Source organism: Coloeus monedula (genome assembly GCF_965178545.1).
Source record: "Coloeus monedula genome assembly, chromosome: 3".
NCBI classification, from domain to species: Eukaryota; Metazoa; Chordata; class Aves; order Passeriformes; family Corvidae; genus Coloeus; species Coloeus monedula.
Genome location: NC_138783.1, coordinates 17,708,458 through 17,852,267, shown reverse-complemented (window position 1 = coordinate 17,852,267; position 143,810 = coordinate 17,708,458). Strand labels below are relative to the sequence as shown.

Sequence of the window (143,810 nt, the reverse complement as noted above, 5' to 3'; positions counted from 1 at the left end):
GACTCCTGTTATTGTATTTGCTGATGTTTGTAAAACTCCATTTGCTATCCTGTTAGTTGTTCTGTTTCAACATACCTTTAGCTGACCTGTGCTCCAGAGAATTGTTAAACATTGCAGGCATGCTTGAGGAAGGAAAATAATCTTCCTTTTAACTTGGAGTGCAGCACTTAAACTCACTGGTGTGGCAGAAGGAGCAGTAGATGTGCTGTGGGTGGTGCTAAACCGGTTTGGAGAGAGCTGAGAATGGCATGAAGCATGGAACTAAAAACTTTACGCTGTGATGGGATGGATAAGCTAGCATCTATGTGCTGGCAGACTTTGTTGTGTGGGGGGTATTAGAGCTTTAAAAGCATTGTGGGATATAGAAGGAGCATTTTGGAAAGTTTTTGAGCCCTGGCATTGCCTTTGCCTTGGAGAAGGCAAAGGAGAAGGTCACCAGAGATGGTTAATAAAGCTTTAGCTGCTGAGCTCACTAAACATTCTTCCAGTTCAATGGCCTATGCAGAATGATGTGTTTAGTCAATGTTTAATTCCTAAGCAACAAATGGTGATTGTCATCCTAGAAGGCACTTGTGGTGTTGACTGAAGCAATGGAGGCCAAGGATTAAAAAGGTCGTGCAGGGAGATTACTTCGGCAGCCTCTCAGCTCTCACCTCCAGGTCAGGTCCCTTCTCAGCAGGAGAAAACAAGGAGAAGTTCATGCTGCCTTAAGACCAATAAAGGCTTTCCAATAGGAAAACAAACCAGCCGTTTAAAAAAAAATTATTGGCTGTAGGAAAAAAAACAAAGGGAGATGTGAACTGTGGATAGTTGAGGGAAGGCAGGGGAAAGCAGGAAATTAAGAGACATTTACTCTTGCCCTGGTGATGGGAGAGCAGGTGTGGAGCATGTAGCTGGTGAGCAGAGGCAAGCTGTGACTGACAGCAGGAGGGGAAAGGGGCAGCAGCTGTTGAGGATGCTGAGGGCTGCTTGTATGGTTTAGATCTGGAGAAGAGATGAGAGAGGACTGCAAACAGTGCCTTCATGGAGCAGAAGACCTGGATGGGATGCCAGGCAGAAAACTCAAGAAACTTTCTTGTTGGATGAGTCAGAAATGAGAAGAGCCCCTGCAGATGAAAGCCTCTAACCCTGTCTCACCTTCATCCTTCTCCAAGATCTGATTGCCAAGGCCTGGCCCCTGGACTCTGAGCAGCCACCAGGGCTGTTTATCTCCAAGCCTGGCCTGGTTTTGTCTGAAGCTGCTTTATCCAAGGACTCTGTTAACTCAAGCTTGGGGGGAGGAGGAAGGGGGTGTAGGCATGTGACATTCCTGCCTCCTATGAAACCAACTCAAAGCATGTGAAGTTTACAAGTCTGTTTATAAAGTCTGGCCCAGGCCAATGGGACTGGCATGGCTGTTTTGTACATATAGCAGTTCACTTCTCTACCAGTGCTAGGAGGATTGGGGTGATTTGTTCTTTATTGTTCTTTCCTTTCCATGTTTTATACATCAACGTGCAAAATAGCAATTATTGTGTGCTTTTCCAACTCTGCTGGGTAAAGTACATGGGGATTTTGTGATAGAGACAGACAAAGAGAAAGTGCTGTTCAAACCATTGCACTTTCCAGGTTGTGACTCAGTCTTTGGGATTGCTTTGTCTTAAAGACAGAGCTATAACCAATTTTTTTTTGTTAGGCTGTTACTGAGCCTGGACATGTGTAATGCAAACCAGAGTTCTGCTTCAGTTTTAGAAGATTAAAGCAAGATTGAGTCAATTTTCTTTGATCTACCAAGACCTCCATTGCTGAGCTACTAAAAGAGGGCAAGACTGCAAGCTAATGTAAGGGCTTACTTGTGGCCAGGACACTCTACTTCTTCCATACTGAATATTGACTCCAGCACTGATTTACTGGGCACCAGGAATAAGTTTTCACCTATGAAATTTCCAGCTGCAAGATGGGTTTAGTTCTAAATTACTGATCTGTGATGATCTCAGTCATGGCAATGATTAATTTTGCTGACGAGTTTATGGTTTTGTAAACATGTAGGGCAGCTCTGCAAAAGTCATTGTTTATGATGTATTTGCTGCTTTTCCTTTTTAAATTTCATGCTGTTTACCTTGAGAATGAATGCTGTATAAAAGTGGCATGTCCTATGAGCCAGTATTACTTTGCTCTGAGTGTTAGCAGGGCCAAGCTGTTGCAGCAGTAAGGGTGCACATTCCAAAGCAATTAGAACAGTTTCATAAGTAAATACTGCTCAGCAGCTGATAAAATGCCTTTCAGATGTCTTCGTAAAACAGATTCAGGTGACCAGTAAAGAACTTCTTTCTTTAATCTTTGCAGTCAAATGTGAAAATACTTATTTTGATTCCTAACAGCTTTTTCATTTAAAAATTGCTGTGAATTGAAAGTAGTTCACTTGTCTTGTTGAAATAGCCTGCAACTGAGTCACAGGGAAAAGAAATTATGACAATCATGGATTCCCCACCCTCTGTGCTTCACCAGGGTCTCTGACCTCTCTGTGCATAACCACACATTGAAATCATTTGATGCTTGGCTTACTGCGAGTGTAAAAATTTCTAGGGAGGAGGAAGAACAAGTGGGAGGGTAGAAACCGAAAAAAGGAGGATTTCCTCTGCCTATAAACTGGTGCACAAAATTGCAATTCATCTGGGAAGCTCTGCAAACTAAAGCAAGCCTGTTTTTTGCTCAGAACAAGCATGGCTTCAAGCTGCAGCACTGATTCCCAAACTTCTTGGACCAGCTTTTACCCATATTGTCCCTTGTCACAGAGCTTTGAATTCCCAACCTCAGAACAGGGCTGTGGTCTCCAGGCCCCTTTGGAGGCCCACCAGCTATCTGTATTTCCAGCTGTGAGAACCCCTGCTCTAGGGCACCGTTTGGGTAAAAGCATAGGATGTTGGCCTTTATGTACTCCAAGACCAAAGCTAAAGATCTTTTTTCCAGAAGCATTCTTTCAGAAGCTAAACAAAACAGTCTTTTAGATGTGGGTTTGCTTTTCTCTTTTGTTTCCTCCGTTTTCCTGATTTTCTTTCTTTATTATCTTTTATACCTCTTGACTAGTGTTACTTTCTGGGGATTGTTTCCTTTTGTTGAATCATAAAATAGTGTGAGTTGCAAGGGACCTTTAAAAGCCATCTAGTCAAAAACCCCTGGAATAAGCAGGGACATCCTCAACCACACCAGGTTGCTCAGAGACCTATCTAGCCTGACCTTAAATGTTTCCAAGAATGAGGCATCCACCACCTTTCTGGGCAACCTGCTCCAGTGTTTTATCACACTCACTATAAAAAACTTCCTCTTTATAGCTAATCTAAACCAACCTTCTTCTCGTTTAAAACTGTCACCCCTTGTCCTATCACAACAGGCCCTGCTAAAAAGTTTGTCCTTACCTTTCTCATAATCAGAGAATCATCAGGGCTGGAAGAGACCTCCAAGATGATCAAGTCCAGCTATTAACCCAGCACTGCCAAGACCCCTTTAAGTACTGAAAGGCTGCTCTAAGGCTTTCCCAGAGCCTTCTTTTCCCAGCAAGAACAACCACGACTCTTTTTGCTTGTCCTCACAGGAGAGGTGCTCCAGCCCTCAGATCATATTCATGGTTCCTCTGGATGTACTCCAACAGGCCCATGTTGTTTCCATGCTGAAGTCCCCATGGCTGCTGTGTGAAGGATGGATAGAACTCTATGAAGGGACAGATTTTTTCAAACACTTTTGTGTCTGAAGAGTGTTGCTGTGACGAGTTGCACGAGAAGGCCGGTAGCAGGACTCTCACTGGAAACTCCAATTGCAAGGATGAAGGAGGCCAAACATGTGAAGGGTGAGCAGGGCTGAGTGCTGAGCCTGAAGAGCTGTAGAGAGTGGAGGTGGGCCTCGAGCAAAACCAGCTGAAGTTCAGCCTGGACAGTGCATGAGCCAAACCCTAAATCTGTTTGCTTTGACTGGGTAACTTAAGACCTGCACTTGGACACTGTGGTCCAGGCCCTGGCCAAGCACATTAGCCTGTGTGAGTATGAGGAAGAAATAATCAGCTTTGACAGTCCAAGTCCCAAACCTGTCATATAAGCACACCCTGAACTTTAAACATATGTGTACCCCTATTTCCAGTACAGCATTTGAAAATGTGTCCTCACTCCAATCCTTCACCCTGATTAAGAAAACAGAATTTATAAAGAAGATTTTAAGCATGAAATTGCCTTTTGTTCTGTACTGTACTGGAGCACACAGATAGTAATAGTACACAAAGATCTATTTCATTTCATTTACTCCAGTTAGCAGAAGTAGAACTAGCATTGGTTTGGGGGTTTTTTGGTTGGGAGTTTTTTGTGTGTGTTTGTGTGTCGGTCTTGTTCTGTTTTGATGTGGTTTTCCTGGGGATGATTGTATGTGATGTGGTAGCATGAGAATTGTCAGTCAAAGAACTGGGCTTGGCAGTTTTCTGTGGATATCCAAGAAGCTGCTGATAGCATGTATCTGGCAAGGTTCCAGATGTGATCAACTGTCAGAAGCTATTCCGCCTGACTCTTGCCCAGAAGCTTTCTTCCCCTTGCTACCCCTTCAAGCTTTCTTCCAGAACAGCACCTCATACTTATACTTGGTGAAGCCCATTTCTGCTGGAAACCTTGATGTGATATCCATGTGAGTCAAATCCACTTTTTCTCTTCCTGCCTCCCAAGTCTAAATATAAAATCTGTGTTTCCATATGGTCTTTCTTTTAAAATCCTGAGTTAAACTAAATAGGGAATTCTGTTGATTGTGCTATGAAATCTTATTTATGGAATGATCGTCTTCCTCAGCTGGACTCAGCTTTTTTAAAATGAAAGACAACAAACGAAATATTTCCAGAATGAGGTGACTAAAGTTTTCCAACACCTCTGGGGCCTTCAGTTCACAAGAAGTGTCCTGATTCTGGTTTGCTGTGAGTCAAAACCTAAACAAAATCCTTAGGTCAACCTTACTTCCACTGCTGAGCTCCACTACATTAGAGGCAAAGGTACAAATTTTACCTGGATTATTTGAAGAGCTTTACAGGACTTTCCTCAGTTTGGAAACCTTCTGGAAAAAGTAAGAGGAAGCTTCTATAATTTTATGCTTAGTTTCAAGCTGGAGTCAGAGACTTCATAGTATTTTCTGGCTTTGGTTTGGAAAGGGAGCTGCTTTGGCATTTGGCCAGCTGGCACAGGGGTAGCTTTCAGCCCTCCCTGTGGAGCCCTGCTCTCTGCAGGTCAGCAGCTGAGCCACAGAGTCTGGCCACAAGCAGGAGAGTTGGGTCCTGGCCAACTTGGCATGCTACAGCCCTGCTGGGTAAGGATGCAGCAGGCCAAGAACTGAACCTCTGGGAACCAGGGAGAGGGCTGTAAGGAGCCTACCTCTGCCTCCCTTGGGAGGGTGCTGCTGCTTCATACCAGCATCAGTGTGGAAGGAAGAAGCTGTCTCCATCATTCAGGACTGGATGGGAGGATTTCTATGTCTCTGTTTCCTAATCCCACGCTGAGTGGAATGGGGTTGCAATCTGCAGCAAAATTAGCTGTGAGTCGTACAACTCTGAGTGATATTCAGACTGTTAGAAAGTCCTGTTGTGGTTCTTAAAATCCATGTGTTCTTACCTACTTCAAAGCTCTTGCGTTGGCATGACCAACAGAAGCCCTACATGTGGTCCCATGTGATGAGCAATGTGATTCACCTGCAGAGGAGGAACCTCCAAAGTCCTCTTATGCTATAGAAACATAGAATCATAGAATGGTTCAGGTTGGAAGGGACCTTAAAAATAATTTCATCTCAACACCTGTGCTATGGGCAGGGATGCCACCCACTAGACCTTGTTACTCAGGACCCCATCCAACCTGGCCTTGAACACTTCCCCAGGCAGCCTGTTCCAGCGCCTTGCCACCCTCACAGGAAACAATTTTTTCTTATGTCTAATCTAAACCTGCCCTCTTTCAATTTCAGCCATTGTCCCTTGTCCTGTCACTATCTGCTGTCTCGGTTTTGGAGACAAAACTTCAGGAGGAAACACTCTGGAGTGTCTCCTCCAAAGGGAGAAGGGCCTTCCCTTTTCCTCGACCAATAAGACAAGTAGGTCACAGCAAGTGAAAGTGGAAAAAAACAAACTGTTTATTAACACCAAACAAAACAGAGTAGAACAGAAAAAAACCCTCTAAATACAACAAATTCCAGAGAGGGAACAGACACATGGGCTTGGACTAGCTGAGGCCACCCCACAGGCCCGCCAGGGCCACCCACAGGCTCCCCGGACCAGCAAGGAGGGAAGGGAGGCAGTGAGGCAAGGGAAGGGAAGAAGAGCAAGAAAAACCAAGAGAACCTTTTTCCCGCTAGCTGGAACACAAAGGAAACCCCAAGAAGCAGCACAGCGCTGCCGGTGCAGTCCCTCCCGAGCCCCGCCGAGCCCCAGAGCCCCCGAGCCTTTGGGCTGAGCCGTTCAAGCGCCCCGCACTCGGTCCCGTGGCTCCGGCCCCGCCCCCGGGTCCATCTTAAACAAACAGCGTCCTTGGGCACTGAGCGGATGGTTAAGGAATAAAGCAGCTTCATAACATCACCTCAGGACATCTGCCCATATAAAAACTCCCTCTCCCTCCTTTAATAAGCCTCCATAAGGTACTGGAAGGCTGCAGTGACGTGTCCCTTGAGGTGTTCTCTTCTCCAAGCTAAACAGCCCCAACTCTCTCAGCCTGTCTTTGTAGGAGAGGTTCTCCATCCCCCTGATCATCTTCATGGCCCTCCTCTGGATTTGCTCCAAGAGGCCCATGCCTCTCCTGTGCTGGGGACTCCAGAGCTGGATGCAGTTCTCCAGATGGGGTCTCACAAGGGGAGAACCTCTCCCTTGACCTGCTGGCCAGGCTGCTTTGTATGCAGCCCAGGATGTGTTTGGCCTTCTGGGCTGTGAGAGCACATCGCTGGGTCATGTCCAGTTTTTTAGCCATGAGAACCCCAAGTCCTTCTCCACAGGGATGCTCTCAATGATTTCTTCTTCCAGTCTGTGCTTTTGTCTGGGGTTGCCCAATACTCCATCACTTGAAACCTGGATGGTCCTGCTAGATGAACGTTGCTGTTTTGTTCTTTGCTGTGGGCCATAGTCTTGACCTCAGGTACAAAAGTGTGTGTGGTGAGATCTGCAGCTTTGGAAGTCTGAATGTGGTGACCCGGGCTGAACCTGGTCTGTGTTCCTTGTGCCTTGTATGCAAAAGGCAAATCTTTCTCACTTTTAAACTTGTTGGTTTTCCACTTTGGTACGTTTCTCTTTGAATTGTTTCCTGGGAAAGAGAATGTTAAAAGCTGCTCTTTCACCTTTAATTCAGTAAAGTAGGCTGAGTGCTGCTAATATGACAATGCTTAAAGGGATTAGTTAGCACATTAACAGTTTCAGTTGCTAATCTTCTGTAGAACACAGAGGTTTGGAAGGGAATAACTGCTTCTCCCTAGTGACTTTCAATTGCTTGTTCTGCATGGATATAGGTATTTCCTCAGTCTCTGCAGAAGGCTAGCAAGCAGTGTGCTGAGGTAACAAGTGGTGTCATGCTTCCACAAAAATTGGTAGTTGGCTGAGCCAGCATTAAAATCATCCTATGGAAGACCATATTGGTCATGATCAAAAATATAAAATGCTTCATGGCAATGTCTCCACTTCTCAGGGCAGCCAAGAGCAGCTTCTCAGTCACACAAGGCCCATGATGCATAATCACTTCTCATGAAGCCTCACTAAGTTAGAACAAACAGCAAAAATCAGTTTCTTCTGAGTTTCTGCTTTCATTTCCAGCTTGTTGAAAAACCCATGCTTCCTTCACCCCCTTGAATTTGCTCCATGCATGCATGATCTACATGGTGTTACTTTGCACTTGCTCTATGTAAAGCTACGTAACTTCTGCATGCACATTTTTCAGCTGGAGTGATAGGAAACTGCTCACTTTTCCCCTTGTCCCAGATGCTTGTAGTTTCAATGCACATTGATAATGGGGATCTTGAATCTCTGGGTTCCTGTGAAACAGCTGCCTGCTTCTCAGATATAGCAGGTCATGAAGCAGAGTGCTAGAGGGCAAGATGTATTTGTGATAGAAGATGGACAGAGGAAAATGAAGTCAGAGTTCCCTCCTTAAGGAAGTCTTTGCAAAGGTGTTTACATGTAGACACAAATAATTCATCCTATCTTTTCTCCCTTAAATGTGTAATATTTTTTTCTGTTAGAGAAATAGACATCTCTGGCTACTCCTTCAGAAGGAAGGTAGTGAAGTTCAGTGGGAGGCCAGAATTAAAATCCTCTTGAGATGTGCCGTGTGTTATGTAACCTCTCATGTGCATTTCAGGAGAGTGTTTGCCTGTGATCCGGAGAATGTCCAATCAGTATCCGTTGGTGAATTGCACCATTTTTATTTTGGGTGAAGCTTTAACACTGTTTTCTTCAGTATTGTTTCCTGATGCTGCTCTCAGCCATGGTCTCCTACTGCTTCATCTCCTGAAAGCTCATTTGTGTTCCAAAATACCTCATTGGAAATTAAGTATTCAGGAAAAAATGATAAAATAAAGGCCTTGCAGCACCTTCTGATGTTTAACAAAAGGTTAACAAATGCAAAAATGGCTCCTGAAAGCTGGGGGAAATTTCAGGCCAGGTTTGCATTTTTCAAATTCTTGCTTTACCTTATTTGGCCATGCAGAATGGGATTCAGCGGTCCCCAGGGATCTGGCTATGCAGAGATTGGGCTTTGTTAAGAAGAAAGTATGTGTTTTTTCCTTGAGAGACACATGGCTAAATATGGGCTGTGTTAATAACAAATGAGTCTGTTTCCTGGCAGAGTTACAGATTCCCAATGTCCCTCACGTTAAAAAGGCAGGCACACAACAGCCCTTACCACCAAGCTTTGACTTCGACTGCGACTGTATTGAACGGTGGGGGAGTGGAGGGATGTGCCAACATCAACACTCATGGAACTTGTCTTGATTTTAGTGGGAAGTAGTTTGGGTACAAGACAGCTACAGTTGTCTAAAACAACTTGAAATGAAACCAGACTGGTCAGAGAATCTGAATTGAGTGATTTTTGTGAGCTGAGACTATATGTAATCTTTTTTCTTTTTTGCAAAATTTTTCTTTTTTTAATAGTATTTCCTTGAACAGCAATTCTTCTGAAAAATACAAGTGGATAAAACAAGCTGGCCAAATAATATGCATAGTTTTAGGGAATAAATATTGACTTACGACCTGATATTGGTCAAGTGATATGTTTGAGGTGTGCCCTATAAAATATAGCTCTTGGGACAGGTATCAGATCAAAAATCTCTGCTGACTGCAGGTTTTATTTACCTATTCACAAGGGTTCTGACTAAAATATTACACCTCAGTGCTTTGTTAGGCATGAAACCTCTTGATGCTTGGGTTGAGGTGAAGAGTGTAAGGTGGACAGCAATGGAGAAGTACTGATGTATTAAAGCATGTGTTGCATAAAGCAGTAACTGTATAACCACTTTTTTAAAATCTAACAAAAGGTTGAAGAACTCTTGCAGGAACGGGGGAGGGTACAGCCAGAGGCCGTCAGGGAGCTATCAGGACCAAGGCAGATGTTAGGAAAAAGTGTAGGTAGTTGAACAGCTCCCACTGCTTACTTGGGCACTGCTGATGGGACAATATGAGCTAGATCCTCTTGCTAGTTGAGCAGTTTTAGCTCTTCAGAAATTATTACAGGCCAAAGTCCTTGTAGATGGTTCTCTGCTCACAAAAACAAATCCCAGACTAACCCAACTTAGAAAACAAAAACCAAACCAGTGAAAGTTTAACTTTTCTGTTAAGTGCAGCTTGAGGTGAATCATGGAGGAAAGGCAGAGAGGGTAGGTCCCAGTGAGACTTTGATTGGGAGCATGCTACATTTCAATCTCAGTCGCTTCACAAGCTGACTATGCAAGGGAAGAAAACATGAATTATCTAAAATGCTCTTTGAAGATGTTGGGAACAGGACAGCCCCAAAAGCTTGCAGGCATTCTAATGACATGGTGCAGGTCAATGTGGCTGCATAGTGAAGAGAAGCTGGGGGTGGGCAGTTGGAGCCCTCTCTTGATATCTGTTCTTGGGAAAGTAATTCTAAACTTGCTATGGTCTCCTCATGTGTTTATATTATCACCTGGATTGTACAAATGTTTTCACTAGAGCTGGTTGAAATTTTCTTGTAGGAAGAGTCTGCAGAAAAGGATTTTACTGAAAAATAAAAATTTCATGTGGAAAAGGAAAGCTCTTCCTGGGACATTGCTTTGGACTGTTTTTGCTATCTCTGTTCAAAATGTTTTCTGTGAAAAGAGAAGGATTTTAAAGCTAAGGAGTCTTGCTTTCAGACTTCCTGTGAATGTTTGTACTTTGTGGTAGGATGGAGGGGAATATTGGTTCCCATAAGTGTTGTGTGGATTGTAGACTTGGCAGACCTTTGAACATGTGAAGCATTACAAAACTTCTGTTATTTTTGATGTGAATTACATTCTCAGTTGTCTTGTAAATGGTTTTTAAACCCGAAGAGCAAAGAGCTCCAGAAAACCCAAGTGTATTTGCATGTCAAAAAGTAACATAACTACTGACCACTATTTTTTTTTTTATTTTTGCTTTTTAGTGTACCTGAATATCTGTAAGAGTGAATGACTGTAGTTGGAGTTGAAGGTGGTTCAGGATTATCCCAAGTTATGCTTGAGGCATCCCAGGGTCCACACAAGGATTAGGGATATTTTCCTGGAAGTTTTGCTGCAATTTTTCTTCATAGCTGGTGCTGGTTTTTTACACCATTGTTGCATGATGGTGAGCTGATATTTGGAGGAGGTGACTGTGTCTGCTGAGGACTGATTTCACTTGGTCGCATGACTGTTATAATTTGGAAATGTGTGACCAGTTTGGGAGTCTGCTCTGGACTGAGGTCCTGAGGTAGCTGGAGAATGGATGAATGAAGGACTGAGAGCTGAAGACATTCAAAGTCCCCTTAAAATGGTGGCTTGTTTTACTCCCTGTACCCAAGGCTAACAAACCTGACTATTTCTTCTGCATCCTTTCTATGGACAAGGTATAGGATTTTCATAAGCTCTATCTTCTTATGCCCTTGGAGACTGTCAAGAAACTAAGTATCTGTGCAAAAGTGAGGATGCAGCAGGCTTGTGTCTTTTCACAAAAGCCAATCTATTCTTCTAGCTCAGGCAAGATATTCTGCAGGAATGAAACCACTCCTGCAGCCCCTGTGGGCTTTTTAGTAAGGCTCAGTCAGGCAGTTATCAGATTTCGGTAATGCTGATGTTATCGCTGTTCGAACTGCCTCTGTTTTGATTCCGAGCACCGCCCACGTTCTCAGAGATGGTTTGTGAGGCTTTCACCGCCGGCTGCCTGTGCCCACATTCTGGGGTGCGTTGGGACAAGGCTGGGATTCGTGCCTGAAATGCCTGGCGCATACCAACAAACCCACTCCCACTGCCTGTCTGTTTGGAGGAGGCACTGGCAGACCAAAGGGCTCTCGTGGCCTCCGATAAGTTAATTACTGGTGGCTTAAATGTTTATGGGGTGGAATGTGCCTCCCATTCAGCATCTGACCTGTGCTGAGAAGCTGCCTTTGACAGGTTGTTTCATGCGTGAATGGTTTAAAGTGTCTGTGCAAAGTTGAAAGTTGTTTGAACGATGTATTATCAGTGCTCCTTTATAACACTGAAGCTTCTTTGCTGTCTGATTTAAAATATGAATAAGCCCAGTACACTGGAGCTGGGGATGTAAGCTCATCTGGTACAAGGGTTTCTCTGAAGCAGCCGTGTAGCCCCTTCAAACCCAGTATTTTGTGTGTGTAATTGTGTTGTTGCTAATTACAAGGTAGTCATTGTTTATATCCTCGTCTACCCTTCCGGCTTCCTCTTGGAAGAACGGGCACAGCTCCAATCTCCCTGAGGCAACTGGAGGCTGTGGCTGATGGTGGTTGGCAGCACCAGTCAAGGCGTGACACTTGCGAGGGGAATGTCTGAACTGGGACCCAGCAGTTGCCCTCCAGATCATCCTAACCCAGAGCAGGACACAGAGGAACAGCCCCTCTTGTGGAAGAGGAGGCTTCCAGGATCAACAGTAGCCTTAGGGAATGAGATCTCGTGCAATGTACAAAAACCCCCTTATTCTTCAGTGAAGTAGAATATGAGTGCCACCAGAATAGTTAATTTGAGACAACTCTGTGGCTAATTGAGTGTTTAATTCTTAAATCAGGGAATGGTTTTGATTTTAGTTTTCCTTAAAAAAAAATCGTTTTTAGGGAAATGAGAAGAAAGAAAGGAAGCATACTTTTCCTTTGGAAACAATAATGAGAGATTTGGATTATCAAATAGCAGCTGTGCTGATGCAAACACAATAGCTGTCTGTCAAGAGCATGCAGACAGCTTACGGATGAAATTGCTGTGCTCCCAGCCCCCAGCAAACACTGGTATCCACTGTGGGGGAAACTGATGATGGCCATGGATGAGGCACTTCCTTAGTAGGTTTCTCCAGCATTATAGCTTAACATGCTGGGGAAAATTTTGATGAAAAGGTTTTCTGTGGAATAGAGAATGCCGTTTTATCAAAACTGAAACACCTTCTATGAAACTGCGGATCCTGGAAAAAAAATTTGGAAATGTGGGAGCTTTTGGTGGGTCGGACGGTTGGGACGGTGACGAGAGATCTCTGTAGTCAGGTCTTGGAACATGCGGTTTATTGCAAAGGGCGTGGGTACAGGGGCACTGCTTAGAGCTGCAGCTGGCAGCTCTGAGCAGGCCCAAGAGAGCAAGAGAGTAAGCGGGTAAGTAAAGAGAGAGAGAGAGCGAGAGGAATGAGGGTGAAGAAGTAGTGAGAGAGAATGTGTGTAGAGTATAGTAAGAGTGAATAGTAAGAGTGAATAGTAAGAGTGTGTATAGTAAGAGTGTCTGAAGTCCTGGTTACAATACAATAAATCATCTTCTGTACTGAATATTCTAATTGTCACTAACCAATCTAATACAAGATACAAATCCTATAGCATTTACATACAGCCTATAAGAGTTCTTATATTACCATAGAGTGTTACATCTTAACTTCTAAAAACTACTCTTTGGACCCCTTCTGCTGAGCTAGTAGGGTCTGCTCTGACCCTTGGACCTGCCTGCAAGCAGAGGGTATTGTTCAATCAAGAGGGGATTACCTTCAGTCAGCCATACCATTGTTTTCCAGTTGTTCAGTAACTAAGACTTGGTATTTCAAAAGTGGCTTTCATTTCGATGCCACCTGTAGTTTTCATATTCTCAAAATCTTTTGTCAGGCAATCATATTTATAAGGCTTTCCTGTTTCATCTTCCCTAACAGGAAAAAAAGAGAGTGATTAGTTTCCTCTGTTTGGTGAGGGTGAAATGTCTATACCTAACCAATTGTGTTTTGGGAAAGTAGTGTGTTTCATTTGGTTTGTTGAAGAGTATACTCAACCCGAACTGCATTGGGTATCTTAAGGCGGATTTGAAAGTGAAGAAAGAATGTTTGCCACAAGGTTTCCCTGACTGAAATTAGAAATGTGAATCTAAAGATTTTTACTGGTCTTAGAATTGGGATTTTTTCGGCCTTTTTTGCTTGTTAAGACTGAATTACTCTTAAACATCACAATGATTTTCAAGAACAAACCCTGATTCTTGACTGGCTTATCCACAATAAAGCATTCACTCAAGTAGCTACCTAACTGCTACACAGCCTTCAGGACACTAGTGTTTGAATTATTTCATTTAGGCTGCTAACCTCTTCACTTGAAATAACATTCCCCTCTCCAGTCACAGTGTTTTGCCAGGAGCTTTTTGTACCACGTGGAACAGGCAGAGGAGACACAACCAGCCCAACATCACATCTGAGCTTGACTTGCTTTAAATTCTTGGAAGAAAAAGCCCAAATGGTACAGCCCTGGCAAGCTGTACAAGAGCAAAGCACCTGCGTTAGTGTGAATAGAACTCCCTTTTTGTAGCATCCCTCAACACAAGGGAACTTAAAAATCATCACATTTGTGGGCACATCTTTGTATACTTGATATGCTCATTGTCCTCAGAAACACGGGAAAGACAACAAGGATGCAGGTCTTCTGTTGTGCTGTAGTGGTCCTGGAGGATACCATGGTCGGGTGGAAAAACCATGAGAAGAAAAGATTCCAAGTATGTTTGTGATGGGGAAATGAACTGTGAGAGACAAAGCAGGAGGGGAAAGAAGTCCCTGATCAGCATACATTGCTTTAGAAGGAGTCAGTAGAGGCTCCCTGGCAGCAGAACCACTTGCTTCCAGCAGTTTGGAAAATGATTATGGACTGTGCAAAACACAGGGGCCTGGGAAAGGGCATATTCTTCAGTAGGGTTTGGGATAGTTATGTCCCTCTGTCTATTCCTGTCTCACATAAATACTTTAAACTGGCACCAGCCTGTAGCCAGTTGCAGCCGATGTTGCATATTTTTCATGTACCACATTTTGAAAATGTGACTCAGAACTGCCTTGATCTGAAATGTAAGTTTAATTTTAAAACTGGGAGGAATGGCTTATAAGCCTTTGTGTAAAAGGAAATGTTTTAGTACACTGTTATTTTTAAACATGTTATGGAATTGCAAAGTTGTGTGAATCAAGTGCTGATTCTCACGTTGTAGCTAGAAATAGGAAAGTCTGTATTGAAGAGTCAAACAACACTGAAATTTAGAAGGTTAAACTAGCAGTAAAAAGGGGGTTAATGCAAGTAAAATATTAACATGATTTCTAAGGATGCAGAGCTGTTTAATCAGACCTGGTACTACATCTGCATGTCTTTTTCTGTCTGAAAACTCTTTTTATCTATTGTCCAACTTTAGGTGTGATAGTGGGAGGAAGGTATTCAAAGTGATTAATTTTTGCCAATGAAATGCAGTGAAAGGGTGGAGAAGATACTGCTGTTCCCCAGAGAAAACTTAGAGGTGATGGCAATCTTGCATAGACACCAGAGAATTCTTGCAGAGGAGCCCTTGTGGCAGGGAGAGCCACCTTGGGAGATTGCAGCCCACCTTTGTACTGGGCTAGGCTCTGCTCTTTTAGCATTTTTATGGAAATAGTTTTAGTGGGAGTCACACAGTGATGTGCCCAGAAAAGCTCTGTTTGTTGGAGAATGGAGATGGTAGAGTGTAGCAATGGTGATGGGCACTGATATTTCCATGCAAGCCCAAAGGTATTACAAACCCAAAGTTCTATAAACACAGAGCTAAGATTGATCAGTTGTCTGAGCAATCAGCAGCATGGCATGGGGGGAAGAACTGTGCCTCTAGCAACAAATGTGAAGTCAAGATGTGCAAATTCCCACCCTGGGAATTGTTGGTTTAGGGTATGGAGTGGCTATTGAATTGCAGAGATTAAAGGCTACCTCTGTGTTTAGAAGTTGTGTAAATATGTAAAAAATTAAAAAGATGGTGCTAAAGAATTTGAGGTTTTTATAAGGCTACATTTCACAGATGCAAAGTGTAACACATTTTTGCAGGTTTTTCCTAGTACTGCTTTCCCACTACTAGATGGTGGAGATGTTCACTGGACCTGCTAAGGAGAGGTGCAGTTAAAATGTGCTGCATAACTTGGTTCTCAAGCATCACAGTGCAGGGCTCAGTTTCAGAGCACTGAATTCTTCTTGCCATGGGGATTGGCCTTGGCTGCTTTCAGGTGACGTGTGACAGCAGTGTGGAATGTCGGGTGATGAGCGTGGTGTTATAGTGGGTCTTCCTTACAGGTGGTCTAAGTCTCATCTTTGTGCTTACAGGGAAGAAAGCTGCTCCAAAGTGTCCTATAGACTGTGTGAGGGCAGGATATGACAGTGCTGGGACAATGCTCAACCAGACTGAACTTCAGGTATTCCACACTGTGGTAGCCAAGTACTGAAATGGCATAAAGCCTGCTCTTTAGCAAACAGAGCTCGCCAATTCCTGATGATGGCCATAATAGGAATATTTTGCAATGGCAGGAAATCCTGATGAAGCAATGGTACAGCATAAAAGGCAGTTTTTCTGCTGACACTTCCCACTGTGGAAAAGCTGTGCTCTCTTTCAAGATTCTCAAAAAGACCAACTTACTACTTTATTGCCTGTTTCCTAAACTGCGGAAGTGACGTGCTCACCATATTATTTTATAGAGTAATATGTAATGGTGTTAAACATTTAGCTTTAGCAGAACAGTAAGATTTATGAAACTGAAGTTTACAAGTTAAGGAAAAAATCAGAGGCAATTGCAGTAGAAAGGTTTTAAATCTCTTTGAAACTCTAAGGTTCTAAAAGTTTTTGTTATGACAAGGTGCCTCTTGATTTCCAGCTTTAAATGCCTTTTGCAGGCAAAGATAATTGTTTTCTCATGCAAGTCAAGTGACCATGCTTACTTTGGTCTTCAAAGTGAAAGATCCACTGACTAGTGTTTATGAGAAATGATGCTGTTAGAGTCAACAATAAATAGTTTCTGTAATGCCATGCTTGACTGTAGAAGAGAGTAGTACAACTGCGAGCAGTAAAACAGAAAATTGCTGCAAAAGAGTTTAACTTAGCAGTTCTGGAAATCCAGATTTCAAGTTTCTGTGAGACTCAGGTGATGGAATGTTTTGTGTGCATCAAATAATACTTTTAGAACCAGACCTCTTGGAACTCTGGTTTTATTGTGCTATTATATTTCCCTTGGAAGTAGATGGGAAATAAAACCGCATTGATCATGGGCACTATCAGCTGATGTTTTTCAACTTGAGCTGCGCTGTATTTTTGGTACTGTGCCTTTCTGTTCTTTTTATGTTCTTTTTGGGTCCTGGCTTTGTTGAAACTGGTCAGACCCTAAGCCTTTACACTTGTGAATGCAATTCTTACACTCTGCCTTTTGCAGGGTGCAGCAAGCAAAAATGTTTTTGTTCCACCCAGCACAAACACCAGACACAGCCTGGCTGTGCATGGGGGAAGGGGAGCAGGATCTGGTGTGCCAAGGAGCAGTGACTGCCTGCGAGGTGGGCTTGGTGCTTGTGAGCACTGCAGCCCTGTCCTTGGTCTGCACTTACTGTGGGCTGGGCTGTCAGCCAAAATTCCTTGAACTGGAGGAAAAAATGAGTTTTGTGTGATGTACTACAGGCAGCAAATCCATCCTCTGTGGTCCTCTTGAAGAATGACAATTATGATGAGGGTGGTGAGGCATGAGCATAGGTTACCCCAAGATGCTGTGGACGCCTCATCGTTGAAAGTGTTCAAGGCCAGGTTGGATGGGGGTTTGAGCAACCTGGTCTAGTGAAAGGTATCCCTGCCCATGGCTGAGGAGATGATATCTTCAAAGATTCCTTTCAATTCAAATCATTCTAAAATCCTATAAAGAGCATCTTGGGACCTATCTTTCAAGGGAATGGTGGAAATAGATGAGCGGTGGCTAACCCCATTTGCTGAAGAGAGGCCTTGGGAAGAGATACTAGAAGATCAGCTTTTGGAAGAAAGGGCAAAAGGTGGCTGCGTCTTCTGAGAGGCAACATGGGATACTTGTCACTTCTGCTTGGTAAATTCATGCTTGCTCTAGTTATTTTAATCTGCAAGTTTTCTGTCAGAACTCTGCAGGAGGAAGAACCTTGATTATCCTTTTTCAACACCACAGTAGTTTACATCAGTCTTTAAAAGATGATACAGCCAACTGTAGATGTATCCATTGTTAATCAAATATTCTAAGTAATGTAGGTATTGTCTTGCTTAATAAGTCTAGGGAACTATGATCTAATCAAACAGCAGATCAGAGAAATGGTCTTCAAATACTAGCTGGGATCATCATCCAAATGAAGAAATTCATCAGTGTTTTCCCTAATGATTTGGATGATGGAACAGTGATTCATGATTAAATATATTTGATAAAGTAATATTTGGGCTGGAAGTGAGGTTCAGGATTTCTAGGCAATGAGTTTCTGGTTCAAAATAACTGAAAGAAACTGAAAAAACTATTTGAAAACAGATTATATATGCCAGGGAAGACAAATGTGAATTTCTTCACTGTAACAAGCAATAATTGGTCAGTTGGTCACAAGGTGGGAAACTGATTAGTAGATTGCAGTTCAGCAGAAAAAGATCTTAAAATGTCAGTGACTGATATATTATCAATAATATATTTATATTTATCAGTAATATATATTGTCAGTTATTCCACAAGGTTAAACTGACAGAGGTGATAATACATGCAAAGGGATCCTACTCCCTCTAAAACCAACTGGAGAGGCTTGAAAGGAATACGAAGAAGGACTGGGGCCATGCACAGTGAAGAGAAAGACGGTTGTGGAATTCAAGGCAAGTAAGGCTGAAAGAAAACAAATAAGTTGTTTGCAAAGACAAAAGCAATGCTCTGTTCTCTGGCCCATGGTGGCCAAAATGGGCATTAAGATGGCTTTGCTGAAAGTAACAGTAGCTGGAATAGGCAAGCTGCAGAATCTCTGTTCAAACCATTTAGGTGAAGTCTGTCAGGGCTCATGTGCTCAGCTGATTCTGCCTGGGAACATGACTGTGTGGTTTGAATTCATGAGGTCCTGCTTGGTCTTCTGCTGCTGATCACACTGGGAGGTGGGGAGGGGAGGGAGGAACCCTTAACTTGTGATGATCTTACTTTTTGGCCAGTGCTTGCTTCTGCCTTTCTTCAACCTCATGCTTCTAATTCCTGAGCTCGGACTCTGCTCTGCCTGTTTGTTGACATAAACTATGCAGCCAGTCCTTTCAGGCAGGGGCTATGTTTACCTGCCTATTTATCTGCCATCAGTGGGGCTCCAGTGTTGATTGGCGCTCCAAGAATAAACAATAACCATTGTCAGAGTAGATTTTTCAGAACAGAGCAATCTGAAGTAATTTGGTTATGAAAAGCTCCCCGGAGCATGAGTGCTTGCTGTGACCCAGAAATTTTGGCATGAAAATCAATTACATGGTAGGATTTATGTGGCAAACTTGTGGCTCTTCCTTGTGCAGACAGCACACGGTGTCATGGAGATGGTGCCTATTGTGTGAAATATATGTGCAGCCTTCCTAAGGGAACAAACTCCAGCCATGGGAAAGATGGCTGAAGGAGCCCTTTTGTTGGGAAAGGGGGCGATGAAAAGACAGTCTTTGGAGTTTCCAAAGTGAGATGATACGAACAATAATTGCTGGGGAGGGAGTGAGATCTAGGGGCCAAAGATGCAGGGTGTGAAGCCAAGTGACTCCCGTCAGACATTGTCTCCGAAGGGACAGCAGGTCTGTTGTTTGAGAGCTGGTTAGACAAAGCACTGAAGAATCCAGAGCTGTTTGAAATGGGCCAAAATCCCTTTTCTTTTTCCATTTCTCTGCCCTGCTGCTTTTTGCCTCTCATGAACGTTCCTGCCAGATTCTGCTTGCTTTTTGGTTCGTGGGGAAAAACTGGGAAAAATTACTCCTATCACCTGCCCTGTTTCAGAGAGCTTTTCTGCTGAAGGTACAATAATCTCTTGAATGGGGACTCAGGCCCTGGGAACTGTTGCTATATTCCCCACCAAAATTGTGGAAACTGCTAAGAAGGTGTTGTATCCTGTGGGCTTCTCAGAGCTGTAAAGGACGCTCACCTGGGCAGGCAGACTGTGGGTGCAATAGACAAAAAAAAAAAAAAACTTTATAAAATTTGAATTTCTCTAAAACAGCTTTAAAATGAAAAATTTGGGCCTTTTTTTTCCCCAATAATAATAAAAAAAAAATAGTCAACCAAAACCCCTCAAAATGGCTAAAGGTCTTTATGGAGACTATGTTAAATCTTAATCTGAAATTATAAGTCTGCCCCAAGGACTGAATCCATCTGAAGATGATCAAAGCCATTTTTCCAGTTCATTCTAACTAGCAGAGCAAGGGAATTTCCTAGCAAGTCACTATTGGTATGTGAAAGTGCAATGTGTTAAATATCTAAAAGGTATGCTCAGCTCAGAGCAATGAAACTTGTCTTGATTTCTGCTCTGGACAAGTTTCAGAAACGCAGAGACACAGAGATAGAAAGGTAAAGCAGCAAGAAAATATGCATGTCCAGCATCCACACCTCCCTCTGGGGCAAATACCCAATTCTTGAGACGACAGCAAAGAAGCCACGTACAGCGCTATGAGCTTGTGTGATAGGTTCATATGCAGTGAGACACAGTTTCTTTCCTAATCCATATGGTGATCAGTTTAAACCATGAAGTGTGAAATGTGATTACCCTTGTCCAGTGTTTGAATTAGGGGGCTGCAGGGAAAGGCCCGTTGCTCTGGATTGCATGAAGGAGGAGAGAACAGGCACAGAGACTGAGCTGCTTCCTCATGTCTGTGAGGCAGGGCAGAAATATTCCTCTTCCATTTATTCCTTGAGATTAAAGTATGATGAAATAGATAACATTCCCTCAGGAGAGCTTTAATACAGATCTGCCATGCAGATGGAATGCACTGACTTGGAGCCCTTTCTCCTACCCTGTCCTGAAAGGTTTTCTAATAGAAAAGCTAATGTGCTTTGCTGTTGATCTAACACTGGTACTTTTTTCACACTATAAGGCTGAGAAATTCACTTTAGGGTTGCATAAGCTTTCTTTTGAATCTGTGCTGCCACTTGAGCTGTCAGCTTTGTAGAGAAACCTCACAAAACTGCATGTAAGTCTAGAATGTGTAAATGAGAACAGCTGAAAACCAGTGGTGTTTGCATTGAAACACCAAGTGTCATTTTCTGTTGCTTCTTCACTTGCTTTGCTTTTGTAGACTGAATTTCCATATTTTTTTAACCAGTTATAGTAGCCTTCTAGAATCAGAAGAGTCACTGCTCTCCTCTAGAAACAGCTGTGTGAAATGTTTTGGTTTTAAGTGTGGTTTCACCTGAGTGCACTGGCACCCCGTGATTGCCTCTAGAGAGACAATCCCATCATAGCTCTGAGCTGTAATCGCCTGCTTGCAAGTACGTGACCCTGCAGTTACTTGGACTTGGACATGTTATAATATTCATGAGATATTGATGGTCTGTATCAAAGGAAAAGAATTCATTCTGCTAGCCAAGTCTGGAAGCTAGACTTAAGGAAATCCACACGGTACAAAAATCTCAGCTTTGGTTTGGTGGGCTGCTAATATGTGATTGGTTTATCTGAGAACAGAATGGTGTTCTTCACCTGCCTATAAAATGCTACACAGCAAATGCATCAGAACAGTAAAGATTGGTAGTCTTTACGCTTATTCTCTCTTAGAGGCTTTCTACTGGCCTTTGAAAACAAATTCATTTTCAATATTTCAGTATTCACTCCATGCAAGCTATTGTGTAGACTACTGGCAAGCTACCTACAAAGAAATTCCAGTCTGGTTGCCTGTTGCCTTTTTCTGTCACATTATTGACGTATTAATATCTTTCCAAGCATAAATCTGTGCACTGAGATTTTTTTTATTCAGGGCATTTTTTCCCCAGTTTTCTGGGGGAATTTCCTTGAGGAAATTCTGGAGGAATGCTGGAGAGCTGTTGTCATGCTGGGTGAGTCTCACTGCTGAGTGCAGGGAATTTCAGTCACGAGATGGAGCCTCAGACCTGCCTCCTTGACACAGTTCCATGACTTTGCTGCTCAATAAGAAAAGATATTGGAAGAAACAGAGTGGCTTTGGGCTGGGAGCCAGGAAAGGTGGGGAGATCCCTTGTGTTTGGCCTGCTGGGGATTTGGCTGGGGTTTTGGGGTGCTTTTTAGTGAGCCTCCCTATTCAGCAACAACAGTGTTTTCTTCATTCATGGCCTGTCCTAGGCTTAAACAACCAGCCATGTGGCCCAGGCTGTGGATACCATGCTAGTTAGAATATAAAAGGTCCATTATTTATTATAAAATAAGCAAGTACAGATAGGAATGATATAGCCTGAGCTATGAATCACATCTGATTCATGTAAAGGTTACAAGTCCAAGTCTACATTCATCTGTATCAAGTGCTGTTCTACTATTGGTGCTAATACATGAAAACACAGGCGTTAGTACAAGAAGGCATTTCATGTGAGGTATTCATCTTATCTTGCTTCAGACTAGGTATTTCGACTGTGTCATCACTTGTATTTAACAGTTGTCAAAACAGCTGAATATGGCAGAGGGGTTGTTTCTCATCAGCAGACTTTGCAGCCTGCCTGACTTCAGATAATAAATCCCTTCATAACATAAAATATTTTCCTATGGAGAAACCAATTATTAACTTCTGCCTTCCTCAAGGTTTTAATAATATACTGTATATAGGAGATATCTGTGGTTTGGATAGGAGAGAGATGAGAAGAAATATAGCAATTTATTTTTACATATTAGGCAATATGTCTGGATAATGGGGGATGTGATAGAATTAATTATGTAGAGCTGCAGTGACAGCTAAAAAATGGAGCATACAAATATGTATGTATCTTTTGACTGTTGCTAGTTCTAGCCACCACAAATAATAGAGACTATAAAGCTGGCCCTGCTTGGTTAGTTCATTATTTCCAATTAACTCTAATTTCCTCCAGATGTATGTGGCATTAGTCATTTTTGTATGGCGTGTATATATAGTGTGCTTCATTTTTTTCAGATTATTTGTTATTTGTTCTCTGGGCTTGGTTTAGTAATCCCAATTATGCTATTTCTATTTCCCCACTACATGACCAAAATGCATTGGCAGAAGAGCATTAAAGAAAGAAAGGAAATGCATTCAGACATCCTAACTTTCATAACCTTGTTAATATCAATCAGTGTTCTAGGAGCCATAAACAGTTTTACAAATACTTGATAATCTCCAAATATTTTCAAACCTTTAATATTCTGGTCTGGTAATTGAACACAAATTAAGCTACAGGTTTAATTTCTTTTTAAAGCCATGCTTTATTTTAAGCTTTCTTTTCTGTTCCCATGCTACCATATTTAATGAAATTGCTTCTAGCCACAGGGGTTTGTGTTTGTCACAGGCTATCATTTCCCACAGGAAGCCAGGGGCCTTTGGGTTCCTGAGGCTGGGAGCTCTCTTGCTGCATTGCTGTATTTGTTCCCAGGGTCTCTGCCGTGAGCACGGCCGCGCTCACCACTGCTGCCCTGGCTGCTTTTCTCTTTTGTTGCTGTGGCAGGAACTCGACTGTATTAGGTGTGCATGGCAAGGGTTTGGTAGCAGGGCGGCTACAGGGGTGGCTTCTCTGGGAAGCTGCCGGAAGCTTCCCCCATGTCCGATGGAGCCAGTGCCAGGTGGCCCCAGACTGGACCTGCCATTGATCAAGGCTGAGCTCATCAGTGACAATAGTAACACCCCTGTTAAAACATGTGTAAGAAGGGAGAAAAATCACTGTGCAGAAGCAAATTGCAGCCAGAGAAGAGCAGAGTGAGACCATGTGAGAGAAACATCTCTGCAGAAACCAAGGTCAGTGAAGAAGGAGGAGCAGGAGCGGCACCAGGCACCAGAGCAGAGATTTCCCTGCAGACCGTGGTGAGGCAGGTCGTGCCCCTGCAGCCCATGGAGGTTCATGGTGGAGCAGATACTCACCTGCAGTCCATGGAGAAGGCCGTGCCAGGCTGGGTGGACACCCAAAGCAGGCTGTGACCCTGTGGCAAGCCTGTACCTTTTGTTGTATTTTCTCTCCCCGGGCCAGCTGAGGAGGGGAGTGATAGAGCAGCTTTAACAGGCAGCTGGCATCCATCAAGGATTCAACCCACCACATCAGCTTAGTTCAAGAAATACATTTTTTGGCACTGGCAGTCACTCTTATGGTCCTTGTGCCTACTGGCTGGTGCACAAAGCACAGAAAGCTCCTGACCTGTGCCTCCAGGCAGCTCTCATGACTGGTATCAGCAAGTACCACCTACCCACATAAATCCTTATCTCCTTCTGCCCTCCACCATCTCCTAATTGTTCACTGATGCGTCTTCCTTTAGAACCATGGTTCCTAAAATTAGTTTATACCACTATTGAGGCTGGTAACAGCAGCAGCTCTGGACTCTGTGCTTTGGTCATGAGCAGTAAAAGATGGTTGTTGGTTCAGGCAGAGTTTCTGTAATATGTGAAGTATCTGGCATGCAGCTTGCCTAGGAAACCCTAATGAAGACCATTGTTCATCACGGCTGGATGTAGAGCTGGGCAGATGTCATGGACCTACCTGGAGTCTCAGCTGTGAGCCTCTCATTTTTGGTACCAGACTTCCATTTTCTGCTTTTCTTGAATCCATGAAAGAAAGCTAAGAAACAAGTGACATCTGTCTTGCACATCTTTTCTTCACATGTGAGTAGTGGGTCTAATGATTACCAAAGGAGACCTTGAGTGGAACAGGCAATAGAGAGGTACAGACTCAAAACTTTGTAAGGATTTTAACTGTCTAGCTCCTTGGGATGTTAGTTTTATTTGTGTGGCTCTTAAATTTTAGGGTTAATTATTTTAAATACAAGCTAAGCAGGATACATAATATGTAAGTCCCTTGGTATCCTTTGGAAATAAAAATCATTTTGCTGCTAGATCTCACTAACTTCAGGAGGAAAATACAGCTTTATAGTATCAGGCAATAAAATTAAACTTTACCCTAGAAGAGACCTCTTTGGATATTTCTACAACTTTGCATGATGTCTTGGAAATGTCTGATGTATGCAAGAATAATAAACCTCCTGCAGTGTCTCAGCTGTAGGCAAATGGCTCTGTCTCTGAATGGTCCATGCAAGTGGTTTCCTATACTTGAGGGGCAAATTGTATGATTAGGCAATTAATAGTAAAAACTTTGCTCTTCTCCAGTGGAGCGCAGCAATATTCAGCAGAACCTATTGCTCATTTGTTCCTTGTAGTTCATTTTTGCTTCTTAAACAGTCAGCACTGGTTGAGTAATTATTTTTTCGTATAATTAAAACAGCTCTGATTGCCGAGTCACCACTTTCTGTAGTCCCATAGTGAATACATCTCACAATCATTTCTCCTTTTGAACCTACATGTAGAGGAGTCATCAATACAAGATACTTGCAATTACCTCTGCTTGTTCAGAGAAGGCAATTAACCATGTGATTCTTCATCTTGTAAACTGATGCTTTGTCTTAATGGGCCATTTTGCAAACAAATTCTGATGATCCATTGAGCACACAGGTTCACGTGCGGGAGCCTCGTGCTAATACTGCTGCAGCCATAGGTGGTAAATAAGGCAAAGGGCAGTAGCAGTCTTTCCATAAGGGCCTATGATGTTGCTGAGGGAGGGAATACTAGCCCTGAGGAAAAAAGTAGTCTTCCATCCCTCACTGAGTCACTGATATCCAGAAGTAAATAATTCACTGTCTCAGTCTTTCCAGTGTCATCACTTTTGATAATATGGGCCTGTCTGTAAGAAGCAGTAGAACTTGCCTGAAACGGAGTATGTTTTTGGCAAGCCATTTCTTTTCCTTACAAAGGATTATGTGTATTTGCTGACTTATTTGGCATAGGTATGCAATTATTTTACTTTGTTAGACAGTATTTACAGATGTTTTTTTGAGAATATTTGGTTTGTGAGTTTAAACATTCCTGTCACTGGTGAAGGGAATAAATAATCTGGAGGAGGATGTTTAATCTGTCATCATTCTTCATTAATAAAGCAAAATCTAAAGAAAAGAGTGAGGATGGACCCTAGTATGACTGCATTTGATCTGGTCCTGTGAGGTATTGCCTGCTTAGGCTTAGCTTGGGTTTCTCTTGCAAGCAGAACCCCTGCCCAATGCCTCCCAGCCTCTAGGGATAGCGGTTTCTGATCAATTATAAAATATGTTTTAATCATGATTAAAGAGTCAGTCAGAAAACCAGTCTTTTCAATTTTGTAAGAACTGAAGATACACCTGCATAAAGCCTGCAGGCAACTTAGGGTTTGAATCTATAGGAACATTCCTCAGGCTATTTCTGTTGACAGATGATTTTTGTATAGGAACTTCTTAACTTATAGAAGATTGGTTTTCAGGTTTGAATATTTTTTTTTTAGCCAGCTTTAAACACTGACACTTCTAACATATTTATCTTCTTAATATGAGTCTTCTCACTCCACCTCCTTTTCTCTGCACCTCTAGAAGATATTCCAACATGTCTGACTATATTATTTGGACTCATGAATGATGTCAGTGCACATGGGCAGCTCTGCTATACTGGGGAAATAGAAAGGGAGGTGGCTGAACACCGCTTTCACAGGGGTTTACAGGAGAGGGATGGCCTGAAGCTGGGAGAAAGCAGCACGTGTATGCGCACACCCATCGCTCTGCCTGGCTTCTCTGTAGTCCCTCTGTCACATTTAGGGAGGTGAGCATGCAAGAGTTGGATGTGAGGACAGAAAGGCAGAACAAACATGAGGGGTGGTGGGAGAGGCACGTGGTAAACCCCTGTGCACTTTGGATGCTGTCAAGGTCAGTGACTACACTCCTGAAGGTGAACGTCAGCTGCCAAAAAATCCAGGGCTCGGGCTGAATGTCTGCAGATGTTTTGTATCTCCCAGTAAGTGCCAAGGGCACTTGGACCACCTAAACAGTGGGGCAAGGCTGAGAAAGCCTTTCCTCAGGCAGGCAGCTTGGAGCAGGAGCATTGCTTCAGAGAAGTACTTGGCCATTCCTCACATCCGAGATGTCACGGGCTGTCAGTGGCTGCTGTACAGCAAAGCAGGGCTTAGTTTGCCCATGGCAGCCAAGAGCCCCGTGGGCTCACACGTAGGGTTCAGGCCATTGCTGCCCCAAGCATCCTGTGCCATGAACGATCTGCAGAAGCAGCTACTTCATGCCACTTGCCCCATGGAATTATAATTCCCCTCAGACCAAAGTTATTCCAGGGCACGGGATGGGTATCTGGCAGTTCAGAAAGGAAACAAAAAGGGATTCTCATGACACAGCTCCTGGATACTGTATTGTCCCTTCTTCAAAGATGTAGTGGTGTCACTGGTTGCTAATATATCCTGGATAGAAAGATCAAAGATTAAATGGGGTGCATGGGATGAAAGAGGAGACTGGTCCTGTAATGTAACCTAGAGAGTAAAACTACCTTATCCTTCCCTTGGCCATGAAAATACAATTTACTTTGAGTATTGTACATGTGGATTGTGTGTAATCCACAACGAAGCCACTGCTGAAGGCACAGGCTAAAATTGCATGGCCTAATTCTCTGACAATTGGTGGTGTCTGCTTAAAAGACATCGTGTTTTTGTGCAGATCACTTTGGGTTTTCAGAGGGAAAGTCTTCAATGTTGTCTGAAAAACAAAGCAATCTGAGCAGTTCTGCATGTTGCATATGCCAAATCAGAGATCTAAACTCACAGTTACTTTAGAAAACATGGACTAAAATATTTAAAAATTAAGTCTTCATCATTTTATTTCCAGGACTAATTCTCTTGAGATCACCACTGACATAGACATTGTCAGTCTTTCAATTTCATTCCTGTTGCTGTGGGCATCTATGAAATGGGAGCATTGTAATACTTCCAATTCTTGCAGTGCAGAGAAAATCCCAGCGTTTTTTAAAAGACTTTAAAAGACTGAATTCAGAGAAAAATTGTAGCCTTTGGTTTAGAAGTTTGGTTAAATGGTGACTTTTGGCAGTCTTTTTCACAGAATCAGTCAGAGAACCAGCTAGCTTGGAAAAGATCTCTGAGAACACATCCAACCTTTGACCAAGCACCACCATGTGAACTAGAACATGGCACTAGATTTTTCTAGATTTTTTCCCCCCAAATATAGATTTTTTTTGTATACCATAAATCAAAAACTAAGTGACGTGTAGCAAGACTTGAAAAATATTAGTTTTACCAGATGTGACACTTGAGCACAAGATGTTCAAAGAAAAAGTCTTTGGCTTTCTACCAAAATGTCAATGACATTTGTGATGAATTAAAATAAATTTTGTCAATTGCCAAAAACTAAATGGGAAAAAGAAAGCATTTTCAGCTATAGAAAATTATTCTGACTCCTTCCCATTACACTGGATAATGAGGTCTAAATTCCCTACTCAGACTGATGCAGATCCATAATAATTCTTCCAAAATCAATACCTAGCTCATATTTACATATTTACAGGCAAGTGAACAAATATTGCTCAGGTAATTTCTGCAACTTTGATAAAGATTCCCGTTTTCTCAGATTAATCACCTTAGATTAAACTTTTTAAATGTTTACATAGGTCTTAAAATGTATATTTATATTTTCACAATTTCAAATTGAAAGTATAGAGCATTCTGTTTGTGGAAAATAAAGCCACGATTTAATTGATACTGGTTACATCCTGTTAAAATATTTTCTGAAATTTACTAATAAGTGGAACTCTATACATAAGACAATGAAAAGTTGCTTATTCAGAGGTACACAGATGTATAATATACTGTGCATTAAATTTTAACAGCCTGATTGCAGGCATCGAGCATTAGAAGTAGTAGCCAATAAGTAGGCAGAACTTAAAATGGTAACAGTGAAATTTCATTCTGGATTAATCTCTAAAAGGAGAACTTTCTAGTTAAAAACAGAGTACTGGATGTCTGTCCCATTAGAATCCTTACAATGGTTCCTAGAAAATGGGAGTTATTTGCTTCAAACACCCATATTAATACTTCATCAAACTTCCCAGGCCCAGCAGGATACATCTTGCGCTCACCTGCTGAGATAAAGGCTGACATTTGAAATTCCCCTAAGCCATGTCACTCGGCCAAACTGAAGGTCCTGTGGCCATGTCAGTGTCTCCCTGGGGCCCGTGCTTCCCAGCAGAATCCCTGCTTGGTGCCTTGCCCCTTTGCGAGCAGCAGTGGCACAGCTGCCTGGTGCCGTGTGCCGATGCTCTTGTCCAAATGGTTCCTGCTTAGAGATAACAAAAATCACAGAGGTTTGCTGCTGGAGATACTGATGCAGAACTGCATCCTTCTGAAATGTGACTGTAACAGGCTCTGAATGAGCTAGGCAGTAAAAATGTCATTAGTTTGCCTTCTAAAAAATGCCAATGGTTTGATTTTTTTCCCAGCAGAATGCATTTGGAGTCCATCAAGATGAGCACACAAAGTGAACTCGTTGGTCCTTGTGCTCCTTTCTATTTGGCCTAGAATTTGATCTTAATTTGTATTTTTGGTTTGAATAAATTTCTCACTGTATTGTGCTAATACTTACTTCTCTTGCTAATACTGAATAAGAAAAGAATTTTATTTATGCATCAAGTTTTATTAAGCAGGAGTGCATAGCATGCTCTGGGATTAAATTATTAATTATAATGTATAAGATAAGTGACAGAACTAGCAGAGTATATATATATTTATATAGCATACAGTATTATTTAGTATTTACTGTATGCTAAACAAGAAAAAAACATTTCAGTCATTATTAATACAGAAAATAAAATCAGAAACCAGAAGAAAGAGGGACACAAAACTAGATTTTTAAATATTAGTTTAAGTTAATGATTAAACACCCAAGTATCTGTGGAATAGGTTATGGTGGGAGAAGAAACCAAGTGATGACAAATCAGTGGCTGGTGTAGTCTTAAGACTTACAACCTATGGCTCCTGGCTCCCCAAAATCATCTTTGGAAGGAATGAGTAGGGCCCTTCAGTGAAGCTGTACTGGTTTCACAGGGTACTCCTGGCTTGAGGCCTTCTGGAAATGTTTCCTGTCTTGGTGCCATTTGGGTGCCTGTTACTCTTAATTAGGTTTCCATTCCACTTTGGTGTTTTGCAGAAATTTGAGAATAAAACAATAAATACCTCATCTTTTGGGGCTTTTTCACTTGATTTTTTTTTTTTTAATAGAAACCAGAAGAGCCTGCCTTTCAGTTTTAGCTATGGAAGAAGCTGGACGTCTCTGAGGGACAAAATAGGATAGCATGAGAAATGGCATGCTTTAGTATTTGTGTGTTTCACACTAGATGAAGATGACAGAGATCACCTGTTTTCATTTAGAAGCTTCTTTTAGTTAAAGCTGCCCTTCTTTCAGCCTGGGCTTTACCCTTATACAGCAACTTACTGAGTAAAATTAAATAATTTAAAAATAAATGGTTTGTATTAAGGCCACAGAGGACAGTTTTTAATCTCAATCTTCAAAGAGTCTTTGACCTGAGCAATCTATCTCTTTCTTCTCCTTTGTATTCAATCCAGTGTTCATTCCGTTTACCTCACTGCCTCATGCAGATACTAAAACACACACTATTGTTTACCTTTGGCTGTAATTTCTGTACCTCTGTGGGGGTTTTTTGCCACCCAGCCAGGAAACACAAGAGAGGGTGTGCTTTTAAAGACAGGAAAGTAGCTTTAAATATCCTGATGGAAGAGCTGTGGGATTTTTTTTTTTAAAGGCATCATTTTCTTGAAGACTTTCCAAATTTGTGCCTTTGTGAAACATTTATTTTAGAGTCCATTTCTGAGTCTAGAAGTGAAGCTTCTTCTAACAACATAAGCAGGACTTCCTTTTCTCCTCTCATCCCCCTGCCTTCCTGGGGCCTTAAAAAGAGCATTTTTCCTGTAGAATAAATAACTTCACCAAAATAGGTATACAAACCCACTGCAGAACTCAGTCTGTTTATAGCTGAAACCCAACTGTTAGTTTGCAGCTGGTCTCTGTAGTTTATGTTGAAGCTCACAGAAAGTTGTCAGCTTCTCTGAGATTTTTGTTTCACATGTTAGTTCCCTTAAATGAGAAATCAACCTTCTTCCTGACCCTTCTTAATGCTAAGTTCTACAAGCAATGGGTACAGGAAGGGTCAATACTTTATGAATACTTAAAAACTGTTCACCATGTACACTTTCCTAGTTGCAAGTTGCACCAGAGGCAAGAGCTGGTGTCAGGGCTGGATGCAGCTCTCACAGGCATTGAGGCAAGTAGAGGAAGGTGATGAAGCAGAGGAAGGTGATGACCAATGTGACTGTGTGCTAAAATAATATAGACAAAGAAAAAGCTCCACAGAATTATAAATATTCCTGCTCTACTAAGCTATGTTGCTTTGCTTTTTTGCATTTTTGGGGTGGGGGAAGAGAGACAGAGACAAGATTTACAAATTAATCTATACAGGACCTTTTGTGGGTGAGTTCAGGACAGAGCTAGCATCTTCATTTTGTAATAGACTGTAGTTTCTAAGCTAGAGGTCATGGTCATAAAAGGTTCATGATCCTGGAGGTGATGTTATATGCCTACAAGCATGAATTAGAAATGTATTTACAAAGCAAAAAATTTTGGAAGCAGCCCTCTCTTTTTGCCAGAGCTACTTTTAGATTCTGACCACAAGAAACAAAGTGTGGAGACAACTGGAAAATTATGTTGCTGTTCCAGTTCAGGTGGTGTTGTCAGAATATGCAAGACCTAACAAGATTAGAGTAGTTTTGCCCTTTAATTTGAACAGATACAAGTTGAAGTTACTAGTAGATTTACATCATCACTCTGGTTCAACACTGAGTCATGGGATTATTTCATTCTGCTACACTCATTTTTGATGAACCACTTTGCTCCTTTTTTTTGTTTTGTGAGGGTGGGTTAAACGAATGCTAATTCCTCAGTGAAATATTTCTCCCCTGTTGAAACTTGAATGGGATATTACAGAGTGCAAGATCAGAAACCACCCTTCATGCAATAGCTGTGCCAGGAATGGCTTACCAGGAAAGCAGATTGCCGAGGGGTGGGTAACGTGAATGAGAGGGACAAGGGGGACTTTGCAAAGGGTACTTATATTTTGATGTTTCTTGTCTTGTGACATTAATCTAATTTTTTTTTGCACTGAATCAAGTTGGATGTCGCATATTTCTTTAATCCAAGTTGTTAAATTCCCAGCTCTTGCTCAAGCACACTGTCATTTCTGCTTTTCATTAAGGTTGTTTGACTATTTCATGCCACGGAAAAAGAGGTTATTCACATCACAGCTTTCCTGGTTGTGAGGAGCAGATGGGACTGTATCTACGGGACTTCTACAGCAAGTCCAGGACCAGGTCATGACTCTGGATTTTTACAGGAACCCACATGTTCAGATGCCTACAAGGCCAAATGGGTAGGAGTGCGGAAGCACAGCACCCACCTCACCCCTCTGAGGAGGAGGCCCAGAGCACTTGCAAAGTGTGAGTCATCTGTGCTGCTCCAGAGTGCAGCTGCTACAGCATCGTAGGAAAGCACTAAACTGAAGCTTAAAAATGAGGGGAAGGGACAAACTCCATGTAAAAAGAAACTGTAAGTTAGTTGAAGGGTGCTGAGAGGATTTTAATAGAGTCCTCTGAGATTTTCCTGTAACTTCTCCCCTTTAATGAAGAGAAGCATTTTTTTCAGGATAGAGGACAAGATGCTTGACTAGGCTTGACCATTGTTGCTAATGCAAATGGAGAATGGGGTTTCTTTTTCCAAACTGGTGTTTAAAGTATGAAGAAAAAATACCATTCTTGCCCAGCACTGACCTTCCCTTTGCATTTTACCTGGGTTTAAATCTATTTTGCTTTCTCTCCTAGAAAATAAATTCTCCCCAAAGCAGACTAGGTAGTTATAAGAGTAAGACTGCACTACTCTTGGAAAAATCTGCATACCTTTGTGCTTACATTCCCCTACTTTTGTGTCTGAGCTGAGCCCTTGACAACTGAAAATATTTAAAGAAGAAAAACTAAACCCTAATGAATGTGAAAGGCATCTGCACAAAAACACAAGACTTCTTACTTCTGTCTCAGTTGAAATACATTAAAAGGCTTGTACAGAGTGTAAATGTAAACACGGCTACTCCTTCCTTCTATGCTGTTGTGCACCGGTTTTGAAGGTCTTTGTTACTGGCTTTGTGTCCTTATTCTTTACCTGACAAAGATCCCTAAGTAAAATTTCTTTCTGTGTCTAAGCTCAGCAGCTACGTGGTCACATCTCTCTGTATCATTTTTCCTGTGAACTTTCCATTCCTTCTCCTTTACTTGGAACAAAATCAAGCATTCCGTTAATGGCCAGAAGCCTGCAGCGGGAGGGCCATACCACAGCTCATCTGGGCCTGTGGACGCAATAGGTGAAATGCTATCAGTCTTCTGGAACAGTGATGAGTATCTTTAAAGTCACTTTCCTATAATAGAAACTAAGAGCAGGAAAAAGCATTGGTCTCCTTCATGACTTCTCAAGACCTGTTTTTGCCACATAAAGTCAATTGGCTATAAGCCGTGGACCCAGCTTGGCTTCAAAGTGTGCCTGGCTCTTCATTCACAAACTAAATGCTCTAGAGAGCTGCCAAACCGGGGGGATTATTTTGTCTCATTTTCTGGCAAGCTGCGACTGCGTGTACCACTTCATTTATATGCTAATTGAGGCCAAGCCTCCAAATAGGCTCCATACAATATCAGTGTGACTTGGCTCTGACTGTACGGCTGTTCTGCCTTCAGCAGCCTCAGTGTGTGTGCTCTGAGCTCGACAGGGTTTAATATGTCTTCATCAATGAAGTCCTGGGTCCTGACCCCAGCTTTTGGAGAGTGACGACTGAATTTGAGGAGTCATTCACACTGAGGATTACCACGTCTCTGTGAAGGTGAGCTCATGCCATTTCTTAACCAGGACTCTACACTTTTCAGGTCTGAGGAGATGTTGATGTTTCTTAGGTGAGCTGGCATAATAAAGGGTTGCAGAGGCCACAGCTAATTATGGGGTCAACGTGTTGACAAGCCAGCTAAGTTGAACGGCCAGTTTTGTTACCTCCTCTTGTGCGTGGCAAAAGTTCACTCTCTCCTAAACTGCCCATTTTAGAAGCATAGCAAGCATCCATGCTCTGTCAGCCATTCCTTGAGGAGCTCAGTATTGTTAGAGAAAGAGCAGATACAAATATGTGCATTCAAAGCTACTTTAAAAATATATACATGAAGGGTTCTATTTGACTGTTTCGGATGTTATGAATTCCAGAAGTCAAGCATGGACTATTCAGTAAGTGGACATGCTGAATGTTATAGGACGTTTCACTGAAGGTCTCTAAACTGAGGTTGGGAAATGTGTACACCTTTTCAGAGAGCAGTATTAGTACCTCATGCTTTGAGGCAGAGATGTGACACATACTTTACCATTAACCCCAGAGTTCAGGGGTTCACACTAAGTTCTGAAATTTCTATGTGATATAATTTCCACTTTTTAAACTTTTTTTTAGAAACATATCAAGGCATGTTTCTAGAATCTCATTAAAAGAGAACTGAGTGCTTGAAAATTAGAAAATTCCCAGCTGTCAGTCACCTATGTGATTCCTCTGTGTGTCTACTCTGCAGCACATGCTGTTTTGGACAACAGCAGAATGAGGACATGGAGTTGCAACATGCCTAATTTTTAAAAACTGAGGGCTTGTGCTGCATTTCCAAGTCCTGGTCCAAGTGTCCAAAATAGAGCTACTAGCCATAGCCTACTGGAGAGAGCAAACAGCCAAGCAAACGCTGTTGACAAGAACAAAAATGTGCCAAAAAATCTTGTGCTCTCCCAAGCTGATTGCATGCTCACAACTCTGAAATAAGGGATTATTTGAAACCAGGATTCATGGCTTGGGCTCAGGCACCTGCACTGTTACTTTATATATTGGGGGTTTGGCTGTTTGGCTGTTATCTTTGGAGTTGTGTCAGTGCCCCTCTCTCATCCAGGAAGCAGGAATAATAGTTCAGCATGAGCTTCCTCCCCTTCCTGAGGCAGCTCAAACTTATACCTCTTGTGCAGGACAATTGGTTATCCAGTTAAAGAATTGACACAGAGATGCTCTTCACCTCACCTATGGATGTGAAGTCATGATTTTGCCAGAAAAGGAAGACTCATAGAGCCACAGAGCAAAAAGCAAGAGGCAGCATGACTGCTCTCCTAGTGATGAGGCAATTTCCTGGGATGGAGCAGTTATGGGACAAGGTACTTCCCAGAAGTGTCTCATCATTTTGCAATCTGCTTGTCATTCATCAGGTAAAACTTCCATGGGATTTCCAAAGCCTGCCCATGCATTCACTTTTATTTGTTCCTATGAACAGCTTATGCCTGTTCACAACAGTGTGTTGCCTCCGGGTTATGAACTGTTGGTTGACAAAAATAGGTGCCAGGTGAGGCTCCTGCCATGGCACGACTGCCAGGCTGAAGAATTCTAAGGAGGTGGCTCATTTATCTCCATGACACTGTGCTCCTTTGTGTGCTCAGTGGAGCAGGTCTTGGCAAGTGGCACTGAAGGTGTTTAAAGTGGAAAAGCTCCAAAGCTGATAAATTTCCTCTGTCAAATGGGTCAGAGAAAGGACATCCCTGCACTAGGCCAGGCTGGTGTCATTAGGGAAATGAGGGCTGTTCCTCAGCCTTGGAAGTGACCCAGCCTAGAGCTGAGCATTCGGAAGCTGTGCTAACGGGGGTCATTGCAAAGGGCAGGATCAGGGTGGAGGAGCAGGGAGGAGAGCTTGCTGCTGCACTCAGAGCACCATCCTGTGCTCTGTGAAGCTCTGCAAGGGGCAGCAGTCTTTGTTCCATCAGGTGTCAGCTTTTGCCAGGAAGCAAAGGCAGTAAAAAACCTGAAGAAGCTGGGGAGAGCCAAGTTGGCACAAGCTGGCTTCTAGGAGACTTGTATCTGAAGAACCATCCAAAAGTCTGAAAATACCCTATGAACAGTGAAATCTTAAAGGTTTCTGCCCAAACCCCTTTGCTACCAGCGCTGCAGTTCTGTTACTGCTGGAGTATGGTGCTTGCTCCTCAGCAGCACTGGAAGTCTGATATTTGTTTATTCCATGCTGGAATGAAAAGAGAACAGTTTGAAACGTTCTTCTTTTTTACAAATACATTTTTCTTGTTAACTCAGTTGTGCTAATGTTTGCTTTTGGATGCTAATGGGATGTTTTAATTCATGAATGTTTGTTTTGTGGTGTCAGGCACTGACCTGACACAGGATCCCACTTAAAAGTTCTGCCTGAGTTTTTACTCCAGACCCACTCAGACGAACACAGCAGGAACTTGAATGTGGGTGTCCCAATGTCAAGAGCTTTCCAGAGAATGAAGCCACCTTCTACTCATTGCCAAAAATGCCAGTTTTGACTGAAAGGTAAAAATTTCTTTATTCTGGCTATGCTGTATCTTACCACATTAAGGCTAGCTGAAAATACAGGTTAATTTTGAAATGTGTAGAGTTGCATTTCACAAAGTTATGAACCTACAGTTAAGGCAAAATCCAGATCTTTCAGCAAAGGGAACGGCCTGTTGGCATATTTAACTGGAAAATAGATTTAGCTGGGGAGGAAAGAATGATTTATAGAGATAGAGGAAGAGTGGATGGGCCATTTTCCTGTAGTACAAAAGACTACTTTTGTCAAAGGAAAGGGAGCCACTGCATTTAAATACAAGGTTTAATTCCTGTAGGCATGTAGAGGAAGGTGGTCTGCAGCTTTAGAAGTTCCCTGGGAAGAGATCTGTGTGTCTGAGAAAACTTGAGGTCCATGGTTAGTGTCCTGCTGACTAGTTCTGAGGGACGTAAATACAATGGCTTGCCTGGGTACTAAAAATGCACATCTTGTGATGCTGGCAGTTGCTGGAGGTAGTGAGTGTAACAACCACCCTTCATTTAAATCAACTGCAAAGTGCAATTAGGCTTTAGGGAATAGAGAGCTGAAACAATAGGAGCCACCACCCCAAAAATGAGGGTATGTGCAAAGCTGTTTAAGAATGTGTTGTGTAGGTGGAGGGTTTGACAACATTGAATTGAATTAACATGCAGGTGGCTGTTCATGTGGAAGAGAAACCAGAAAGTCATCAGGGCAGCATGCAGATAAGGCAAGAAGAAAGTCACAGCCAAATAAATTCCTCTCTGAGTGAAAGCTGAGATTTCAGAAGTCAGGCACCTGGAGCTTCAAGCAAGCAAGGTGCTATCTGCTCTGCAGTGCTTACTGATATGTGAGAACTTGTGTTTTAGGAGTTGCTCTGAAATCAGAAGGCTTTGTATCAGAAAAATGCAGTACCAGGTTCCAACACCTGTCCAACTGCAAGAGATAAATGATGCAGACGTATCGACCAGTTAGAATGTGGCAGTGCTCTGATGGATCTCCTCATTATTGCAGTGTCAGAGAAGCAGGTATCTCAGCTTTTAACTCTAGCTAAGCAAGTGAACCCTTTATATGGAATGCAACTTCAGATTCCAGTGTGGAAAATATAAATTAACATCAATTAGAAGGAAAAGGCCAGGTCAGAATAAAACACAAACCAGACCCACCTGGCCTAAGTCAATTCTAATGGAGCTTTCCACGTAGGAATATTTACTTGCTACAGAGTTGAATTTGGCTGAGTTGCACTTGGCTATGGAGGTTTGCTTTATTTCTTTGTTGTACAGTCAGCATGATCACAGTTCAGTTTTACTCTTTGATTACTACAGCATCCAGCACAGTTTTTCCCTTGAATGAGCTTTCCTTGGTTATTCACCTACCTCATTGCCTAGAAAACATCAGTTTTTCAGCATCTTTGTTTTGTTGACTAGGTTTAGCATGTGAGTGAGTTGTTTGCTGTGACAGAAAGGTTGTCCCTTGTGTCTTTATTTGAAAAAAAAAAAAGGCTTTTGACAGTCTGTTTCTATGCCTGACCTTAAGAGATATTCAACATTATGAGTTTGTGAGACAAAGTTCAAGATTCTCCCAACTGTGCCTTTCACAGATAGTTCCTTGGTTTGAAAGTGTCTGCAGGCTCCACACAATTTCCCGTGCAACTGAGTCTGACTTCTGACTTTTATTAAAGCACTGTCTGCATCTGCCTTTCATTAGTCCCATGAATGATCACTAAGTGTAGATTTAGATTCTTCTTACACTTACGCTGCAGAAAATGAAAAGCAAATGGGTTCAAGGTAAGACTGAAGCAAGGCTGTACATAATTCTGCTGCATTCTTCTGAACCCCAGCTAGCTCTCTGGTGATGCACTGGCCAGAGCACTGGCTTTTCTGAGCTTTCCAGAATGCATTACCCAGAGTTCAACCTCTAGACATTCTTTCATGTGTATTAAAGAAGTTTTTAGATTTCTTTGCTATTCTCTTGTGGTATGTGATAAGAGCTGCTGGATTGCCACGATTGCAACGGCCCGACTGTGGCAAACAACAGTCTGTGTCTTTGAATGGCTGTGCTGTACAACTTCAAGCTGTTACAGAGCTTTGGGGAGTGTTTTGTGGCTTGTGGTATATGCAGAATGGGTGATTTGTAGACCTTCTAAGTCTAACCAATTACCCCGGTGCTTGTGAGGCATTGGATTGGATGACCCTGGTGGCTTATTCCATGTAAAGTGTGTGATATCTCACACTGCTCACTATTTTAAGAGAAATAAATAATTGCCTTTGTTGGATTCCCGCTTTGAAAATTTTGCCACAGTTGGGCCATTGCAATCGTGGCAATCCAGCAGCTCTTATCACATACCACAAGAGAATAGCAAAGAAATCTAAGGCATTTTCAACATCCTAAGCACCAAACACCCTGAAGGCCTCTAAATGAAAATGCACTAAGCAATATATCCTACCCCATTCCTTAGCCCTACTTTTGCACTCTGCTGGTATGACACATGCTCAGTGTAGGACACACACCTTGCACTTGAGCATGCATGTACATAAACATAATCCCCAGGGAGCTTCCCATACCTTTTCTGTCTTCACAGCACAATTGTGCTGTGTCTTCTGGCCTCTGCAGAGCCTGAGAAGAGAGGTGGCATCTCTCTTCCCAAGCACTTCCAAAGCCTGTCAGCAAGTCACCCAAGGCTCAGCAGCCTTGGACATGATCCAGCCCAGAGGCTAAAGGTTTCTTGCTCTCTCTGATCACTGGAAAAAAACAACAGCTCTGATCCGTGTTTGAGGGGAAGAAAGTTTTTGGTCCCAACTGTCTGTGCAGACACATCTGGGACTTTTGCTGCTCACCTACAGAGCTTTTTTTCCTTCTCTTGTCCTGCTGGTGACTTTTATTTCCATTAATAATTAGGTGGGAATTGCCAGGAATATTTCTTCTCTTATGCAAAACCACCTTCAGTAATTTCAGAAACAGCTGTGTGTGTTTAATATCACCATATCTGGATGCTTCTGCCAGAGTCACTGTGCCCTGCTCTCTGTATAGATGCAGAAGAAATATGGAGTATTCTCACTTGCTTTTCTCTCCCTCTCAGAGCAAAACATCAAATACAGTAACCGAAACATATGAGCTTCGCAGGACCCAATAGAAAGTAGGTATGTTTTCAAAATGATGTTTGGTTTGCATTTTGAGATTTAGTCTAGTTTAGGTCTTCAGTTACCCAAAACAGTTGCATCCATCTTAATCTAAAAAATGTAAATAGCAGCTCTGTTAGTGACCAGAAAATCGATGCTCTAAAGCTAGTTCCAAATGAAATGGTTCAGGAAAAAAAAATCTGAGCACAGTACTCTTCTGATAGCAGGTAGATGAGAGCTTTGCTTCACATGGAGGATAGGCTTGGACTATTGGCATCCAAACAGATCAGCAATGTGACATTTGTTTCTCACAGGAAAATCCTTTCCCTAGGGTACAGACAGGAAATCCAAAATGAGAGGAGGTAAATACCAAAGGACCACTGAGGAAAGGGGAGGAGAAAGAACAAGAAGCACAGTGTTCACTTGTTGTGTCCACTAAAGAAAGGCTCGGGAAAGAAAACTGCATGAGAAATAAGCGCTTATTTTGATACTATATGAAGTGCTGTGATTGCAGGATGAACCACTTCCGTGCTGCGAAGCTGTAGCGCAGATCACTGTGCAGCCCAGTGAAGTCTTTATTTACTGTGTTCTTTGTTTCCTTAAAAATCATTTCATTCCTTTGGGGAAAAAAAAAAGACAAATCAAATTCACCTTATTCAACTAAAGCATGAGATAGACCCTTAAGTTTGTTCACAGCACTTGTTTTTCTGAGTGCTTGCCACTGTGCACCAGCAGCTTTTGTGAAGCTCTTGACTCTTTCATGTTAGAAATTTTGGTGCAAACTCAGTGATCCAGCAGTGGGTGAGGATTACAGCAGCACACGTGTATTTAACTCAGGGACCTTTTGCTGACTGTATTTTGTCTAGGCTCACACAGCCTCTCAAGCTGCTTCCCTCTGAGTACAGGAGGCTCTGCTTCAAGTATAATGAGGTCTGGGAGGGACAGGAGCTGACCCACTGAGCCTTGCAGTCGCTCCTTGAACCCACTGATGGGAGCTTTGTTTTGGACTGATGCTGTTTGTTCAGCCTCCCCCAGAACTCAGGACGCAAATGCTGGGCAGCAAGGGGTGGGTAAGGAGAGCTAATCGCTGAAGCACAAGGAACAGAGCAAGGAGAACTCACCTTGGAAGGAAGGGCAGTGCAAGGCTCTTCTGTGTGGTGCTGCTGAGATGCTCCGTGACAGGGAGACTGTGAAATGGGGGCTCTGAAAAGGACATTCTTCACGTTGGAATTGCTGACTTGAGGTTTTTGTCAGCTGGATCTTTGGGCTTCTTGCCAGCACAGAGAAAGCTAGCAAAAGCTGTTTCTGCTGTTGCATATGATCAGGGAAGAAGGAAAGGAGGAAGAAAATAAATGAGGTACTGTAGTACTTTTAAAAGAGAAACATTTTTTGCAGAGAAGTAAAAATGGAAAGTTAGGACAGCTTTGAAACTGAAGCTACAATCCTACTGTAGTCAAAACTTAGAAAAGATTAAGACTCAGATGGAATTGTTTGAACTGGATTTGCTAATCAAAGGCAAATTTATCTTCAAGTGTTATTTTCACTTAACATTTTTTCACTCCGTTTCCTATGTTCTTTGGAGGGTTCATGCTGTCTTAATGTTTATCGGGGTTGCATGATTTCTGTGCCTTCCAATAAGGAAATAGGATACTCATATATCCTTATTTTTCAAACTTTCATTTCAGTTTTTTATCCATTTAAAACCTGTCCAACTGAGATCAATGATTTCATGGTGCTCATAACCCCTGGTCATGGCATATTTAACAAAAGTGGAGCTCTCAGATAACATTTCCCAAACAAATTCCAGTACAGCTACATTTTGACATTCTCTTCCTGAGCTTTGACCAGATACAAGTGGCACCATTTCATTGTCAAATTCTATCCAACTTCTATAAAAACAATAGAGAGGTGAAAACAACATTTTTAATAGGGAAGTATAACTAACTGTTGCTGTCCTTTCTCTGTATAAACTGTTATCAAGACTTTGAAGTTCTGCCAGCTTGTTTCCATTGCAAGAAAAACCTGATAGCAGCTGGAATTTTTGGAGTACAGAGAGAGCAATGGCAATAGTCCTGTTGACTTTAAAACTATGCATAATGTCCTGGGGTTTAGGAATACAGAATAAGGAAACTGGAAACAATTTTCTTTTTAGAGGTCTCTGCCTTTTCAACACTCTAAGCAGCTTCATCTGTTAAAACTTCTTTCTAACTGATATCCACAGGAACTTTTCTCATTTTCTCACTCGTTTTCAAGGCTTTCATTCCTCGTCTCTCCTGCCCATCAGTACTTCAAACTATCAAATGTTCTAGCCCTGTGCTTATCTGCCCCTTGAGAAGCCTCACTGCTCATATAGCATAACTTCTACTTCATGTTTTGGGTGTTAGCTTCTGGGATTTCTCAGGCATCGCTGCTCCTGAGAGTCCTCTAGTTTGCTTAATGCAAGCCTGGGACCGATGAAAATGGTGATTAACACTTTCAGCCTAACAGCTGGCTGCAGCTAGGGACATAAAAACCAGCTGCCATGTTCTGCTGACTGCATGCATCAGCGGGCAGGTAAAGCTTTATAATCAAGATAATCTGTGGTAAGGGTCCTTCCTTGTGTACACACACAAGCTATAGCCCTGCTTCATCTGCAAAACAGCGTTTAGTTTCAGCATGTGTACTGTATTAAGCTTTCTTTCCATCAATGTAAAAAAAATCTTCTGCAATATGTCGTGAGTTGAGCCATATGGTGTGCGAGAAACAGGTGGAGCAAAGGCTGAGTAACAAGCATTGAAAGAAGAAAACAGCCATTATTTTAAATAGTCAGGATAAAGGATTACATTTGTGGCCATCACCTTCCAAACAATTATTATCAGAATTGTCAAGCCTGAGAGACGTGCTGCTAACAGTTCTGTGCTGTATGTTGTCTATGGCGGGGAATTGCTACAGGACAGTTTTCTCTGACTTAATTTTGAGTGTTTACAATCTACTGGTTTTATTATGATTTTTTCACCTCCATCAAGGAGATTTATTTCAATGTCCCTATTGTGTGATTCTCAAACCCACTAGTGCCCTTTTCAAAGTGGTCACTGGAGCACTTCCCAAGTAAATATTTGTTGAAGTGCTTATTAGCAAGACAATTTCCTTGGATATTTTCTCTTTCCATGAATATTCTTATTAGAAATGTTAACAGAGATGAGAGGCAATTTGCAAAATTTGTTGATATTTCTAAAGTAGTGGAAAAGGATGATTTAATCAGGGTATTTACAAATGCAAGCCTCCTTTTTATTTTGCCTTTTTCTTGACATCTGTTTTCTTTTTGTAACAAAAAAAACCCTAGCAGTTGTATGTTCCTATGGCAAGTAAAAGCCAAAGCAGTCATCCAGCTGTTAAAATTAGTGTTAAATCTGAATTTTCTATGGATTTCCCACTGCATGGCAGGAAATCAGCTTTCATTGCTGCTTCCCCCTCCTCCCCATCCAGCCTCCTATTAGATTAATACCAGAAGCATGAAGTAACGTTTAACAGAAAGTTGTTGCTTTTAGCTCTGGGAAAACTTGGCAGCCTCTCCAGAAATGAAGGGGGAGGGGGAACCTGAAGCCTCTGTTAACTAAAGAGGAGATTGGAGGCATAAAGAAACATTTTTCTCCCGTTAAAATTCTGAAGTTTAAAAAAATACACTAATGACAAACTGTTCCTAAGTCTAATGAGGATCTGCTGTTATTCCTCCTCTCTCTTTATGCATTAATTGCCCAACTTCTATGGGCTACTTTTGTGTCCCCATTTCATATTGCTTAGTAATTTATGTCCTGTTAGTAAAGTGTATCACTGAAATAGTGCATTTCTCTTTTTGGTTAGAATGGGTTTCTATTTTACAGGATGGTCTGAGGAGCTTGCAACCAAAAAGAAGGTTGTTGCTCACCAACGCCAAGATGCCTCCCCTTGAGTACTTTAAGGTTTCAGTAGTACAAAGAAGGAAAAAAAAAGGAACATGTAAACAAGGCATCATGACAAAGAAGCCAGACTACCCCCAGCTTCCTATCTCAGATTTTATAGTGGTCTTTAAACTACAGTACAAAATTATAATTTATTAAAACAATGTGTTAAAGATTGTCATATGTAAATTTCCTGTGATACTGTGGGATCAGCAAGCATATTTTATTGCTTCCTGTGGCCTAATCCTACATCAGTCAGGGGGAATCTCATGGGAAATGTGTGGTGTCGTGGCCACAGTGGTGCAGCCCAGAGCAGAGAGCACACATAGGGCTCTGTGGTAAAGGGGTGCCCAAGCTCCCGGAGCACCACAGCGGGACACAAACAGGTGCTCTCCGGGGAGCAGCATGGACAAGAACATGTGCATAAGTCAGCAGACTTTACATAGCTCAGCTCCTGTAAAGCAGCATTTTCAAACTACTCATATTCCCAAAATATCTGTGTTTGTTTGCTTTTCAGTTTACCTTGTACCATTAGCTGGGGTGCTGCCCTGTAAAGCTTTAGCTTCTGGTTAAAGAGGGGAGTTCCCACCCACCACAGGCTGGGCAGGTGGAGAGATGCAGAGCTTTGAATCTGAAGTACCCAGGTGCTGTGATTTCTTTACACTAAGCCCAGGTGCCAAAAGCCCTTCCAGCAGTTTGCAGCCTGCACGAAGGCCAAGGTCATCCAGAGCCCTCCCACAGTTCCATCCCCTGCCCAGCCTGCCCGAACCCAATCCTGTGAGTGGCTCTGTAAGGAAGATGGCACATCCAACAGCAAGCACAGGAAGAGTGTTACCTGTAGGATGTCTGGGCACGGTCCCCCATTATCCCCCATGGTAACCCAAAATGGGGCTGACATGAGGAGGAAAGGGAAGAACAGCATAGGGATTAATCTGGCACAGGGCATGTATATATATAAGGGGTATGTGCCATATCCTGTCTTACCATGCTTTGCATGCCAGCAAGCTGTCTGGTACAGAAGCTATCCCGGCCTCAAGAGCCAGACTTGTCCAGCACCCATCCGTTAAAAACCTGTGGGGAAATGCTGGACCATCTTCCCCTTTCCCGTGCATATTCTGTTGGGAAATGAACGTATTGTATTCTGTGACATTCTCCACTATCCTGTTACACTTTCAGGATTTGGTTGAAGGGGGTGCAAGTGCAGTGGAAAAGCTAGGTTGTGGGTTGTCACTTGACTTCTATTTTGGTTTAGGTTGATTTTACCTTGGGTATTAGCATATCTTCAGAATGTCTGTCTTTAGGTTTAGTATATTTTGCCTAAGCACTTAAGGCAATTTTAAGTAAGGGCTGCATAGGGAGAGAATTGTTATAATTTACATTTTTCAGATGCTTTTAATCTTGCCTCTGTTAGTAGAAAAAAACCCAGAAATCTGAGGCTAAAATATATCTCTGCATCTTATTTTGCCCTATTACTGTGAGAAAGTGTTATCCTTTGTGCTGCTAATGGGACATAATTCCACATTTGGGGGCTATCTGCTGAAAAGAAAACCTCTACAACCCTTCTGAATGCGCATATAAAAAACCTGTCAGCAAAAACAACTTCATGAATCAGTTGTGAGAATATATTTTATCTAAACTTCATTAGGCAAAGCTTCTTCCTTTACAAAAGCCCACATGACTCTGAACAGAATGAAAGAAGTTTTAGCAACCATCTTTCTTTTTGGTACAAATACATTGTTTTACCTCTTTTGACTCTATGCTAGTTAATTTTATTTCATTTGAAGGGAAAGAATACTTTTTTGCAGGAGGAAGAAAACAAATGAGAATTTATTCCAACACAGAGAGATCCATCTTTACACAGATTAACTGTGAAATTACACTAGTAACTTGGTTCTTCTGTTCCATACTTTGCCCCCACTGAGATTTCTTGTGTAACCTTGGGCAAATAGCTTAAATTGCTTTAGATTTCTTCTCACTTCCTACTAAAGAAAGTACTGTCTTACTGATATGTCCCACAGTATTGTTATATATGCGTCCAGATTTGATAAATAGAGACCAAAGGAGAATAGAAAACTTCCCTGGCTTGGCATCAGAAGAAAATCATAAGGCTTCCAAACTTGAGTGCATGTAAGGACTTATGAATCAGCTTATTGCTTGCTGCATAAAAGATAAGACTAGAAGGCGCAGCTATGGAATGAAGGTACCCATGTATCCAACCACTGAGTACAAAACGATTAGCTGTCCTAATCTGTGACTATAACTGTAAACCAGTGTAGCTACAGAATTTGCACCATGTCTTGTGCCAACTGCTTTCCTACTGTTTTGGCATCTATGAGGAGCACTGACCGAGGTTTTGCTAGTGCTTGTAGATTTCAACGTGTTTTCTCACAGATCATATAATCAAAAATGTACTTGTGTACAGGAAAAAACACTTCAGTATCACTCTATAGAGCTTAGCAGCAGTAGCAGAGCTGGCTAACGAAGGCCTAACCCCCACTGACCAGTGCACACGCTGATTCTAGGAAAGGGAAGCAATTAATCAGCTGTGAAGACAGAGAACCATACACAAGCTAATAGGGAAGTGCTCTTGTGATTTGAAGCAATGTCCATCCTGTGGTAGCAAAAATTCTTTTGAGTACTAAAATACTCTATTTAATGAAGAAACAGTGTGATCTTTTATTGCATTAAATGGTCCAGTTGCTTAATGAAAATGGTTACCTCTCCAACAAATCTTGTCTTGTTTATGTCCTTAGGCCATTATGGATACAACACTGGTGCTACTTAAATGAATCATTATGAGTTGTGCAATTATAGACAGAGGGATTTTTTCAAGGTAACTACTTATTATTAACAGAAAATTAACTGCTTAAATTAGTCTCCCTTTAATGGTAGTTCTGCAACACAGTTATACTGTGGGCTGGGCAGTCGGCATAAAGGAAGAGCAAATATCCCAGCTGTGCTGTAAATCTAGGCAAAAACTCACAGAAGTGAAACAAAACCCACCTATCAGACCTGTCCCTTAAGCTCTGAATCCAGCTGCAAAAGCAGCCAATGCCTGATGATTCAGAAAAATGAAAAATATAACTGCTTTTTTTGCCTTGCAATTAGAATTTAGTTAATTGTGTACAACTGCGCAAAGGAACAGAGTAAGGAAATTCCTTTCTTGACCCTTCTAGCAATTGACTTCTGCCCTGAAGCATGAGATTTGATTACTCATGTAACTTATTTTCCCCAGGCAGTTTCTTCTTGATAGCTCTTGCGTGACAGTTTAAGAAAGGACGAGTCACAAGAACACTCCACTGGTTGAACCCCAAATTATTTTATTACTGATATACGTTTCTACTGTGTGCTGCATTCATAGATTTTTAGATTTTTAACTACGATGACCACTGTAACTGCAGGGTGTGATTTTTTTTCACCACAATGTAACTGATGAATGCAGTCATGCCCAAGCGTCGCCTTTTGACTTTGCAGATATTCCCACCGGGCCTTAAAAATCAAGATTCTTTCCTAACCTAGAATCCAGCCTGCTATGCTGCCTCAAAATGTCTTTGAGGAAGTTACAGCAGAGGAATCACTGCTTGCTTTGAAGTTTCACCCAAAGTTCTGGTTGTAACCATTGTTACTATTTTCAAGCTATAAACAAGTGTTTCAAAATGCTGGAAAGCACTGAATCCTTACGACTTCATTTGTTGTGACAGGTTTGTTCAAAAAGGGTGCAACTTAATTGATGTGTTGGTGATGCTTGTTCAAGAAACAGAGATTCAGCCTCAAACACAACTGCTCAGATCTATTTGTTTCTCATCTCATCAATCACTCTAATGCAAGTACTTTTTTGACTTTTTCAGAAGAGGTAGAGGTGTTGAGAAGGAAGAGGTTTCACCTGGAATCCTTTTCATGATCTGGTTTTTGTAAATAATTGCACCACCCCACCAAAGCATGTCACAAATCATAGATTGTGAATCCAAATAAGTAGTTAAGGCACAAAATGGAAGACACCAGACCAGTTTTGCCACCAAAGAAAAGGATGGGTGTAACAGCATCTAGTCATCAATGGGAAGCTTTATCTTAACCGATTTTGTCAGGCTGGGAATCGCCTCTCCTCCTGAAGGTAACATAAAGCCTGAACCAACTCCCAGCTGTGGGCTCTGGCTCATTTGACAGAAATGCAGTCATGCCCACCACACCTGATGTGGATAAAATCCGTAAAGGTAAGGGACCAGGTAACACAGAGGTTGTGATTGCAGATGCCTGCTCAGAGATTACTTCAGTTCTGAAGTGATCTCTCCTTCTATCCTACAAAAGCATGGCATTGAAGTATGGTAACAAAATGGTGTTTTATTACCGTTTTCAATGCTCCTGATTAAAGCATGCTTTTTGCAAACATTCCAACATCTGATTTCTACTTACATGAATTACCATGGAAACTAAACTTTTATCGGGCACGCTTGCATACTGAGGGGTGGAGAATTTTAAAAGCCTCTATGATATGCAGTACAGTTGATGCAGCAGTACAATTGCTATGAAAACTGTTAATGTTAGCTAGGTGGACTGTTGAACCCATCTATGACTTGTAGCTCTTGCGCACGTTTCCATATACATTTTCCTGACTTTCTTTAATAGTAGCATGGCTTCTTTTGTTCCAACAAGAGTTTTCAGCTCTTTTGTTTATGGAATTTCACTTGTTTCCTAATTTTTAAGCATTTCCCACTCATAAAATGTCCAAGACGGGGTTTTTTTGTTGTTTTAAATTGCCAGACTCTTGCCTGTTAAACATTACAACTTACCAAGTTATTTTGGAGCCTTAGCTATGGCTGGTTTTCAGTACTTATTATTATTTTAGAAATAAGACCTATTCTTTATTTTTATTTCTTTTGCTGAAAAGAAACAGATGACACTGATTTAGACAAAGTTTTCCCAGCATACAGGTTATCAGGAGAAACATATGGTCTGCCTTACCTAGCTTTGCTGCCTCTTCACCTCCTGGGTAGGAACTAAGTGAAGGAACGTTTTAGCTGGCACATCACAAGTCCTTCAGAGTAACGCTTTGACCGCAAGAGCAAAGTTGCAGCTTTCCATACTGCTAGGCTTCACTTCCCCCTGGGGAGATTTTTGCAGACTATTACTTACAGTTTTTCCCACTTAAAAGGAAAAGGAAGATCATGTGAGATGAAGGGAAAGCTGGCTGCTTTTGGTTCTGGCTGTGGCAGGATTAAAAGTAATTTTCAGTTCTACTAACTTTAAGCATGTCCTTAACTTAACTCTGCATTTATTACACGCATATTGCCTTTATTTTTTAAGTGCGTGTACTTCTCCTTGCTTGTTCAGTGAACAAAGAGCCAGGTTCAATGCTAGTGGAAAATGAAGCACTGGGATGCTTGTGGAGGCATCACAGAAGAGACCATCTAGGTTCCGGCCTTTTAGAGTAATTAGTCTCAAAGCTTGTCTTTTTATATGTAAACTACAATAGACACCAAGGCAGGGGCAGTCTTTTGTTCAATATTCTCTAGTATTCTGGGTGTCACTATACAGATTCCAGACATTAATGAGTTATTACAAAGTTTATATTGTAGTAAAGTACCGGTTCTAGCCAAGTAAAATATTCCCTGGAATATGTAAGGCAGGAAGTGTATCACAGCAAACTCCATTTCCTCGTGGCACATGGGAACAGTCAGCAGTCACGGTTTACCTGGCCGAGTGCTGGGTGAGCTTCGACCCATCGCGCAGGACCCCTGCACAGCAGGTAAGTGCTGCTATTCCCGAATTTCCTCTTTGGGAAACAAACGGGAAAAGGTAGAGTGACGAGGCCACACAGCACGAAACAAGATCGCTATGCAGGATACTCTGGCTCTCTGCCCTGAGTCCTCCAGGCTGGCTCGCATCTCTCACCGCCGTGGTTTGCCGTACCAAGCTGACACTGCACAGGCGCTCGGAAAGCGAAGGTTGGTTATACGCCCTGGGCTGCCAGCACCCAGTGATCCCGGGCGTGGGACGACCCCTCCCCGAAGGCTATGTCCCCTTTTTTTCCCATTGTAACAGCTCCAACCCCGCCAGTGGCCTGGCTGCTTCTGTCCCTGAGCAGCCTCCTGAGCCAGGATCCCTGCAGGGTCCGGGCTGGCACCTCCAGCCGCTGGCCGAACATAGGACGGGCGAGACGCGCTGCTCTGGCGAAAGTTTTGCCGATCTGGTGCTGGTTTATAGGATTGCTTTGGTGTGAAAACCCCTCCAGCAAGGGCCGGCCGGGCTCACCAGCCCGTTCCCTGCTTTGGGAACGGCAAAATGCTGGGGGTGGCAGCTGCATCCTTCGGTGATGTACGGGGACTGGACGGGGGTCTTTTGGGAGCCCCGTGTGTGCATACACACGAGAGTATCTATGTATACACATATACTTCCATGGGCGTACTTTTCTCAGGCAAGAGAGAATCTTGAATCTCAGGACACGCCAGGCAGAGGCAACAGCAGGTGTGACCCCGGGCTGGGTGAGTGCCAGGGGCGCCCCAACCAGGGCACGGAGGCAACCGGGCTCCACTCCGGGATAGGGAGGGCAGAGGGCAGCCCCCTCTGAAACACGGCTTCCCCAGGGATGAGGAGGAGGAGGAAGATGAGGTGGAGGGCGGGCGCAGGTAAAGCGCAGCCCCAGCCCCAGGCACGGAAAACGGGGCCCGCGCCCTGCCAGCGCCGCCCTGTTTGCTCAGCTAATCTCGCGGGCAGGAAATTGCCTGGCGACTCATATTTATGGATCGTGAAGAGCTCCACGGCGGCCCCTCCGGGGATATCCCTGTGCCCGTTTCCCCGTTCTCGCCCGTCCACTCCCTGCTCCCTCCCTTCCCCCCCATCCCGGCTGCCCTTCGCCCGCCCCGCTCCCGCGACCCCGGCCTGAGGGGAGCGAACCATTCTGCCCGCGGGGGTGCCCCGGCCCCGCCGGGGGGCGGGCGCTGCGGCGGGGGGCGGCTCCCGGGGGCGGCGGCGCTCCAGCAGCCGGGCGGGCGGCGGGGACCGGGATGCGCGGGGAGCGGCGGCGGGAGGCGGCGGTGAGTGCGGGGGAAGCGCCGTCCCGCGGGGTGGGTGAAGCCCTCCCGGCCGCGGGGATGGGAAGAGGGTCTCTCTCGGGCACGCAGAGCCTGGGCTGACACCGGCTCAGCTGCTCGCAGCCGTCCCCGGTTTTTGGGCTACTTTCAAGGGAGTTTGTGCCACCACTCCCCCCATCCACTCCCCCGCCTCCGGCCCCCTCCCACATCTGACGGGTGGGGGCGGTGGGGTTCCCCCCTTGCCCCGCAGCTGAAAGGGACGGGGCTCCCTCCCTGTCCCTTTCGTCGCTTCTCCGTCTTTGTCCGGGTGTTCCCCCCCGGTTCTGCCGCGTCCCCGCTGGCGAACAAAGCCTCTGCCCCAGGGGCGGCGGGGACATCCGTCCGAGGTCCGAGGAAGCAAGGAAGGAACGGCGGGGCTTGGCTTTGCTTGGTTTGGTTTTCCGTCGTCAATAATCTACCTGGTGGAGGGCAAGACGTGGGACAAGGCTCTTTGTCCACGATCCTTTGTTCGGCTGGTGGCTTGTAAAGGCTCCTGCGGCTGTGCGAGGGCTGCCGTGCCCGGCGGGGATGGGTTCCCGGGGCTGAGCCGGCGATGGATGCCGTCTCGGCATCGCTGGAGTTTAGCAACAGGAACCCGGCGTTACGGCGGATCGGCTTGCAGACGGAAATCGGGGGTTTGGGCTCGGTCTCCCCTGACAGATTTAGAGCTCCTAAGTCCTCCCTCGTGTAGCCCTGTCAGCAGCTGGGTGGGATTCGGCGGCGCCCGGAGCCCCGCGCTCGGTGGTGAGTTCAGCTTGGGGATCAAAGCTTTCTCGGGAAGATACCTGCTGCCCACGAGCAAAGGGAGGAACGGGCTGGGAACTACGGTCCCCGCTCCTTCTCCTTCTGCCCCAAAGCTGCCCGAGGAATTTACCCGTGTGCAGAAGTGTAAATAGACAGTCTGCACTTACATAAAGACTCAAGAGATGGGCTTTCTGCTCCTGCCACTGAGTGCTTTCTTGATTTCACACACATGGCTTTTGTCACCAGTTCCTTTTCCCCCAAATGCTTATCTTGTCAGCCTGTCATCTTGTCTCTGTGCCTTGACTCTGCACGTTCCCGAATCCTCTGTGTCTGCATCTTCAGGGCATCTGGGTGAACATGTTGCCAGTCAGAACATGGTGAATATTTCTTTTTTGTGCCACACCTTCCCTCTCTTTTGGAGGAAGAGGGATACAAGAGCACCCTTTTTTGCAAGTTTTCATGCTCAGTGAACTTTTTCGGTTTTGCATTCTTTATATTCTCATGGATAATGTCCTCAAAGACAAGTTGTTAACGTGGGAAAGGATGAGAGATGGGAGGAAGTAAGGTATGATAAAGTGGAATTGCAAAGGATGAGGATGGGCTTGCTTTCCCACCGCAGAAGGAAGCAGTGTAGGAAAGAAAGGAGATTAAGTGATCAGAAGATGGGAGAGTGCCTACCTTTGCTGTCATGAGGAAGGGTAGTCTGAACTAAGAGGGTTACAGAAAAAGAGATACTTTTAGGGCTGTCAAGCAGTAACATTCTACCATTTCTATATAGTTCATTTTACACAGCTCCTTTTCTACACCAGCAATTTATTTTGTTTTTATTTTGACAAATGCTAAATCGTCTCATTAGTGTGTCTCTGTTTTTACTGAGGATATGGAAATCTTTGCCATCAGCCAGGACAGGAAGAGTGGTCATTTTCTTCCACATCAGTTACTGTCTATACTTCTCAGATACAATTATCAACTGGATCCTTGGAAGTAGTCAAAGGCATCAGCTGACTATTGTGGAGAAGGAACAAAGCTCATCATGAAAAATTTGAAGTATTTTGAGTTTAGATAGGAAGTGGAGATTAGGTGAGCTAAAGGTTGCAGATCCATCTTGAGGCTGGAGCTGGATCAGAAGGACTGAACACGTTTAAATGGGAAGATCTTTTTTGTCTTTTCCACTTGAAGATCCAGAGAAAAGATGAAATAATCAAAGTGGGTGTGGGCAAGGGCTGGTGATTGTTAATGAAGGGATTAATGCTGTGTTCACTGCACATGGAGTGTATTCTTTCCATTTTAATTTGTTAAAATGAACAGTTAATTCTGGTGTGTAATAACTGCCAGCAAGGCAAACAGTGTTTCCCACTGAATTAAACAAGCAGCTATAAAATGATGTTCTGAGTGTTTTGAGCAGGTGCTGTTCATTTAGGATTTGTTTTAGAGGTGCTGTTCATTTAGCATTTGTTTTAGACTGGTGGAGCACATCCAAGATGCTACAGAAATCCAAGGGGAGTTTTTCCCTGTAGAAAGAAGGTCCTCCAGAGACTGCAGTGTAGAGTAAACTATATAAATATGACCAAGTTTGGGTTTTTTCTTACTCAGGTCTCATGCAGGTGGAATCAGTTTTTAAGTGAATCATTTGATTTAACTTCCTTTATTATAGTATTTGGTGTAACTGCAGGTACAGCACCTCTGTTCCTTGCCCAAGGGAACGCAGTCCTGGTGCCTGCTGGCAAATGCTGCCCCGTGTTGGTGCAGGCAGACCCATGGCTTGGTAGCACAGCAGCCACAGCCGGTGCCACTTGAGCTGTCACTGTCATAGTGTGGTGTGCCAAGCAAGTGTGATGAGGAGCATTTAGTCTGGGGGCATGCTTGCTGCCCTGAGAGTGCTGGGAAATGAAGAAGTGTTAAAGAGCTAGAGGGGACATTTGGAAATATGGGGCAAGCATCCCAGGAAGAAGACAAATTGAGGAGAAATGGACGAGCGAAACAAGAGAGACAGAAGCTGTCAGAATGAGTGGGCACTGGAGAGAACTGATTAACGGAAGGAAGTGACAGGCGAAAGTGGCAGTGAAAGAAATCAGCACAGAGGAAAGCAGATCATGGGCAAAGGTTGCCTGAGACTGGGAAAACGCAATAGAGGGGGAAAAATGGTAAGGATATCCAAGAAAAAGAAAAAAGAGTGGATGATCTTTGAAGCTGTTCTGATTAGTTTTTCTACCTGCTTAGATTTTCTGGGCCTTACCTACCTGCTCTCATTGAATTTGTCAGGGTAGTCCTGGGGCAAGTTTGTCATGTCAAGTAGGATGGGAACAGAGAAACTTCTGTTTAAGGTCTTTCTGCTCTTGTACAGTGAGAATTTCTGCTCCTGTAGAATATGAATTTGGATACAACTGTTTTGCACTCAATCCCCTTCCTGAAATTTTAGATGAAGAAAGTCTGTATTTCTTGGGTTTCAGGAGTGAGTTATATTGGTGTAGAGTATTTAAGTGTATTTATTTGTACACCAGCTCTGTTGTTTGGTTTGGGTTTTCTTAGTCTGCACAGTAAACAGTCACAGCCCACCACCAGAGCTTTCTGTTTGCCATCTCTGTGTGAAACTTTAAAGTTTCAGTTTGCAAATCTTTTGAGTGTACTCAGATTTCCAATAGGAAAGGAGTTAATGAAATAGTGTCAGAATGATACCAGGGAGCTTGTCACTACTGTCATGAGATGATACAGTCATTGGGTCAGATAACTGACTCTTGAGCTTAACTACCAGAAAGGTACCGAAATAGAAAAGATGAGTATGACTGGAGTTTGGCTTGTCCTCTGTCAATTGTGTTTTGCTGCATGATGAAAGGAGTTCATTGTTTTAAAAGAAATCTCTTCTACTATGTTTCTACCTGTCTGTGGCTTTTGTTTGAGTAGAAAAGCACTAACTCTCCTTCTTCCTTCAACTTATCTCAGTGAGCTACTCCAGATGAGACGGTGGTTTGTGTGACTGTAAGATAGGGAGGAGGCAGTGATGTTTACTGAAGTAATGTTTGAGTAGGTGGTCTAGTCTCTTTTATTACCAAATGCATAGGAATTAGTTTAGATTCATTGAAATGAGTGCTGTAACAGTTTCAGTTTCAGGTAAGAGTAGCTCTTATGGCACAAAAGTTACAAAGCTCCAACATTTTTCCCCGGCATTTTTATTTGTGTCTCTTACTATTTGTGGCTCGACCCTCAGTTTATAGTCGCCCAACTGTAGTGTTTACATGGTAATGAATGTTTTCATTTTTGATGCGCATTTGAAATTGTCAGCTGTCGTGACCTGATTAAAATGATTATGTCCATCTACTGGACAGAGCAATTGATGTGACAATACCTACAACATCAATCCTTATCAAATAGGAGAGAATCATGTTTTAACAGTAAGACAGAGCAATTAAAAATGTCATATTTAAGTGCCATTTTTGGAGTAGTCAGTGGGTTATTACAGTAAAATATATGTGGTTTGTGAGGGGGATAATGTTATTTAGGGTGTTTTCTGTTGCACTGTTTTATTTCTTCTCCAATATCCAGTGTGATAATTTCTCAGAGGAAGAGGTAAGCCATAAGAGCGACTTCCTCTGCCACTCCCTTTTCCACATCGGAAACCTGCAGGATTGCAAGAGAGCGACTTAGTCAAATCTGATTCACAGATACTTGATTTTTAATTTATTTAGTGTTGCTGAGGGTGCCAAGCTGTGAGTTTTAGGAACTAAAACACCCTTTGCCTGTAACCAGACCTTGTGCTCACTTGCATGCAGGGACCTATGTGTCGCAAGGTTTATATCTTGAAAAGACAGGGACTGAGCAGGTTTCAGGGCTATGCTGGCAGGAAATTAGCTGTAGCTTGGGGTCTAGTGTATTATGTTGTGGGGGAGGAGGAGGAGGAAATTAAGAAGGATGTTTAAGGCAACCTTTAGACCACAGCCTTGCTGAGTTGTCCAGGTTTTGGCAAAGATGGCTTTGCTGTCTCTTAAGGATGTATCCATTCATGGCTACAGAATCTCCACCAAATTATGCAGGTGCCTTTCTGTGAATATATTGTTTTAGTTTGGCAGTGGGCTTCGGGAAAGATGGATTTCCACGTAAGTGTTTTGGAGGTAAACAGCAGATTCCAGTGAGTTTTACTTTGCCATCATATTGAACCTATCAAGACTTTTGTTTGTAAATAAGCAGAGTAAGTCAGGAATTAGAACAGGTTTGATTTAATCAGGTATAAGTACATTGTCCTCAGATTATGCAGGAAAAAGGTAAACCAGCTTGGTAATGGAACAGTCTGTTTATGAACATAGGCATGCTATACTGTGGGAAAAGAAATCTCCAGGAACTGAAGCCATCAGCACTCATTCACCAAATTTTGTTCAGTGTGAAAATTCAAGAGGCTTTCTTGTTTCCAAAACAGTGTGTGTTTTATTGGAGTAGTTGAAACAGACTCTAATCATTTGAGGATCTTGTTGCAGAACAAATGAAACTCTAATGATGTGCAGACGGTGCCAGTGATGGGCTTTTGTCTTCACCCTCCATCAGTTGGGGTTTCGTCTGTTTTCCAAGAGTGGCAATGCACTGCTGTAGGAGTTTCTGAAGAGAAATGTCAGAGATAGTAGAGGTGCCAGGAGCTGCAGGGAGTTCACTGTTAATATTCACTGAGAAACTGAAAATCAAAAAACAATGAAGAGCAGAAAAGCCTTAAAAGATGGATGGCCAAGTTTGAGAGCTTTGTTTAAAACTGACTGTTTATTTTCAGTCAGAGAAGTGCCTTAGCGATGCCTGAGGCACTGCAACCCACTTGATTTGTAACATAAGAGAAAAGTGGGTGCCAGAGCAGGCTCTGCTGATGGGAGGTGGGTATCAGCCCAGGCAGAAATAAAGAAGAGGTGAGAAACTTATGTGCTGGGAAAACTTCACCCTAAATCTGTGGATGAAATGCTGGGAAGTGCTGTGTACACAGGTAGTGTACTTGTGGCTTGGCTGAGCTGCAGCTTTTGGCTCCTGCACTGAAGTGTCCTGGTTTTGACCGGGATACAGTTCATTTCTTCCTGGTAGCTGTTACTGCACTGTGTTTTGGATTTAGTATGAGAATAGTGTTGATAACACACTGATGTTGTTTAGTTGTTGCTATGTAATGTTTCTGTTGAGTCAAGGACTGCACCTTCTTATGCCACACCAGTGAGAAGGCTGGGGGGGCATGAGAAGTTCGGAGGGGACACAGCTGGGACAGCCGACCCAAGGGATATCCCACATCATATGGCATCATAATCAGCATATAAAGCTGGGACAAGAAGGAAAAAGGGGGTGAAACATTTGGAGTGATGGAACCCTGCTTTCCTAGGGGATTAATTCCTTATTTTGGTTTGCTTTGTGCATGACTTTTGCTTTATCTATCAAACTGTCATTAATTTAGTATATGTTTTCCCTCTTTTATAATTCTCTCCCCCATCCTGGGTGGGGGTTAGCAAGCAGCTGGGGGGGCTGAGTTGCCAGCTGGGGTTAAACCACTGCACAAAGGAAAGGAGTTCTTACTATAAAGCCACCCAGTGTTATAATATCTTAAAATTGGAATCCTTTGTTTGACTCACTGCTTGAGTTGTGAATCACTGTTTCTTCTGGTCGTTAGTGAAACAAAACTTAATTTGGCCTGGGCACTGTAGAGATGAAACATGATTGGTAATGCTGTATACATTCACTTCAGATGACTTTATAAATCCCAGATGAAATAATTTTGCTTCGTTCCAGACAAGGCAGAGCGTGCATGTGCTCTGTAACGAGAGTCAGCCTTGCTGGAGGCCCTGCATAACCTCATCTGAAAGAATATGATTTCATGAGACCACATATACTGTGGATTTTGAGCTGTTTGTTACCTTAGCTCATTAATTCATTGATTGCTTCCTGGTTTTGGTTACACTGGAAAGCTTATTAAAAAGTTCTTCTCCCCTTTAAATCCAGTTATTACTAAGTGATGACTTCTCTGATCTCTCATCCTCTAGGAAAAGAGATGTGTAATGAGTTATCAAACCTGAAATGAAAACATATAAATATTTAAACTCAAAAAAGGTTATTAGCAAACCCAGGTATTCACCAAATTGAATCAAAGATTGAATTTTTAATTGCATAGAATCCCTTCCCTTTCAGCTGTGCTCTCCTTAATGTTTGTCACATTGATGAAGTGGTAGCTGTCATCTCACAAAAAGAAAGGATGGGGTTTTTGGTGTTCTTAACCATAAAGCAGCAATGTTAGAGACACGGGAAATGCAATGTATCTTCCTGTCTTTCTAAACAACCCTTTGTTCTGTCTTTTAATTCCAAGTTGTCCATGTTTGGTTTTTCTGTTCAATGATACAGTGACATCTTTGTTGCAGACAGATGTGAAATGTTGAGTGTCACTAGTTTTCTGTGTCAAGTTGAACACAGCCTGAAAAGTTAAATTTTTGGTTCTTTTCTGGGGACCTCTGGGCACAAAATGCAGTATTTTTAATAGAGATGACACAAGCAATATGCCAAGGTGTCAATATAGTGGCAGTATTAACTGGATTTGTGTCCTGATCCTTCTGTGCTTGGTCTGCAGACAAGTGGGAGAGCCGCTGTCACCTCTTGCTGGGGTTGGCTGCCTGTAGCTGCAGCTGTGCCAGGGATCCATGGGCAGTCCACAGCCCCGCTCCAGCAGAGCTGGGTGCCTGGGATGCTATGCAGGCTTTGAGTTTGGAGGATCTGAGGCAAGCTGGAAGGAATCGGGGAAGGGGTCTGTCCATGGGTTGGAAGACAAATGAGGTAAAAAGGATGGTAAATGTTTCACGTCAATAAAATAACCTGTTGAGGATGAAAATTGGGTTGAAAAGCTTTCTGCTGCCTGGGTTCTTTCCCATCAGCTGCTCTGGAGAATTTCAGTCCTGTTGTGCTGGAGAGGCTGGACATGTGGGTGAGTCCCCTCAGGAGCTGCAGCGCTCTGGGGGGGTCTCCTTCCTTACCCTGGCTCCTTGGAGAGTAGTGTCATTTTCGGGGAGTGGTGGGTTATGCATCTTGGAGGAAGCTGCATCTTGCTGTGAGGGGTAGAATGTGCACAGTGGGGTTGAAACTTTCTTTGGGACTGAGAAATGACCTCTACAGAGAAAGAAGAAGCATTGCAAAGTGAGGCCAGCACAGGAGGTTCCTGGGGGAACCCAGTGAAAGGACAGGGACTGGACCCCTGTGGGAGAGCAGCTTGCAGGGAGCAGGTGAGGCAGAAGCCAGAGGCCAGAATGAAGGAGCCTCCCTCTGCAAGGATCAGTAGCCAGCTCCCTTCTCCCAGGGCTGTCCTCCCAGGAGAGTAACATGAAAAAGCATGGCACAGGAAGTCTGTGCACCACAGACCCGGAACCTTGGGGCTGTCATGACTGCAGTTCATTAAATAGGTGGCTTGTCTCTAGAGAGCCCCAGATATCTGTCTCCATTCTTCACTTGTTTTCCTGACACGTTTCTATTTGCTTGTCCAGAGCTAAGCCCAGAGGACCTACAGATGGTGGCCATAAATTTTGTCACTTGATGCAATTTTTAAAAAAATTTTTGTCACCCTTTTAAAAAGAGATGTGCATAAAAAATAAATAAGCCTTTTAATAGAGCAACTCACTAGAAGTCTTCTATTTGGATTTAGTTTTTAGTGGCTGGGATTTAATTTTGGCATTTCTTTTAAGCCAAGTCTCTCTTGAAGCCATATCAATTTTTAATTTGATCTTAAATGAGCTTTCAAGAATCCCTTTGCATTCCTAGTCTGGCTTCTTTGGAAACTCAGAAAACATTTTCTGTGTTTTGGATGACATACCTGGTTTTGCATAGGTTTATTCATGGTTGCAGAATGCTGGTGTTGCGTGGGCTGAACTTGGGCTATGGGCTTTCAAAATAAAGTCTTCAGAAGCAAAGTGCAACCTTGTTTGTCATTTCTTAAGGAAGTCACAGGATCACAGACAAAACTCAGGAGCTGTGACTAGTACAGAGCCTGTACAGAGTTTGGACAGAGTCATACATAGATAATGGCTGGTTATCAAAACAAATTATATGTACTTTTAAACTGATAAACCAACTGCAGACAGGTTTTACCTTTTTTTTCCACAGACTCCACATTAAACATGGAGTGTCCTTTCCAAATATCTTTTAACATATTTCTTTTTGAGTTGTCTGTGGAAATTTTACCATAAGAAAAGCCAGTTGTGTTCTATATTATGCACTCAAAAAATGTTCCCAAAATACACTTTTTAACACGGCGTGTTTTTTTTTTCTTTTTTTACTTTATTTGCAGGTCAAAATTTATCTGGTTCACTCAAATTAGTGTCATTTTAACCATCCTGTAGAAGAGAAATATGATGCCAAACAGAAGTAACCTCTCCTCCTTCCAGAATGCTGGATCAGGTAATCAGTTAAAATGAGGTTTGTTTGTAATGCACTGAGATCTTTCAGAATTTCTAATTGATTTTGGCCCTTTAATTCTCCTGACACATGGATAAGATCAGTACTCTGTTCTTATTCCATGTCTAACTCCATTTACCAGGCAGAACAAGGCCACAGCTGGATATGCTGCAGACAGCCAACCCTCCCCCATCACTTTAATGCCTGTCTGGAACAGATATCAGTGACCCCCAGCTAAACAACTTGGGAAAGGAAGAAAAGGAAGGAGGGGAGGGAAAGCAAAAAAAAATTTAAAAAAAGGAAGAATTTCCTTCTATAGCTCCAGGCAGCAAATACTTTGCTAAACAGAGGACCCTTGTGCTGAGCATGAAAGCTGGGGCTGACCTGGATGCAGGATGGGTTCAGGGCACGTCACGAGCTGAAGCTCCCATCCTTAGTCTCTAGAGCTGCATGCAAAGACAGCATCAGCCAGGATGTGTAACACAGCCTGGCATATTCATCAAGTTTCAACTCAAACATTACCCTAGAAATAAACAAAGCAAACAAGATCTGGTTGGTGGGAAGCAGCTTTGGTTTATTTAAACATGTGCTGTTGTCCAGTTGGGTTTTAACTGTATGATTGCGGGCACTGTGGTGCTGGAAACAAAAACGCAGAGGAACTGGCACAAGGGATAGTAGAGAAAAGCTGAACTGGATTGACTACATGAAGGTATCATGACCTTTTCTTACTGTACTTGTTTGGATTTCAAGTACAATGAACCCTTCACTGCTGTGGTGAACAGGCATGAAAGTTTCCATGAACTAACTTGTTATTTGGCAAAAGCATCCAGTCTTTGTAGGATTAAATGTGCCCTACTGCTGTTGCAAGGGAGTAATGAACAATTATTAATGTCCCATTAATATGTCTGCCAAGCTATTTATAGAGGAGCCAGTGAAATTTATGCAAAAATATTTGAACTTAGCTGGGTTAGTTAAGGTTTGGACAGTACAATTTTCATATGAGATCAGATTTCAGTTTTAAGAGAGATTTGGAAGAGGGGAGGAGAAAGAGAGACTGAGATGGAAATTGGGGTCTGTTCCACAATGGAAGGTTAAGTATAAAAGGCATATCCATTGTGCTTTACATCTGGGCTCTTAAATAACTTCTACATCTTATTCTTCTTCCTTAAAACACCACTAATATGATGAATACTTGATTCTTCCAGGTGACGTTGTCTTGTCCTGACAAGAGTTCTTTTGAATTTGGGTCACATTTATCCTTTTGTTCATTTGAACTTCATCACTGCTGTTATCAAAATTTATGAAAATAGCTAAAAAATGTCAAGTAAAATATCACAATATAAGAAACTGCAGTTTCACTGCTCAAAGTGGCAATGGTGTGATGGAGAACTCTGAATTCACTGGTTCAACGGCAACTTAGATAGTTGTATCATCATCATAAGTGTGTTAAAATTATAAATATAATACAAATTCCATATTTACAGCCAGCATAAAAATATTTAATTCTGTGTAGAGGTAGACTTGAGGTTTAGTTTTGAAGGTGCAAGTTAATGTTTCTGGCCACTACCAGAGCTTGTAATTAACAACTGCTTAGCCAGGTCCACTGTGGTCAAGAAGGTGTTTTATTTTACTTCGATTTTTGCGTTTGTGTCCCCTAAGGGTGGCTCCTTTTATCTTCTGCCTATTCAGTTCCATAAGTAATGATAGTTATCGCTGTTCCCAAAATTACGGCTTTTTCTCTTACTAATTGAGGAGAACATGTTGTTGCACACCTGGATTGAGCAGAGGAAGCCTGTGCAGCAGAGGACTGGTGATGCCCTGGACAGTGGTGAATTCCGTGGCGTTGTGCCTTCTTAGCAAGGAAGGTCCTGGAGACCAGGACCCTTGTGAGGAATGCATTGCCACCTTCCACAAGGTGTGAACGTAGTGATTCTCAATGAAACCAGGTCATATGAGTTCCGGTGGCAGACAGGAATCCCAAATTCTGTCTCTTGGTTGATACAATTGCCTGAAGCGGTACTTGGGAGAGGACTAAAGTATTGCCTCCGAGGACTTTAAGGGCACTTTACACATTAGGTTTTCCCACCGAGTGACAAGCTGAAATTCAGTTTCTCATGAGGAAGCTGAAGTCACAGGTGAAATGTGACTGAGCCAAGAGTAAATCCCAGATTTGATCCTTACTTTCAGAAACAACACTTGCTGGCACTGCAGGAACTGACACTCAGAAGTGCTTTATTAGTTCAAAGTGTAGACTAGCACATCCCAGAAGCTGCTGTAAATGTTAATGGTGTCATTTCTACATCAGCTGAGGTCTAAGTGTAAGCCTGCTGGGGGTCCTGTTTATCTCCTGCAGGAACTGGCACCATCAGGAGCTGAATTCCTTTCTTTGCTTTCGGCAAAGTGGTGCTCAGAGCTGTAGACTAGAGCTTGACACTTTGTTGAACAACAACATCCACCACAGCAAAGGCTTTTTTGGTCTGTGCTCTCTTCCTGAGTATAAATTAGATTTCTGAACAATCATTAGGATCTGTAACTTGCACCCCCATCCATATTTTTAATAGTCATGTGGGTTTGATGTTTTGAATGAAGTCATGCAGCCTAGCATTCTACTTCCTTAAGGTTATCTTTTAACCAAAGTGCTCTTTGCAGATGTAGTTACAGCTTTGTATTTTTTGAGCAATGAGCTGAAACACCTTGAAAAACATGCCTTGGTTTTGTACTTTCCCATTAAGCTTTGCAGGACCATCCACAAAGTAAGCAGAAAGGTGACAAACTCCTGAGCTTTAAATTGAGTTCACTAGTATATCAGGGCTCATATGCACTAGCTGCACAGATTAAAGGAAGAGGTGATCCAGAGCAGTATCTTATGTCTTTGGCCCTGGGAGACCTGAGTTGGATTCTTTACTCTGCTGTCTGCTTTGCATATTCTCCCTGTTCCTCAGTTCCTCAGCTGTAAAACATCAGGACAACAATTCTTCCTTACTTCATGGATATCTTAAGAGGCTCAGGATTATAAAGGTTGAACCACAGACTCCTGCAATGGATAGGACAGCAAAGAAAGAGTCTATCCTCTTTCCAACTGTGTTGCTGACTTTGGTATGGTTTTGTGCCTCTACCGCTTCTTTTTCTGTCTCCCATCTTCTGCAGAAGCAGATGGGAAAATTGTGCATCTCCTCCTTTGCTTAGTGAGATGCATTTATTACAAGCACAGTAATTATTGCAAAAAGTGTTCACGTTATTTTGCAGGCATGCACATGCAAGAGGCTACTTACTAGCTAATTTTTTTTTCTTGTTTTGTCTTCTTTACAGATTCCAGTAAGATTATGGCAGACTATAGCCACTCACAAAAACAGATGGAATTACAAAATGCTAGTTTGGGAAAGGGTTCTGTGGCAAATTCCCTTGAAAATGGTCTCCAGGATATTATGGAAAACCTCAACACGAAGAAATATTCATCAACTCTTAAATTTAAAACAAATGGGGACTATGCTGGCTCTTATTTAACCCTTTCACAACCTATGCCAATTAAACCTAATCCTTCCTCCAGTGTTAAAAATACACACTCTATTAACAAAATTCAAGGAGGCAAGCAGTTCCCCTGTGAAAGCCCATATCTTCCAGATAAAAGCATCTCTGTAAAACATTTGGGTTCCATATCAGGCATGTCTCCATCCCTCAGTGGGTATAGTTCAGGAAGGACAGATTTTGATATTCATGCCAGCAGAGAAAATGAAAAATCCCTTGGACACATGGATAAGTTTAACTACTCAAAGTACAGTCAGAGAAATAAATCTTATGACAACATCTACTTCCCAGGAATGCTGGAGTCAAAGAAGATCTCAGGCTCTCTCCTGACTATGTGGAATGGAAGCTCGGGGAACGAGCTGGTGCTCTCACCTGGTAGCAATTCTGGGGCAGCCAGCATGCCTTCCAGCCCAAAGCAAGGCAGGAGAATGAATGCTGAAAACAGTCTGGCCCTACACATAAAGCCACTTAAGTATAAAGATGTGATGATGGAAACTCTGGGTTCACGGCCTAGGAAATACTCTGGTGGATCTCTAAGTCATATGGGAATGTACAGCCGTTCCCTACCCAGACTGTATAAATCAACAGAAAACCAGCTGGTGCCATTAAGTTTGCCCCCCAGAAGCTCTCTGGGTAATAGTAAAAGGAAAAAACTTGGAGAAAAAGATCTACCTCAGAATGGTTTCGATGCTGATAATTACCTGAATTTTTCTTCTTGCAGCTCAGGGGTTTCACCACATGCAAACTCTGTCTCTGGGAGTAATCCCTATGTCAGTTCAACTCTTAGTGTTCCTGCAAGCCCTCGAATTGCTAAAAAGATGCTTTTAGCACCTTCTTCCCCATATCTCCCCGATGATTTTGATAGACTTGGACTGTCAGGAACAAGTCCCAGTAGTTCTTTCTCCCCAGTGGATTTTGACAGGTCATTCTCTGTCCGAAGAAACCTTTCCACCAGTTCCATGGAACTTGATGACCCAGATCTGGAAACTTACAGACAGACACCAAATTCTCTGCAAATGTCCATGCGAGAGCGGAAGAACAGCATTAGCTCAATTTCAGGAAGGGAAGACCTCATGGACTATCACAGGAGGCAGAGGGAAGAGCGACTTCGGGAGCAGGAGATGGAACGGCTGGTAATTTTTTTCTCTTCCTCTTATTTATCTGTGACATTTAGCATTTGCAAAATACCCATCCCAGGTGTAGCCATCAGGAAGGTACAGCAAAGAATAAGCTGCTCTGTTTTGAAATTCAAATGCTGCCTGCTCCAGATGCCTTGTTTATTATCACAGTCCATAAAGCTAACCCATACATAGCGTGCTGCTTGGATAGACGGTGCCATTCAGCCATCCTGAAAAAATGTTGGAACCCATGTAAATTGTATTCAGTTATCCTGTGGGCTCTGTTAAAATGTCTGTGTACATAAAACCCACAAATTACACTGCAGGGATCCAGGACTTTTTGCTTTAGATGATGACACTGTTTTGTGGTAAGTGGGCAAAGAAAAAGAGATTCTGCTCTAAGTCGCTCAGCTTTGTGTGCTGCAGAGTCAGGTATACATTGGTGTGGGCTAAACAGCCATCTGCAGAGGTTTTTCTGCTTAGTTTTCATTTTTTCCTTCTGAGCATGTTCATTAAAATACAGGCCTCCTTGCTTCTCCCCCTCCCAAGATGGAGAGTAGCAGAGGAGGACAATTTCTTTCTTTGTCTCAGTGAATGTAAAGTAGTGCATACTGTCTCAGCTTGGGATTATATAGGTAGTAAAATGTAATTATGTATTATTGAAACAACTTATGAGTGGGAAAAGTAAAAATGTCTTCAGAACCCACAGAGATGTTTGAAACAGTTTTCTATTGAAACTGTCTCTGGAAGAACACAGAGCAGTTCTTCCAAAGGGTTTTCAGAGTGGCTTTGGGACTCTCTGACCATATTAACATGCATTCATATTTTATCATCCACATAGAAATAGAGGTCACTAGATGGGCCAGTTGGTACTCCTGAGTCTTAAATTTGAGACATTAACTTTACATTTGTGTGCCCTAATTCACATCTTATGAATTTGAGCAAAATGGAAATAGGATACTCTTAAACCTGTATAGTTTGCATACAGACAGCAAACCTGCAGGAGAATTCATTTCCTGGGCAGACTGGGGGTGAAAAGCTGTGGGGAGGATGGATGCAGGAGTAGTGGGAATGTGGGAGAAGGGGATGCCTGTCAATGACCACTAGCAATGACCTGGTGCCTGTGCAGGGCCACCGTTCCCATCTTGAATCGTATGAGTAGCAGGTTCAGGCTAAAGAATTGTAACCCAGTGAGATGCCTCCCCACACCCCATCTCGCCTATGTCCTTGATGCAAGTTGGTGAGGAGCCTGTTACACAGACAGGAGTCTGCCTTTTCCCCCCCAGTCCACTGATCACTGTAGTTTATAAGATACACGCTGTTGTTCGCAAGATGTGAAGAGGTTCGCCTTTGCCTGCTCGAAGGCTGTAGTGTTGAGGCTCAGGTGTGAGAGGGGGGCAGGCACTGCCCCTTCCCCGCTCCATGAGTGTCAGGGCATGTGCATCCGTGCCCTGCTTTGCTCCCCAAAACCTCTGCTGGCTCCCCTTGAAGCTGCAGCTTCTTGGGAGCAGTGACTGGGCTTCCCAGGGCAAGAAGGACCAACTGTGAGTGAAAATGGCTGTGTGGCTTGGGAAAAAGGTTGTGGGAAACATCAGCAGAAATGTTGTTTCTCCCTCTTCTTCCTGCCTTTGTCCTGCCATTCCTCTACTCCTTTCTGTAATCTTCTCCCTAGACCTGGTGTGTTGTGTGTGCAGAGTGGTGATTGCTTCCTTGCTTGTTATCAGAAGGTTTTGCAGGCAGTCATGCTGTAAAACCTGAGATAATCAGTCATAAAAGCAACGTATTCATATTTCAAAGAGAACAGGCTTTTTTTTTTTTTTTTTAAATTATTTTTCATGGTGAGGGATGAAACATATTGGGTTGTTTCGGTATTCGGTGATGCTGATAATTGTTCTGATTTTATAATTGGATGAAATGGCTACATTCCCACCCCTCAATATTTCCTCTTGCTGAGCAATACTTCCTTCAAGTCCCAATTCTTTAAAAAGAGAATTTGCTTACTGTTTTTCCAAAGTTTTTGAAAAAAATATGATGTTTTGTGTGTTACACATAATTTGAATATGAAGGAATTTGCTCCTGATTGAGTTGATCTTATACTCAAGATACTGCTCCATTCCTTCATTCTCCATTTGCTAGAGCTATCTGGTAGAAGAGTGAAATATCACATCAGTGCCTCCTTCCAATGGTTTGAGAGTCTGAAAAATGCCATAAACAGGTTTCTACATCTCTGAGAAGTAGAAAGATCCATATACATTATATATATATATATGTATGTATATAAATCCAGACATCAGTTCTTTGGATATTAGGGCCTGTCCTGTTCTGGGATCCCTGTGGATCCCTGTGTGTGGATCCCTGTCCAAAGGATAGTCAAGGATCTGTGCAAACAGGGTCTTGATATATCCAGCTGAAGATACCGAAGAACAATTGTTTTGCCCTTGAGTACTGACATGGGCAAAGGATCCATGTCTGCTCAGGTCTCTCTGTTTTTTGGGATGGGGGAAGGTGTGAATAAAAAACCCCAACTAAAGAAGCGTTCATGGGTATCAAAACTGTGTGCTCTGAGCTTTCAGTGCTGTGTAAAAGCTCAAGTTGAGTAGCTGGTAGGTAAATGGCAGAGAAAATGTAGAGTCCCTGTGCACAAGGATTTTCCTTACTGGGTTTTTGAAGCACAGTAGGTAGAAGAACAGTGTAGGACTGCTCAAATAACTCCATCAGAAAAATAGCACACTTTTTTAGAGGACTAGAGTGCTCTGTGGTCCAGATAAGAAGTAGAGAGTATCTTTCTTTGCACCAGCACTGCCCCTGTAGCTATTCTGCTGGCACAGAGTGGCTTGAGTGTCTTCTATTTGATAGCTGATATTCACTTCCGGATTTTTTTTGGTAGTAAAATCTATGCACTCACTGCAATTTGACCTAGTGTCTGCCCTTGAACTCTTCTGTTTACTTTCACTTGTTTACTCTTTCTTTTCCACATAAATTATTCTATGAGTTTGACTTGTGTTTAGTTTGCTTTTAAGTGTCACAGGCTCCTCTAAAAGTTTTCATTTAGAGCTGCTGCTGCAGCCTGCATATGAAAACAAATTATCTGCTGTCATTGCCCAAAAAAATAACCAGAGATGAGAAAAGAAAGTACAAATAGTAAAAATATGCAGGTTGGTTTTTTTAAAAATTATTTAAAAGTCTAAGTTTTAATTTGTTGCTGTGCACCAAATAGAAAAGACACATACATACTTTTGCAGGATTTGGTGTTTCTCCATATCTGTTTCTTTAGATCTGCTGTCAATGGCTGGGTTCACATAAACTAGCTGAAGACTGGTGCTGCTTCTGCTTTGCCAGCCTGCTCCTTTGTGACTTGAAGAGCAGGAGGAACTGGCGCTCTTATTCCTGCCATCCCTCTGGCGTTAGTGCCAGGGGCCCATGGGCTGTGGGAGCAGGTGGGGCAGCACAGAGCTTTTCCTGGCACAGGCAGCAGGGTCACGACCTGTGTCTGCTTCCTCTCCAGCCTGGCTGACCGGACATTGCATCCTGGCACGGGGATGTTTATACAAGCTGGACATGAGTAGAAGTCAGAGTAGCTATTGCTGACACTAGCCCAGGAGCCTTATAAACAAGGAAAAAGGTTATCACTGTGATCTAATAATGTTCAATGCAATTCAGTTTGCTTTTTTTTTTTTTTTTTTTTTTTAAATTATTATTTAAAGAGGAAATCTCACTCTTTTTTTCCTATCTGAGATGAAAGCCCAGTTGTGGTAGCTGCTGGAACTAAAAAGGGGCCTCTCTCTTCAGACCATGGGGTGGTTGGGAGTGGAACAGCAAAGGCAACATAATTTGGTAGATATTATGGGCCATCTGTTTTCTTCGATAGCTGCTTGTTTAAATAGCACTAAAGTTTTTTGTGCTGGTTTTTAGGCAATACAATATATTTCCTCTAGATGGTGGTAGGTACCTAAAAATCACATGTGCACTAGGTTCGTGATGCCTTCCATAGCCCAGCTGTCAGTAGGGATCTGTAAACATACACTTGTTAATGAAGTTTTACTAAATCCAGGATTTGTACTGGGAGAGATTTCAATTTATCAATGTCTGAATGTGCAGTAATAAAATTCAAGGGTCTTGTTCCATAGTCCACTTTGTCACAGTCAGAAGAGCACTGAATTTCATTAGTTTATTCAGAAGTAAGGAATAATACCAAATATCCCTGTGCCTGGTTTGCATTGATGCTTTGCAATTTAGTAAGATGTGCTTATGTGAAGGGAAAATGAAATGAAACTATTTTTGAGTTTTTAAGATGGTACTGCTTTAAAATCATGGTTAATAGAGCTTATGTAAATCTTTATATGACTTGTGGAAAACCTCATATACATGTTTTATAAATCTAGATTGGCACTGTGCCTTTAATAGACCCCTTAAGCATAAATTACCCAAGCTGTATATAAAACTGTAAGTGATTAGCTCTTAAAGGAGCCCCAGGCAAGTAGACAAAGGCTAGCTTCAAGGTAATTCTTCCCACCACTAGTATTTGACAGTCTCTATAATGTTACAGAAGAGCTACTTAACATCATTTAGTTTTGTAATTGAACAAGTGCTGTATAACAGGATAAAACCCCCTGCAGAATGTAACTAATACTGATGACTCCATAAGTTTTCAGGAACATTCAGTTTCAATTGTGCTGTAAAACATTTCTGTGGGATCTTTAATAAGCCAAAATCTGGATTACATATGCTTAATTTTTGCAGCTATATGTGTTATGCAAATTAACACTATGGTCCAGGAAGAAATCAATTACAGGAGACCTGTTCTTATTTACAGAACTTAAGTACTGCTCTGGAACTCTGGTTTTCAGGCTCCTGCCCTTGGTGTGGTTCAAAAAGGATCATCTGCATAGGTACTCTAGGGACAAAAGAGCTGAACAACGCTGTTATTTTGGCAGCCAGTGGCATTCCCTCAGGAGCAGAACACGTGTCAGGTACAGGAGCTAATTCTCAGAAAGCCACCTGCTCAGCTCTTCCCTGCAGGCTGTCTCTACTCTGTGCCACTGCTCTCTCCTGCTTTTACCAGTCCGCTTCTCCTGTGCCTGCTCTGGGAAGGAAAGGACGAGGCACACCCGGTCCTCTGCTGTGACCTGGGCCTCTCCATGCTGCTTCTCTGTGCAGGTGTCTCTGCTGTCAGAGCTGCCTCTGAGAGAGGGACATTAAATACAGGTGCTGCTTCTGAAAGCCATGCTGCTGGTGGTAACCTCGGAGCTGAAGCACTAACCATAGCAAAACAAGGACTGGCAATGAGAAAATAAACTAGTCTGGAGTGAGAAACTGGTGCAAACTGGGGGGAAGGGAGAGAACAGTTGGCGAACTGTCCTCAGTCCCAGTTCAAGTTTATCTTTGATATAAGCTCCTTAGAAATGTAGGAAAGAAAGAGAAAGCTTTCTCCTGCCTCTTGTCTATGAGGTAGTGAATGTACTTGTAAGAAAGAAAGTCTGGGGGGTTTCTGCATCTCTCTTCCCCAGTCCCTGCCTCTTTTCCCACCCTCCTTTTTGACTAGCTGCTGCTCCCAGCCTTTGCTGAGAAGGTGGTGGTTTGTCTGTCTGAGCAACAGTATGAAAGCGCTGTTCTCTGGCAACAGCCTCTTCAGGCAGAGTAAACCTGGCCACACGGACTAGTCATAATTCATGTTAATCTTTGTCACAAGGGATAGACTGCACATGTATTTTTAATGAAATGTGAGGTTATCCAGATCCTAATGGAACATACCTGAAAAGCTTCCTGTTTGTCACAGCTGTTAACCAAGGCTTGCCTTGATATCCAGATATAGCATCACCTACCTCTATGCATTTGTAAAATTCATAAACACGATCTGTAGCAGATGAACAAATCTAGGAATCACCACATGGTTACTGTTAAAAATGTGGGATATTTACCTCTGCTATTTTGGAATTTTTTTTTTACAGTGTACCACGGATGTCTCTTAATGTCATTGATAATCAGTAGCTGAAGAAGGTTATTATCTCCTTATCCCATCCCTTGTCCTTCAGCACTTAAATTTGCAGCCAACCACAGGTGATGTGTAGCTTTCTCAAAGCCAGGAGTTGCGAAGCTGCTCAGGCAGAAGCTGCACAAGACCTGTTACCCCTCTTTGTAGCAGGGAAGAGAACTATAGAAAATACACAGAGATGTTTTAATCTGTTAGAAAGGACATTTAATGGGGAAACACACTGACAGGCTTACAAGGCTTGATTCAACATCCCTCCCTCCCACCAGAGCCAATTTTAAACCCATTTCCTGCTTTTGACATACCTTTTTTTTTTTTTTCCTCTGCTGTGTTCAGTTCACAAATAACTTGTAGGGTATTTCTTGTAAAACTATTGACTGGATTTTCCATGTGCTACTTTTTTCATGGTTTTCATTTCAAGGGTGCTTTCCTAGCTTGCTTCTTCAGTGATAAATTTATGCTGGAAACAGTTACATGCAGGTGTGCTGGAGCTGGAATGAGCTGGCTGAGATGAAATGGTGAGAATAGAGTGTATAAAATAACCACAGAGCTTCCTGTCCATAAGCCTCTCAGCACATGTCAAAATAGAAGTGAGAGATATCAGTATTTCTGTAACGTGTCTGAAAGCTCATCAGGAATTTCTTGAAGACTGGTTTTCCTGCAAATTTTTAAGCTTTTCCCAAGCATCTGAAACTTGAGGGGGGAAAGAAAGAATCCCTTTTGGTTTGCAGCCAGAGTGCCACACCTGAGCACTTAGGCTGGAATGAGCAGCGGCTGTGCTTTGAAATTTCCATTTCCTATTATTACCCAAGGGATGGAAGCTTGGCGTGGGGTAACCCGATACAGCCTGTTGTTGCAGGAGCGATGGGACCTCGTGTCCTGATGTCCGTGTTTCCCATCTATAACCCTTACGACAGGCCCGATGTCATCACAACAGGGAGAGCTGCATAATTACTGGCTGTCCCAGCCAGCACTTGCACAGGGCTTTAGGAATTGGGTTGCCTGGCCAAAAGACTTAGTAAGAGGGAGGATAGCAGTGCTGGAAGGGTAAGGGAAGAGGCTTAGGGTCTGGCAGTGGTTGCCTGGAGGGAACAAGGCTTTAGAGAGTTATAATTATGTCGACCTTTTGGGGCTGAAGGATGTCTGAGAATCTGCTGGACCTATTTTGTGGAAAATAGAAGTTTGCAGTTGCTGCTCTGGGCTCCGTTATTTCAGCGGCTCGTTACAGGAGGATTCCGAGGAAATCTCAGTGGGAACCTGGGAATAAGCTACCCAAAGGCAAAATCGTTCTCTCACAGCGCTCTCTCGTTTGGGTAGCGCTTGGAAAGGGGTGGGTTCAGATGGGTTCTCCAGCTCAGAAACAGAGGTCTTAATTGCGGGTGACGTGCACGTGTGGTGCGTACAACCAGGTAATCTCTCGGTAGCCGTATAAAAAGCTGGGTGTGTGTAACCAGTGTTAAATTTTCATACAGTTCAATGGCTTGCTGCAGGGAAAGCTGAGGCAGTGCACTGCCTGCCCTACTTTGCTTGATCCTTGTTATCACTTGCAGTGGGGCATAGGAAGTGTTAGGGCTGGCAGAAGTAGCTGCTGTGCAAATCCTCTTTGCAAATGTAATGCCAGGTAGAGCTTGGAAAGTGAATATGTCTGTAGTGGTTCTTGGGGAGGGAGGCTGAGGATGTTGGTTTTTTGGCTTTCTCTTTAAATATAACTGTAAAAGGATTTCCTAGAAATGAGAAATTAGATCATTAGCGCAGGTATTAATGCCAAGCATGGAACTCTCACAGTGGTCTTTTTTTCCAGCAAAATTTTCAATAGACTTATGGTAAGCAATTTTTAATTTTTTTTTCTTTAACAAAAGTAACATGAAATTACATAAATGCTTTCTCTCTTCAAAATGGTAAGGTAAAAAAAGTTAATCTGAAATAGAAATTACAGGAAGCTATGCATAGAGTAAAATAAAACAAATATAGCTTGCTAACAGCTGATGAAAGGTATCATAGAGATCTAGAAATCCTTCAGAAATTAAATGTTTATAGCAACTTGAAGCACATCAAGTCAAAATGGCACAGCTACTCTTAGTCTCAAGTTTGAAATGTTGGTATGAATCCATAGGGAATTTGAGTAAACTGGTAAATAAATACTTCCTCCACTTCTGTGCATTTGACAGCTGTTGCATGTTAGATGTGATGCCTCTTTTTTTCTGTTAATGCTCCTAAAACTGTGTTTTTCAAAATGTGACTAAAATGACTAATTCTCTCAAAAGGAGGAATCACAGTTAACAAAATGGAAAATCTAAAAAAGTCAGGAATGGGTGAGTTCATGGAAAATCTATGCAATATTTTGCAGCCTGGTAGGAATATAGCATAAGTGTGAAGTGGAACAATTAGTGATTTACATAGTGAGATCACTGGACATGTGTACATACAAATGGGTGTGAACAAAAAACCTCAATAAAAAATTTAAAAGTACATTTTACAGAAATTAATAGCTAGTTAAATAAGATGTCCTAACACTTATCTTTCCAATGTAGAAAGCTTTGACATTCTTAAAATCTTCTTCCACATTAATTTTGATTCTTCATCTTGCACTGTAATTTATTTATGTATATCTGTTTATCTCTAAATGGTAGATGGATTTTACATGGACTTTAATCCTTCACTCTAAAACAAAAAAACCAAACTCAAAGCAAACAAACAAAACCCCAACCCAAACAAAACAAAAAAACCCAGCAAACTTTATTTTAGCTCACATGTGACACTCAGTGCCATTATCTTTTTTTGAACTAGGAACGACAGCGGCTTGAGACAATCCTCAGTCTGTGTGCAGAATACTCCAAATCTGACAGCGACCCTGCTGCAGCTACTACAGTTGCTGATGTTCAAAAAATTAACAAAGAACTCGAAAAACTTCAGCTCTCTGATGAGGATTCCGTGTTCGAAGACTCCCAGATGAATCTGGAAACGAGGTTCAGAAGCCACTTGAAATCATCTGCAAGCGACTCGGATTTCTCGGAGCTGAGCAGCCACAGCCGTGGCACTGCTGCTTACCTGCCCTCGCGAGGGCTGAGAGCTGATGAGCACTTCAATGAAGGCACCAAGCCCCTGCCTTTTGCTGCTCCCAGCTTCCTGAAGGACACCACCGAGTCATCCTACCTAAGCATCACACCAAAGGTAATGCTCTGTAGGAGGAGACAGTGTAATCCAGGCTTTGCTGCTTGAAATCCTCCTCTAGGAGCTGGCTGTCCTGGCAGGTGCCTCAATTAGGCTGGCTTAGGTATGAGAATTAATCTCACAACTCATACAATTTCATAAGCCATCAAATGTAGAAAATATAGCCAGCAAAATGTAGCAGCCAGCAAATTATTATTTCATATCCTGTGGAAGCTAATGGTACTGGAAGTTGGTGGGTTTTTTTAGTGGGATGTACAGTTCAGGAAGAGTTTTAAGATTTTCCAAGGGAGAAGGATTTGCTTGAACAATTACAGCTACTTAAATAAAGAAGGTTTCCAGAACCCTGCTTAGCATCCTGCTGAGATGTAGGAGGGAAGGGATGCTCTGCTGTTTTCTCCCAACCCGAGGCTCTTGTAAGAGGAGTATGTTTTCTCACACTCACTTGGGAGGTGAAGAGGAGTTGCCTGAGCTGAATTTACTTTCCTGTCTCCTTTCCCTTTGAGCCACTTGCCAGATCAGCCGTTGTCTCTTGGGGATGATGTGGTAGCAGCAAGCCTCCTGCCCCTCCAACCAAACTGCTGCCTTTAATCAGCTGCACTTCCTTTCCTGTGTGCTTCTCACTGCTGTTTCACTAGCAAAAGGAAATTGTCCTTTAATAAAGGAGCTAACAGCATTTGTAACCATTTCCTTGCTAGTGCAGCAGCCTCCTCCTCCAGGCTGTGCCAGAGCAGCAGTGCAGCAAATCCCAGTGGCAGGCAGTGTGTTAAGTAACTGGATTCAAGAGCTGGAATCAAGAACGTAATGAGACCAAGAAAAGCCATAAAAGCATGTTTCTGTTTAACAAGTTCACACTTTCAAAATACTTTGTCTCTTCCATTTAGTATTATTTACACACAGTATGATCTTCAGCGTGGTTATATGCCTAAGGTGAATTGTATTTAACGCCTGCTACACTCACAACTTGAGAGTCAATAAAAGTGTGTGTGTGTGTGTAGAAGAAGAGAGAGGTGTGATAGAAACACATCTTCACTTCCAAAGGGTTATCTCTCTGGAAATCTGTTGAGTCTTCTGGTGTGAAATTGTGTTGAATGGAAACATGCTATTATGTCTTGACTTGGTCTTTCCACGTTAAAAAGGTAGTAACACATTTCACTTACAAGTTGCCATGGTCTTTCATTTCTTTCCCATTGGTTGCTTTCTTCATGCAAGTCAGAGATCCTATTTTAAATCCTTATTAGGAAGTTGAAGTCAAAGATGTTATGTCAGCATTATCTGAACAGGAGACTGGACAAAAGGAGGCTTTCCTGCTAGGATTACTATTGCTAAATCAAGGAATGCCATTCATTCCTTCATTGTAAAGGGAGTTCTGTTAAGCCCTGAGAAAAGCAGCAGCAAGCAACTGCGTTAATGAAGTGCAGCTTGTTTTAAAATACTGAGCTCAGATTTGTTCAGGATGAAATGCCTGCTCTCAGAGTAGCCATTCAGTAGCTGAGCTGAGCCTCATTTGAGGCTCAAATTGTGGCCCAAAGGGGACTGCAAAGTGCTGCATGCAGCCCACCTCTAATCCTGGTTGGGGATAATGAGCCAACAGCCTTCCCAGAGGAAGTAGATTGCAAACCCCTGGGGTCAGGTGAACATGAAGAATGCGTTTCAAACTCAGTGCTGTTTGGTCTAGTGTTTGATGGTGTAAGATCACAGGTATTTTCTTCATAATCTTGTTTCATTCTTGTTTAATCTTGTATCTAGTAAGGAAATGGCAACCTGTGCTACCTGGGGAGATGGAACCAACTTTTGTCCTTATTTTACAGAAGCTGCCCATCTTAATGACTGGTTACAAAAATGTCCTATCCTACCTCTTGGCCTCTATTAACTGAACAGCTGAAATTGACATAAAAAGCATCTCCATCTGTCTGTGTTATTTTTATAAAGGAAAAATTGGATTTTTACAACCTAAATAGCAGAGCATGTAAAGTATTCTCAAAGGTTAAGTTTTAGTAATTCCTTTAGAACGAATAGTATTTACTGTTAAGTATAGTATTTAGTTCCAATGCCTGGAAGTAAAGTATCATGTTTGTTTCTCTTGTACACCTCCTAAATATAGAAATAGCAATATAGTAGATGGGAAATATGTAATGGGTTCAAAACCAACAGTGCCATACTTGTCTAAAATGAGAACTATATGAAAGGGGGCAGAAAAGACAGTGTTTGCCTCTTTTTCTAATGAACCTCTTGTGGTGTGCAACTGCAGATACCAGAATGCACCAGTGAAGAGCAGAGAAGGCAGGAGCTTGGTCGACTGGAGGAGGAGCGCATAGTAATACTGAATAACTTGGAAGAACTTGAGCAGAAGATCAAAGATTTAAATGACCAGATGGATGAGTCCTCAAGAGAGGTATAAAATATGGTTTTTGTTTTCAATGCCTTGCTTGTTACATGTGTCTACATAGCATAAGTCTAATGGGTTCAGCAAGTACATAGGGAACTCATGGATGTGTGTAGCCTTCATATTCTGTGCTTTTTCACCTGAATCACAAACCTGGCAGTCTCCTATTATGAACGGTATTTTTCCCCAGCTGGGGGATGCTTATGATGCTTGGATTAGCCTTTCCCAGCTGTAACCATTACACTCTGAAGTGGAATTGGAACAATCTTGCTTGTTTAATGGTCACTCAGTTGATCCAAATACCTTGTGTCACTTGGGAGTTTTATGGTAGTATCTCCTGTGGCTGTTTAAAGAGAAAGGAAGTGAGACAACTTCCTTTCAAACCTCCTTGGCTTTACAGTGGCAAGGGTATGTTGGCACCCTCTTGACTTCTGGAATCTCACAGTTGCAAACTAAGCTGCCCAGGCATTTGGGTTGTGCCTGCTCCAATTATCCGCAACAGGAAAGAAACAGCTGTTCCAGAAGGGTTTCCTACAGAGCCTGGGCACAGAGACAGCATCATAACAGGAGGAAGCACAGAGAAGAGATAGAAAACAAAAAGTTTTGGAAAAAAGAATCTTCAAGCTAAAGTTGGTTTGGACTTTATTTTGCAGTACTTTATATTGCAATTTTACTTTTTCTCAAATTTGTGACCTCTTTTTAACTTTTATGGCAGAAAAACTTACGGGGTTATTTTTTTCCCCCTCCCCTTTCTAAAAAATATTTCTCTCTTGTGAGCCAACTCATTCCCCTCCCCCCTGAAAATCATGTGTATCAAGATTTCTTCTGAATCTGGACTGCTTCTGAAAGATGTTTTGTGTTCCTAGTTGGATATGGAATGTGCCCTTTTGGATGGGGAACAGAAATCTGAAACAACAGAGCTGCTGAAAGAGAAGGAAATATTGGATCATCTAAACAGAAAAATAGCTGAACTGGAGAGAAATGTTATTGGTGAAAAGACAAAGGTAATTCAGTTATTGTAGCCTGCTATGTTCTCTGTTCCCCTTGATCTTCAAAATATATTTATATGGTTAATATTAATCGAGCTTATTTGATGAAGTACTGCCTGTAAGTAAATTTGCTTGATAAATATGGAGGAAAAAATAATTGTTTCACCATAATTTCCCTTTAACAGTATTGTTTTCCAAGGTATGATTGACAAGCAAGATATAGTAAGCTCAAGTAAAAAGACCTGACCTACTGTGAAGATAATTTTATTAATAAAAACACCACATAGGGCTTGTACTTGGGTTATCTGTTGTTTAAAAGAACAGTATTAATTGCACTGTTCCAGTACCCTCCATTATAAGTTATATAATTTGGGGAAAAGGAAAGAAATTATTTTCTCAGCAGAGGAACAAAAGGAAAAAGGGTGCAGTTTTATCTAATATCATATAGAATATGTAAGACATTCATCAAGTATGTAATTTTAAAGCAATTATGTTGTTTTGTTTGCTGACTGACAATTTTAGTACTGTAGAATATTCCCTCTGTAATTAAGTCTCAGGAATTAATTAGTTTTGATACACAGTCATATACTTAATTGCTCTCAACTATGGAAGAAATAGATAAACATATATTTCCAAAATAGGATAGCAGTATAATAAGATTTTAAGTGCAGAAATGGAAAGGGCCTGCAAGATGAAGTTGCCCCCCTCAAGCCAGGCAGTGCCAGTTCCCTCCAGTGGGCTCTTTGCTGGCCTCTCCAGGCCTTTGCTGGCCTTCTCCACAGGGGATGTGCCATGGCCAATAATACCTCAAGGTCAGGAGGTTTTTCCAGGGGTTTCAGCCAGTATTGTTTCCTTTTTAAATTTCATCCTCTACCTCATAATTCAGATCTGTCACTTGTGGAATTGCTCTAGCTAGTCTCTCCTCTTTTCTTAAGCTCTCCAGAAATATATGAAAGTTTCTGCATTATTTGCTTTTGCTTAGACAAGCTGCACATTTTTAGCACTTTAGCAGTTCCCATTTAATTCACACCTTACAGCTTGCATTGTTTTGTTCTGAGCTTTCTGTCTTCTATTTTTGCCTGCCCTGTCAGGAGCCTGGCTGTTGTTCTGTGGCTGTGCTTATCAAGCCTGTGTCTGAAAAGGAGAATGATGCACCCACATCTCCGCTCTGTGGGGAGACAGTGCACATCCAGTTTGAGTTTGAACTTCTCTGGACTTTTCTGTCTGAACTTTTCCTTGTTCTTGTGTACCCCTCACTGGTCCTTCAGCTTTCAGTGTTACCTGTGGTCACATTTTAAGTTGCCTACATGACATGTTTCATACTTGCTATTTAGCAGAAAGATGAGTTTAAAGTGGGTATCAGCAGATAGGGTGTGCAACCTTCAAAAGGCTGCTGCTGGAAGTTCTGGTTGGTAAGTGGTAATAAATAACATGTTCAGAAATTCAAGAGATCTTTTGTCTTTTGTATGGGTTCTCTGTAGCCTCAAAGTTCAATTAAACTGGAAGTTAATGTAAAATCTGGAGGAAATTTAAATTTTCTTGCTAGTCACCTGACAAACTGTTAGTGTGTATGTAGCAGTGAGAAAATTCAAATGACAGGTCTAGTTTAAATTTTCAGTTGAAATGAAACATGGAAAGCAGCCTATAAAAAGCACTTGTTGCTTATAAGGCAAGTTCACTCAAAACATTTTTTTCAGTGTGAGTCATGGCACTAGTCAGATCAGTTACAAAATTTTAGTTGTCTTTTCTTTTTCATTCCTCTTTGTTTTAAACAAACAAACAAACCCAGCTGTGAGTGTGTGCTCTAAATGTCAAGCCATGGCTCAGTTAATACTGAAATTATCTTTGTAGGGATAACCTCACAGTTCTTTTTTTTTTAATATGTCTGAAAGCATTGCATAAAAGTGAAAGTTGATAAAAGAAATGGGAGATGGGCTTCTATGAAAGGAGTAAAGTATAAAGTGACAGCTGAAGTGTTCTGGGGAAAGTAGTGTCAGCCAGCAAAAGAGATGGCACTGATCCTGTCAACACATAAAAGTTCTGGCTGGCTTGAAACGGTAGCATTTTTTAAAGCTTGATTATTGTATCTATGTTAAAGTTCAACCATGCAGATCTGGTGCAAGATAGTCAACATCTTGGCTCTGTAGTAATACAGGATCAATCCCCATCTACAAAAAGGGGGCTCAGCTGGAGGTGGTAGGTGGTCCCTTTTGCTGAAATAATTTGAAACTTAGGACAGAGTTAAGGCTCGGCCAGGAGTCTTCACTCTGCTGATGGCACTTTTTGTGTTGTTTCTTGCTAAAACAAGTGTCCCAGTGTCCAGAGGTTGGTCACAGTTTCTGTTAGTTGCCTGAATATTTCACCCCTACCAATACCTGGGGTGTTGATTTTGGTGGGGCTTCAAGGCAAGAAGCTGTTTGGGTCCCATATCTCGAACAGTGGTTACATTTCTGTCAGGGTAAGGGAGTGATAGCTGAATACACCACATGGTGTTGGTTGTCTGGAGGTGAGAGAGAGAGTTCATTTCACTTGTGAAACGATGGTGGGGCAGTAGTGCTGTATATGATGGCACTTGTCTCTGGAGCAACTTGAGCATCTCATGGAATTTGGCACTGATCTTGGCATCTGTTTGACAGGAAACTCCTGCCTGCTCGAGTCTCATCCTTACCCATGCACCTGTTTGAAAAACTTGTGAAATTCTTAAAAAGAGAGATAATAAACTACAACCTAATTGTGTCATGTTATGTACTTGAAATGGACTGTATGTAGAAGCTCTTGTACTACCTTCTACCTGATTATTTGATTTTTTAAATTATTATTATTTTTTTAAATGCGCAGTGCATATTGCATTTAGGTGAGGACACAAAGTTTTGCCAACTTTTTCAGAGTATTAAAGCCACAAGTTTTAGTCCTTGCAAGGCAAAAGAATTGACTGGAAAACATCGTGGAAGTTGGCAGGCAGGAGTGAGTTCAGTTTTGGGCTATCATTGTGCTCTTTGCTGTGGTGCAATGTCTCGGTGTCCCAGCCCCTTGCTTGTAAACCAGGGATGCATTTTGTGAGCGGGTTTGTACATTATATGTTAAGCTGCATGCTGGTCTCATCCGAGTCCTGTGCTCAGCCCTCTCGGATCATGAGGCAGGATTAATGTGGGGGAGAACAAGGGGAACCGGTGGGGTAAATGGTGTAGTGCCTACCCTCGGGTGAGTTGAAAGCATTTCCCTTGCCTTTGTGATTATGCCACCACACACGTTGTAAAGAATGAAGCAACTTGTGTTGATTTACTTAGGTTTTGAAAATCAGAGCTGTGGGTGATTGCCATTTCAAAAAGATGACAGAAGCTTTCAGCAGCCCTGCAGCACTCTGCATAGTTCTGCTGTGGTGCCTGTCTGCCAGGTACAAGTGCTGTCAGGACTCAGTTATCCTGACTGGGGTAGCTACTTCCAGAGCTGTTTCACATGGCCTGTGCTTTTAGCTGTGCTGGAAACCATGCTAGGATATAGAGAAAAGTCCAACTTTGCCTCCTTGGCTGTCCTGCTTGAGAACAGCTTACAATCACCTTTCCTTTCTTTCCTTTCTTTCCTTTCTTTCCTTTCTTTCCTTTCTTTCCTTTCTTTCCTTTCTTTCCTTTCTTTCCTTTCTTTCCTTTCTTTCCTTTCCTTTCCTTTCTTTTCTTTCCTTTCCTTTCCTTTCTTTTCTTTCCTTTCTTTCCTTTCTTTCCTTTCCTTTCCTTTCTTTTCTTTCCTTTCCTTTCCTTTCTTTTCTTTCCTTTCTTTCCTTTCTTTCCTTTCCTTTCCTTTCTTTCCTTTCTTTCCTTTCTTTTCTTTCCTTTCTTTCCTTTCTTTCCTTTCTTTCCTTCCTCTCTTTCCTCTCTTTCCTCTCTTTCCTCTCTTTCCTCTCTTTCCTCTCTTTCCTCTCTTTCCTCTCTTTCCTTCCTTTCCTTCCTTTCCTTCCTTTCCTTCCTTTCCTTCCTTTCCTTCCTTTCTTCATATTTGGTTTTATCTACAGAAAAAGATGACAACCTACATATGTGAATATCAGCATTGAGGCTATTAATCACAAGTTCCATTTATGCAGGGAGAGCACGGGTAAGTCCTTACTAACATAATTTGACAGATACAGCTTGAAACTCTCTGGGACAGAGCTTAGTTACAGATCTTGAAAAAATTACTTTAGGCACAGCCTGCTCTAGAGAGCTGAGCTGGGCAGTACCTGAAACAAGCAAGCAGGTGAAGCTTTTCCCTTCCCTTTTCCCTTTTTCCTGCCACCAGGGCCTAGCTCCCTGTAACTACCACAGTAGTCATTCTGTACTGTTGGTGTACAACAGTGATGCTGTTGTTTCCAGTGGAACAGCACCTCAGGTCCATGGTGCTGTCTGCATTTACAGCTTCCTTCCGATCAACCTTCGCTCATGAGGCTTAGATCAGGATTGATGTTTGTCTATAAGGAAATTGAAGAACATTGTATTTGCCTGACTGGATGTCATCCAGCTCTGCAACGCTCTCTGTTTTCGCACAGTGCCTCCTTAATCTGTGCCATTTTAAAACACGCAGTCCAGCATATGTGGAGGAGGATGGTTAATGATTCCCCACACCCTATGTCTCCAAGTAAAGCATGAGGTTGAAAGTAACAGCATAGCCAGCGAAAGAAAGAATAGATCAGTAAGCATGAATAAACAGAAATAACTGAAAATTAGTAATGAATTCAGCAGGCATGCTGTGGGAGCTAATCACAGCTAAATGGGAGTTTTGACTGACCATTTCAAAACAAGTATTTATGCAAAAGTTGAGACTCTTAAAAAAGAGAGGGAGATTATTCCTTTTCTTCTAGAGGACCTTTGCCTTATGTCATGGTAGAAATATATACTCTGGACCTCCTTTATCAACCCAGGTTTCTTCTCCCTCTTCAAAAACAGAAATCAGGAGCAGCTGGCAGGGGATAACTCATATTTTTTGGATTACATTTAATTTTGTCCACATGCTTTTGTGAAAGTATTTTTTCAGTCATTAACAGAATATCCCAGACATGCCAAAACATTTGAAGCTCAGCCTCTTTGCTGAATTAGTACTGCAAAGACTTGCAAGAATAGAGTCAAGGAAAGAGCAGCTGTCAGATGAGCCACCAGCAATCAAAGTTAAATATACTGGTCACCTCTCTCCTCAATCCTTTCTCTTCTGGATGCAAAATTCCTGCTGCTGGATTTTATCCTGATGAATCTGACAAATTTTTGTCATATAGCATAGCCTGTTACATATTTACTGGTCAGATTCCAGTTCAGCAAGATGTAATCAAGTGTTGTAAAATGATGAGCTACCACATCCATAACATTATCTACCTCCTTAAGACATAATACACAAGATAAGGTGTTTTGAGGAATACTTGTATCTGCTGGATATATCCACATAAAGATATCCTGTAGAGAGAACACTAATGAGCACAAAGTTGATTACAAAGACTCAAGGAGAAAAACCTGAATTCACAAGCTTTCTTTTAAAACATTCATGAGAGAAATATCAGAATGGGTTATACCCCTAATGGGAATCCTCTTACTGTCTTCTGGATGCTGAAGACTATAGGAATTTGTATTTCCTAACTTGATTTTTTTTTTCCTGTGGTTTGGATGATTATTTCCTCATTTACCCTCATGAAGGAGCAGTGCTCTACAATCAAGGGCTTTCTTTTTGCCTCCCCATCTGTTCACTAGGACAACACACTGCAGTGGTCAGAGAATGAGCTTAGAAATTCCAAAAAACTTGAGTTGACTCAGGAGCAAGTTAATGTGGGCACCTATTGGGATTTTTTTACTCGAAGCAGAGGGATCATTTCCTCTGGTTTAAAATGCTTTTTAACAGTGGATTAATACATGCATCTGAAACAAGACTGAGATCTCTTGTATAGATGCCATCACTGAATACAGACTGTTATATAATAAATTAGTTACCACTCATACAGAAAAAAAGAACTGTTATGAACAACCTTCCTCTATCTTACTATACTCCTTTTCATATACCTGGCATACATTTTATTTTCTCCTCTTAATAGCTTTTGTCACGAAACGACAGGGATTTAAACACAAAGAATTAAATTGTGGCAATTTTAACGCATCTCTTCTTAAAGAGATCAAGGAATGCAAGAAAGAGTAGTCTGAAAATACAGAAAAGAAGCATGTACAGTTTGGACAGGAGAGTTTGTTTTATTTCAGTGGGGTTTTCTTGTCAGTTATATGCAGTTACATTTCTCAGGAACCTGTGAGAGTTGTGAGAGTAGCTGATTCCATACTGAGAGGGAGTGAACGTGCATGTCTGAAGTTTAGTGTGGGTTATGAGATGCTGCTACTTTAAAACATTTAAAACAATTCTTTCTACTGCTATCCTTCACAGTTTCCAGAACTACTCCAAAACAGATCCAAGCTTTGCCCCAGCGTCATCAAACCCCAAGTCAGTCCTGCTTTGTATTCAGGCTGACCCCAAATCCGTTCATAACATGCATGTGGAGGCAGACCATAGGCCAAGCTGGGCAGTAGGCTAAGACCAGAGGCTGTACTTGTTTTCCTCTGGAAATTGGATGTTAAGAATTCAGCCAGCCTGCAGCTGATGTGCCTCTGGCATCAGCACTGGGACTGTCTGCAGAGAAGTATTAACAAGTCCCAGCTCCTGCGGTTAAATGAGGATGAGCAGCAGGAGCGTGGGTTCTGTTCACAGCCATGCCGCCGGCTGCTCCGGAGCAAACAGCTTGTGGAGGCAGCCACAGACCTGTCTCGGCTGCATTTTGCACTTGGCTTGTGAAGTTATGAATCTTTCCCCTTCTAGAAGAACTTGTCTTGATTCACTTACAGAAAAATAAGTATGAAAAATTGTACGAAAAATTTCTCACTTCTCATTTCTCATTCTCATTCAAATTACTTTTTGTGAATTAAATGGACTTCACCAATGCACAGCCTGAGACGACAGCAAACTTAACTCCACAGCTGCAAAACATATAATGCCTCTCATTGCTGAAAGTGATATTTCCTGTTAAGACTGCACATTTTGAAGGGAGACAGTTTGGTGGGATGTTAGCACTTCCTATGCTATAAATAGACCAGATGAGTATCACTTTCAATCTCAAAGGAATACATTTCTAATTTCTTGAGGCATGTAACAGTATCTCTGGCAGGAGTCTCTGGGAGTTTTATCCTTGCTGATGATGTCTCCTCACACCCGAGGTTTGACTTGCTCATTGATGAATGAGCATGCTTGTTAGCAGTGCATAGACATTTAGAGAGCTATTCATAGCTTCAGAGGCACTGCAGCCAAGGTCAGAGAAGTCCTTGCTGCTTTGGATGGCTAGGTGGGCCGAAAAGGCAAGTGTGAAACAAGGTGGCAGACCGTGGGTTGAATGTTAAATGGACAGCAGAGTTTGTGAGGAGGGGAACCACTAGTTTATTCATAGCTTTCCTTCTGTTTTGGAAATAAGGATGATTCAGCAAATGGGGCTTCTTGGTCTAGAGGTGACCTCGCAGGAGTTGCATGCTTCTCCCTCATTGTGCAGCTCACTCGTGCTACCTCCTTTGTATTTCTGATCCCTGCTGCTGCTGTTGTAAGACAGAAGCTAGGACAGGAAGTCTAGGTCATAGAACATGCTGGCTCAGCTGCTCCTTTTCACAAGCTTAATAAAATGTATTTGTGTTCAGCATATTGTTCATCTGATGGTATGAACTCAGAAGCTGCACATGTAAACGAACATAATGGAGCTGGGAATCTGGTTGACATTGGACTTGAATAAAAATTCTTCCTGTTGTTGTTTTTAGTTACTGGAAAAACTGAATCCCAGCCCCTGATCCCACTCAGATTTAGAGATAAAATCATAAAGAAAGCAGGCAGCTCATACATGTTTATTACTATGCCTCTGCCATGCATAAGAGAAACTCGTCAGGCGTAGCAAAGAGGAAGTTCTCCCACAGTTTGAAATGGCAAGCAGGGTATACTAGAAGACATTCCTTCTCTATGGCAAAGAGTGATTCAATGTCCAATCATACAGCACCTGCTGCACCACACATTTGATTTCAAAATTAAATAATAGTTGGGAGTGGAAAAAGTGGAAATGAGTAGATGCTGTGACAGAATTCAGCTGTTCTTGGAGTAGCCAGAATACTGTTAATTTTTGAGTATTAAGGAGAGATGATTAGAGACCATCGGAAAGGAGATGCAATACTACAGATAATAAGTAGGAAAAGAGAACTATACAGGTGTGATGCTAGAAGATAGCAGATGGCCTGGTTTCAGGGACTTACTTGATTATTTATGCCTGGCATATCAGGCATAAATTGTTTTTTTTCCAGTTATTAATTGCTGCATTGGAGAAAATGCATCTGCTGTGTTGGCCAGTGTAGATTTAAGTGAAAGACTTTGAAAAAATGCTCGGTGCTCTGATTTATTGGTTCCCAAACTTTGGTCCACAGATAAATAACAGTCTATAGGCAAGCTTTAAGTGATACACAGCCAGTCTTTGGAGCAGTGTTGCACAGTAAATCATGGAGTATTTGATTACAAAGATTAAAAGGCCAAAGGCTTTGGAGGGTGAGAAGCAGTGTGCTGAGTACTGCTGCTTGCATGGAACAAAAGGAAAGCTGAACTAGTTGAAGGAGACCAGGGAACCTGTCCCCTGTGATCCCCATGAACAGGTTACAGTTCCTGTATCCTGAAGCAAATTTGCTGGATCACTTGGTGTTTCTGCTGCAACAGGATTTCCTGGCCCAGAGTTATTTCTTCATAATGCTCTGTCTCTTCTGTCTTTTCACTGCTTTCTAAAGTGTATCTGTACAGAGCTACACAGGCATGAAATTCATTCTCCTGGGTAGGTCCATTTCTCCCTCACTTCCAAACTGCCATCATTTTCCATCCGCTTTGCTTTCTAAAAGCTACTCATTCTCTCTCAGCTTCATCAGTTACCTCACTAACATGGCTACAGTTTCCTTACTTTATTTTATTTTTACATTAGGTGAGACAAGCATTTGGGCAGGGGGCTTTAATAGTCATCCAGGCACAGGTCCAAAGCACAGCAATGAGAGAGAGAATTAATCACGCCACTAGAACAATGAACGTTTTGTTTTGATCATTTTGCATCCCACCATTGCATTTCAACTAACGAGGTTTCTGTCTCTGCCCTGCGTGCTTCAACTGTTCAGTAAGGTTGTGCCACACACTGTCATAATCACTAACAACTGCTTGGGTTTGAAGGTAATTGTCTTTATTTTCTGGTTCATGCTTCAGGAAAAATTAAAACTTGATGCTGAGAGGGAAAAACTAGAGAGGCTTCAGGAGCTTTACTCCGAGCAGAAGACGCAGCTTGATAATTGCCCTGAGTCCATGAGGGAACAGTTACAGCAGCAGCTGAAGAGGGTCAGTAGCAAGTTTCAAGATCACACTAATTTTTTTATTTTGTTGATTTTTAATTTTCTTTTTTTTTTTTTTTTAGTTAAGTGTAACATCTTCTCTTTCAAGTATCCAGTGTCTGAACATATTTGCAACTTAGAATTGTTAATAGTCATGAGGGTTATGGCTTTTTTTGTGGAATGTTTGTAATAGATTATGTGCATGATGGCAAATAAGTAGAGTGCAAATGTGTGGATTAGAAATCATTTGGTGTTGAATGTTTTTACAGCTTTGGGTCACTTGCCTGTAATTAGCCCTTTAGGTCTGCTAGGTGATGTGGAAGCTGTTGTGATGTTTGGTTGGATGGTGGAACATCATTCTTTACCTTTGTGAGCAAAGACAGGAATTGGCCAGTAAATTGCTATCTTGGTGAAGGCATGGATAACTTCTCTTTTTCAATAGGTAACTTAGCTGTTAGCCTGAACTGCACTTTGAAAAATTAATTTTGAAGATTTTACCACTTACCAAAATAGCTTTATTTTGTTCTATATTTTCAACAGTGTCACATTGGTATAAATAAACTTTGCATAAAGTCTAATTGTAACTTGATTTTAGTTTGTGTTATTTGTAAGCAAAAAAGCTACAATATTGTCAATGAAGGTACCGTTATTTTCTGTAGAAAACTCTTAGTATTCATTAACCTTAAGTGTTAAGCGCATATAGTTAGCTTTAGTGGGCAGAGGAAATAATTTTGAAAGCATCAGTATGGCAACCTCAAGAGGCTATCTAAAAGTTAATTCTATTTTTCTGTCTTGGGTGTTTATATCAGGAAAAAATACTGTAATAGCAGTGATGAAAAAAGGCTTTTCTGCTTTATAGGAAATACTCATTAGATGTTGTTTTATTTGCAGAATTCTATTCTGTTTTTTCAAAGAGCAAAAAGTAAAAAAGCCCAGCTTTGGAAACAACAATGTTAAATTCTCAGTTGCTACAGAAAAAGTGTGCTGGTTTTGAGACACTTCAAGATTTTTGTACGTAACCTTAAAAAAAACAGGCAGTATTATGTAATGTCTCATACATATTAAAAGAAAAGGAAGCTTTTCCTCTGCAGTCACATGCTTGAATGTATTAATTAATTCATGAGATGCTGCAGTCTTGTTGCTGTGGAATGGTAGTAAATCTCTTTTCACTATTGACCATCAAGAGGCTTCTAGAAATCTGTTTGGTTAAATTTTTTAAATTTTTTTTTTGTTCCTGACAAGTAGTCTTAATAATGATTTTGGATTTGAAAGTGGGACAAAACTTGAAATGTGGGAGTGTGGTTAAGTGTCCAGTTAGTTCTATTGCATATTATTCGAGGCCAGTTGTAGTGGAATTTAGCTGTGGCTGCTGTGGTCAATGCAGTAGAAGTTATCACTGAATTAGTGCTCAGGAGCTCTCAAACTGATCTCAAGTGTGAGAGCAGTCATGAAATGATTGTAAGTGTCATACCCAAAATAGAGAAAATATCTTCCCCAAAAATAACTGGGGCTCCCAACAAAATAAAGACATGGACCTGCTGGAGTGAGTTCAGAGGAGGCCACAAAGATGACCAGAGGGCTGGAGCATTTCTCTTGTGAGGAATGGCTGAGAGAGCTGGGTTCAGCCTGGAGAAGAGAAGGCTCCAGGGAGCCCTTACAGCACCTTCCAGTACCTAGAGGGGTTTTCAAGAAAGCTGGAGAGGGACCTTTTAAAAGGGCAGGTAGTGATAACACAAAGGGTAATGGCTTTAAACTGAAAGAGGGGAGGTTTATATTGGATGTTAGGAAGAAATTCGTTACTCAGAGGTTGGTACGGCACTGGGACAAGTGGCCCAGAAAACTTGTAGACTCCTCATCCCTAGAAGTGTTAAAAGCAAGGTTGGATGGGACTTTGAGCAACTTGGTCTAGTGTAAGGTTCCCTGCCCATGGCAGGGGTTTGGAATGGGATGATCTTTAAGGTCCCTTCCAACCCAAACTATCCTGTGAAATACCTGAGTCTGCAACATGTTATCTTGTGCTACTTTACTGACAAGGAGGAAAGCATGAAGGAGACAAATTCAGTTGTTCTCTCGGGCTTCAGTAACTTGGTAATTTGTGCCCAGGGGAGTGGGCAGCCAATTTCACTGTAGCAGCTGGCTGCAGGGTGGGTCTGGAGTTTGGGTTGGGGTGGGCAGCTGGCAGATTCTTGGGCTCCCTGTGTCTGAAATGCATATACAGTCTCCCTATTGGGCAGGAAGCGTATTTTAAATGCCACCAGCTGGCTTTTTCATTATTGGTTGCCTTCTCTGGAGTCTGTTCTACTGCCTCAGTAGCAATTATTGTGACGTACAATAGGCTGAATTTACTGACTTTCATGTCCCAGGCAAAGCCCTTTTGGGTTTTTTGGGGATGCTGAAGATGTCTGGCCAGTTCAAATGAAGCATTTGTGGATTTTAGGTAACTACTTTCCTGTAAATTTTATCCCACACCTTGGCTTTTGATCTCTTCACTATCTCCTACAAGTGAAGAGCACATTTTTGGAGAGTAAGGGGAACATGTTTGTATGCCATGTAGTAACTTGGATCCTTCCGTTTCTGCATCCTGTGTCTTTTCCCGGTACACTGGAACCTGGCTTTGAATTCCTCTTATAGAGACCTACCTTAGTAGTGGCTTATCCTGGCCACTAACCTTTGCCTTAGGTTGAAATAAGAAAAGGAGCAAGTTTGCCTTCCTCTAAAATTGCTTCAAGGATGTAGGTTTTCTTGTGTAGCAAGTTATGTACAATGTGTTTATTTTAGAGAGCCTTACCATTTACTAATGCTGCAATTATTAAAAACACCCTTTTCTTCAGGGCTCTGAAACTTGTAAGCAGGAATTCATATTATGAATGCACAGATGTTGCAGGAGGAAGATTAGCATTCATTTCTTGTGCTGAAAAGCACCATGAGTTTTATCTCATCATCCCTAAGCGGAAGGCAGGTGTATTCTTGTTTCTTGGTTCATTTCGGCAGCATTCAACTTCTTTTTCTGACAAAACATGATATCAGTTCAGGGGAATGCATAAAAGTGGGCTGATACTTTTTCTAAAGTACTGCACCTTCTGGCTAGGGTGGATGACTAGAGTCCTTAATTGCACAGAGAGCAATTTTCAGCAATTAATTCCTTGTGCAGTTCTCTGGGGATACTGGTGTGATATTTTGTCCTTTTTGTTTGGAAAGCAGGTGCTCTCTGAGTTTGGCATGTGACAACTTCACTAGGTGGGTTCAGGCTTTGGTGGTGTCCCAGCTAGGCTACAGCAGAGCCCAGCCAGCTTGGGGGACTCCACTTGCTCTGCATGCTGCAAAACAGCTCCCTCGCTGTGCAGGTGCTTCTTAGCAAGAGGCAATAGTAGGAGTGATGGAGAAAGCAACATCAAAATAATAATTAGCCCTATTTATTCTCTTATTATGAGAGTAGGTCATTAAAAGTATTGAGATCCTGGTGAGACATGTTGTAGGAAATATATAAATATAATTTTAGGTTGATTTTTGTGTTTGTTTGTAAGCATCTCTACTGTGGTATCAATGAAAGTATGATTACTTTTTTACATATTACTTTTTTTTTTTTCTTAAGGATGCTGATATTCTGGACATAGAAAGCAAACACTTTGAAGATTTAGAATTTCAGCAGCTTGAACACGAAAGCAGGTTAGATGAAGAGAAGGAAAATCTGACACAACAGCTCCTGCATGAAGTAGCTGAATATCAGCGCAGCATTGTCAGTAGAAAGGTAAGAGCACCAACACTCGATTAATTTGTTCTTTGTTGAGCATAAAGGCAAGGAAATGTATCTACAGCCTGCCCATCTGCAAGAAATAATGCAAAACATTCCTCTTTGAAAGAGTTTTTGAAGCAGAGCAAAGATAATGGCCCTGTGACATCCCACACAGATCAAATAATGCAATTCTCCAAGAAGAAAGAAATTAATAACATTTCATGCCCTGTTTACATATTTTATGTGAAAATCAAACCCTTTAATGTGCTCAAAAAAAGTACCAAAGCTTTTTCTTTTCCTTTTTAAGAAAGGAGAGTTGTACTTTCTGGACAAAACTACAGTTATTTTAGGGTTGTTATTGATTTTGCTGTTAAATGGTTTTGTTAAAATAATAGTAGAACACCAAATTAAGAAAATACAGTTATTTTAAAAATTAGTTATAAAGGTCCTATCTCAATCAATTAAATACCACTTTTTTTCAGAAATCAGAGGTTGAATCTCTTAACCAGTTCTGTTCAGTATATGGATGCTTGTCACTATATTATCAAAGAATATGTGCAATTATTCTTTTGTCTCTTGAGTAAGTTTTCTCTTTACTGTCTAATTCTTATTTAATTATCTCCTTTAGAGCAGTGAGCTGTCTTGTAAAAACTTCTTTTCCTGCTGCTTAATCATGCATATGAATAAGTGAACTTTATGAATACGATCCTTGCTGCAGGTTGTCTTGAGATTTGAAAATAAATCATGTAAGTTGTGATTTTCTTCTTATATTAGGAAAAGATTTCTGCTCTCAAAAAACAAGCCAATCATATTGTCCAACAAGCACAAAGAGAACAAGATCATTTTGTAAAAGAGAAAAACAACTTAATAATGATGCTGCAAAGGGTAAGTATTTTTTGTCTTTCAAGCATTTTTAGCACACAATAGAAGAGCATTCCATAGAATAAAAGAATGTAGAGCACAAGAGCATCAGTTGTGCAGAAGCTAGCAAGTTGGTAATCATGTGACAGACATTCACCTTTAAAAGAAAAAAACCCCAATCTTTTGCAGTTAATCAGCAGGTTTCTTAAGAGAAAACACTGCTGGCATTTGATAATTACGAGTGTTTTAGAGGTGCCCCCTCTCCCAAGGGCTCAAGCAGAGGCACCCACCCACGTGCTGAAGCTGGAAGCCTGTGCTCCCTGTGTGGCTACCAGAACAGTGCACAGAGTGCTCAGATTTCTGGCTTGCAATAGCCCCTGCAAGGCCATGAGATGACTTCACATCAGCTAACATCTGGTTAGTAAGAAGCTGGTGTGAACCCTTCGCGTCTGTTTTATGTTTTACTTTTAATCGTGAGAGAAATCATGTTTTGTTCACTAAGCAGAGTCATCATTTTCAAAACGCTGAAGGAGCACTTATGTGGTTTGGCTGTGGTTGTTAAATATTAAGTCTTTCATTTGCTTTTTGCTCTGTATCTCCATGTTTTTGTTCAGTTCTGTTCTCAATGGATGAAGCTGAAGCTCTGCTGTGCAGTTTCAGCTTTCTCTCCCAGTGTGTTTCTTTACATGGTTAAGGAAATGGCTAACATTTATTTTCACTATGTGGCTATTTAATGTAAAATGTCTGGTTTTGACAGGAAAAAGAAAATCTTTGTAATCTGGAAAAGAAATATTCCACACTTTCCGGAGGAAAGGGATTTCCTGTCAGTCCCAATAGTCTGAAAGAGGTAAAGAGTTTCTCTGCTTTTGACTTTACCATAACTAACTTTTAATCATGCTTCATACAAAAGCACTTTAGTATTTCGTATTTAGTGAAGTCCTAGTCATCAAGTCTTTACAAAGTAATTTCATACAATTTTTTTAACTTATTCATAGAAATCTAAATTCATTAGTGAGCAGAAATAGCTTCTCTTGACATTCTTCCAAATATAACTGGTATCACTTTAATCTCTTGCTGTGGAGAAATTATTGTTTTTGTGTGTGTGGAGTGTGTGTATATGTCTAATTTTCTCAAAATAGACAATTAAACTTCATTGAAGTGAAGAAGAATGAGATCTAGGAATAACTGTTCAAGTACAAATATAGTTTGGTCTTATTTTTGCACTGTAGATTTTATCATTGCCTCCCCTCCCTTATTCTAAGGCTCTTTGCTAAAGCATGACAAATGCACATTTTGTTCTTTTTAAAAAGTATTGATTTGAAGACTTCAAGCTACTGTGGTTCTGAGATACATATTGAGCTATTTATTTCACTTTTTTGAATAGTTAGAGTAAGCAAGAAATCTATGCATCTATGGCTGCTTCATTAACTTCTGTTTAAGAGTTCTGACTGGACTTGCTGGAACTGCTTGTATTGAAGCCCTGAGCAAGGTCTGCCACATCTAATGATGTAGCTGTCACTCTGGGAAGTTGGGCTCTCATAGTCTAACACAACCACATATCCTTTCAGCACCTGGGAATTGGGATCTTGCTTATCTGATCTCCAAGTTCCTGGTGTGCAGTTTCCCATGCCCCTGGGATTGAGCACCCTTCCTTGCTTGCTTAGACTTTCAGTGTCAAGGTTCTGACCTGGACATCTGACCTCCCACCAGGACATCTGGCAAGTCTAAGCCTCATTATTTTTCCTTTTGAGATGCATCTGAGCATTCTCTCACTAGAGAATGGGTGCTATCTGGTTGGTTTTTATCACAGACACATAATGGCTTGTTTACTTACATACTTCAAAATGCAACTACATTGAGTGAGGCTACACTTTTTAATGAAATGCATTATTCAGTAGTGTCATTCCCATCACTGCAGTGAAGTCAGTTAGGACTTACTCCAAGGTAAATAAGAGGAGGAACAGCAAGGGTTATCTGTTTCATCCTCAGTGTTTCCACAGGCTCTGTCCTACAAAAGAAATGCCTTTGCCAAATGTTGTGTTTGTCTCGGCCCAGTTTAATTCTTTTCTGGCTGTCCTGGCACCTTTGAAAATCAGGCACCAAATGGCAAACAGGCTTATAGAGACTGCTGGCACAGCAGTTCATTTCACCATAGGATTGCTCATGCATCAGTCGAGTCTGTGGTCCAATGTTTGCCAGCCCTCTTCACCAAAGCACACATTTGTAACCCTCTTCCATTCATTGTGAGCTGAGTCACTGCCTGCAAGAGAGTAACGCTGCCTCACACAAAGAGGGAGGATGCTTATCCCAGTACTTAAATAAGCGAGGAAAATCAATGCTGTTTAAAAGTTCAGCATTGACAAAATGACTTGGATGACTAATCTGACTTGAAACCATTTATTTAATTGAATGTAATAGGGGCCTGAACTAGCACACAGCACAGTCATTTGTTCTTTCCTTGGTTTTTTATCCCCATGGTGAATCCTCACTGGTGTGAGTCAGAACTGAATGTTTTTCATATAATGGCCAAAGTGTTTACATCTTCAAAATGACACAATGTTGCATTATAGACTTGCTGAGTTTTGCTTACTGATAAACTGCCACTACAAGATGATTAAGCAAGTTTTGTTAATTCATACTGGACTCTATTTTACTGTAGTGTTGTCACATGTTTTGAGAGATAAACTTTAGTATCTTAGCCAGTTTCCTCAATTAATGGGTCATCAAATAATATAAGAGTTAAGATTTGCCTCCCATTTGTAGAGTGCTTTGTTCACTCTGTATGTATGATACATAATTTTCCAGAATTGTCTTATCTGCTTGAAATAACTGATATCATACATTGAAAATTATGCTAATAGATAGTAATGTTGGTATTTCTTTTCAAATTGTCTTCTATGATCATTACTAAATTTAGGCATTTCTAAAAAGAAGAAATACTAATAGCAGTCTGGCTTCTCTTATAGAATTGCTGAAGTATACACACTGGTATGTCACTATGTTGGTGCAGTACTAGAAACACAGCCCTTGCCACACACTGTCAGTGTGAAAGCAGCTTAACATCTTGATTTAAAAATAAACATATTTCTAGCTCATCTTTATGACATTGCTTCAACAGTGATTTATTCTTCCTTTTGCATAGCCTTGTTTTCTATGGATTATGACATTTGACTTTGTACAGCCTGGTATCCTATGCACAATGGATTAGAATCCATATTTTACTTTTTAAAAAACCTTTGTCCATTTAACACCGAAATACATGCAATAACTATATTGTGCCATTATATCTTAAATCTGGTTGCATAAATCTTCTTGCAGACAGAAGCACACTGATGTTCCTGCCATTTCTCAGTCCATCACCTTCTGTATGACTGGTTAATTTAAAAAAAAAGGAAGCAAATTGTAATGGCTGCAGGGCTAACACTAACAGCATCTTAGCTGGGGTCTTCTGGTAATATATAAAAGCTAGAAGTGTCTTCCAGATGACGCAAATGGGAGATTTGTTAGTGTAATTTATGGCAATGACTTGTCTTTATAAAAGTTCTTCCCAGTTCTGTTACTCATTTGATTTACTCAAATTAGCTTAATAATTAGGCAAGAAACAAATCAGGTTATTTTATTTAATCAGAGACAAAAAACAAATTAAGATATAAAGATAAGATTTATTCTTCCTTTTCGCCCAATCTGCTTTCCTGAGAAAGAGCTACATAATTTCTAAAGGGTGTTTGCATTTTAGTAAAATCTTTTGGACACTTAATGTACATTTCCATTTTGATTACACAAATGTTTTTGGAATTTAATTAAGAACAGTTTTCAGAATCCAGGTATTTAACATTCAAAAATCTTGATGCTAATTTTATTTTATTTATGATTAAGTATTTCAATGATAACAAATATTTGGCTGAATCACTCTAAACTAACTTTCATTGTACTGGATACATTAATACTCTTGCACGTCTTTTGGCTTTTGCTCCTTTTAACTTCTGAATTCCTCCTTTTAGGGCTATATCAGTGTAAGTGAAATTAGTGAGCTGTATGGCAATTCCACGAATATATCCCCTTCCACTCAGACCCCCTCAGATGTTGAAGCAGTTGCCACTGAACCTTCCACGGCTGTGCTGACGAGCCAGCCACAAAATAAAGAGGTTTGTTTGAGAGACATTTCCCTTTGTTTGCATTGTTCTTTCATGGCTGCCTTTTTATTTTCTTCATTTTTTATTTTTTGGTAATTCAACATGTAACAAACTGACCCTAAAGCAAACTGCTCTCTGCCAGTTACCAAGTCAGATAACAGATTTAATAGTAAAGCTGAAGGACTGCTCTAGCTGTAAAGTGTCTTTGATGAGGTAGATGGGACTCAGAAGGCAAAAAACCCTGAATTCTTATGACCCAAGCAGCACTAAGTTACAATCTTTGCCTGCCAAACCCTATAATGTAATGCACCTTTGGGAAACAGTCTGTGGACAAGCTTATGACAACTTGATTAGTAGTGTCCAGGTGTTCATTTTGTGTTTTGTAGCTTCTTTCCCTCCCCCTCATGTAAAGTGGTAGAAGTATATCTTGAATAGTTATGGGAGATGAATAGCTTCTACCCATCTTAGCTGTTCCATGGAGTCTGTCCAGTCTGTCTTCTAGCTTACTTTCTTTTCCTCATTCCTTTGAATATTTTTGCCTTTGTAATGACTAGAGCAAATTTTGAATAAATCTCCTTTTAAAGGAACAGAATAACCTTATAATTGTAAAGCCACGTACCTTTGCATTGCAATAAGGCTGAAACTGGTTTAGCATTTGGTATTTGTGTGCTGCTTCTGGTAGCTCAATATGCCTTGAGAGTTGCAATAGAGCACACCTCCTTTCCTGCTAAACACTCCAACAAACACAGTGCTAAAACTGCAGCTTGTATGTGCCGTATCTTTTGAGAAATTCCAAAAAGAAAACACTGTGTGTAATTTCTCTTTTTTCTATAAAGCTAAGATCACCTCTCTGTTCTGGATTTGTGTTTCCTCACTCTCTTTCTCCTCGCTCTATTGCTCAACTTCCATCAGTCCATTGGCCTGAGGTCATGGCTACTCATGTAGATCCTATTCCTTTATCTGATACACCTCCACCTCTGCCAGCTAAGAAACACCGCAGGCAACAACAGGTAACAGATTCAAAGCTGGTAACTTGGGATTATTTTGTTTTGTTTGCTTTTGTTATGGTGGCCACGAAGTTGATATATGTGTGAGAACATTAGAGTGATAGACTGTAAGTTGATTGTGCTTGCAGAGTGTTGCACTTAAAGGCACTGCTCATTTAAAAATCAACATGCTGTATTATAGAATGTTACTGAAGAAAAATTCACCTTATATTAATAATACAGTGGCAAATATTAATATTCAGGAGCCCTTGTAACTGTCAGAGGCCCTACAGCAATAATGTATGTGTGAACTCCTAAATTAAATTTTCATATACATTTGAACAATGCCTTTTAAAAGCTGTATGGTTTTAAGCCACGAATTCATTAGAATAACTTCTAGGGGAAAGTTTTCCTTTGTAATTGGGTTCCACTTGTACACTAGACTTGAATTTTTAACACCAAAGAAAAGGTACAGGGACATGTACATAAAATGTGCACATGAATTTAATGCGTTTTTTTAATCACTTTAATGTGATGGAAAGCACTGTGAAGCAGGAGGTGCTCTGTATGTTAGATTTTGTTCTTTCCAGACTATCATCTTCAGTATTTTCCATATAGAGTATAACTGAGCAAGTGCATCAATTCATTTTGTCAAAACTGTAACGAATTCCCCGTGAAGCATTTCAGAAATCTGGAGGAGCGCAAGAAGCAGCACAGGGAGTGCACGTACCTGAGCGATACTTTACCCCGCAAGAAAACTGCCCCGTCTGTGTCTCCCCACTTCAACAGCGCCACGCTGGGACGCAACATCGCAAACAAAGTACGTGGCTGCTGCTACTCACAGCCTTCCAGCCTCTGCAGGAAATCCTGTGTTGTGTTAGAGGGAAGGCTGGGTAGCACCCTAAGCATTATGTAACCCCCCAAATTCACATATCAAGTTGACTTTGAACGGACTTCAGGTTTATTAACAAATGGGAATGTATATGAAACCCTCTGCACTTCCAGCCATTCTTCTGACCTCTGGAAATGCCATGCTGTAGTACATTAATCATAAATGCACAATTTCTGTCTCAAGGATTGTATTTTCAGGCTGGTTTAAGTTGATTCTAGAGACACAACTTGTTTTCTTTCCTGCTGAAGGCCTCTAAATGGTAAAGTTATGTATAAAGTGAAAATACTCTTTATTTGTGACATGGTAAATCAACATACAGCAGGAAGGTGGAGGTACTACTCTGAAAACATTTTGGCCTAATAGAGACTGTACATAATGGATATATCCATGGCTGATTGATATGACATGACATTAATATCCATGACAAAGCACATTATTTTGCCATTGCTGATAAAATAAGTCTTGAAATACAGTTTTAAGCACATATTTACAAAATTTCCTGCAGGGACATTTACCATTAGGACAGAGCAACAGCTGTGGCAGCGTACTTCCTCACTGCCTGGCAACCATGACCAAAGACTCGGAGTCGAGAAGGATGCACAAAGGTAAGACCTTTTCATTGTTTCATTTCTGTTTAAAATCAGTGTTCAATTCTTCATAAATAAGCCTGAAACAGACATGTAAAATAAAAGTTTACTTCTTGGTGACAAAAGCAAGCTCTAAATGTAATTGATTTTTTGATATTGGCAAAATAAGATGTTAATATTAGGACGTAGGTGCATGCGTAGTTTTGAAGTACATGGTCACCAAATATAATCCAGTACACAAGAAAAGTATATTGAAAGTACACATTGTGTTAACTGGGTAATTTCTGTGAGTGATTTTGAAGCAATATATTACATGTTCTTTCCTTTTTTCCTTCCCTTTTTTTATGCTGGGATTTAAAAATTGTTTTTCACAGGCACATGTTTTTGCTTGGATAAACTCCCCAGAGAGAGATAACTTTAAGAAGCTGTAACTGTGGTATTATAAGTGGTCTTAAATATTTGGGCTACAAAATAGGAAGGAAGAGAGCTGTTCTGTTGTGGATAGATGGCTGTGTTTTTTAATAGGGATACAGCAATTGCGGATTCAAAAGCAAGCTACACCTCTGAAACGTGATCTTGTAGGCTATGGGATTCTGTGTCTGTTGTTTGTTGACTTGAGTCAATACACCTATTTTCTGCCTTAATGAGATGTATTATTGATAAGTGTCCCATCTTCAAAAGGAAGCACTCCTCAGTGCCATCTGTCAGTTTATTTTCTTTCCAGCATCTGCATCACCACTATCAATATCAGTGCAAGAGGTCCTTGTGTAGAACTGCACTAACTGAGCCTGAGCTGAGCTAGATCCACCCCGTTGTTACAGGACTTGTCAGAGCTTGCAGCTATTAAAGATCACGGCAATGACTGACGTCAGTCATATGCACCAAGATGACTTAATGCAGGGATGGAACAAGCAAGCTGAGAAAGGATCGTGACTTACTACAGCCCCTTTATAGAGCTGATCCAGTTGTGATTTGTTGGTTTTGAGCTGTAGTTATGCAGCAGGCCTTACACAAGTCTGCAGTGTTGTGGCTAACTTACCTTTACGTATTTCAGGTACAATACAAAAGGAGCTTCATGCTCAGCTTGGAAAGCGTCCTTGATGTAACGCGTGTGCAAAGGTGGAATAGCTTGCAATTACGTTCAGACTCACCACTGTGATGTTATTTCTGTCTGAAAATCAATAGGGATGTTTTGGCTAAACTTTGACAAGAGATCAAGTATTTAAAATTGGAAATATTTCTGTAAAACGGTTGCAAAGAGTGTTAGTGTGTGACCTAAAACACAACTTTAAAGTGTTACCAAACCTAACACAGGCAAGGGTTTTAAAAGTAAATCACTTCTAATGTTAAATTTTTTGTCACGGTGAAATTAAGACAGTCTAAGAGTAGATTTCTTGTCTTAAGAGTGAGAAAGAGAGAAACCTCACGAATCGAAATCGAATTATGGCGTGACAAAGAAGAGAGGCAGGGGAGAATGAGCAAGATGTATTCATTGGGGCAGCTGGCATAGCACTTTTCGTATGCCGTTGAGGAATCATGTGCTATACTGCTCATCATACTAGTTGGCTGTTATTTTTTGAAAGATCAACAGCTTGAATGGAAATAGAAAATTATGAAGAGAGCCTTAAGGGATTAATTTGTACTGGGAAAGAGAACAGTTCTAGATGTCCTCTTCTGAAACATTAGCTTTGCCAAAGGGAAACAATGCTGCTGACAGGTGCTTTATTTGAACTGTCACAGGATTTTCAAAGAGTCGTTAACAGGAAGGATATAGGAACACAAGGATCGTTTGTGGCCTTAGTACTTACTAAAGAGTTTATTCCCTTTCTGTTCAACCTCAAGCTCCTTGAATTTATTGCTGTTGGAGGAACTTGAAGAGTATAACTGCTTTTGCACTGAAGTGCCATGTTTCTAGGTTGGGGAAAGCTCCTTTGTCTGGGTAACACACCACAAAAGTGTTTGCAGGGCTCTTTCTGCACTGCAGTGCAGAACTCAGCAAGGACAGGAATATCCAAGCCAGGTGGCTGGAGTCAGATCCCAGAGAATTTCTATCCAGCTATACAGAAGGGCTGGAAAAAACAGTCTTCAAGCACCTTTCATTCAGCCTCACAGGTAAAGCCTTAATAAATGTCATGGTTTGAGCAGGGAAGGGACTGAGTTTAACTTGGTGGGATTTCTGGTTTCCCCTCACACTTTATACCCATGCTCAGCACACAGAGGGAAAACAGACTTTCTTCAAAGTCAAAAGTAAAGAAAATGCATTTCTGTGGAACAGTGAGATTTGGGTCATGTTTTGAACAGGATGTACTGCTTCAAAGCACCACACAAGACCACTGAAATGGAATATCAGCGTCCATTAAAATTCTGAAATCTTACTTGTCTTCCACTAAAATCAACAGGACTTGAGACTGAGTAACTAAGATTAATTTCAGCAGACATCTTTCAATACATCTTTGAAAACCAAGCCAAATGTCATGTCAATGAATGTCCTTGGAGATGTTTTTTTATTCCATCACCAATGATAAATGTTTATTTTATAATAAATACAGATAATTTATTATAAAAATATTCTTGAGGTAGATCAGGTTTGCCTTTTCAGACTAAGTTAATATTTTTCAGAAGATTTATGAACAAATCAGTGGAACTCCATAAATGTATAGAGTCTGATTATACTGATAAATACGAGCTCTCTAATCTTCCTGCTCCAAAAGTTAGTTGTTCACCTAAAAAAGGTGATGAATAGACAAAAAGTGTTCTCTACCTATCATGTGTAGTGAGTCAGCTCTTGCTTCCCCTGTGTTTCTTTCCCCACTTGACAGGTTTTTCACTCCGTCAGTTTTCTGTGGTCAAGGTGATCTATTGCAAACAACATGGGCGTCTTGGCTTCCTGATACCTTGGGCATAGGGCTGCACCCAGTGCACTGGAACTGGGCTCAGTGGTGAGCCAGGGTCTCACGTGATAAATGCCACTTCATCCACTCAGTCTGGAGTCCTGGCTATCAAGCAGTGACCCACAAACTGCTGTCCAAAGAGGATGATGTGCTCCAGAGGTCCTATTAGTAGGACCTGTGCTCCTTCAGGCTTGACAGCATTGAGCAAAGTTCTAGACCAGATGTTCTGGTGTGTGCATATAGATCTGAAAACAAGTCTGTTCAATGCTGGCTGGAGGCAGCAGCAGCTCAGCTGGTTTAAAGATATTATCTGAGTGTTATCACTACACTAGTCATGGTCTGAATTGAGTTTTCTCCAATATGCTTTCTCCAGTTTTTCTTATTTCAGTCCAAGAAGGTAAATGTAAAAGTCTGAGCTGAAAAAAAAGCAAAGTTAAAAGTGAAATCAAGAAATTAAGAGCAGCAACTTGGGTTTGAACATGGATTTCAATCTCATTTGTTTTATGAAGAAACAAGTAATATCTATGAATAAATTTTAGGCTGGATGCAGTAGTAAATATTTTCATAGGTTTTTAATTATTAAATAGTCTGTATTCCAGGACTATCAAGCGGTGTTCAGTCAGTCATGTGAGTTCAATAATTGTTATGGAAAGAAACAGTCACTGTCAGTAATCATAGCCTGAGTTAAGAGCAACTTAAATGTTTTAGAGGACACATATTTGTTTTAAATCATTAGTGGAAAAAGGTATTTCTTAGCAGCCATTCATGAGGTATTTTTGAAGGACTGTATTTATAAATTCACCTGCTGTGTACATGCCTTTGTACCCAAACCATATGCAAAAACAGAATGAAGAAGCTGCTATTTGGTACAATCTTGAGACCTCACCCTGCGCAGTTGGAGGCTTGGGGCTCGCAGGGAGTTCTGGGTGCCAGAAGCTTGCACAAGGACAGGCAGGAGCAAGGAGGGTTAGCTAATGCAGTCCCATGGACTGCAGGATGGACTCCAGAAGGGAAGAAGGAATGGTTAGCTGGGAATTAAGGTGTAAGACCAGACACAGCACTGGGAACAAAGCTGTTGGGACAGAGAAGTTAGGTACCACCAAGACGATTATTTCTGTCCTTTCTAAGCTCTGTATAAAAAAAAAAAAACCAGTATACTGCAAGCAAGGGATATTTGTTCAAACAATTTAGAAACTTTTCAAAGCAGTCTGCCTTTTTTGTTTGTTTTTCACTCTTTTTCTTGTCAAACTCAGGAAAAAACAGAAAAGGTATGAAAACATCCCTTTCCCTGGCTGTATCTCTCATGTGATGTTTTTCCAAAAGTACCAGTTGAATCAGCACTGTCAAGTAGTTCCCAGACTCTTGAAAAACTTTTAACTAATGGTTAAATAATGATAGCACTTCAAAAATACTTTTTTTCCTGCTGTCAAATAACCTGTCACAACAAAATTTCTGACTTATGCTGATATCTGCAGAGCTGTGGCTTTGCACAGGCCTAATTTTTTGCTTCTTTGCTCATAGCCACACAAGTAGAGCAGAAAATTTAGAAGTCTTTGCAGATCTGTAGGTGACAATGACAAGGTAGACAGACTTCGGCTTCCTACTTTGGCATGTTTCCACACAACAAATGTATCTTGACATGTTAATGTCAATCTTTAAAGAGAAAAAAAAAAAGAGAGAGAGAAAGAAGAAAGAATAGGAATAAAAGAAAAATGTAATGGGATCATTTTCATAAAGTACTATTGGGTTTTTTACATACTTGACAGTGCCACTTTTAATAACAGCTTTCACTTTTAGTTCTACCCTCACCATAATTTTGTGGTGGTATACCTGGCTCTTGTGATTCTGCAGTAACTCCTTTGGAATGTTTTTGATGACGTGGCTTTATGGATTATTGCAATATTTTTCTCAACACTGTGGCTGTTAACATTGTTAAGTTTACGGGTTTGCTGCAGAGCAGTGGAGCTCTGTAGTAAAACCAATGCAACAACAAACATTTTAGCTCCTGTATCAGCTTAGACTTGGCTGATACTAACCCTGGCTTGTAGGAAAATTTTAGTTAAGTGCTGGATTTTACAAGGAGTCTAATATTTTTAAGTGCATGTTGTGTAAATAGGCACCTGAGCAGTTAAAAATTCCTTGAACAACAGATGGTGCCTGCCCAATGTGTAGGTGTGGCTGTGATGGAGGCAGCTTGGTTGTGAAGCCTGGTGGTGTTGGTACACAGCTGATCCTGAGCTTTGAGCTGCCTGTTGAAGATAAAAGGAGAACACTGAATTATGCTTTGTCTCCATGAATGCATCTCATTTTGCAACCTAACAAATGTTGATTTCTTGCAGTGTTTAGTTACATTTGCATGATTGCATGAATTTAACTGATAAATGTTTTCCTCAAAAATGCGTTCTTTATCTTAGGGGATAGAGCATTTGTAGCACTGCTATGCTGCTCTATGGCTTTTAGATGGGTTTATTTTTCAGTGAAATATAAAATATGGAATTAAGATTTCTGAGTAGGCAAGGATTTGTAGAGGGCTCAACAGAAAAACATGCATTTGAATAAAGTTTTTCAGTAATTAATTTTTTTCTCTCTTTCCCTAATGAATCACTGATTACCATTTCACAGAAGCAATTAGTCATTCCAAAGGTTCGAGCATGAAAGGTAATTGCTTATCTGCAATAACAGAAGCATTTGTCAAAATAAGAGGGAAAAAAGCAAACTGCATATGAATCAGTAACACCTGTGTTGTGTGATGCTATTACTTATGACTACTGAGGTGTCTTTGTGTCCCTTTTGTCTCTTTTACTAATCGATGCAATTGAACTTTTATTGAAATTTAGTGTTCTTTTAAATGGCAAATGAGTCCTATTAGTTCCTTAGAAACCAGCTTTAACTATCTCCAAGAAAGTTTTGTATGGTACAGAGGGAAGTGAGGAGGAAACTAACTTGGAAATGCTTGTAGGGCACAGTTTCTTTAATGACATGCTGTAATCATTCAGCTGCAGACACATTTTTCAGATAACTGCAGTTGTTTGCTCTATGAAGTGGGACTCTCCCAGCTCTGGCATGGCAAAAAATACCAGAGAGTAACCTTGTATGTACAGATAGGGAATGAGAATAAGGCAGAAAAATACTTGCACTTTAAGCATGTTTTCCTCACATTGGTGTCTTAATGGTGTCTAGCAAAAACTTTTATCTGGACCTTGCTGCGTTTGTACATTTGTCTGCACTTTTCCTGTGTCTGTTTATCTTAAATAGGTGGAATGTCATTTGCTGCCTTCCTGTAAGAATGTGAGGTTTTCATGTAGTCTGTCAGTGCTTCCTAATCTCCAGCTCTGCCAGCAGCTCAGAATTTGGGTCAGGAATGTGCAGAGAGTATTATAAACCTGACTGAGTATCAGAAATGTGAGAAAGTCTCACTTCTTGCATTCATTGAAGGGAAAGATGAGCAGTGCCAGTTGCATTTGTAATTACATAGATTGAAAAACCCTTAAAAGGGCACTGTAAAATACTTCAGCAGTTAAAGTGACAACTGTCATTTATACTCTCCTCTTCATCAGGCAAGCTCAACATCCTCTCTCTAAGTCCGCATTACTTTCAAAGTGCAATGGAGACACAGGGTAAAAATAATTGTGAAGAGACATTTTCAAAGGACACAAAGCCAAACAAAATTCCTTGTGTTCAAGAAGGATGACTTCAGAAAAAAATGTTTTTGTGAAAATATAGCAGCAGAGCCTTTGAATGAATCTTATTTTTCTTCAAGATCATTGAGCTATAAGGATCTGCTTCAATTCTATAGGGTGAACTGCAGTTTCAAAACTCCAGTAAAGTACCTCTACACCAGTAACTATGATTCTATGACAAGCAGTCAGTATTATTTCAGCTGAAACTAAGAGTCCAATTGTAGTTACCAGAAGGCAAAGTTTTCCCAAAGAGACAAAAAAAAAATCCATATTCAATAAAGTCCACCAGACAAGTACTCAAGAATATTCAATATCAGGACTTCTTTCCTTTTTCTCTAATTAGTCAGTGTCATTTCTTCTAAATCTCCGAATTTAACTGCATTACTTTCCAAATTAGGCCTAAGTTTAATCTTAAAATGTAAATTTCATTTGTTCAAATTAGATTTTCATAATACACATACAAGAACACAGATTGAAAAGTCAGCTATACTAATATGCATATATTTGAATCCATCATAGATAAAACAGGTATTTAAAGCTTTTATTTCAGTGTGACTAACTTGTAAATTAACTGCAATATTGTAGTACCTTGCTCACAGCGCAGTAAAGACTGAGGTGATGTTCAAAACACTTGTGCAGCTAACAAGTTATGCTCCTGTCACATAATTTTTGTGTAAAATCAATGTTTCCTCTGTACTTTATAGGGTATAACCATCAGCGCATCTGTGAAAACCAAAGGCAGAAGTCTCCAGAATTCTACAGCAGAACAGCATCGGAATCCAATGTGTATTTGAACAGTTTCCATTACCCAGATCGTAGTTACAAGGACCATGCCTTTGATACATTAAGCTTAGACAGTTCTGACAGTATGGAGACAAGCATATCAGCGTGCTCACCAGATAACATTTCCAGGTAAATCTTCTTTCCTTCTGATCCTGCAGTGGTCATAGGGGCATAATGAAAAAAGAGAATATGTACATGTACATGTTGACACTGCGACAGTGTGAATGCTGCTGATCGGTTAAGAAAATATAAGATCATTCGACAGGCATCATATTTGTGTAGTTTCTCATAATCAGGTTTAACTACTTCTCACCTATTTTTTGAAAGATGGAAAATAAAAATATAGAGAAGTTAAGTGATAATGCTGAAGTCTACAGAGCAGTCAGTGCTTCCTCTCCTGGTCACTACAGGGAAGGAATTTCCTCTGATAAGAAATTTCTCAAGGACATCTGCCATTGATGACATACCCTTGTTCCACAAGTCCACCATGTTAACCAACTAGATGCTTAAGCTGAAACACTTAGGCTTCCTCCAACAGTCTTTTTGCCCTTTTCTCTCCCTTTTCTGGGTCAGTAAAAATTAAGAGATGACACTGAAAGGCTTGCTTTTCCCATCCTCAGAGGCTGTCAGCTCAGACACCATTTCTCAGATGAAAGAAATTTCCATGATCTGTGTTAAAAGTCCAGATGAGTCTCAAAATTGTGTGCAAACAATTTTCTCGTGACAGTCTGTTTTTCATTTCTGACATTATGGTAGTGCTTTCATTCCTGCTCACAGTCCAGCCCCAGCAGTTTCAGAAGCATAAACAGAGGCTGATAATTAAGTACAGATTTGTCGCAGCACTATGAATCCCTTGTGAACACAAGGCCAACTTTTTTGGCTAGCATGCTGTGTTTTACTTAGCATCTGTTTGCTAGGGCAGGGAAGCCCCCTGATTTCCCCTTTTAGTCATTATCACTGTTAAGAATTTCAGAAAGTACCAGTGGCAGTCATTCTGCTGGGTGGTTTGTTTGGGCTTTTTTGCATTGGTTGTTTTTGCTTTTTTTAAAGGAAAAACATTAGGACTGGGGTTTTGAGGATTTCTGTTTTAAAGGGATAGTCAGCAAGTTTCTGATAGGTGGAGACAGGCTGGGAACTAACTCTGTGCATTGATCTAACGTGCCAATGATGTGAAACCTTTCTCTCTCTGACTTCCTGCTCTGACCATTTGAAGGACCATTTTGGTGCATGTCTGAGCTACCTCGGGCCATCTTCTAAGTCCCGTTTCCAGCCCAGGACTGGGAAGCTGCAACAGCTGTTGAATTTCACTGGTGCTGTTTGCTCTTGTGCTTCCCTCTGACTCTTGCAGCCAATGCCAGAAGGAAAACAAAAGCAACACAAACAAATAGCCCAAATCAATACAAAAAACAGAAAGGGACCCTTTACAACAGGTCTTTCTGCTTCTCACAAGGCAAACTTTGGTGGAAGAAGAAAAGAGTGTAAGCTGATTTTGTTGATAAAATCTGAAAGATAGGCAGTTATTTCTCCTTGACAAAATTTCCCTTTAGCAAAATTAATTCAGGCTGTTATAGATGGTGTTTGAGAATATTTTCTAGCCGTATCAGACTTTAAAGGAAAACAATGTATGATGCTTTGTTCTGACCGATTTAAAATGTATGTTATATTCTACCACGTTTAAGGTGAGAGAAACACTTTTTTTCTAGAAATGCTTAAAGTATGGAAGAAACAGAACTGCTGTAGTCATTCACAACTCACCAAACATACCTCTTTTTTTGTTAGTGGCTACTGCACTGAATTGGATCAGAACACTATCAACTCTATTCTTAAACTATGTTGGACTGCAAAATATTTATTTAAATACCAACTATTCCTTTAAATAAGAAATAATGGGTCTTTTTTGCAGTGCTAGCACTTCAAACGTTGCAAGAATAGAGGAGATGGAGAGACTTCTCAAACAAGCGCATGCTGAAAAGACTCGGCTTCTTGAGACCAGGGTAAGCATAATTTTGAATAACTAAGAGTAGGCATGTTAGTTTGGATAATGTTCTCCAAAATGCAACATAGAACCCTACCCAGCTTATACCTAATAGACACTTAAAAATTACCTCTTTCCCCTTGGCTTGACCTCACACTACAACCTTGAGCCCATATGCAATATCTGCTATCTCAAAGGGCGAGTTGATGGCAAAATCCCATCAGAAACTTGGTCAGCATTAGTTTGACACCTGCTGGGGAAGCTGCTTAAGAAGAACCTTCATTTCTATTTGCAATTCTTATTCTGAATTTCAGTCCACAGTGATGGACATATATTTCTGCCTATTTAAGGGACAAAAAGGTATTTAGCCCTAGCTTAGAAATGACATTGCCAACTATAGTTTCACATATAATTGAAGTTCTGTGTGTGCTGTGGTATCTAGGAACGGGAGATGGAAGCTAAGAAAAGAGCACTGGAAGAAGAAAAACGCCGCAGAGAGCAACTGGAGAAAAGACTGGAGGAAGAAACAAGCCAGAGGCAAAAACTAATTGAAAAGGAAGTCAAAATACGTGAGAAACAAAGAGCACAGGTCAGATATGTGGATGTGAAGTGGTTTTGAAGTGCAAGGCTACAGAAAGGACTAAGTGTATTTCTGCCAATGGTAAACAGGACTGCTTTCAGCTGAACAAATGGATTTAGTATTTCTGAGGTGCAATTCTTTTGCTAGAAGTATGTTTGGGCTCTTGGAGCCAAGTATTCATTTAAAGTTAGATAACAGCACAGGTATCTATTTAGCATTTTATATATAAAGTATCAATATTAATCCTATAAAGTTTGTTACTGAATACAGGCAGAGCAAAATTGTTTGGCCAGAACAACAGAAATTTGTGTGTTAATTTTATAAAGCATTAGTGTGGAGCTGGTGGGTTTTGATTTGTTTAGTTTTTTCTTTTAATGCATAAAATACCTTGAAATGTGTATTATTACTTCCAAACATTTGACTGAAAAGACAGATAAGGAAGTTTTTTCAGCTCCCCATCTACAGCAGAGAGTAAATATTATTCTCTTCTAAAATTAATGGGACTATACAATGAGAAATATTACTTAATTTTAAAAGTTTTACCTTCTACATATTTTTGCTTCTTCTCAGGCTTAGAGGTACCTTGAGTTTTCTGTAGGCTTAGGGTCTTACCTATTTGTTTATTCCTCCAAAACCAATAATATCTATAAGGTACAGCAAATAGACTAGGCAGTCATTGCTAGTACACCAGAGCAAGAAAATGTCTCCATCTTAATAGAAGTATTTGAGTGCAGAAGATTCCGTGTCATATTGGAATATCTTTCTGGTTTTATCTGTGCTACCTTTGCTGATGGTTAACCAGCTGTTTCTAGTTAAATAGACTCATTCCCTTGTTTTTATATAAAGTGTAATTATGAATGCTAAATTTTACTTGCTTGGTTGCCTTCTATTTTTCTAAGAAATTTTGTTGACAACTCAAGTACGGCATAAACAACGATGCAATGCTGATATCTTTATCCCAAATTAGAGCGTGCATGTGTTGTAATAGAATGTCCTGTCAGTTACTGCTAATTGGCAGACTTGGCAGAGAGGCTGAAGACTGAATTGGCAGGAAGACAAAAACTGTCTGTCAAAAATTACTGGGTTTTTTTCTTTCCTTTGTACAGTGAGACCAATTTTTTGTTCCCCCACTTAAAAACGTAAATGAGAGGAAGAAACTCCACCCTTGCACTTGCCAGAACTGGTGCCAGCTTGTACCATACAGCTCTGCATAATTTTAGAAGGGTGCTAAGCGTTCTTGTGGGCAACACAGCTCCTATTGCACCAAGAGGCTCCTAAGAAATCAGTGAGGGAAAATCCCTTTGATTTGAGACTCACAGTGGGATTTAACAGGCTAACTTTAGGAATGGAGCAGGGGCAGATTAGTTTCTCCAGGTCACTGACTTCTCTGGAGTCTAGAGGGAGAGAGGGAGATGCTCCTTTCACAGATCTTGAAAGCACCTAAAATCAGCTTCTGTTCCGAAGTAGCCTCTCTCTGCCTCAACTGCAGCAGGAGCCTTCTCAGGGAGACCTGTCTTCTGTGTTTAACTTGAGGGGGGTGGTGATTGTGCATAGACCCTCCAGGCACGGAGAACAAGAATATTCCCTCAGTTGGCAGAGGTTCCAAATCACTGTCTTCTCCTTGTTCTCCCAACTGACACTATCCAGGCCTGATGCAGAGTCTTGAACTGCAGTCAAGAATGAGGCACTGTCTCCTGCAGTGCTTTGCTGTCTCTTGAAGAAGGATGCACTTCAGCTCTCCATACCTAGATATCTGTGAACTAGATATCACAGTTAATTTGTTCAGCAGAAAATAATTGTTTTTTTCACTGCAACCCCTGAAACTAACTGGCGATTACAGTTCACTCCTATTATTAATGTTTCCCACAATAGCATTTATTTATATATTATACTCTGCATGAAAATACCTGTAGCAGTAGAATTAAAGAGTGACATGTGTGCAGTGAGTATTTGATCCAGAGAAATAAAGGGTTTGCTTAACATCCTACATATGAAGTTCTTGGACTTCATCTAAGGTAGCAACACACCCTTACATTTAATTAATGTCTTCATTCTAAGACAACTTTTCTGTGCTGTGGCCCCTATTTTACCAGCTTATCAGCTGTTGATTTCAAGAAACTTCTATGCTCTATCTGGCTTTTACAAAGGTAGCCAACACTGTAAAGTTAGAAGTTTAAGGAATTTTTCAAGAAAAATACAGCTGCAGTAAAAGCTCTTTATTTTTCTTACATTTATTCTTAGACTCTATGAGCAGCTTTCACTTACATCCTCGCAGCAGAAAGAGTAGGAGATGATAAGGCTTCTCTTAAAAATCATATGATTTTCTTTTCTTTCCTGTAGGCCCGTCCCTTGACTCGCTATTTGCCTGTTAGAAAGGAAGACTTTGACCTACGAAGTCACATTGAAACAGCTGGGCACAACATAGAGACCTGTTACCACATTTCTCTCACAGAGAAGACCTGCCGAGGCTTTCTGATTAAAATGGGAGGAAAAATTAAAACATGGAAAAAACGGTGGTTTGTTTTTGACAGAAACAAGAGAACTTTTACTTATTATGCAGGTAGGTTGCAGGATTGCTACTAGGGTTCATCTGTTCTTCTATTTTCTTATCAAACCCAGCTGAGTTATGAACAAGTAGGGAGTCCAGATAAAACTTAGGTTTCCATTTCATCCATTCACTTAGAGGTCATGTGAACCCTTCCCTATAGAGTTCAATCCTCATGCCAGGTAAGGCAGAATTGAGCATACAAAACAAAATAAAGAAAGAGATGCAGATGGGCAAGAGAAAAAATGGAAGATGATCAGGTTACAAGTACACAGAATAATGGGTCCACATATTTTATTTTTAAATATTATACACTTCCCCCAATGACTGAATTTCTTGTAGCCTTCATGCAAGAATATAATTTATTATACTTATATTAAAATTAAATTGAATGCTTCTGCAGTCCTCCTGCTTAATGTGAAGGAAAGACTTTCAGGAAATTAAACACACATGGATTTTTTGAGTTTGCCTTATTTTGAAAGTGTAAGGAATTTCAGATGAAGAATATGCAATACTCCAAAGAGGTTTCTGTGCACTAAGTTGTGTTTTACAATATCTGGAGCCATTATAAGCATTACCTTACGTTGTTATCTTAGGGTAAACCTGGAAGTGGGGAATTTAAGAACATATTTCTTCAAATGTTGTGCAAATATACACGTGGTTTGATTTTGAAGTTTCAGAGGAAGCCACAAAAATAACATTGTGCTCTGAATATTTATTGTTCAGAGTCCAGAAAGAGGCATATGTAGGATGGTCATTGCTAAGAAGCAGAAGAAAACACCATGACTACAAAAACCACCCAAACGGTTTCATTTACTTTAATGACATTACTGCTTTCCAGCATCTCATAAGGAACTTAAAATTGATGGTAGGGTTATACATTGCTCTGTATCTTTTTTAAAAGGTGTACTTGAATTCATTACATTCATTCATTACATACCCACTGAATATTTCTTATTAGTTTGCAGTAATACAAGGAAAAATGTGACAAACATTTTTTATTTTCTTCCTAACATCTGGTTTATTGGTTAGGAAGGCCAGTAACACACAGTAGTGTTCCCATCTGGTACTGATCTTTTTGTCTTTTTTAGTAGTTATGTTAGCATTTAACGGTTTCATTTTTGAGTGCAGTACAGTTGCCGTAGTGTAATTTCAATTACCAACGAAAACTTTTGCTAATGTCTCAAGGACTCCAGCCAACAAGCATAGTTTTATGAGGTCTGTACCAGCTGCACTAAAATGCCGCTGCTTGTATGAGTGAGGATCTGTCAAGATCTTTAAATACGTAGTAGAGTTCCAAAATATTGGTGCTGTAAATTCAGAGTAATTGAACTCTTAAATGAATGTACTGAGATATTGCTTTATTTCTGCCTGTGCACTGAACAAAGAACTTACCCTGAAGTCTGACAGCTTAGTGCAGTGACTGAAGCATCTGCACTTTCTGAACTGAAGCATTCAGGGAACTCTGCCAAGACTCTTGTGATGGGAGCTTGTGGATACCTGAAATAGTCTTGTAACCAAGGCCCCAGGTGGGGCTTGAAAGGAGAGTGGGTTCCCTGCCTACTTGTACTGCACAGAGAGTATGCTTTGTATAGTGCTGTATTTATCTCAGTATAATGTGTACTGTAATCTCATAATCCTATACCTCAGTGCTTCAGTACTGTTCCTCTGGGGGCTGGCAGGAAGATTCCCAAAGCTGTATTGTTTGCTCTCTGGGATTTCATTTTGCCATCACATGAAGCTTTCTGAATTGTCTGCAGCTACCCATAGGACATAAGCTGAGCTCCCCAAGTGTTTAAATGACAGCAAAATCCCTCATGGGTCTGAGAAAGATGTTCTGCATGACTGTTGAGTGTTGAGATGATACTATAACTTGGGGGCAGAAAGCATTATATTCCCCTAATACAAAAGTGCTGGGAGTGAAAGGAAGTTTGCCCCTCAGTGTCCACATGCAGTTGGGATGCTTCTTAACAATTTCTCTCTCCACTGCAGGAAAATGGAGGGTGGATGCTGTGCTGCCCTCTCCTTTTTCTTGTACAACATTATAGTGGTGACTGTTTAGTTCACATGTGAAGAAGCATTTTTCAAAAAAAGTACATGCACAAATTATGTTCTAATATAAAGGTTTTGGTGTCAGATTGTATTGAAAATTTGACTATCATTACAGTTTTCCATTGAAGGCAAACTGGAGGTCTTAGCCTGAGAACTGTATGAAGTCTGGCTGGTTTTCATGGAATGGGAAGAGTGGATGTATCTGAGACACATCTGGCCTTCTGTGAGCTAATACCCTCCATAACATTTAGACACTTCAGTGAAGGGAGTGACTTGCAAATAGACGAGGAAATTGCAAAAGCTTTTACCCTTGGAAACTAGGTGAAAAAGAAAACATATTAAAGTCAAAAATGCATCTCTCAACAAAACCAACAAACTAGTAAGAAAGGTTGAAGGTTTCTGTGGGATTTCAGAAGTGGAACTGTTAAGTCACTTATCAGCTGAACATACATGGAAATGCAAATAAAGCTTTTGCTTCTTACTGTTCATTTCAGTTCTGAAGTCTTTCTCTCTTTTCCATTTTAGACAAACATGAAACTAAATTAAAAGGTGTAATATATTTCCAAGCTATTGAAGAAGTCTATTATGATCATCTAAAGAATGCATATAAGGTAAACTTTGTTATTGGCGTTTTAACCACGTATCACATAGAGTACCCAAAGTACGGTAGTCACTGTAAAATTAAAGGGAGAGCTAACACTATTGGGGGACAATTAAAGAAACAAAACAAATATTAAAAAAAATCCTGGAGTGTAGGAAAAGGAAGCTAATCTGTAATTATCACTATTTTGGCATTTTTTTAATACCGATGGAAGCAGAGATAAGTGTGTCTACCTGCAAAGTGGGATTTGCTGCAAGTAGTTCTTTCGTCCAGTGGTGAGACAGCTGAAATCAGTGGCTCGGACAAGTCAAGGCCTGGCTACATGCCTCTGTGCCAGGGAGGGAGTTAACTGTGCTCATGGCACCCCCAGCCTCTCATCTGTAATTTCAATGAACTGTGAACAATTTGTGAAAGCCACTGGACAGAGGGGAGGAGTTAATTAATTGGGCATGAAACAACAGCTTGGAGCCCTGTAGTACTGTATAATAGTCTACTGGAAAAATGATGCAAAGGTGTTTATGGTGGCTACAAACACTTCAACTGCATCTCTGCTGCAATAGAAGATGCAGTGGTACAGCATTTTATCTTTCTTCTTAACCCTATTCATAAATATCCCTGTAAGCAATTCCACCTCTGGTACCAATAAATGGCTTTGATTTCACGCTTTTGATATCTTCTTTGTGTTTTATTCTAGAGTCCCAACCCATTGCTGACTTTCAGTGTTAAGACCCATGACCGCATCTACTACATGGTTGCTCCTTCTCCAGAAGCCATGAGGATCTGGATGGATGTCATTGTTACAGGCGCAGAAGGCTACACCCACTTCATGTTGTAATAAAAGGGGAGCGATAGGGCATCCTGCAATAACTAATGAAGTTAGCCATACCTAGTGACAGCTGAAAAGCCAGTGAATACCCTGAAATGTCCTCCTTATGATGTGCACCCGAAACCTCAGATTGAGAGGGGGTTAAAAATGCATTGAAAAGGGAGGCTTGTTACCTGTTTTAGTTGATTTTAATAGGAATGAACAAGCTAAAGCTGTTGAGAGAATCACAGTGCTCCAAAATGGATAATCAGGCAATTTTAATTACAGCATCTTGATTGAATGATAAGTTTCTACAAATTCTCTTATACAGAGAATGTCTTCATAAACTTAGACTGAACAGTTTACAAGTATGTGTGTTCTCATTGGTATGCAAAAATTCTAGTTGTGAAACAAAAAGGTGTAATAAGCATATATTTTAATATGCAACATTTGACATTTATAGATAATTAGGTGACTTTTTAAAACTTTTAGTCAAGTATTTTATAAAAATACAAACAAGGAGCAGCCCTAAGGTACACACAGTTCTTGCCTTAGTAGTTAAGTGTTACAACAGAACCAAAGAGTTATACAATTCCCTTATGTTTTCATATTGTTAGTTGTACCTAACTTTCTGTAAGGGGACAGTGCCAAAACTCTTAATGACCTTTAATGTAATTAAATTGTTATGATATTCTGTGTGTTCAAGCACTTAGTGGCAACAACTGTATGTTTAAAGTTTGCATCTATGGAGCTCCACAAAAGAAAAAAAAAAAAAAAAAAAAAAGAGAAGAGAAGGATAGCTTTATGAAGATGCATTTTTTTCCACAAGGATGAGAAATGGAAACACATGTATTAACTTCCTCATAAAGAGGGATTTTTTTCATCTTCCCTGTTGAATAGAATAAGCTGATTCTGGACCCTACAGCAATCTTCTTTCATGTAGTAAGGTCCCAGTGTGGTTCTAATCTTACTCTTTGCCAAGTGAACGCTCTATTGAAATCTCTGAAACATTGCCTGCCTTGAAGCCAGCACCAAAATCTCTACCTATCTGAATTCTTTGGAGCCAAGCTTTCAGTCACAGAGAGTTGTTTTGTTGTTTAATGTATATCTGCACAGAATAATGCTGTCTAATAGAATAAAAAGAGAGAGTTGAGTTCTAAGAGTTTACACTAAGCAGTGTATGAATAAAAACCCCCGAAAGTTTGAAGTAGTAGGGATTGAGATTCCTAAAACGGCAAAAATACTGAGGGTGCAGTGGTCTCCAATTTTAAAATCACCTCCAAGTCCTGGAGTAATATTGCAAAAATATAAATTATTTAATTGAAATGAACTTCAAGAAAGTCTCATATTATGACCTTAAAGGGGTTCTATTTCAGTAATCAAAACTTACACGCTCTGTGGTTTGTGTACTAGAAGAAAGCACATTAGCCTTTTTTTTTTTTTTCCCTTGATGAAAAGTTAATGGTTTTTGATTAAACAAATAAACTGAAAACAGAATAGAAGTATGCTGGCAGAATATTTTTGTTATACTTCTAAAACCCTGTAACTGTAATGAACAGGTTTGTGGTATACACAGGTGATGTGGTTGTTCTAGCATGACAAACATCAGTTTCGACTTGAATCATAAAAGAAGAGACTGTTGTTGCAAGATAATTGTTATCATCTGTGCAGATCACAGCCTGTAATCTATAATTTAAAACACTATCAGAAATAAATTGCTTTTGTTTATACAGTTATTATTTTTCCCTGATGTATCTTGATTTTATTCCTAAGTATAGTTATAAAGGTTTTCTAATAATGATTTTTGTATCCTGCATGATGCAATGAAGGCATTTCAATAAACATTTTTAAAAATACACTTGTTTCAGATATTTTCTTGCTGCATTATCCTGAGACATTTCTGTCTTTTAAATAGTTGTATACAACTATTTGTATGTCATGCAAGCAATATTGTATTTCTCAGTAACAGTTAACTATTCCATGTATTTTCCCATAAAAGAACTATGGAAAATAACCTTTGGGAGGGCAGTGGAATTAGGAGTGTAGTCTGCTTACTGCATATACATAATATAGTACCTTTTTCATTTTTTATGAACCTGTTTGAAAAATTTATCACCAAGCTTGGATATTGACAATTTTTTTGTTTAACTATAAACCAGAAATTGCTTGAGTTTGAGGATTTTGCAGTTTTCTCAATATTTGACTTAGACATGACTTGAATGGAATGAAGTATTAACTCACTGTGGAAATGAAAACCAGTGTGGTTTTATGACTGATTTCTTTTCGCTAAGTTTGCCATCATCATCATGAAGTGGGGTGGGTTCTGTAGTGATGGACATCAAGACAACAAAAGCAGAGCATGGTGGTAGGGACCCCCGTTTATGATCAGTCTGCACTGATCACAAAAGCCCTTCAAGCTTACCTGCCTGGGAGTCAAATACCTGCTTACCCTGAAGGCTCTCGGGCAGTTGCAAACCAGGTAGGCTGAGTCTTAAAAACCTCCTCTGCTGTGTCCCATGACCTACAGGTGCTGGGATGGGAAAACATCCTTACCTTGGCAGGCACTGACCTTTCTTAGCGTTCATTTTCACACGTCAGGGAAGGCTGGACATCAGGAAGGACTTCTTAGCAGAAAGGGTTGTCAAGCATTGGAATGGGCTGCCCAGGGAGGTGGTGGAGGGGCATCCCTAGAGATACTCAAGCAACGACTGGATGTAACATGTAGTGCTATGGTCCAGTTGACACGGTGGTATTTGGTCAAAGGTTGGACTTGATGATATTTGAGATCTTTTCCAGTCTAAATGATTTGAACATTCTATGATTATTTTCTTTTCTTTGTGGCTGCCATGGACTGTATATAAAAGTACAGTGCAAAAAGACATAGTTTTGGCTCCTGCACTCATATACCTAAGGCTGAGAGAAGGTGAGGAGGTGTGAGCCCGTTAATGAGGTCCCTTCTCAGCCACCTCTCTCAAGACTGAACAGGCGCAGTTCCCTCAGCCTTTCCTCCTAAGAGAAGCGCTCCAATCGCCCTCATTGCCTTCCACCCGACCCGCTCCAAGAGCTCCGTGTCTCTCCTGTACTGAGGAGGCCAGACCTGGACACAGCACTCCAGAGGTGCCTCACGGGGGCTAAGCAGAGAGGCTGGATCACCTGCCTCGACCTGCTGGCAGTGCTCTTCCCAATGCACACCTTTGGTCTTCTTGGATACAAGGCACTGCTGGCTCAGGGGAAACACGCACGCTGGGAAACGCACGCTGAATGTCTCGGGGCTTTTTATTGACAAAACTTTGTTTGCAGTTTGCCAGGCAGGCTCTCAGCACGGACCGCGGCCCGACCCGCCCCGCCCTGGCCATCGCTTCACACCCGAGGGAGGCGGGCGGCGCGCGGCGCGTGCGCGGGCGGCGGCCATGGCGGCCATGGCGGGAGCGCTGGTGCGGGTCGGCTGCGCCTCGGCCCTGCGGGCATCGCTGTCACCGCTGAGGGCGGTCCGGGCGCTCCGGGGTAAGGGAGGGGCCCCGGGAAGCTCGGAGCAGAAGGGGTGCCACTCGGAGGGGAGAGGATGTGTGTCGGTGCCGGCTGTGACGGCCGCTGGGCGGCTCTCGGGCAGCTGCGGGTGACACCCTTTCCTCCCCTTCAGCGCCGTCTCCATCGGGAAGGGCCGGGGCGAGGCCCTCTGGTGGGGATGGGGATCTTAAACTCGGTTCCTTTCCGACGGGGTTCCTGACAGGCTTTTCCTCCTTGCCAGCCCCGCGGGGGGGGCTCGGTGTCTGCACAGGGCAGGACAGTTGCTTTCCCCACGTGTGTTTTGTTGGCTCTAAGCTCTTGCCCCTGGTGAGTTTTGAGGAGCTGGGAATCGGTGCGCCAGTTCGCTTGATCGGGTGTGAAGCGTGCCTGCCTGTAAAGCTTCGCCAGGTACCTGAAAAGCTTTGCTAGCATACACTTCTGAGTGAGATCGGTCTCTTTCCAAACACGCAGTGCCCCTTCTTGCCGTGTCAGACCCCGTGCTTATGTGACTTGCTGAGTTTATTCATTGCCTTTAATTGGACAGATGAATCTCATCTAAGGTTGCTCAATAAGTAAAACTTACTTGCCACTAACGGTGCATATTTTGTAGCTGCACACAAGCTTGAATACAGTGACATTTTGTTGCTGTGTTTTTCTCCCTTTCTGTGTGTTTATAACAGTAACATTATCAGAGCATCTGTTTATTTGAGTGTGTCTTTAGGTGCTCTGGGACCAGGCCAAGCAGCGGTTCCTGCTGGAGTGTGGGTGGTTGCACGGAACCAGGTGTGGACAGCATTGGGTCCATTGCCTGTCACAGCAGCATTAATCTGCTGCTGCTGGCAATGGGAAGATCACAGTGCAGGAACATTCCCAAAGTTGTTCGGAGGACTTTTTTTGGCTTTGACATGTAACACTGGTCTCAGTCACAGTTTCTGGTGTTCATAAAAGTGCACAGTGATTCCGATATGAAGAGAATTTCATAGATACCATCAGGCAAGGGTCCTGTGGTCTTCCTGTAGCTATCACCTTCTGTCTGTAACTTGCTTTTATAAACACTAATACCTGCCTTGCACCCTTTAGAAATGCTTCCCTGCTCTTATCGAGGTCTTTCCTAAAGTCAGGAGGAGAAATTATTGGGCAGCTGCTGATGGTCTTGTCTGTCTAAGGAGAAATTTGAGAGGGTGACTGCAGTGAGCTTTGCTTTTGTGTTGGCTGGGGTGGTTGCTTTAGGGGTTCGCATTATTCAGGTTGGGATTGCCACTGGTGCACTTCCATTAACTTGTTAAATGGAAGAATAATTTGTGAAATAGCTTAGACGGTGGTTGTGACTTGTAGCTGCAGTTGGAACCCTGCCCAGTGTCAAAGTAGTTTGAGGACACCTCCAGAGTGCTGCAGCATGGAAGACCAGTGCCTTCAGAGATGGCTATCAAGGCTTACGGGGGAGAAAAATCCTCCTAATTATTTTTCTATTAAATGTAGCAGTTCTTGGTGTATCTCCTCTTACTGGCACTTGAAAAAGTGACTGGCTTAGTGAGAGACACACACAAATCAAAAGCCACAGTGTGGATGCATCTGAATACCTTTACTGTGGGAGTCATTCACCTTTATAAACAGCTCATGCCTCAGTAGGATAAAGAACTACCTTATTGTTTGAGGAACAATTTAATGGTTTTAATCTGTAGTTCAAAAGATACCATTTCTGTTGGACTCTAGGAAAGTGCTGAATGCTAGCTGCATCTTTTATCTGTTACGTATCCACACTTACTCATGCACATCCAAGTTTAACAACAAGCCAACCCCCCAAAACCCCTTGAATGTAATCTCTCTGATAGTGACAAAACAGAGCTCAAGGCTGCAGGACAGTTAAGTGGTGTGATACTGTCAGGGCTTGTTTTTTGCACTGTTTATGTAGTTATTATACCCCTAGGAAGCCCTGATGCTTTATTTTGGGTTGGATAGCTTCTGTGCCTTGCTGTTGAAGAACCAGTCATCTTCTAATCTAAGAATTAAGAGTGTCAAAGTCTTAGAAGACTTGACCGAGCTTTCAGTTTAACAAATTACCTTGCTGAGTTGGATAATAGAGTGGATTAAGTCTCCTTAACAGCTCTCTACGAATTGTTTGTCCTCACCCGCAGCAGAGGTACAACTGAGTGCTAAAGTTAGATTAAATCCTGTAGCAGCTATTGGGATTCAGCAGAATTATTAATTAGTTAGCATTTCCTCTGCTAATCTTATTTCCTTGTCTGATGTTATTTCACTTGGTTTTAAACCATGCTAGTGTTGTTTTATGCTCATTATGATGAAGAAGTTAGTCAAAAGACTCTTTCACAATTCTTATGAACTTCCCCCTATATCTCCATATATTGTGTGGATCCAGGGTTTTGATAAAGGTGCCGTTTTATCCTTCGGTTTTAATTTTCTTGAAGAATTTGTCATCTCATGTACTTGTAAACTTCCATTGCACAAAGTACTCTAGTCTCAGAAGTATGCTTTTTGAAAATTAAAAGTTAAACTAAGCAGATAATAAATAGGAAGGTTTTTTGTGAAATGAGTAAATGTATTCAAGATGGTATAAAATATGAGGACTGATGAAGTCTGGGAAGCCTTAGTGTTCATTTTCAGTCAACCACTTGGATAGTTGCTGAGTGAACTCTACATGGTTGGCATTTAATGATGAGAATGAATCGCAATAAACTATCTTTCTCAGATTCATCAGTACTTTTCAGTCATTAAAGAATATAGGAGATGCTTTTTTCTTCTCTCTTGAGCCAAAATACCTTATTTTCACATAATATGCCCACATTTGCCAAACCCTGAGTTTATAAAATACTTGTGTTTCTGCCAAGATTATCATGATGCTTGTACTAAGCAGTTCCTCTTATTAGTTTGCAGACTGAAGTCATCGGTCAGCTTTCTTACTCGACCAGATCGACCAAATATTGCTTATCAGAAACTAAAAGGCAGGAATCCGGGGGTTATTTTCCTTCCAGGCTTCAATTCAAATATGAATGGTCAGAAAGCAACTGCCCTTGAAGATTTCTGCAAATCGTTAGGCCATGCCTTCATCAGGTACATACAGGAGTATTGTTCTTGAGAAAGTGAAACTGTTCTCGTGGGTTGGGGGAAGGGGTTTTAACACAAATCTGTAAACTTTGGCATTTGGATTGGGATGCTCCCTGTGCTAAGGGAGTTTGTATACAAGCTAAGAAGTCTTCTTTCCATGTCCAAATGTAGGATTTCTGTCAGTAGAGAGACTGAGGTAAATCAGGAAAATGTATTCTGAGAGTAATTCAGAAAATTCTCTAATTTTCTGTAGTCTGGCCAGTGCTCCATGTTACAATCAGGCTATAGGCGCAAAAATTAAAAAGGAAGGACCTGGAGTTCTGGTTTTTAAGTTACCACTGTGAGCACTGTCTTTACCTGCCAAGTCTGATTAAGTTACCCTGTGTCTTCTGTGGGTTTAGAAGAACTTGCCCCTGCTTGGTAATGCTATCCTTTGATAGACTAGATGGAATGCTGTGTGTTATAAGTCTTCATACTTGTGTTCAGTGTTTAAAAGAGTTCGTACATTTTAAAAATACCTTTAAAGTTGAAGTATCTGAGGGGTTTCTTTTGTCTGTAAGGGAAATTTTTTGTCTATTCTTGTAAATTATGATGTTCTATCAAATGATAAGAGAACACTGCGTAGCTTAGTTGTGTGTGTTGTATTTAAACCCCTTTTATGTCATTTTTGGTTCTAGTGATAAACAGGACCAAGTAAGAAAGTACTCAATGTGGTATTTTTCCCCTGCTGATTTGATTATACAGCAGTATTTAGTTAGTGTCTGTGTTGCTGCAGACAGTACTATGACTTTCATGTTGATGGTTATTTTTTCAGATTTGACTATACAGGATGTGGAAGTTCAGATGGTAAATTTGAAGAGTGTACAATTGGGAAGTGGAGAAAAGATGTTCTGTCTATACTGGATGAACTTACAGATGGACCACAGGTTATATTCTGTTTTTAAATATAGAATGGTGGTTTTCCCTTAGGGTAGAACATTGATCAAAAATATGCCATAGTAGCTCTGGTCAGCAGTAGCTTTTGCTGAACAACTGACACTTGCTCACTTTCAAGCTGAATCACTTGAGAAGTCGTATTCATAGGAGCTCTTTTGCAAGCAGGTAGGTCACAAAATCATGGAAGCATGGGTTGGCAGGGCCTCCTGGAGGTTGTTTATTAGAATCTCCTGCTCAGAGCAGGGCTGTTGTCCCAGAGAGTCTGAGAAGGCCTCATGGTGGAGCAGCCACCTGTCAGGGGACAGGGAATTTTTCCAGTGCAGTGCAGCCGTCTTAATGAGAAAGTGTGTCACCGTCCCATGCTGATGAATTAATTAAAGGATTTGCAGGAAGATTACAAGATACTCCATATGATTAAATAGCTTTAAAAAAAAGGCAGGAAAAGCAGCATTTGATTTCTTCAGCTACTTTAGAAATCACTGTGAGAAACTTGGACTCTCCTGCAACCTAGAAATACCTAGTATTGTGTTTAAAACAATTTCATATTAGGAATTGCTTTTGTTTACTTCTTTTACTGCACTGAGCCTTTACCATGTGCATTTATCTTGAGAAGGGAACATAAAAGTATGCATATGATACTGAATTGTTTCAAGTCTCATTTTGTTTACAGTGTTTCAGTCTCAGACAGCAATAAGCAGCCATGCCAAACAGAATAATAAATACCAGGTCTTGTGGTGCTTACTCAGGCAAAATTTCCACTGGAAGTGACAGCAGTTCTGCCTGGGTAAGGACAGCAGGATTATGCCCACGGTTTAAATCGTTAAACCAAGTCAAAACTGATATTTTGGGCAAGAAGAAAAAACCTATTAGCCATTACCTGTAAAACACTATATTTTCTTCTCTTTTTTAATTTTCTTTTCCAGATTCTGGTGGGCTCCAGCATGGGTGGATGGCTGATGCTTCATGCTGCAATAGCACGCCCAGATAAAGTAGCTGCTCTGGTTGGAGTAGCTGTAGCAGCAGATCACGTTGTAACAACTTTTAAGAGGCTTCCCATTGAGGTAAATGTTGATGGTTGGCTTTTGTGCAGTCAAAAAAAAAAAAATTACCAAGAGTTTAAGAAATTACATTATTTAAACTGTAGTTTTCTTGCAAATTTTCAGGTAAGTTTTTTGTTTTTGATTAATGTAAGCTTACAGTGTGAGACTAGTGTGAGCACTAGCCAGAGTGTGCTTATATTGCTGTCGTTTAGAGGATGTGAAGTCAGATCCCTGCTGTTAGCAGTCCATTCGATTTCAGTGTTGAGTATCTTGCATTTGCACTGGAATTGGATCCTTGTGCTTTCAAGGATGGAGAAGTAGCCACTAAAGTAGTTGAGGTGGCACTGGATGAGATGAGTATGACACAGGCTGTGTGCATAGAAAGGAAATTCTTCAGGTTAGTGTGTTTGTAAAGACTGCAAGATTTAGGTAGTGGGATCTGCCCTTCTGAGATTCTTCCTTGATGATGTCTATTGACTAGACTAATGTCTAGTCTTCAGGAAAGCAAATCAGGTGTTACATGGCAATAAATAATGTGTGCTTTAAAATAATTTAAAAATTTTCCCAATTTGTGTTTTTTCTAAGGCACTTTGTAGTGTTGGTATAACTAGGACTAAGGTAAGAATCTGGAAATACAGTATTCAGAGACACCTATTATGGCAAAGACTGAAAAGACTGATCACTGGAAAATATCTTTTCCCTAGGATTTCTCTTTGTTTGAGGGTCAGTGAACCGATTGAAGCCAAGGAGATTTACTGTTCATGATGGCTATACATCTTTTCTTTCTGATAGATTCTGGCTAAGAAACTTAATTTCACTGGTGAATTTTAACTAGATTAATGTAAAGGAGAGGTTTGGAGAGCAGTTTTTGTGACTTGGTAGGGGGTTTGTCTTCTCAGATGCTGTGAGGAGAACAGGAAAACACTTCTGCTCATAAAAATGAACAAGGTGAAATTTTATGCCTGGGAGAGTTTTACTGCTTTTAGAACAGAAATAAGTTGAGGTACTCTTAAGTACTTCTAACATCTGTTTTGTCTATTCTTTGCTCTCTTTTTTTTATAGGCACAAAAAGAAATAGAAGAAAAGGGTGAATGGAAGTATCAAACAAAGCACAATGAGGAAGGATATTACTCCTTGACCTATGACTTTATCAGAGAAGCAGAAAATCACTGTGTGCTGAATAGTCCTATTCCTGTAACATGTCCCATACGCCTTATCCATGGCATGAAGGATGGTGATGTCCCTTGGCAGATCTCTATGCAGGTTGCTGATCGTGTTTTGAGCAAGGATGTGGATGTTATCCTCCGCAAAATCGGCCAGCATCGGATGAGTGACAAGGAGGATACAAAACTCCTTGTGAATACTGTTGATGATTTAATCGACAAGCTGTCAATAGTAGCATAAGCTGAAGGGTAGCATTAGTGCATGAACTCTACACCTGACTCTTTTCCTTGAGTAACAGAAGCCTTGTTCTTACCCAGACAGTGGCAAGTCTGTGACTGTCACAGTAGGAACTGAGCTTTATCTGCCGTTTCCTTACCTCTGTTTTGTAATTACAGGTATTTTGTTATTGCTGCATTTGCACACAGTCCAAAGTGGGAAGGAGTGCTGCTATTGTGTTCAGAACCTCTCTTTCAACACTTTAACCATTTTTTTCACAAATTTCCTACAATTTTGTACTGAAATGTTGATTAATTTTTGTTACTATTGGCCTGTATAGTAGAACTTTATTTTCACATCTTTGACACTTATTATTGTCCTTCTGCTGTAGCATCATTGTATCTCATGTCTGAAACCATCTGTGCAAGGCAGAATACAACTTGAGTGTTTACTGAAGTTAGTTATTAGAATAGTGAGTACCATGAAACACAATAAACAGATTTCAGATAAATGGCCATTTTGTTCTGAAGTGCTGTTGAAATTAAAAAGTGGAAGGCACACCCTGATGGTGTGCTTGGGGTACTACATAGGGAAGAATTTGACTTCTGAGAACACAAGGCCTCAAAGCCTTAAGAGCTCTTTATCTCTGCTTATCAGGAGGGTGTGTGTCATCTTCTCCAGTCTCCCTTGTTTGTCATTGTTTATTTGTGGGCCTGCTGTTAAGGGAACCATATATGATCTTGGTGTAAACTGAAACTGGATCAATAAGGTGACTTTAATAGTAGCTTCTTTGAAGTGGGGAGTACAGTGCCACAGGGCTCCACTGCCTCTTTCCTGTGACTTGAGTAGATTACCAGGAGCAGTGTCTTCTTGAGCTGCATGAGTCCAACCCTAAGAAGTTGTAAATGGAACTTGATAGCTGGATAATTCTTATACTATAAATCCATAGAATTTAATAGGAAATTGGTTTAATTGCAAATGTGACTATTACCTGGGTTTTGTACAGAAATACATTACCATTTGTACACTTGAGAGAGAGGAAGTTAGGTGAGAGGCTGGAATTAGTTCAGGCTGTCCTTAATGTGTAACATCAGTCAAGACCATACAGTTGTTTCTGGGTTTATTATTTTAAGTAGTAAATGGCATCACTGTTGTTACCTTAAAAGACTAAAGCTACTGGGGGTAAGGTATTTCTAGAAAGTTTGTCATTTTCAGTTTTCATTTTCAGCTATGTCAGTGGACATGTGCTGAATAGGGCCTTGCTGAGGTAGTGGGTTTTAATTTTAAAAAAAGACTACAAACAACTAAATTTAAAAAAATAAACAGCAACAACAAAACCTAAATTTCAGATGAGCTCCTGTGAAGTGCAGTTTTATTTAGGCTTCAATACTGCAAAAAACAAGAAGCTGTGATGTAAAAACTTTGAATTTTGATATAAGGGTAAAAAAAGATGGCTCTTGTTTAGATGCAAATTTTCTAATTCAAATGTACTAATTCCCTAACTCAATTAGTCATAAAATCATAGAATGGCTTAGGTTGGAAGGGACCTTAAAGATCATCTAGTTCTAACCCCCATACCATGGGCAGGGATACGTTTTACTGGACCAGGTTGCTCAGAGCCCCAACCTGGCCTTGAACACTTCCAGACATGGGGCATCCACAACTCCTGTGGGCAACCTGTTCCAGTGCCTCACAGTAAAGAATTTTTCCCTAATTATCTGATCTAAACCTACTTTCAGTTTGAATCCATTCTCCCCCTTGTTGTGTCACAACATGCTCTTAAAAGTCGTCTCTATCCAGCTCAGGAGAATCTATTGGGATAATTGCTTGAGGAATTAGAACATTTTGTGAAATCTTGTCCCCAAATATTTCTGGTGTAGACTGTTCTTCGTTTGTATCACTATGCAAATCACTTTGGCTTTAAAACATCTGGAATGTGTTTTTAACTTTTGAGAAGTTAATGCAAATTGCATTCCTGGAGTTGGAGCTGTGTTCCTGTTTATGTACTGTTAAGCAGTTGTCATCTTAATATGTGTTTTTATCACTTGCATCTGATAAGACCTAAAAAATAGATTTTGTGGGTTTTAAAGATGCAGTCAAATCAAAATTGTTTCAAAACTTTTTGCCCTAAGCTGTGATAGGTTTTTTTTTAATCCAGTTTTGTCATATCTTTGATTGGTTTAGCTCATAATGGAAGAAAAAGCTGAAACAAGTGGACTGCTGTAATTCCAAAGTAATTAATTATAATTAATGTGCATTTATCAGTTGTAATAGATGTACTTTTTCTTCATGCATATTAAAGTTATTTCAGTGACTGAAAAATTTTGAGCTTTTTTTTAATTAGAGTGTTACACCTGTAAACATTCAATTTAATACTTCAGACAAGGAAAAGGCTTTGTGTGCCTGCATAAACTGTAGCTGTGTATTTCTCCTGAAAGAGTTGCATTGTATTCGTGCCTCACGTTAGTCTTTATTAAATAATTGATATTTTACATGTAAGGTGTCTGTTGCCGTGCCTTAGAGCAAGACAGCTGAAAGCACATGTGAAGTGGAGCAGTTGTGCAAGTAGTTTTCAGGAGGGTTTTTTTCCTTGTTGGCTGGTGGTGTTTTGTGTTGTTGCCCCCCCCCCCCATTATTCTGCTGTGATAACACGAGGTGGGAGAATTCAGTGTAACAGGGTTGGCACAATTGTTGAGAATACAAACCTGCAGCATCGGTGTCTCCAACCACAGCATTACTGAAAATTTAATCCTAGGGAAGGGGTTTTTGCTGCCACTTGTTTTGCAGTTCTGGTTTTCTTCTCTGCTGGCTAAATGGAGATTAGTGGTAGCATTTACAGTACAGGTACACCCAAAGTTTGTTACATATGGCCTAAATGCAAAGGCAGAGATGATACTTTCTTCATAAAGACAGTATTCCAGGTAGTGCTTTGAATGCTAGTGTCCTTCCCTCTGTGCTTGCTTTTTATTTTTGTAAATCTGGTTTGCTTAAATACAAAGAGCTGGCTCTGAGGTAGCGAGAGCAGACAGGCCTTTTTCTCTGACTTTGCTGTGGCAGTTCCATTGGTATTTATCTTCATAAGCATAAGCATTTTCCCTGTGTTCACTCTGGAAATTACTAGAGTTTTGACTGTTGGCAACTTGGCATGTTCAGATGGCTGAAAGAAGGGATAGTGATAACTAGGGAGATTTACATCCTACCTCTGAGTAGCTGTTGACCTACCAGGAAGTTTTGACAATCTGGAATAATGTGATACTTATTATAGTGTCATCCCAAATTGGTATTGTTTTATCCTCTGAGTTAATGGCTGGGGCATTGCTTTTTTCTTTGCCATACATAGCAGTTATTTTCAGTATTAGTCATATTTAAGAACTAGCACTTCATTCCTCTGTATACATACTGTGTTAAAATAGGGTATTACACACTTGGAAAGCTCTGCATGGTGCAGATTTTAAAAATCCTTTTTAATGAATGCTTATGTTGCTTTGGGGTTTTTTTTAACAGACTTCTGATTTGTTGACAAATGCATAGTATATTTTGTGAACATATAATGTACATTTCTGCAACAATAAGCTTGATTTGCATGAAATAATCAGTTTCTAAAGCTTATTCAACTTGTTTCCTAATAAACAAGTGCTCTTACTCTGCTTATATTGAGCTGTACTTACACAGTTTTAGATACACTTATCTTGTTAAATATTCTACTTGTTTTGTCTCTCCTGTTGTTTGGCTTTGTATTACACACCAGCTGGTTTGGGGTTTTGGTTTTGGGGGGTTTTTTAACTTAATTGGTGTTAAGTGTTTCATGTAGTTTCAGTTTAGCTAAGCTATTTCCTCTTGCATCAACACTAAATGCAAACAAGGCAGTGTTCACAAAAAAAGCCTAGCTGGATAGGCCTTAGAAGAACCATCTCCTGCTGTTTCATTTTTATGTTAATTTTGGTTACATGCTCTCTTGGACATGCTATTATTCAATGGGGCTAAAAGATTTATGGTACCATACTTTTCATATCAAAACGTGCTTAGAGAGAAACATTCAACCAGTGATTTGTCTGCAGCTGCTCAAGTATCTTCAATGCTCCAGTCATGCTACAATACAGAGTTGGAACATTTTCTGAACCAGTGCTGTGGTCAGAGTTTCTACATTAGGTTTGTGCTTGTCATTTCTCTCCCCTCTGTAGCAGGAAAAAACCCAAACAAGTGGGACGGAAAACCTTGTCCTGGGTAATAATGAGATTTCAACTTGTTTGCTAAGTTACTCAGTTGTGCTGTTACAGAGAGACCTACCTTTCACATTTTTTTAGTTTTTTAAGTGCTGAAATGCTATTTTATACTAAAGGCTTCTGGGGAAATAGAAAAGGCTTCTGTGTTTGACCTGACTGTGAGATGAGCAATCTCTCTGCTTTGTGCTGATGACCAAATTCATTAAGATGCGTGTGAATGTAAAATTTCACCAAGGCTTCGTGAAAATTCGTCAGCTGTGTAAGGAATGCAGACAGAAACACCAAACATCAGTTTGCACTCTCACCCTTCTAAGTTTGTTCCCAAGCCCAGCAGGGACAGGAAAGGTAGAGGGAACTCAGCCATTACGTTAAATAGCAGCCAGCTTGCTGAGCATGAGGTTTTAATGCCCCTGTCCGTGGCACTTTGTTCCTGGCCGGTGTTTCCTAAGGGAAGAGATTACTGCTGGGAAAGAGAGGCAGAGATGAAGGACAGAAATGCCCTGGTCACAGATTTACTGCTTGTTGGTCAGTTTTTATAGCTCAGATTTACTTTGTGACTGTAGCACCTCATCTCTCTTCAAAATATATTTCCCTAGAACAGAAGAATGTTACAGCCTTGGTCACGTAATACATAAATCTAAATTACAGAACTTACTGCAGTCTGGTTGTAGGCTTGACATTGTATTTCTCTTTCAAGTCCTACATATATATGTTACGTGGTCCAGTGCTTCTTTTCCATTAAAGAGAAATGGGCATTCTCCATATGATGCAGTAATTGCAGCTCACAGGTAGACCTATTCTCAGCCTGCTACAGTCTCTTGATTTGTGTCTGGCAAGAAGCTTCAGGCAGCTCTGCATTTATATTTGGAAAGAAAAGCAAATGACAGCTCCCAAAACTTCCAGTTATTTGGTTCTGAAATTAAAATAAATATTTGAAATGTTTCTAGGCTAGCACGTGAAAGGTTGTGTTCTTTTTGGGCCTTCTGATCTGCACCATGCTGTCCGCTTGCCTCCCACGTGGCAACATGAGAAGGTCACTGCTGCCTGCTGGGGTGGAAGCAGGTGCTCGTGTCAGTGGCAAAGGTCTGCTGAACAGTAGTACGCTTAGGGGTTGGAGTGGTGCCCAGACTTTAGCCTGGGAAAAACAGTCCTTGAAGGCTACCCAGGATCAGATCTTGTCCTTACAAGAATCCTTGGGTTTGGGGTTTAATTGGTTATGGCTTGCTGGCAGAAAGTGTGCCAGAGTATGCTAGTTCTTAGGACAGTAGCTCTTGAAAAAGTTCCTTACAGCAAAGCTAAATCCCTAACCATAAGAAGCAGCATTTATGTAGTTAGAAGATTTGCTCTTTTGGTGGGTTTTGTTTGTAAATTTGTTTGTAAATTTTGCTGTCTGTTTCAGTGAAATAAAGATGTTACCTCCTTTCTGTTCTATTCGTGAATGTGTATTGCATAATTTTCTAACCAAAGTAGCTCTCAGGAGGTACTTAGTTGGGGACAGATAAACAATCGATATGAAACCTTTTGGGTTTCTTTCAAAGGAGCCTGTTAATCCAGCACAAAACTTAAGAGGTCCTGAGTATTCCAATGCACAATTTACCTCCGAGGTCATCTTGAATAGGGAATAGGGAACGCTGATAATTATATCCACAGGAATTGGTTTCCAGTGTGAAGTGGTAACTGTTTCTGCTGGCAAGCTGCTTGGAAGGTGGTCAGTGATTTACAAATTCCAGAAACACTCCTGTTCATGGCAGCCTTAGGAGCTGCCTTGTTCTGCAGGCTGGAGTATTGGTACATTCTTTTTTGTCACACAAATAGGAATGTCCTTCTTTCCTGAATTACTTTTCTTTTAAACCCAAATTTGAGGTATTCAAAGTATGCACTTGCTTGGGGTGTAACATCTTCAGAGCTGGCAAACAAACTTTTTTGCAGATGGAAGGGAGGATACTTACTTAAATTAGCACTTTTTGTCTTCGAGGATCTCTATATTGTAGATTTCAAAGTAATGGGGAAGTTAGAATTTCTAAAATTAATGTTGTCCCCTGGTTCTGATAACTCTACCACCTGTTTTTGCACAGTTAAAAAGAGGGCAATATTCCAATACTGCCTTTTTCTCCTAGTCTAATTCTCTTGTGTAGAACATCTCCAGGTATCTTGTGAAAAAGCAAGGCCATGCGTAAACCCAAGGCTCTGCAGAGCACTTTCCTGCCTTGAAGCTCCCTGAAAAAGGCCCTGTACTTGAACTGAGCTTGTACGGGACCTGAGCATCCTCTCTGCAACTCTAGAAAACCTGACATCACACATAGACATGCATGCAGGGAGGATCTTCGAGCAGCTCTTCAGATGCTTCCTTTATGAAAGGAGGCGCTGTAAACTTAAAGTTTTGGAAAACTCCAGCTTTTTGTTTTGGGTCTTTTTAATTTTAAAATTAATAATGAAAGGTCCATTATTGTACAGTGGCAAACCAGGAAAATGGAGCCTGGACTTCACAGTTATTGCTGGATAGCTTTATCTGATGGAGATTCAACCCACCATACTTTGTAAGATCATGCTTGGGATAGCTGAAATACCAGGCTCTTTCTAAGGAATGAACTGCCAAACAGGGAATCTGACAAAGGTTAAGGATTGCTCTCTGGTAGGATAAGTTTTACTTTTCCTTCTGTATTCTAGTTGGAAGACATTGAAAGCTATCAAATTACCCTGGATCTACATGTGGGCTAGTGAGCTAGTTAATGTCAGTTTTGTTACTGGTTTTGGCAGCATTTGTTTAAAGACTTAACAAAGATTTTTTAAATTTATAGGATAATATTGTGATTATCTGAGAGCATAAGGTGAGTCATGGTGCTTACAGGCATGAAATGCTACTTCAATTATTCAAGCTTCATCTCTGTTTTTTTAGTCATAAATTCCAGTCTTGTGTTGCCAAGAAAAATAAGAGGACAAAATCCATTAGAATCAGTAGGTGAAATGGTCGTACCTTTGTGCTGTAAACCTGCCCCTTTCTTCCACATCACATTTCTAACCATCAGGCTTTATCTACCTGTGTCTGACATAAGGAACTTGAGCTCCTTCAGTTTTTCTTTAACTTGTAGGCACGTGTGCTTGCCATTTCTTAACTTCTGATTTTGGTGAGATAATCCTTCTGAAGTGATTACTGTAAAAGCTCTAATTTTCAATCCTCCGGTTACTGGAATCACTGTTTGATTTTACTTCCCTCTTCCCATCCTTTTTATAAAGAGTAATTGTTGTAACTGGATATGATATTCCCACTGCTCTTGGTGAACCTCCCATGTTTTATTCAGCCAAGCCCTTCAATCACAGTGTCTTACTCAACATCTTACCTTCATCATCCTCTGCATGTTTTTTAACATCTGTTTTGTCCTAGGACAAAGTGCTGCATTCTTAAAAGTACTTTTTCAATGATAGCTGGACTTTGGCTGCAATAAGACACTTTTTGTCTGCTTCCAAGTAGACTGCTTTCAAGGAGGTTTCTTTATCTTTTTTGCTTATTCATGTTAGCTGGGATCTTCTATGGGGCCATGGGGGGGAATTTTGTGACTTCTAATAACATTAAATAGTTCAGGCCTGGGAACATATTCTTGTACAAACTGAATAAAATATACACCATCATTAATGATTTTTCTGTTAGAGTCATATTACAGGACCTACTCGTTAGCCAGCTTTAATCTCTCTAATGTGTCATGTTGTTTCAGAATTGGTTTAGTTCCCTAATCAACCTGTCATGGAGTTGCCAACTCTAATATATTACAGAGCTTTTAGTAAATTGTATCAACATTATCACTTAAAAAAAATTATTCCATTGTTTTCCCCAGGACTGATGGCACAGAAAGCAGGCTTATGATTTGTTTAGTGGTACTTTGGAAAATATTGGTGGGGAGCTGGCATTTTTCCAATCCTCTGCAGTTTTCCAGTTTTTCAAAGCTTTATTAAAAATTGATATTGATGGACAAGCTTTTCAGCTTTCCCAGTGTGGAATGGTCCCCTTGAGAACAGGTTGCATAGCCAACCATCTGTGAAGGGGGAGACCTCTGCTCTGCAGCTTAGGAGAGTTAAATTACTCATCCCTGCCCCCAAGTTAGGAAACAGAGTCAGAGGCTGATGCCAAGGCAGGTGACTTTCATGAAATCTTGTTGCTAGTGGACACTGAGCACCCTGGTGTGACCAGAAACAGCCAGGCACCCTAGGTAGCTCCCTTCTAAACAGAAGAACACAAAAAGATCTGAAAGTGCAAAATAAAGCTTATTCTTTGTGGGGCTGGCCAAAGAGTGTGAAGCCCAGACCTTAACAGCTGCTGAAGGGAAAGGATGTCAGATTCATATTCTGCATCTTCCTGTTGCAGCTGCAGCCTGCTCCTTCTCTGATCTCCAGGCGGGGCTTGCAGCCTTGGTTCCTGCGCATCCGCTGTGCCTTCAGCCCCGTGCTCACTGAGATGGAAAGTGCTCAAGTGGTGGCCCTGTCACGTAGCATGCTCTGAGTTATGTAATCTAGTGTTGCATAGGAGTTTAAAACTACCAGTGCAGGGAAGAGAAAGCACTAAATGAAATGCCTGTGGAGGACAACAATGAATTAGGTCATCTATTAAATTTTTCATCTCTTGAGTCTGTTCAAGCCCAGCAGCATCAGAAGCAGTATAAGTCTGAGAATTCAGAATCTTAAAATGAGAAAGTAATGGATGAAGAGCCCATTAGGAAAAGATACACAAGGAACCGTAATTATTTCCCCCTTTTTTTTTCCCTTTCTGAATGCAGCAGAAGGACTTTTGTTGGCCAAACTGTCCACCTCAGGGTTATCAACCTCCTTGCGTATCAAGATGAATATTAATCATTTGCCAAAAGGAAACTATTTCATACCAGCATGAATGAAAGCATTTGACAAATTCTTGTATAACTCAGAAAGAAGTAAAAGTGATTTTATTTAATATAGTATTAAATCGGACTGCAGGAAAAGTCTCGTCTTAACCCTTCCTCTCTCCCCTTCCACATTGTATGGGTGGTATAATCAAAATTTAAACGACTGTACATGGGCATAGGTCCCTTCCTATTGCTGGAGGTTAGCTGACTCATACCAGCAGAAAGTAAAATCCTTGTGCTTTATAGTAGGTTTGCTAATTTTCAGTGATTTCACCTTGGTTTTAGTGGTTTGAGTTGTTTTTCAGGACACCATTCCACTATTTGATAGCCTAATATATACTGATGATAGGGTGATAATAATATTCTATTACCTGCCTTCTCTTCCTTCACTTGTCATCATATTGTTCCCTTGTTCAAACTTTTTATCAGTATTTGAAGCGAAGAGGAGAAATTGTTACACTCTCAGCCTGTTATCATTGCGATGCAGAACAGGGAGAAAAAGGGTTTGTTTCTGGCTTATGATTAAAAGTAAACTAGATGTGTGGTAATTTCTGTCACCTTCATTTAACAGAGTGCCTCTATTTGTATTTCTGTCTATCTGTCACTGGGATGCTTGATGCAGTTTGGGTTGATGCAGACTAGGCGGAGTAGATCTGAGCCGGTGGGGTGAGCAGTGCAAGGCTGAGGAAAGATGCTTGAAAACAGACCACAGATGGGCGAGATAAACAGGATCCCCGGGCTGGGACTGAGGAGGCAGGTCTCTTTAATGGCTCTTAGCAACGCCCCTGCTCTGACCCTCCTCATATGTGAGGAAAATCAAATCAATACACTGTTCTTCAAACCACGATGCTGCAGCAGCAGCAGGGCATTGTGGCAGCCTTCATCTCTTAAATTCATCTTCGCATTTTCAGTGTGCTGATCTCTGGATATCCATCCTTGCATCTCTGCCGAGGAAGACTCTGACTGCATCTTTAATTGGACTGCTCCCATGCACAACCTTCTTCTTATTAGCAAGTATTAGGTAGGCAATTTTAAAGTGCTTTTGGATTTGCAGACAGCTGTAACGTTGATCTGACAACCCTATTGTATTCTCTGTAAACATAGCAGACGCCTCTCTTTAAAACGTACTGTGTTTTAAATCTTGCTTTTCTTCTGCTTTTGTGGTTGGGCAGGGGGGACTGCTGTTTTTTCCTTCCTTTTAAAAAAGATGTTGTAGCTGATTTGTGCTTTTGGAAAAGGATATTCCCTCACTGATCCCTCCCCTGTTCTGTGGAACAGCTATAACCGGTGCCATACAGTTACTTTCACTGTTGATGAACATCTGTTCAGCTGTCTAACATTTAGGGCAGAGTGCTCACTCTTTTATTCTTTAATTTTCCTGTGCATACTTCAAAGGTGTAGACTGGGACTCTGCCCACTAAGTAAGTTCTACCTTGTTTCCAGAGATGGCTAACAGAGGACCAAGCTATGGCTTAAGCCGAGAAGTTCAGGAAAAGATTGAACAGAAATACGACCCAGAATTAGAATCTAGGCTGGTGAACTGGATTATTGTACAGTGTGGAGAACAGATAGAGCACCCTCCTCCTGGAAGGCAACATTTTCAGACCTGGTTGATGGATGGAACGGTAAGTGCTTTGTCCAATTACACACTTTCAGTGTTTATATGCACGGTGCCCCTGTCTCCTGTCTTCATTTAGGTAAACTGGTCAGAGCTCAAGGTCAGTGCAGAAATATATATCTTAGTATCTGATTTATTTCCTTTTGACCAAGAGTCTTAATCTCAAAAGATAAATTATCCTACTAGTGCACTGGGATCAGTACAATATTAATGATTCTTATGAGTCATGCATGTTTTATATATAAGTATGACTCATTCCTTCAGCATCCTTTCTCATGCAGTTAAATGAGATCGGTTTTAAAACCAGATATATACTTTTCTCTTTAAGAAATAATCCGTGTTGACAAGGAAAGGCGAAGAGATATAGCAAATTTGAAGGATAGGATTGTGTCATAACTGTCTTCTTGGGAATAATTCTGTAGCTAAAACATTGTATTGCATTGGTTTATTGAACAACAGGCAGATGCTGCTGTTTGCAGTGGCTGTAAAGACTATGCTAATCACTGAATCTCTGCCAAAGTGACTCTAACAACATTTCAATTGACATTGCTTATTTTTTGGCTTGGGCATGAGGCTTCTTCTCTGTCAGTTGTTATATAACCTCTACCAGTGATTGCTTTGTTGTTTCTAGCAGATTAGGATTTATATGGTTAGGCTATTGCTTCAGTTAATGAAAGCTTTAATGCTTTTCTAATAAATACACTTTGATTATTATCAATTCACTTCTTTATTTTTAACTGAAGAAATTATGTCCATGACAGAAACTGGCTGGGTCAAAAGCATTATGCAGCATCATTTCATGTGCAGAAATTGCCTTCTAGTTTGGTGGCCACTTTCTAATTTTGTTTCTGTCTTTATCTCTCAGCTGTTATGCAAGTTAATAAACAGTTTGCATCCAAAGGGAAATGAGCCTATTGCAAAGATCTCTGAATCAAAAATGGCTTTCAAGCAGATGGAACAAATATCTCAGTTCTTAAAAGCTGCTGAAATCTACGGAGTAAGAACAACAGATATTTTCCAGACAGTGGATTTATGGGAAGGTAAAAATAATAAACTGAAAGTCAGTTTACAGTCTTCATTTTACTTTGCTTTGATGTGCATTTTGTCTAGGCATATTCTCTAATGTAATTATCTTCTGTTGCTGTTTGCCTTACCTCATTACCATGTTCTTCCAGTGCTGCATTATTTCCTCTGAGGGATTTATATTACCCTGAGGGCATAACGGAACCTTTCCAAGCTCGTGTGTTATCCAAAACCCCATCATTCTGATAGAAATCCACAGACCTAGTAAAACAACTGTTCTATCTGCTAATTACTTCAAAGTAAATAGCTCCTAACAAGAATATGGAAATCCCTGATTTTCTGATGACAAAATTTTATTGCAGTTTTAAAATTATAAGCAAAGCTTAAATTGGAGCTAAGAAATGCATTCCCAGGAGCATATATGCCTCTATGAAGCTTATGAGGGTTCATTTATGACTAGTGAGAAACAAAACTCACTGCTTAACACCATGTTAGCTGAGCTTCTCTCTCTAAGGAGACTTTTAAGAGAGGTCACTATGGCAACAGCAAAAAAAATCGGGGTGCTCCTGTGGTTTTACAGTAAGACAGGTGTAGTCTGTCTCCATCCCATGCTCTAAACGGAAACTGCTTGTTCTGTTTGCTGAAAAGCTGAGTCATTTGTGCATTCATGGTTTTGCCCACTTCTGTAGTGGTGCATCCCATCCCAGTGCTCTAACCAAACACACTGTATATCCTGCATCTCCCTGGACAAGGTGGTGCAATGACTGAGCACTCAGAGCAAAGACAGCTGCAGAGTAGTGAAAGGCACATATGAAAGGGTCAAAAATCTTCCACGAGAATCAAACAGTGGAAAGAGGAAAACAATCCACTGAGAAAGCTGGCCAGCATAGTTTGTGTAGGAGTACACACTGAGAGAAAAAAGTGGGGTCTGTTTTCACAGGCAGTCGGGATATGTGGAAGGGATCACTCCTGTGAAGGACAGCCGGAGGAATGAAAGACTAGGGAGCTCTTCATGAATGGGTTAGAGGGAAAGGATATACTGATACCTGGAGTTACTGGGATCTGTGAAGGTCTCAGGGTGCCAGATTTGCTTGACAAATCTGTACCTTTGGGCACAAGGGCAGGATTATTTCTTACAGTTCAGTCTTTAGTGTTTCATGCAATCTACCTTTACATGTCTTAAATGAAGGGATTTTCACTGAAGAAGCACCTTCCCACCCATCAGCCTAGCAGGCTGTTGAGAGAGAAGTTCCATCTATCTTGTAAGGGATGATAATGGCTTATTTCAGACATTGTTCTTTGCAGTCTTTTGCAACTCATAACGGCATATGAAAATATGGTACATAGATCCTTATGAGGAAAAGGACTTGCTTTGAAGACATAATGTTCTTCATTATAGTTGCTGTCTTCTAATTTATCTCCCTTTCACTCATCATCTTAACAGATATAAGGTAAAAAGGTAGTAACTTCTTGAGGACAGGAAGTCAAAACACAATTTGCAACCTAGGAGGAAGACATACAAAGCCTTTCTTCACTGTTATTTTAAGATTTCCCAAAGCTAATCTGTGACTCCTCACTTTCCCACTCCCTTTTCATCCTTCCTGCTGCTCATTTCAGTGCTGGGATGAAACAGTCTGTCTCTCCAGCAGTGAGGCACTGCAAGCTCTTTGTGCCTCACCGTAACTCTGACCTCTGGCATCTGTGCTGCTTCAGGGTTGAATTGTCTGAACAGGGATGCATTAGCTGGGCAAAAAGGACAGTCTCTTTTTCACTATTTCATAATTGCAGCACTCCTACACTTCACATCATAACCTCTTTAGAAAGAGAGATGTATGTTTGTAGGGAAAGAAAAGCGTGTGACTGAGAAACAGTTTTTCCCTGGCACTAATTGTTTTCCACGAGCTTTTGCTTTGAAATTCTTAGCAATGATTAATGAAAATATTTTAGGATACGATCTGCTGTTGGCTGTTTCAAACTCACTCAGTCCATCTGTTGCATTTTATTTCATCCCTGTGGCTCCTTGATCCAGGGAAAGTATCACCTCTCTTTTGGCCTTTTCTTACATAAATGTACTGTGCTGAGCAGCTTTTCCTGATCCACGCCCAAGATATGTTCTCTGCCTTTTACAGATCCCTCCTTGGTATATTTCCAGGCAGGCAAGAGGCAGCTGCACCACTGGGTATTTGTTCAACGTCTACAGAAAAGCTTTTCAGGAATACTCTGCAGAGCAGTTCTTCATCTTTGTATTTGAGCTTTCCCCTTTCTGGACCTGGAGAAGAGGTCCTTCCAGATAGGTTTCCCCTAAAGAGACAGGCTTTGCACAAGAAGTGAGCAGAGACCCCTACCTCCTTGTTTTAAGAACAGTGCCAAGTTCCTCTACAAGGCTGTGCTATTCAAAGCACACTGCAGAGGACACTGAGATGTAGGAGTGTCATGAGTGTGAGTCCCTGCAGAGAGGCTGAAGCTGTGGGCCAGGTGGGCGGCCCACATGGCTGTCAATAAACAAGTGCTGGAGTTGAGGGAAGGCACTGACTACAATTTGCTGCAATACCAGAGTCAAACCTGGGTTCAGAGAAGGTGTATGATCCCTTCTGTCAGGTGACTGCACTGGAAATTTAAAATTTTTCCCTGTATTTTTTTTTTATTCTGACCATCAAGGCCCTTGTATCCTTTGCTGGAAGAGGGCAAGTGACACAAGACCACTTGGATTCAGGTCTTCCCTCACCCACAGCACTCCTCATATGCAGCAAGGACTCTCTGCAGAGCAGAGCCATGGCCATGGTTTTGTTTTGTCACGTGTCATTCAGCTCCCACTCACTCAGTTTTTCCCCTGCAGCAGCTCCCACTCATCACTGACAAATAAAGCAGAGCTGAGCACAGAGCGTGGGGGGGGGGCTGCCAGATGGCTCTGCAAGGCTGATCATCATATTTCACTGCCTGTCTTTTGTTCCTTTTGCTTTTTTCTTCGCTTGTCGTCATTATTCAGCTGATTCATTTTTAAATCCTTCTCCACATCCCTTTTCATCCCAGGCAGTCACTGCACTCCTGCTATATGGGAGGCATCCCAAGGACGTTGTCTGTGGCATCTGTTACAGCATATGGTACATCTGCTGCTCCAGGGAGCTCTGAGGGTCCCTGCCTCGTGCTCCTCCGTGTGCGCCTGTGGATGTGCGCGTGGGGGATGTCAGCTCTGCAGCCACCCTCCCAAGCAAGGACCCTGTCTGATGCAGTTTGCCTTCAATACAGTAAAATACATCAGTTCTGGATGGCTGACAATTTATTTTCCGAGCAAATGGTCCCCTGCAGATAAGATTTTTATAAACTTTAGTAGTCTGTATGACAGGCACAGTTGGAAGCTGATGTTTTCAGCTTCAGGGTGCTGTCCTCACCTCAGCCACTGTGATACAGAGCCCTGGACTGCATATGCCTGTAATCAGGGTGATGCACCACAAACACAGAGTGTGCACTGTTCCCTTCCCACTACACTCCAGCTCATCTACAGTGATGTTCATTAATATTGGTCCACTGGAGGTATTTCTGAATCCTGTTACCATCATGTCTCTGGTATCTCCTTTTTTCTGAATTGCTTGTTTTCACATGTGAAGAACCAGAATCAGATCAATTAACTAGATACATTGCTTTAGGGAAGAGGAAGAACTGGAATGAAAGAGGGGAGGTAAGTCATAGAAATGCTCATGGAAGGATTTCTTAAGGGAGAAGCAAAAGGCAGATTTCCAATAACTTATCACTTCACACAATTGGAAATACCCGCTGCAACTTATTTTTGCTAGAAAGTATTCCAAAAGGTAGCATGTCTGGACTGGGTAATGAGTTATGTAACTTATATTTGGCTATAGATGAGACAAGCCCTGACTTTTTGAGCTGAGGGATGGAGTAAGATAGCATAGGGAGAACGTGGAAAAATAGTAGACCAAATGGGAAAAACTACAGGTATGAAACTGAATAGCATCGTAGTAAGTAGGACAGATTAGAGAGGTGCTGTGATGGTTAATTTGGGAAGGACTGATAGAAGCTATCAGTGCACAGCTATAACTGCTGTGAGCTCTATTAGCACAGGAATCAAACTTGCTCTGAACAAACTGAGACACAGCACTGTTATTTAACAGACTATTCTCCTTCAGCCACATTTCACTGAGTATATTACCATTTGTATACCAAAGTAATCTCTCCTTAGGAGAAAATTTTGTCAAATGGATTCTATAGACTTAAAATGGCATGAGGGAAGGCATTAAAATAATCAAAGGCCTGGAAACCTGGAAATGTCTGAAAAACTAAGTTTTGCTTTAACTCTATCCCTTTGTTGACTTTTAATAAGCTCTTGCATGTCAGTACTTTCATTTCAGCAATGGTAAAATAGCATTTATAATTCTATTAATGCACATCTTCAGGGACCTGAGGGAGTTAGTTAATACATCAGATAAAACTGCCTTTCAGTGTGCCAAGCTATTTGTTGTGCAAGGATTTCCTACATTAATTTCACTGTCTGGCCTTCTAGGGAAGGACATGGCAGCAGTGCAGAGAACCTTAATGGCTTTGGGCAGTTTGGCGGTCACCAAGGATGACGGCTGCTACAAGGGAGATCCATCCTGGTTCCACAGGTAAAGTCCAGAGCACAGCTGCTCAGAGCTGTCTTCCCTGGGAAGCTGGTAATATCATCTGCCTTTAGGCTTTAAGGAAATTTATTGGGAAAGGAAGGGAAGAATATTTCCCAAGTTTCCTTGTAATAGGGAGGTTTTTCTCTCTGGAGGTTAGAGAAGGGAAGCAGGAAAAGTGTACATTTGTCATCAGATTTGCTCTCTCACATCAGACAGCAGACAGAAAGACTAATGAAGACAAGGCTGTTATGGTTGTCTGTGAGCCCCTATGTAGTGACCCCCTTACTGAGCAAAGAGAAGGCATGAAATCTCTTTCCTTTTTTTATCAAACCAAAAATGATTTAATTTCCTAGGCTTCTTTATTCTTGGGGAGCACCACCTATCTGTGAAGAATTCTCTGTCTTGGCAAAGCTGTTTATTTGTTCTGAAATTCCATTTGTTTTGGCTGAGGAGGCTGTAAAGCAGGGACAGGAAGAAAAGGAAATCCTCCCACAGTTACTCTCCTGCCCCACAGGCATATTATTGACATGAGTTTCTGACTTCCAAGAGTATTTCTTACACAGAAATGTCGAAGACAGGTTAGCAAAAAGAGTGCTGACTGCTTGTCTTTTCTTTCCTTGAATTTTCTGATGTCTAGGTGAGGCTCAGCAAAAATAAAGCAAACTTCACTTTGTTTGTCTTAAACCCTGAGCTGGTTAAACTGAATCTGAGATTTGAATTTTAGGTGAATAAATGCAAACTCCTTGTTTATATGAAATCAGGTTACAGTAACTTAATACACTGCACAAATAGATTTATGTTTTTGGAATATAATTACATTTAAAATTGATTTCAAATCCAGTTACATTCTTTAATATAAACCAGACATGAAATCACTATGACCCAGACAGACTTATTTGTTTTATGTAACTAAAACAAAGTCCCACATGGAAAAATTAATTTTCATCTGGACTCTTAATTGTGGGTGGGAACAGTTTTTGTTGGCATGGATGAAGATGTGATCACGTCCCTTCTCCTCTAGCTGCCTGTCCAGCCCGTACTGCTCGGATAGCCAATCCGTAGCTATTGCAATCCCTGTGAATCCATGTTATAGCCACTGCCTTAAGGAAAGCTGGTGTTACAGCATGTTGCCAGTCAGAAGCTGCTTTCTGAGTAGCTTCCCTATCCCTTCAGGCAGACCAAGCCCCCTCTCTGCCACCAAGTGTTACTCATAAATCAGGGCTTTCAGGCTGATTCTTAATCGCCTTAAGTTAAATTGAGAGACCAATATCAAATGGCATAAGAGTATCTGTGCAGGGATCTACAGTGATTAGGATAATGCCACACTTGAGCTAAGCCATTTAACTTTCCATTGCCAGTGTCTCACATACCCAGTGCCATCAGACTGATCCCCCCTTCTTTCCACGCCCTAGCAAGGTTCATGGATCCATAGCTGTTCGTTATCCTGTAGCTTGGCAAACACAAACACTGGTGTGAAGTTGGCACAAAAAGCTGACAGATCTGGTGTGCTCAGTTTTAAGTAAGAATTATGCCAGACAGACCAAACAGAATTTGACATAGTGTTAGACATGAGTAGACTTGCCTTCACCTCTTTTCTTACTCTCAATTAAGGCCATTTCCACCCACCTAAAAACAAATCTTGTACATGTTATCTGTAAGACCATCATATACTAAACGTGGCGCTTATGATGGTAAAAATAACACTATATGATCCAAGCTATATATGTAATACATTTTTATTTATATATCCAGGCTACCCTTTAGTCTTGCCTTTTATTTCTTCTTTGCAGTTCTCAGTTTTTCTCTTGTTAAATTACTTTCTGACTCTCTGTGGAACTACTCATCAACATAGCTAAACATTCTAGAAGGAAAAAGAAAAGAACAGTAGAATGCTCTCCTGGTTTTTTTTTAGTTAAAATAGAGGCAGACACAGTGAACCTGAGATTTAATTAGGTAATAGGAGTAGTTCTAAAAACATCCTCTCCTAGAGATTCTGGCAGTAGTTTGGTGCCTGTGTAAGTATTCTGGAAAATAAATTAAGCAGCGGTGAGATGGGCCTGCTTTCTGAAGCACCGCAGTTCTGTGTGCTTCCCCCAAAAGAGTGAGCTTTCTGGCAAGAGCTGTGGGATCTGAAAGCCTGTGACGGGCCTCTATAAGCCCTCTTACTAGTCTATACTTCACCACTTGACTCATTCTGAAAAATGACTGGTCAGTCCTGGTGTCCTGTGGATCTCTCTCGTGCTTCTGCTTTGCTGGGCTGTCACGTGGACATGGGTTTGTCTCCTGCACTGTCCTGAACACCCTGAGCCTAGCAGAGAGTCTAAGTGCATTTTTGGACTTGAGCTAGGGTTCTCAGCACAGTGCAGGATATGACCCTCACAGAGAGGATCATGTTGATGGTTTTCAATCACAGCAGGTACCTAATCTAGTATTCTCATCTAGTGGTGGGGTGGGGAAGAAAAGGGGAACTGTAACTTGATGCCATATTGCAGTGTAACCTGTAACCTGATCACAGGACAAACAGACACAGCAGGGAAATAGATTCTACCTGTATGGGAGTAGGGTCTGGTAGATGGGAAGTCTCCCTCAGTCTGGGGCTCTGCCAGTTCATATGGCTCGTTTGATGGCAACAGACTGATCCTTCTCCATTGTAAATTGCTTGTTTTCCCACCTAGTATAAATGAAAGATGAATCCAAGCTGAACAGTTTCTTGTGAGGCAGCAAAGTGCAAACTTTTGTCCTTCTTAGCTGCCACTTTGGCCTTCAGTGCTATTTTCAGGGAGAAAAAGACTCCTTTTATGCTCCAACAAAGGTTCATTGATCCAAAGGGCTTTTGAGACCAGAGACACTGAACAAAAATGGTCAGTATGTTTTGACAGAAGATAAAGGACTGTCATATAGTTAAGACACAGGTGCAAAGGGCAAAGTCTACTGCTTAGGAGGTGAGAGATCTTGAAATGGAAACAAAGCAAATGTTCTGTCCTGCGGACAACCAGTGTCCGCTCTGCAAAAATGAGCAAGTTCCTTCTCTGACCCTTTGTTGCTCTGGGTACACTAAGCTTTTATTTACTCCACTGAGTTAAATTATACCAATTTGTACTGTTGCTCTGGATGGGTATCAACTTGTAGTATACCACAAGTAAGTGTCTCATTGATCAGATCCCATGGACTACAGATGTTAAGAGATACAGGGCTCAACACAAATTAACCCTATTTTGTGTTTTATATACAGCACTGCATAAACATTTTACCTGTTACAGCTGCTGGGGAAGTCCCTTGGGGTTCTGGAATAACGGGGACAGTGAAAGTATAAAGTGTTGTATTTTTGACTAGAGCATTACTTCTATCTGCAGGAAAGCAATTAGCTCAGCCAGTACTATCCAGCACATGGGATGGTGCACATGACATATTGCATTACAAGGGACATGAGCCAATTTCAGATTGATTTTCATGATCCCTGTATGATTTCATGATCACACACAGAATGATGGTATGTATGTATTTTGCTCTTTTTTCGTGCATCTGGACAGGAAAGCACAGCAGAATCGACGAGGATTTTCAGAGGAGCAGCTTCGGCAGGGACAGAACGTAATAGGCCTTCAGATGGGCAGCAACAAAGGAGCATCACAGTCGGGTATGACAGGCTATGGGATGCCAAGGCAGATTATCTAAAAGCATCTCTGTCTGTGGAGAAAACATTCTTTCTGCAGCATGGTCTGTTAAGGAAAAAAAAAAAAAGAAAAAGAAAAAAATGCTTATTAGTTCCTTTTCTGCCTGGTTTTTAATAGTTAGTGCTCTCTGAGGTTTGAGGTATTTTTGGTTTGGTTTGTTTTCTTTGCAGCTGCAAGAGTTCGTCTAGGAACTTGGGTTTTTGTGGTGGTGTGTGTCAGTTCACAGCACGCGCGCACTGCTGCCGCCTACTTTTCACTTCTGAACTATGCAAAGACAATTATTCTGTATTAATTTATTTGCAAAGTGTTATCTTCCATATTTGTCTCACACTGCACTTGTATTTCAACCAGTAACCTCGTTCTTCAATTCAGTGATGATATTGTTTGACTTAAGAATAAAGACAAATTAAAGACACCTCAAAGACTCGTTATTTAAAGGAGGTAAAAGCCAAAAGCAACAACCACATGGTGCAGTGCAGAGGAGTTAAATATTTTCAATGGTCAATGTTTTATCTCTAACCCAGAGCCCTCTCTGAGTGACTCCCTGCTATAGTGTTTACAGTCTGTGTTACATGTTCAATTTAGTGTTTGTGTAAAGGTGCACCCAAAGTATTTTCCTAAAAAGAAGAAAATATTTATTATCCACAGAGTCTGATTCATGTAGTCCCTTCCAATTTAGCTCCAATTTTTCTTGACCTGGTGTGCTGGGTCATCTGCAGCCCACAAACTTGTGGATCAAGCTAAAATCAGTTTTATAGGGAAAGCAAAAGCTGTGTGTGAAAACAAAGCAAAATAAGGAATTAATTCACTATTTCCCATTGGCAGGCAGGCATTTAGCCACTTCCTGGAAAGCATGGCCTCAGCATGCTTGATGATTACTTGTCACCACAGTTATTCCCTTCCTCATCTTCCCTGAGCCTTTGCTGCTGACCATAACACAATATGTATGGGATATCCCTTTAGCCAGGTGGGGTCAGCTGTCCCAGCTGTGCCTCGCCCAGCTTCTTGCCCACTCCCAGCTGTGGGGACAGAATGAGAAAGAGAAAAGACCTTGGCACAGTGCAGGCAGTTTAGCAGTAGCCACTACTGGTGAGTTACCAACTTCTTTAGTCCCCAGTCCAAAGCA

General features: G+C 41.2%; 3 protein-coding genes across 13 annotated transcripts; all 3 read left to right on the top strand.

The window, feature by feature from the left end:
• The first annotated feature begins 33,228 nt into the window (after positions 1 to 33,228).
• On the top strand, positions 33,229 to 114,563 carry PHLDB2 (pleckstrin homology like domain family B member 2). 11 transcript variants are annotated; one of them, XM_082277517.1, is made up of 21 exons: positions 33,229 to 33,366; positions 58,983 to 59,092; positions 62,399 to 63,747; positions 72,509 to 72,892; positions 75,141 to 75,284; positions 76,142 to 76,279; positions 85,514 to 85,642; positions 89,228 to 89,383; positions 90,143 to 90,253; positions 90,987 to 91,076; positions 94,231 to 94,374; positions 95,199 to 95,372; positions 96,028 to 96,168; positions 96,746 to 96,845; positions 102,341 to 102,376; positions 104,103 to 104,310; positions 106,085 to 106,175; positions 106,599 to 106,745; positions 109,077 to 109,296; positions 111,859 to 111,944; positions 112,629 to 114,563. In XM_082277517.1, the coding sequence occupies exons 2-21, from the start codon at positions 59,044 to 59,046 to the stop codon at positions 112,767 to 112,769; spliced, it is 4,038 nt and encodes a 1,345-aa protein (XP_082133643.1). In that variant the 5' UTR covers positions 33,229 to 33,366; positions 58,983 to 59,043; the 3' UTR covers positions 112,770 to 114,563. The 11 variants fall into 11 exon arrangements, with proteins under 11 accessions (XP_082133643.1, XP_082133640.1, XP_082133646.1 ...); XM_082277514.1 differs by lacking the exon at positions 33,229 to 33,366 and adding an exon at positions 49,906 to 49,930; XM_082277518.1 differs by lacking the exon at positions 33,229 to 33,366 and adding an exon at positions 50,627 to 50,710.
• A 1,557-nt stretch (positions 114,564 to 116,120) lies between these two features.
• Positions 116,121 to 128,222, top strand: ABHD10 (abhydrolase domain containing 10, depalmitoylase). The gene is made up of 5 exons (XM_082279063.1): positions 116,121 to 116,243; positions 119,132 to 119,315; positions 120,124 to 120,235; positions 121,169 to 121,306; positions 122,348 to 128,222. Exons 1-5 carry the CDS (start codon positions 116,150 to 116,152, stop codon positions 122,687 to 122,689), a joined length of 870 nt encoding a protein of 289 aa, XP_082135189.1. The 5' UTR covers positions 116,121 to 116,149; the 3' UTR covers positions 122,690 to 128,222.
• A 4,979-nt stretch (positions 128,223 to 133,201) lies between these two features.
• TAGLN3 (transgelin 3) lies at positions 133,202 to 142,803 on the top strand (the record flags this gene model as incomplete). The annotated part of the gene is made up of 4 exons (XM_082279314.1): positions 133,202 to 133,381; positions 134,240 to 134,414; positions 138,914 to 139,016; positions 142,544 to 142,803. 4 exons carry the CDS (start codon positions 133,202 to 133,204, stop codon positions 142,683 to 142,685), a joined length of 600 nt encoding a protein of 199 aa, XP_082135440.1. The 3' UTR covers positions 142,686 to 142,803.
• Between the last annotated feature and the right edge of the window lie 1,007 nt (positions 142,804 to 143,810).

Excerpts from the sequence above, each read along its gene's own strand:
- PHLDB2 (XM_082277517.1), top strand. The coding sequence starts at position 59,044 with ATGATGCCAAACAGAAGTAACCTCTCCTCCTTCCAGAATGCTGGATCA. Across the intron at positions 90,254-90,986 it reads TAATAATGATGCTGCAAAGG|GAAAAAGAAAATCTTTGTAA; the intron begins GTAAGTATTTTT and ends TGGTTTTGACAG. Across the intron at positions 104,311-106,084 it reads TCACCAGATAACATTTCCAG|TGCTAGCACTTCAAACGTTG; the intron begins GTAAATCTTCTT and ends TCTTTTTTGCAG.
- ABHD10 (XM_082279063.1), top strand. The coding sequence starts at position 116,150 with ATGGCGGCCATGGCGGGAGCGCTGGTGCGGGTCGGCTGCGCCTCGGCC. Across the intron at positions 120,236-121,168 it reads AACTTACAGATGGACCACAG|ATTCTGGTGGGCTCCAGCAT; the intron begins GTTATATTCTGT and ends TTTCTTTTCCAG. Across the intron at positions 121,307-122,347 it reads TTAAGAGGCTTCCCATTGAG|GCACAAAAAGAAATAGAAGA; the intron begins GTAAATGTTGAT and ends TTTTTTTTATAG.